We start from the raw sequence: 144,179 nt of genomic DNA on the forward strand, positions 1-144,179 counted from the left end.
ACTTGAATTTTACAATTGTATCAGAACACAAATTAACTAAACAATTTAATTACAAATTCATTTATTAAAAAGGAATTTCAAATATTAATTTCACTGAAAATTACAATAGCCTAATAAATGAATCAAAACCACTATTAATATTATAAAAACAAAAATACTTTTGTAAAATATAATATTTTGTTTTTATATATTCGTAAAAATTACGACGTGGTCCAGCTGAAAGAAATCAATACTAGATACAACCGGTTCTACTAGATAATTAACCACCTGAAAGAGTATGGTAACAATATCAGGGTTGCTGCTATATTCGCTTCAAAAGTTCGTTTAAATTAACGAAAAATTCAACTTGCTTCGTAAAAATTCCGAATGCATACAATTCTAGGGTTAAAATCCTATTTTCTGTTAAGTTTTATAACCAGACAGTAGTAAGGTTATTTCTCCTCAGCATTGTAACGGGCTACTCAAAGCAACGATTAATCTTCGTAGAATGGTCCCTGTTGTACCTCAGGCTATTAAAACCATCTTAAGAAAGACTTAAACAGTCAGTGGAAGCGATAACATATTGATAGGTCTTTCGAAAAATAAACACAATCGTTAAAATTAAAGTATAGTCTATTACAAAATTAAGGATAAATTTTACGTTAATCGGTTTTGTGAGACGGGTACACTGAACTCAAAGTTAGCTTTACATAACAACTAAAGTATCCTTGTCATGGACCAATTGTCATTCCATTATTGTATTGTATATTTACTTCTGAAAAAAAGGAATTCTAATTTCAGTAACAAAAAATTCAGAAAGAAGAACAATTGCTAACATGTACAGGAACCAAACAGCAACAGTAACAATCGAAGAAAATAAGAAAGAAGCCGTAATAAGAAAGGGAGTCCGACAAGGATGTTCCCTATTTCCGTTACTTTTTAATCTTTACATGGAACTAGCAGTTAATGATGTTAAAGAACAATTTAGATTCGGAGTAACAGTACAAGGTGAAAAGATAAAGATGCTACGATTTGCCGATGATATAGTAATTCTAGCCGAGAGTAAAAAGGATTTAGAAGAAACAATGAACGGCATAGATGAAGTCCTACGCAAGAACTATCGCGTGAAAATAAACAAGAACAAAACAAAAGTAATGAAATGTAGTACAAATAACAAAGATGGACCGCTGAATGTGAAAATAGGAGGAGAAAAGATTATGGAGGTAGAATTACTAAAGATGGACGAAGCAGGAGCGATATAAAATGCCGAATAGCACAAGCTAAACGAGCCTTCAGTAAGAAATATAAATTGTTTACATCAAAAATTAATTTAAACATCAGGAAAAGATTTTTGAAAGTGTTTGTTTGGAGTGTCGCTTTATATGGAAGTGAAACTTGGACGATCGGAGTATCTGAGAAGAAAAGATTAGAAGCTTTTAAAATGCGGTGCTATAGGAGAATGTTAAAAATCAGATGGGTGGATAAAGTGACAAATGAAGAGGTATTGCGGCAAATAGATGAAGAAAGAAGCGTTTGGAAAAATATAGTTAAAAGAAGAGACAGACTTATAGGCCACATACTAAGGCATGTGAATCTTGGAATCTTGGAGAGCTACATCAAACCAGTCAAATGACTGAAGACAAAAAAAAAAATAACAAAAAATTTAATTTCAGCGCATTTAATTTAATAACAATTAATTTAATATAATTATTATTAATATATCGATAACAATTTTTTGGGTCGTTCCTTGAACTTTAAATGTTTTTTGTGCCAATATTTCCAGAGTTTCCCAGTCCAGATTTGTTTCTTTGTGGTTGTATAAAACGTACAGTTTTTCTGCTGAAAATTAACGCCTGAAGGTGAGATTTTTGGACTATCGTAATAAGTGATGTGTAAATTTCACGAAACGATTAAGAATGTGAATTCACATTAGAGAAGAATACATTATGCGACAAGCCTATATAATTAAAGCAATTAATATACAAGCGCAACGTTAGGTACGACACGAGCCTTGGCGAGTATCGTAAACTTCCCATGAGTGCATTAATGGCCATTATAAAGAGTTGCAGACCGTATTTTTCTACGGCTGACAAAATATTTGGATATTATTTTAAATCGATGATAGAATACATCGTTTAAGGAATATGTTTTTATAATTTTTCAAAATATCCATTAAACAATGTATTTCTGTAGCAATAGGTTATTAATCACACATTTTGCCTTTTCTTTAATGTCGATCGGTGTTAAAGACATTTCTAAGAAATGTCAATGGCGGCTCGCGTATCGGCACTGTGGAATTGCAGCAGTCCCTATTTCCACTTGATAATATCGTTAACATTTAATACGAGTCCTTTTTTATTTAATTCTTTCTTAACGCTTGTACAATATATAATCCTTAAGTTTAATGTCAGCAGCCGTTCCCCAGTTTACGCAAACGATACAAAAAATCTTTGTATGGAACTGTGCGCTTCACAGTTCCAGCGGCGTGGTGTTTGGCGTTTGTGCGCATGCGCACATAGGTAACTGCATGTGAGGCTGCGAGGGAGAGAGATAGAGAGAGAACTGTCGCTTCCGCAGTGCCGACCCTGGCGTGCTAGTGGAAGGTAGTTTTTTTTTACTTCGCGTGTGTACGGAACTTTCCTTGTTTGTTTCCTTTTCTAGTCGGAAAGGAATACGAAAGCGGTTTAGTTGTTTTTTCAGTACCGATCAGCAGATGGCGGAAAGTAAGGGCTCTTTGAGGGCTAAGTCTGTTCAAAAACACGCTGGAAGGGCGAAAGAGAAGGTAATTAGTAAAACCTAATTACGTATTTGTTTCTGTGTACATAGAAATTTAAATTAAGTACCACTAGACTATAGTGTTTTTAAGCGGACGTTCTATTAAGTTACTATGCAATAATACTAAAAAATATCTGTACTGACATTTTGCCGAATAGCAGAAGCTAAACGAGCCTTCAGTAAGAAATATAAGTTGTTTACATCAAAAATTAATTTAAATGTCAGGAAAAGATTTTTGAAAGTGTATGTTTGGAGTGTCGCTTTATATGGAAGTGAAACTTGGACGATCGGAGTATCCGAGAAGAAAAGATTAGAAGCTTTTGAAATGCGGTGCTATACGAGAATGTTAAAAATCAGATGGGTGGATAAAGTGACAAATGAGGAGGTATTGCGGCAAATAGATGAAGAAAGAAGCATTTGGAAAAATATAGTTAAAAGAAGAGACAGACTTATAGGCCACATACTAAGGCATCCTGGAATAGTCGCTTTAATATTGGAAGGACAGGTAGAAGGGAAAAATTGTGTAGGCAGGCCACGTTTGGAATATGTAAAACAAATTGTTAGGGATGTAGGATGTAGAGGGTATACTGAAATGAAACGACTAGCACTAGATAGGGAATCTTGGAGAGCTGCATCAAACCAGTCAAAGGACTGAAGACAAAAAAACAAAAAAAAACTGACATTTTATTATTTATTCGGTTAAACCGAATACGGTTTTAAAGCGCAATGAACCGTATACCGTATTCTTGAATGAGATAAAGTGTAGAATTTGATTATTATCCTGCTTCCAGCTATTCTATTTGATTCATTTTTGCGGTTCTTTTATTTTACAGAAAACTTTAACCGTGTCCTTGAAAAGGTCCAGAAAAAGATTTTCCGACGCAGCTCTCACACTAATTTTAGCAACGAGCCGCCACTGCATTTCTTCCTCGGAATTCAACATAATTAACAAAAGGATAATCAGTGTAGTATAAAAATGTAGTTACTTAATTGCGTACTTTGAAATTATCCTCTGCTTGGTAACTACTAAATCGGATTAAAATCAAAATAAAAATACAGATGATACATTAAACAATACTCGCTTCTGATCTGTACGCGGTTGAAAAAAGTAGGCTTTTGATCGGTTGAACGCAGTATCATAATTGAAATCTCTTTCATAACGACTCTCATTATGATATAGGTTGCAGCAGCGTAAATCAAACTATATAATACTGCCCGTAGAAAAAAATTACTTTCAACATAAGTTTTTTCGATTTGAATAATATTTTATTTCAATTTTTACCTTGTGAAAAAATATTTCAAATATGTATAATCAAAATTCGAACTTTGAAAAACTCCTTGTATAAAATTATTTCAACTTATTATTATGTTTTTTATTTTATTATTTTTTATCGATAAAATTTGAAATTTTGATAAAAAAATTAATCTATAACACGAATGACTTATTGATTTCTGAATATATTTATTTAAAATTATACATCGCCTAAATAAATTATTTATTTATTTTTTACGCGTTCCTTCATTTATTATTTAAATATTTATTTATTATAGAAGACTTTAAAATATGAAAAAAATGTAAACTCGATCGATACTTTAAATAATAAATTTTACTTATTCATATTTGATACGTTATGACGTAAATTTTAACTATAAACCTGAAAACAAATTCTTATATAGAATGTTGCAAATGATAATTAAAAAATTAAAAAAAACAAGCGATCGGTTTGTTTAAAAAATAAGGGTGATTGAGTATGACCTGGTGCGCAACCTAACGGAATTTAATGACAACACTGTGACGAACCGCGCCACTCAACTTACTCCTCTACTACCACATGAAAAGTTCACTTCGGCTTCTAACTCTGTCAGACTGTCCGTAAGCTTGTTCAACGTTTCCGGATCAAAATTTCTTTCAGCATCGTGTACTTTATCTTTCAACTTATCACCGAATTTACAGGTAATAATAATTTATATATTTTTACTACTAATTAAAAAAAAAATCGATTACGTGTAAAAAGAATCGTATTACTTAATTTTACATATGCGTATGAAAAATCGGGCGCAACATAAACATAAGTTTTATCGATATAAAAGTAAGTAAAACCTTTTTATTTTTATCGATAACATTAATTTTTATGTTATTATTATTTTTATTATTGTAACACTCACCACCCTCCGCCAACATTCGTAGTGGAGCGGTAGCATTTCTGCTTTTCATCCGGAAGGTTCTAAGTTCGAATTACAGTGAGGCTTGGCATACGCTAAAAAATATTTATTATAAAGTATCTATAATCGGGCGTAAGCCTATTGTTGATTTTATAATAAGTAAATAATTATTATTATCATATTTCCCGGCCTAAGGAGTTTTATTGAACTTTATAGAATTGTGGTATCGAGGGAAATTATTATTATTGTAAAAAACTATGCGAGTTCGGTTTGTAATTTTAATAGTGAAAATTAAGAATTTAAATATTAAATTACCGTTAAATGTTTTAATATAGGTATAATTATTATTAATCTGCATTATAAATTCAGGAACCGTTGAACCTGTTTCTTAAATGTTTTTCGATTAAAATTAGAGGAAAATATAATTTTAGAAATCCATTAACAAATATTTATTTACGGAATAAATGTAGGAATCATTTATTTAAATAGGAAAATTCCCGGTTTAAACGCATAATTTATTATTATTATTAGGCTATCGTAAGCCAAAAATAATAACTGGATTATATTCAAACTTTTCATTTATAAAATAAAGTCAAATTTTTATAATTTAAATTAAGAAGGGAATATTTCTTCGGTCGTTGAAAAAACAATCAGATTACAGGAAGCGAATTATTATTATTATTATTACGATGTAATAATTATGATTTATAATCAAAATATTTTAGTTGCAATATTAAATTAATCGAATTAAAATTACTTTTATTCGTGAAAATAAAGTCTTTGTATCTTATATTAAGGATTCCGATACTGTACCGAACAATATCAAGACGCATTATCATAGTGAGATGTATCGGAATTGGTAGCAAATTAGGGGTTTGTGCTTCTCACTTGAATTCTGATTATTTTTAATTGGATTACTGTATTCATATCCAAACAATCTGAATGAATTTTTAATTTATAGAAGATATCTTATAAAATATTTAGACTTCTAACAATTATTTTGTTTTAAATATTCAAAATTTGAATTATGGAAATATCATTATTTATTGACATTTTGATTTACTTTTGTAATCAAACCTTTCTCTTTATCTATTTGTAATGAAAATTTAATTAAAATTTTAGCATTTAAAAAAATATTGTAATAATATAGAGTAAGGTACAAAAGTATTAAATTAAAAAAAAATTAAATCAGATTGATTCTTTCTTTGAATTTTATCTGAAAGGTTTCGATCTTGTTTGGCAGTTTAGATGAATTATAAAAATTTACCGATGTATTCAAGCACAAGCTTGAGTTCTTTCAGTGAAAAATTATTTCTTAAAATTAAACAAAACGTATCAGTTTTTTGGAAGTTAAACAAATTAAAGTTTTTAATTACACACGCGCGCGCGTACACACGCACAGACAGAGAGAGAAAGAAAGAGAGAGAAAGAGAGAGTGTGTGAGAGAGAGAGAATAGCGAGCTAATACGTCCAAAATGTTTAACGATACATAATTTGTTTAGGGTAGTGCCTTTTAGACTACCTATTTTTAATTGGTTTTAACCTATAAAAAATCGGTTCCCATTTCTAATTTAGTTAACAGTTTTAAACAAAACATAACTGAATCTAGTCAAGAGCTGTTTTAACCCACCGGGTTGGTCTAGCGGTGAACTCCTCTTCCCAAATCAGCTGATTTGGAAGCCGAGAGTTCCAGCGTTCAGGTCCTAGTAAAGACAGTTATTTTTACTCGGATTTGAATACTAGATCGCGGATACCGGTGTTCTTTGGCGGTCGGGTGAAAAAAAATGAAAAATAAAAGCTCACCTGATTTTCGTAGTTATGTTTAATAGATATATTTATATTTTTAAAATATTTAATATTCCAGCATCGTACTAAATTATACATTTTTTAAAATACATGTCGCATATCATATTTATGTGAGATAAATAAATACGTTTCATTTCATTTATTATAGATAAAGTTTTTACGTAATAACTACTGATGATGATTATTTAACGATCGAAACGAGCACGTATTTCTTTAGTTTTATTTTGTGTAAAGTGTTCTTGCTTTATTCTACGCTATTTAATTTAATTAAAATTCGCAGCATAATAATTAAACTTTTTTCAAAATATCATTTTTTATTGTAAAAGTTTATAAATTATGATAATTATAAAAACTATTATTATTGCCGTAAAAAAAAAAATTATGAGGAAAAGAGTCGCTTGCAGCGAAGTATCTTTTTTACTTCAATTTTCACGTTTAAAGTTATCAAATAAAATCGGTTTAATTTCAATTTGCAGATTATTATTTCTCCTCCAATTTTAATTGCGATTTTTGTTTTTAAAAAAGTGTAGAATCAGACTAGTATATTTATTTACTTAAAGTACTGATTTGTACGTGTATAAATCTAAAGGATTATTAACTTAAAATTATCTCCTCAAACGGGACTCTAATTTTTATTACAAAAAAAAATTCATTAACCGTAAGTTTTTTCATAACCTAACATTTTAGAAGAGCAATATAAACTGCGATAAACCAAGTTCTTTAGTATATCATCACTAGCATTCAATATTTCCTTCTTGGTGGTGCAATTGTGGGAGGGGGGGAGGGACAATTGTGCATACAGGTTACGATTAATGTGGTTCATATGAAAGCCATCTTTCCTTTTTTTCCTCTGTATCTTGTTCACACCAGAGCGGACAACTTTTGATGTTATAGACAGTCGATACGTGAAATTTAGAAAATTTTGAACGTAACAGATATTCTAGCTATTAACGTTTTAATTTCTCATTTTATACATCTTACTAAAATGCGATTACATATTTCCCAGGTCGTAATAATAAAACAAAAAATAAATAGTTGAAAATATTTACGTTTAAAGTTTATCTGTATTGTCTTCCAGCCACAGTCTGTGGCCACGTTAGGTACTATTTATCAAAACATCCTTGTCTGACGAGACTATAACGCGTAACACGTAACTAAATATATAATTACGAAAGGGGGACACAGCTACTGATCGGTTCTCATCAAGTAGATTTTTATTAGATGTTCCGGAAAACTGCCATTAAAAATATAGTTAATAATTTCATGCTCACTGGCTTAAAGCAGATACACAAAAAACTGTAAGTTACTTTCATATTTTTTTTCAAAAGTTATATCAATTATAATAAAAATAAATAAATAATATGTAAATATTAAATACATCATATAAAACACTATTAAATATTAATAATATTTATAATAATAATAATATAATATATTATAATAGTAATATTTATAATATTACATATTAATATGTATGTAGTATGTTCGGCTGGTTGCAGACAGGCTCCGCTGGTCTATAATCAATTACATACCTGAAATTCACTTCATGAATGTAGCCTTAGCTATCTATCTATCTATCTATATATATATATATACTAAAATAAAATGGATTAGTTTATTTATTTTCTTCAGTAATCTGAACATACTATAGCGTATCGACTTACCAAAGTACAAAATGTTTCAGAATAAAGATTTAAAAATTTAAATGATTTAAACGTTCACTAATTATATTTTTATTTAAAATTTTAAAATAATTAACCGCATTCAGAAAAAAGGTAAAATAAATATTTAAAGGTGTAGTTAAAAAGGTTTTGGTTTTAAACATTTAAATATCCAAATTTTATTTGTAAATATCGTTTATTTTTATTTATAAATAAATAATTATCATTAAAGCCTAAAATATTAAAACTATAATTTTTATCGAAAATATGTAATAAATTAAAATTAATATAAAAAGTTGTCTATGCAAGCGGTCGTTTTTTTTGTACAATAAAATTTGATTTCCCTTGAAATTATTTATTCGATTAACTATCGCATAATTATAAAATATATTTAATAATTTGCGCGGTAATGTTGTTAAAGATATTTTTTTCTGCAATAAAAAGAAGGATTTTCATCGAAAATTTTTAACGAACACGGTTGACTTTAATTTCGAATAAAATTAATAATTTAAAATCGATCGGCAGAGAAAATCAGATTTTGTTGTATTTATTATTTAATATTGCTATAATACATGAACTTTATTACTATTATAATTAATTTAGAATGCGGTATATATCGGTTTATTTATGGTTCAACAATTGGGTAACAATTGGTTGACAAGAAATATTTCAGCTTCTCAATCATTAATAACTCCAACGGGTAATGAATGGTAACAGGCTTGTTATTTTAATAACGACAATACGCCGTACATATTAATTTATCAATAATCTTGTTATATCTATTAATTAAATATAACCGCCGATAAAATTATCTAAATAATCTAAAAAATACTCGCGAGTACTGTTTTTATATTGTAATTTACCGAGAAAATATATCAGCATATTTATCAGAATAAATCATAGTAAACGTGTTTCAACAGCGGACTCATTGATATCGTAATAAATTTCTTACTTAAGACATATCTTCTTATAAAAAAACAAAAAAACAATATTTAAGTATTAATGTTTTAAAGCCGGTTACAAAAAAAGACATTATTTCAAAACTTCTAAAAAAAAATTGCTGCAAATAATTTGGAGCCTTTTATTAAAAAAATAATTACACCGTGAAAAAAGTTAATTAACTATTGTTTATGAGATAACTTATGAATATAATCGTATAATCACCGATCGATCGATTCAGTTCATAAATCAGTACAAAAACACTACTGACGACAAAACCAAAATCATTTTTAATCTTCCCCCCCCCCCCTAAAGGGGGATATGCCTATCATAAGAAACGCCTGCTTCTGTGTATCCTGTCAAATCGTAGTTTTCATAACGATATTCCTCTTTCTTAATATTAGGAGCAACGTTTAGGTCGGTTAAAACTTACCGTTCTCCGCGGCGGAGAGGTAGCGTCTTGGTCTTTCTTCCTGAGGTCCCGGGTTTGAATCCAGGTCGGTCGTGGAATTTTTCATACGCTATAAAGTTCCATTTTTTAATGCACAAGCTTTGGACTTATACGGTGAATTAATTCATTAAGCGAAAGAAAAAAAAATTCTTGCCCGGTTCTGCGCAAATAGACCGACCTACTTTTCGTTATTTTGTTTCCTTTAACCCCGCTCAAACACGTTCCCAGTAATCATAACCCTCAGAGTAGGTAACGATAACTGAATACTGCGAACGATGTTGTTAACAATAGATAAAAAAACTTTAACGTTCCAAGTTGCAGCGTCATAATGAACCGCGCTTCTAACATGCCTCGCTCAATTTTTTTTTCATCTAAAATTGAGCGTAACTGTAACGCAACTCAACCGTTTTTCATCAAATCTTCACATACACAACTTCAGATACACTATTAGAGCGTATCTAAATTTCAATGTAATTTAGCGAGTAGTTTTGACGATTTTTGAGCCACAAATATCTATACGTAGTCCTGCAAATACATATATTTACATAAATCAATATATAAGGAAACCGCAATTTAAATGAATGGTATTTTCGTACTCCTCTTACCTCAAAACGTAAGAGAATTCATTTCCACCCCCTATTATCGTCGTGCGACCGAAAGTAATACCGTACTTTTCTTCGAAAAGTCGGCTGGTTGTAGACAGACCCCGCTGGTCTATAATCAGTTACACACCTGAAATTAACTTAATCAATGTATATATATATATATATATACAATAATATAACCTAATAATATATACCTAATATATATATATATATATATATATATATATATTAGGTAACTTAGCAATTGCAAGAACAACCGTTGATACAGCCGATAAATAATAATGAATAAGAAACATCTCAAGTCAGGCTTACTAAAAGAATTACGAATGGATTAGGTTTTGTTATTTTCTTCAATAAGCCGAACATACTATTGTGTATCGACTGTTCAAGCCTACAGAAAAGGAGGTAATAATAAAGTAACAAATTCTCTTTGTTCACCACAGGAATTACTGGCTGTACGTCTAATAAATATTATTACTCTAACGGAAAGCAACTGTAATTATTGCCGCTAAATTCCGAATGTTTTAAATGTGTCAGAACATAAAGGTTTGGGTGGCCGTGGGAAACAATGTATTATTTATATATTGTCTCGATTCATTGAAATATAACTTATTCAAAAGTATATTTAAATTTAAAAAAAAAATAAATAAATATTATTTACATTTAAATATATTAATTATTTTGCTTAATAAAAATTTATCTTAAACCTGTTATTTTATATAATTCTATCAACTTTTGTAAGACATAAACCTCAGTCACAGTCAAATTCTTCACACAATTAATATTTTCTATTTATCAACGTAATTCGGTTGAATATGAGGGAGGAATGTATGAGAATCAGAACCTATTCTAATCGTGTTACATCTTTATCGATGAGTTTGCATATTCGATATAAAAATTCTTGGGGTGGTCACTTTTATTCTCTAATTACTGTTTTGTTAAACTAAAAAAATCTTCTCATTTTTCAAATTTATCTTTAAAAAATCTGATGAGGAAACCACATGACTTCCTTGTAAGCCTATTAAATTACATAAGCACATTTTTTAAAATGAAAAGTACATAACATTTTATTTCATTAATAACTTCTGGTATTATTTCACGTTGTTTTTATTGTTATTATTGAATTATTATTTATTGTAAAAACCTTTTTACAATCACAGGTTAATAATTATTGATAAATCAATATATTTAAATTAAAAAAAAGGAGATGAAGTCGGATTTCAACCGAAGTACCTTTCGCTTGTAAGATCAAAATATTTCATTAATTAAAATTTATTTGGCTATAACTCTGGAATCGATGAAAATAAGTACCACTTATGTTATTTCGTTGGAAAGCTCTCAATGAGGGCTTATTACTGCAGTTAAGAAAATTTCCAAATTTTTTTGAATTTTGGGCTTTTTTGGTCACTTCTGGTTCAGTCGATTGCAATCGAAACAGGAGGTGCACAACTAGATGTTACGACAGTTCTAAATCCAAAATTTAAACATCTTACGGCCAATTGTTTTTGAGTTATGGGAGATACATACGTACACACGTAGGTACGTACGTACGTACAGACGTCACGCTGAAACTAGTCTAAATGGATTCAAGGGTCATCAAAATGGATATTTCCGTTGAAATCTGAAAACCGAGATTTTTCGCGATCACAATTCATCTTTTGCATCCTTTATTTCATAGAAGGAAGTAAAACAGTTTTGCAAAAATTTTTCTTTTCATGTAACTAACATATATTTTGAATATGAACCAAATCGGACCATAAATACAATTTTTCGAAATATCTCGATCTAAGCGCCACCAAGTGGATCCAAACTAATCCAGAAACCTTCGCGGGCGTGCACATAACAACTCACAAAAGTTTCATCGCAATCGGATGAATGGTACAGTAACCCATACGAGACAAACAAACATTCATTTTTATACACACACACACACACACACACACACACACACACACACATATATATATATATATATATATATATATATATATAATATAAAAGACTAGCAGACCCGGCAATACTTCGCTATTGCAAGATTAGTGTATATGTATAGGTTAAATGAACCCGATTGGAAGTTTGTAAAGCATTAAAAATGAACATTACGGAATTTCACAAAATTTAACCTTTCCTTTTCCCCCTTTCTCCTTTCCGTTCCTCATTTTCCCCCTTCTCAACCTTTTCCTCCTTTCCACTTCCCAATTTTCCTCTTTCCCTCTTTCCTTTTCCATATTTCCATTTCCCTTGTTTATTTTCCCCTTATCCCCTTCTTCCCTTTTTTTATTTTTCTCTTTCTGCCTTTTTCCTGGGCGTAAATCGGTCCGTTAATGTTTTAGTCTATAGTGGACACACATACGAACATTGCCTTTTATATATATATATATATATATAGAAGAAAAAAATTCTGTTTGTATATTTGTTTGATTGTTTCGTAAATATCTCGACAGCGGTGCCACCTAGCGAGTATAATTTTTGTAAAAATCTTTCTTTTCATGTAACAAACGTATATGCTGAATATGAGCCAAATCGGTCCTTAAATACAATTTTTCTAAACATTTCAACCCCAGCGGGTCCATTTTTCGCAAAAATATTTATTTTCATATAAATAATATATATCCTGAATACGTGTCAAATCGGACTATAAAATTAAATTTTTCCAAATATCTCGATACCAGCACCATCTAACGGGTCCATTTTTTCAAAGGTATTTCTTTTCACGTAACACATGTTCTGAATATGAGCCAAATCGGTTCATATATACAATTTTTCGAAATATCTCGAGCCCAGCGCCACTCAGCGGATTCAAACTAATTCAGAAACCTTCGTGAGGATGTGCACAACTCACCGAATTTTCATCGCAATCGGATAAATGGTATAGAAACGCATACGGGACAAATAAATACACAAATATTCATTTATATATACATATATATGCACGAACGATTCATTCGTTCGAACTATTTATTATACTTCTTGATATGAACGATTTATCTAAAATTATATTTGTGTTTTGGGGATAAAAAGGAATACACTGGGATTAGAGCGTAAAAAATCACAACTCAAGAAGCAGCTAGAAATGTTCAGAATTTTGAAGCTTTTCGTTGTAGAAATTTTTATTGTTGTTAGTACGCTAAATTCATGAACGTTATTTAATTACAATCGACAAAAACATTTAACAAAATCACGCGCAATGAAACATAAACCACCTAACATTTTCGCGGCGAGCCGTAGATCCGCCTTTTTTTTATTACTAATTAAAAGATTGAATTAATTTAACATATTTTTTTTTTTATATTTATTTTTTTACCGATGAATTAATTCACTGCAGGAGCTTAAAAAGCTTGCGCTTGGGAATATGAAAATTGAAATCTGTAGTGTATGAAAAATGCCATGCCTGACCGGGGGATTCAAACCTGGGATGAAAGGCGGAGACGCTACCACTTCGCCAGAGAGATCGGCGGAAAAAATTGAATTAATTTTAATCTTAATTAAATTAAATTATAAGTGATATTCATAAAAAAAACCACGAATGCAAACTTTATCAAAATTATTATTTTATAATAAATCTTTAAAAAAATCTATAAATGTAAATGTATTATAGAAGGCTGAAAGTGCCCAGTGATATCATTAATTTCATGTAAATTAAATATCAATATGCAAGAGCAGACCTGGATTTAATAAAACTTTGAGAGATTTAAAAAATTAAAATTTTCCTTTTATATTTCTTTTTTTTTTATTTATTTAGAGCACCGTTTAAAGAAGTATTAATTTGGAATGAAAGACTTTACGACAGTATTTTTATATTAGTTCTAAATCAGTCTCGATTAAAAATAAGAAAATAAATGAAATAGGATTTTCCTTAATAGTTATTGAAAAAACGTAAAAAAAATACAAATATAATTTTAAAGAGCTAATCAATTATAAATCTCTACGCTTTATTTCTGCGGTCTTGGTTAATTAATAGGACTTAAAAAATACTTGTGTCGTTCATTATAGAAGAATTCTTGATTTTATTAAAGGGTAAATTATACAAAATTATTCTAGTAAAATAAAAACATAAAAAAGAATATTAACAAAGTGGATGAAGAGGTAAAACATTTCTCAAAAAAATATAAAAACGTACTTTGCATTCAAAGCGGGAAACTAGCAATTAATATTTTAAAATAAATAAATTCAATAAGGTATAGCATTCAATAAGGTGACAAAAGCATCATTATATTCACGTTGAAACACCTACAATGCGAAAAATTAAACATTAGTTCAACGTATTAGCTAAAAATGGCAAATGTGTTTACACGATATAATTGTTTTCCTCACAATTTGTTTATTTACGGTTCCGTGTTAGGAGCTGCAAGTAAACTGTATTATAAAAAGTATATGATGAGAGGTGTCTAACGAATACCCTCAATAAAACGTGCATATACATAAATATATAAATAAAGTATATTCATACACATATAAACTTCATATACATAACACACCGCACTGAATAAGATCACATAGGTTCAAGAAACTTTTTGTAAATACAAAAGTCTAATGAAAAACAAAAAAAAAAATGTATAACGTTATTAAACAATCGACAAACAAATAGTATCATAACAAGTCCTTGGAAATATACGGAAAGAGACTAGGCTCCCCATAAAGGCACAGAAAGATGCTCGTTAAATATCTGATATAGAACTAGCTTAAAGTCACTCAGATTTTCCCCAAGTCTAGTACATATAAGCGTTTCAGTCGCCGGAGATCCTCGCTTTTGTCTAGGTGATTAACTGCTGGAAAGATCTTGTAACTGCTGTCTATAATTTGAACCCAAACATTTCACTTCTTCGCGAACATAAGGTAATTCTAGGTTGTGAATTTTTTCGTTGCGCGCAATCCGCGGTGCCTCTGCAATGGATCTTATTTTGGAAACGTTGAATAATCTCCACTTTACACTTGCTCGTCGTATCTTACAGGTCTATGCCGTACATCCAAATCGGTTTTAGAATCACCTTGTATATTATACGTTTGTTGGGCAGCGAAAAGTGTGAATTCTTACCTAACAACCAATGAAGCTTCTTATACCACGCCAAACGACGGTTAAGGTGGAGCCCAAGGTATCATACGCGGTCAGAGTGTGGGATAAAAATGCCATCTAGGTGGACTCGGGGACAGTCACCTGTCCTGTTCTCATCGCAAACGTAATATAACTTAATTTATTCTGATTTATATTTATTCTTCGGTTTGTTAATCAAACATCGATTAAGTCTAATACCGTTTGGAGCTTCTCTGAGGCAAATTGTGGGTCTTTTTCAACAGCCAGGATTGCTATTATTATTAGTATTATTAGCAAACCAGGGGACGATGACACGGTCCGGAGCCGGAAGGTTAGCGGTGAAAATTGACTACAGGACTTAAGACGGAGCCTTGTGGAATCCCTGATCTAATGTCAAAGAATACAGATAACATATCTTTGCATCTGATTTGGGCAAAACGTCTGTCGAGGTAGTTCCGTAAGACCGGGTAGAAGGGTTGAAGATGGGATTTCAGCTTACGTTCAAGAAGGCCACCGAACAGAACTTCTTCTCTTCTCGGCATTTCGTGATGACAATAACAGCACTGTGCATTTGTTCAACGATAGAATGTTCACTTCTGAATCCAAATTGATGATCTGGAATAACTTTTTCCCACTCCATTGTCGATCATAATCTTCCAAGAAACAGTTTCTCAAACGACTTCGACAGATTCGGTAAAGACTTATAGGTCTATAGGAAGACACGTCGTGAGTAGGTTTACCCGGCTTCGGAATCACCACTACTTGAAATACCTCCCACTCTGATGGAAAGTATGAGATTCAAAAGATGCCGTTGAGAAGGTGCGTAATGTAATTGATGGCCTTGAACGGAAGTATAACTAATATTTTATGAGTCACCAAGTAAAACCCGTAGTTGTCCAAGTCAAAAACTCAAACTTCTTCTCGGTTGTCGGTCGATATGACCCCTCTTGCATGATTGAGCTAAAATAGTACGTTGTATATTCGATGTCTTCAGTAACATTTCAATGGAACCAGCTCAAAAAGCTTTTCTTCACTCCAGTCTCAATATTAAGTCCCAGTCCGTCCTGTTGTTATGAAGGATACTCGACCTCGTCCCTCTCATCAGCATCGTACTTAATAGAATAGAACAGGCGATTGGTTCGATGTTAAGAGTCGTAATTTTTTTTAACCGAGGTGTGTAGAGGCGACATACCTGAAGTGACGTACAAGTCTAGCAAGTTCGACATTTTATCCGGGATTGTAGCTCAGTATGTAGATTGTAATCCTGAGATTACATCGAGATGTAGATCGAGAACATTCTCTTGCAAGCCGAGAGGATGTTTCACGTTCCAATCCTCTCCTGCTATAAACCAGAAACCTAGAATCGCAAAGAATTCTAAAAATAACTCGCTATCGCTTGGTGAGGAAGACAATTGGTGTTATCGTAGATAATCTGATCGGTCCCAGCCGGTCCAGAATCTCGATCGAGATCGCTTGAATCTGATTTGTGTGAAATCCGGTCAGTTGGTGATCCCTCAAGGAACTTTTAATTAACATCGCAGTATCCTCATGCGCTCTGCCATCCCTATGATTTGTCGTACGTAAGAGAATCCCCGAAGCCGAAGGTAGTTCTGATCTAAGAAGTGTGATTCCAAGATAAGGATAACGTCCAAGGATTCGGTAAGCGCCAAAGATTCCAATTCTTGTCGCCCGCTAACTATACCATTGATATTGTAGGTAACAATATTAAGAAATCTAGTCTTTAGCAAATTTTTGCAATCGCTCGGGTGAGTAAGCTTATTAGGCTCCCTATCCATCGGACCAGATAATCTATTTTGGATTACAGTTTCCTCAGTTTGTCTACACTACCCGCAAAACTACGCCTAACCGCTGCAGCATATGATGGGGAAGAATTCCGGAATCGGAACCAAGATTCCAAGTTTCTCGCTCCAAAGCGGAGAAATAGGCATTACTTGAGTCAAAGCTAGACGATCGTAGGTCCACGGATTCGACTTCAGTAATATCCTTAAAATCACGATCCATAGTCTCTGTCTCCTCTCTAGGATTTCCTGCAACCCCTGTAGTCGGCTAGGTGGTCTGATCGATGGAGAACATAAGTTGCTGTAGTGCTTCTCCCCTTTTTCAGACAGTCCGCAGTCCTACGGCCTTACGCCCACTTCACACAGCGGAAAGGTCGCGTGCAGTTGTTTTTAGTACGGCGGTAAAGAGTGTTATATGTGTTTAGTACGGGTGTAGAATCAACGTTAAAGTAAATTTATTATACTGTTATTAAAACGCTTTGCTTTTCTTTTCTTGGTGATCGAGTTAAGATTTCATCCTTTATGAAGTTATTTAAGAATCCTAACGATAGTATAAAATAACAAATATATTTGGCTGAACGAAAGAAATTTAAGCGTAACTATTTAGTTTTCATAGAGGAAACGTTTTGGGATTTGAGAAAATTTGCGGTTAAAAAAAATAATTCTGAAATTTTAGAGTACGATTCAAATAAACGGCCTAAATATTACAAAAACAAAATATTTTTAACGTAATTCTTTTCAACTTTCCGGCTGAAAAAGCCAAAAATAGGTACAAAAAATTGCAAACCCATCCAGTTTTATCTGTATTTAAAAAAAATCATGTTTTTTCTTCTTACTAGCAATAACAATAATACAATAATTTTTGCGTAGCGAAAATGTTAAGACAGTTTGAATTTGAGTTTTGAATAAAGTGGCTAATTAAGGAGCAAATGCTATTTTATATTTTGTGACGATAATCAGTAAAATAGATGCGGCAAATAGATGAAGAAAGAAGCATTAGGAAAAATATACTTAAAAGAAGAGACAGACTTATAGGCCAGATACTAAGGCATCCTGGAATAGTCGCTTTAATATTGGAAGGACAGGTAGAAGGGAAAAATTGTGTAGGCAGGCCACGTTTGGAATATGTAAAACAAATTGTTAGGGATGTAGAATGTAGAGGGTATACTGAAATGAAACGACTAGCACTAGATAGGGAATCTTGGAGAGCTGCATCAAACCAGTCAAATGACTGAAGAAAAAAAAAAAAAAAAAATCAGTAAAAAATTATTATAATTTCAGTATCTAATTACAGTTTTTTATGATAATGGCATAAAACAAACAAAAAGAATAAGATTCCATTTTTTTTTTTTTTTTTTTTTTTTAATAAAATGACCACATAAATAATTTTATTGTAAAATAATTCAAAATTAATGAATAAATAATTTAGAAAATCATTTTTGTTGGTTCAACAGCAAAGTCGTAATTTGTTCTATATTATAATTTATATTTAAAAAAATCATCTTTAATGGTTCCTTTTCTCGTCATTTCTTGATCACAGTTTTTTTTCGTTTAAGATATATCATTATAAATAATATAGTCTTTTTAAAAACAAGGATTTTTTTGTTATGACAGAGCGGGCATCAACAGCTACTACGATCATTAGCCCGATAGAAATTGGTAACGTATGAAAAAATTCCATATATTATTCAGATTCGAAACCCAAGACCTCTGCAAAAAACAAGGATTTTGCTGGACTTAGGAATCGTTAAATAATAAGGAATGTTATCCGACAAATTTAAAGCTTGTAGAGATGAGTTATCGAAGGTTATTTACAGGGAACATGATTTTGTTATAATTAAGTTAACTTAAAATGTAAAATTAAAACCGTCATCAAAAGTGTAGTAAAAAATAAACATAGTACTTTATAAAATATCCTTCTGTAAATGTGACTTATCGAAATTAGCACTAAATTAGAATTATTTGAATAATTAAAAAGTATTATTTTTACAATGTTTTTACGAAATCGGTTATAATTTTATAAAGGTTTATAATAAAATAAAGTTTATATAATATAAAACTAACCTTATGGAATAAAGCCGTTTGCAAGATGTACAAAAAGCGAGAAACCGTACACCGATAAGTGGGAAATGGATTTCAGAGAAACAATGTTTTAAGTAATTACTATCGAGCAAAGCTGTCTTGAATGGAAGAATGTAGAACGAGGGAAATAATTTGAATATTTGTCTCGGTATAACATTCGTTACTAAATAATGACGATAGATATAAAATACCTTCCGATTATTAACATTATCGCGTATCTTTTTATTAATAAAATCTTCCGGTGATTTTTGCTAACCTAAATACCGATTACCAGAACCTAACCTAATTACTAGAATACCTCTTCTTTTTCTCTCACCCGGCTAACTGTCGGGTAGATCCTTCAAAAACAATCTCCACTCGCTTTTATGATTCCATTACTCTAATCTGAAATATTCGTACGATTTCCTCGCTCTCTTTCACCTACTATTTAACATTTTCATCTCTTCTGGGGGTGGGGGGGGGGTCTTCATATTGATTTCAATTCCCTTTCCCGCTTCAATTAACCGACTTTTTTAGCTACGCTTCCATTCTCTATCCTTATAATATGCTCAAATTAACTTAATCTATCTAGTTTCTTCTACAAAAAAAAAATTGTAACTAAAATAGAAGGAAATGGCAATAAGCAGTTTTGAAGGGGCTGTAAAATAATAAATCGTAATATTTTGAAACCAAATTGTTTAATAATTTTGTGCGATATCATCATTTCAAGGTGATGTTCAACAATAGAAAAAAAAAATAATCGAAATATATTTTTTTAAGGATAAAAATATGTTAAAACGTATCAAACAGGTAAAATTAAAAACATTCTTTTTTTAAAGAAGGTGAAATCTTGAATCACAGATAAAATATATAGACAATAAAATTTAATTGTTTTTTTTTTTACTAGTTAGTAAACTTCTTGTTTTTTTAAAAAAATTGTCTTTTCTCGTAAAAAAAGGAATAAGCGTTTTAAAATTAAGAAATATTTACTTAAAACATACTCGTATTTACAATTGTTTTGATTTAAAAGCACTTTTTAGATTGATAATTGGTTTAAATTAACTGCGAATAAAAAAGAGGACGAAAATTATGTTTGAATTCGATCTTGAAACAAGATTTTTTTTTTTTTTTTTTTTTTTTTTGTCTTCAGTCATTTGACTGGTTTGATGCAGCTCTCCAAGATTCCCTATCTAGTGCTAGTCGTTTCATTTCAGTATACCCTCTACATCCTACATCCCCAACAATTTGTTTTACATACTCCAAACGTGGCCTGCCTACACAATTTTTCCCTTCTACCTGTCCTTCCAATATTAAAGCGACTATTCCAGGACGCCTTAGTATGCGGCCTATAAGTCTGTCTCTTCTTTTAACTATATTTTTCCAAATGCTTCTTTCTTCATCTATTTGCCGCAATACCTCTTCATTTGTCACTTTATCCACCCATCTGATTTTTAACATTCTCCTATAGCACCGCATTTCAAAAGCTTCTAAACTTTTCTTCTCAGATATTCCGATCGTCCAAGTTTCACTTCCATATAAAGCGACACTCCAAACATACACTTTCAAAAATCTTTTCCTGACATTTAAATTAATTTTTGATGTAAACAAATTATATTTCTTACTGAAGGTTCGTTTAGCTTGTGCTATTCGGCATTTTATATCGCTCCTGCTTCGTCCATCTTTAGTAATTTTACTTCCCAAATAACAAAATTCTTCTACCTCCGTAATCTTTTCTCCTCCTATTTTCACATTCAGCGGTCCATCTTTGTTATTTCTACTACATTTCATTACTTTTGTTTTGTTCTTGTTTATTTTCATGCGATAGTTCTTGCGTAGGACTTCATCTATGCCGTTCATAGCTACTTATTTAAAAATAAAGTAATAATAATTACTCGAAACCAGCGTAAGACAAGATGAACTTTCTCCACGCTTTTTAACTGTACTCTTGAAAAGGTAATTAGAGAACGGACGAATATTTAGACTAAAATAGTGAAATAAGACTGGGAACTAAAGGACTAGATTAACGGTTTAGCTTTCGCCGATGATATGGCTTTAACAGGTAAAAGCCGGAAAGAAGCTGAACAAAAAATTAAGGAATTAGAAAAACAAGCTGCTCAAATGGGACTAAAAATCGCTTTTGAAAAAACGAAAATGTTGACTGATGATTAAAAACTACCCGAATTTCCTTAGTTTAAATAATAAAAAAATAAAAAAGAAAAAAAAGAAAATAGAGAAAGTGGATAATTTCAAATATTTCGGAGAACGGATCAGTTGGAATTTTTTAGGTAAAAAAGCGTTCGTTAACAGTTAGAGCAAATAAAATGGAATTAGATTTCTAGCAAACGAAAAAACAATACCACAAATAGTCTTTATCGTTGAACTAAAACTTTTGACACCGTAAAACTGCGATAAAGACGGAAGCACTCTATGCTACAGAAACTCTAAGACTACGCAACAAAGGTTTATTAGAAAATCTAGGGGAAAAAAGGATAATTATAAGAAATATTTTAGGTCCTAAATTTCAAAATAATCAGGTAAAATTAATTCCAAATAACAAACTTCATAGTAAAATTGAAAAACTGCCAGACATGACAAGGAAAAGACAAATTGCATTTTACTCCCGTTTATTTAGAACGAATAATAGTAGATCGACTAAAAAAATTGTTTGGTTTCTACCAAAGTAAACACGATAAAGGCAAATGATTCACACAAGACCAAGAAGACGTAAAAGAACTGAAGATATTTGAAAAAACTATAAGAGAAGAAAAATTTTAAGGCGATAAAAGATGAAAATAGAAGGTTCCAAGAACCGCCAAAACGCAAGAACAACAGAATTGAACATTCTGAAGAACGAAAGAAAGAGATATCATAAAGAATGAAGATCTGAAACTAGGTTGAAATCTGAAAATAGGCCATTTCAAGGTTAAACAGTATTATCAGGAATGAATAATGACGAAAGAGTATACAAAAAGTAAATAATTTTCCGATCTTGTTGGCGGACTGGTAGCGATTCGGCCTTTCATCCGGAAATTCCGGGTTCGAATCCCGGTCAGGCAAGGCATTATTCATCCGTTACCAAATAAGAATATCTCATTTTTTAGATAATTTTTTTGAACGTTCAATATTTCGAAAGTCGTATTTAAAGAAATAATATATAGGAAACGCATGTAAAAATTTCTTGAAAACTAATGAAATATGAAAAATGTTAATTAATTACATTAATAATTTTATACTGCTACATGATTTGTAATAACAATTTCGACAATTCTGCTATATTTTACAGTAGATGAATAGCTTATATGCGTTCATATACGATACAAGAGGTTATTAACTACAGATGTCAACGTAGAATATAGCGTGGAGTAATTGGAAGCTAGTCGGATAGATTTATGAGTTTATACAAAATATTTTTTTTTATTTATTAAATATGTACGCGAGTGTAATTTAACCGTAAATATTATTTAACTGAAAATATAAAAAACAACGAGAAGTTTAAAATTTTGTATTTTTTACTTTTACTTACAAATATTACACGCGGAATATAAAATATTTTAAATTATTTTGTCTTTTATTTTGCATAATGGTAAACGATTATTTAAAGTATTCGAAAGACAATAAAACACTAAAAACAGTTTACAAAAAATGTTATTTAAATTTTAAAGTAGATGTTCGCTTCGATAGTTAAATAGTAAAAAGTAAATTAATTAATTTATAGAAAAAATATATATAATTATTAATTAAAGCGTCTAGGCCTTTCATCCTAAGGTGCCGGGATCGAATACCGGTCAGGCTTGGCATTTTTCATACGCTACAAAATTCCATTTCCATATTAAGCTTCTGTGGCTAATTAATTCATCAAAAAAAGGAAAAAGGAACCGCTACAAAATGACCGTTTCGAAGCTTAAAGTTAACAAAAAAAAGGAATTCAATAACATCCGCTAGCGTGTGAAAATATCATGCCTGAACGAGATTCGAATTCGGGACCTCCGTCCTTTCAACCGGAGGTCCTGGGTTCGAATCTCGGTCAGGCATGGCATTTTCACAAGCTAAAAAATTGTCATTTCATCTCATCTCATCCTTTAAAGTAATTCCTAATTGTGATCCCGGAGGCTTAAAAACAATTGATTAATATCCAAACAACTCTCACAGATTACAAAGCCACGATATTTTTCTTCTTTACGGTATCCCCCTCCTTTCTTGTTTATTTCCGTCCATTATAACTTGTTAAAATATAAATTATGCAATGACCTTTTAATGAGAGCCATTGATGCACGAGTGCGAAGAAAGTTACGACGTAAGCCTTGGCGAGTGTCGTAAACTTTGTAAGAGTGCATTAATGGCATTATAAAGAGTTGCGTAGCATATTTTTTGTCTACGCTGAGAAATATTGTATTTATCGATTTAAATCGACGATAGAATACATTGTTTACAGATTACAGTAAACAACGCATTTCTGTGGGTATCGGTTATTAGCCGCAAGTTCTGCCGTTTCTTTAATATCGACCGGTGTTAAAGATATTTCTTCCTTACGATCCGACGTAATTAACAAAAAGATAAACAGCGCGATAAAGAAATTTAGTTATCTATCGGTAACCCACCGGGTTGGTCTAGTGGTTAACGCGTCTTCCCAAATCAGCTGATTTGGAAGTCGAGAGTTACAGCGTTCAAGTCCTAGTAAAGCCAGATATTTTTACATGGATTTGAATACTAGATCGTGGATACCGGTGTTCTTTGGTGGTTGGGTTTCAATTAACCACACATCTCAGGAATGGTCGAACTGAGAATGTACAAGACTAACACTTCATTTACACTCATACATATCATCCTCATTCATCCTCTGAAGAATTATCTAAACGGTAGTTACCGGAGGCTAAACAGGAAAAAGAGAGAGAGTTATCTATCGGTGTACTTTTAAATTAACCTCCGCTTCTGCTTGCTTCTAATAAACTACTAAATCGGATTAAAAAAGAAAACAATACATTAAACAATACCCGCCTCCGATCGGAAGTGATTGAAAAGAGTAGGCTTTTAATCGGTCGAACACCTGTATCATAATAAAAATCTGTTTCATAATGACCCTCATTATGATACAGGTTCCAACCGCGTAATTTAAACGTTATAATTCAGCCGTTTAAAATAATATATTTTGTGACACAACGTGACTGAGATTTAATAGCTTCTTGATCTTTCTTGTTTTTACAATTTCTTCTGCTCGTTTCTCATTCTTCTTAAAACTTCAACGTTCTCAGTCTGATTTATTTAAGTTATTCTTAAAATCCCTACCGAGAAGAAGAATATTGTAGATGTTTCAAGCTTAGTGAAAATCCATCTTTCATTCAATACAGAAGAACAATGGAGATGATAGATCTTATCAAACAAATTTCAGACTCAAATTTTTACTACGTAGTACCTTTTACATCTTAATAACATTTACTCGCGCTTTCTGAAATTTTGCTTTCATTTCAGCGATGAAATTGCTAGCGGAATCGATAACTATGTCAAAATACGTACATTTTTTTACTCGTTCAATTTTATTTCCATTTGATGAGAACTTCATTCGCACGGGGTTTTGAGAGATTCGTATATTTTTGTCGCCTGATATTCAAGGTTAATTCATATTCATACGTTACATCGCTTTATTTACCGACCTTTAGATATCCTCAGTTTATTACCTCGATGTGTATTAATACGTATTGCCAGCATATTGTATATTATTAATATTAATGACATTTCCGGGTGTTTTTTCTTCTAGGGCTTCTTTGAAAATTACTTCAGAGTACGCGATGAAAAGAGTCGATAATATAAACCTCGTTTTATTTCTTTTATGATTTCTATTTCGGTCGTCTTTTGGTTATAAGATAAATTCAAAACGATCCGACTGGACGTCTCGATAATCCGAATGTTTTATTTTAAGAATAATCGTGACGGACTCTTTCAAATTCCTTATTATAATCACTAAAGCGTATTTATGTATCCTGATTAACATCTAGGAATTTTTGAAGCGACAAATTAAACGGGAGAAGACCATCCTTCGCTCCTATATTATTGGTTAAAACAATTAAAACTATGAAACCGGTTTCAAATAAGAAAATAAAGCAAAAAAGTAAAGTATTACAAAAAAAAAATTATTATTCAACGTAATACAACTGCGAGCTTCTGCTGGATCTCCATATTGCAATTTCAGACAATAAGCGCGCTGATAGTCCTGCAAAAGAGGCTTGTTCGCAGCCTCCTTTCACTAATCGCGTTGTTTCGAATGATTTCGTCTGCTTTCTGAAGAGTGTAGTTCGTGGTGAGCGGTATAGTTAATGGAATGCCAATAATAAACTTCGTCCGGTTAAGGAGACTGTCACCCTATCACCCTGTTCTTAATGCACGAATAACCGTCGTGAGGATGTTTATTATTTACAGTTTTCGAATAGGGCACACCAGACTCGCTCACGGGTATCTAATGACTCTGATGCACTTGTTTATACTCGCTGCGACTGCCAAACTACACCGCATACTATTGGACCGTGTCTGTAATGCGGCACGACGTCGGAAATTTAAATTTGGGCCTAACATCAGAAATATTTTAGGTAACTATACGATTATCGATATCGATTATCGACTATTATCGAACGTCACGATTTTTTAACGCTGTACATCTGAATTCAAAAATTTAATTATTCACGCAATCTTATTCGTCTATTTACGTCATTTAGCATATATCGGATATGTTTATATATTACTTTAGTAAAATTTTTTATTTAATCTTTTAAATGTATTTTTTTATCGTATAAATATCGCGTTCGGGAGCTAATGACGACACTTCGTTTTGCACCCTTAACATAAAGTAAACAAAAATAATTTTGCTTTGAGAATTTTTTGATGGAGTAGCAGAGAGATGAGAACTGTATATTAGGAAGCAGATATGATCGCTATAATAAATTCACGGATCGATGTTTTTTTTAAATATCGAGAAGAAATATACCGATAACGACGGTAATAGTAAATAAAATTAGAATGAAAGTACAGGAAAGAGGTCAAAGGAAATACAAATTTTGAAGTGATTCACAGAAACTCAATGCTATTTTAAACATACGCATAACCGTTTTATATCGATGCAAAACTTGCAGAGGGGGCAAAAAACATTAAGATGATTTACGATTCGAGGAGCCAAGAAATACAATTATAGTGTAACTAAATTAAATAATCCGGCTGGTCTTGACCGTTATTAAAAATCCCAGCCGTACATATGGCACTCCATCCAAAGAGAAACGTAAAAAATCTTACAGAATCAAACGACATAATATTATAACTTACTCGTTCGGTCGATCTATTTTTTTCTATTAATCAATCGTACGCGAATGTTTTCGTATACACGGGCGATAGAAAATACTTTTCTAATGAGTTCATTTTTGTGTATCACATCCACCGGCCAAAGTGAAAATTTTTCCTATCGTACTGATGATATAAAGATATCATCACATTATCTACAGTTTTTTTTTTTTAATGAAGTATGAAGCTTACGCTTTAATTATCTTGTCTTTCAGGGGGGATATTAATGTCTGTTAGTGAAGGTGTAATGTAACGCATAAAGCGTCTCTGTGATATTTTTTTTTTTTTTTTTGTCTTCAGTCATTTGACTGGTTTGATGCAGCTCTCCAAGATTCCCTATCTAGTGCTAGTCGTTTCATTTCAGTATACCCTCTACATCCTACATCCCTAACAATTTGTTTTACATATTCCAAACGCGGCCTGCCTACACAATTTTTCCCTTCTACCTGTCCTTCCAATATTAAAGCGACTATTCCAGGATGCCTTAGTATGCGGCCTATAAGTCTGTCTCTTCTTTTAACTATATTTTTCCAAATGCTTCTTTCTTCATCTATTTGTCACAATACCTCTTCATTTGTCGCTTTATCCACCCGTCTGATTTTTAACATTCTCTTATAGCACCGCATTTCAAAAGCTTCTAATCTTTTCTTCTCAGATACTCCGATCGTCCAAGTTTCACTTCCATATAAAGCGACGCTCCAAACATATACTTTCAAAAATCTTTTCCTGACATTTAAATTAATTTTTGATGTAAACAAATTATATTTCTTACTGAAGGCTCGTTTCGCTTGTGCTATTCGGCATTTTATATCGCTCCTGCTTCGTCCATCTTTAGTAATTCTACTTCCCAAATAACAAAATTCTTCTACCTCCATAATCTTTTCTCCTCCTATTTTCACATTCAGCGGTCCATCTTTGTTATTTCTACTACATTTCATTACTTTTGTTTTGTTCTTGTTTATTTTCACGCGATAGTTCTTGCGTAGGACTTCATCTATGCCGTTCATTGTTTCTTTTAAATCCTTTTTACTCTCGGCTAGAATTACTATATCATCGGCAAATCGTAGCATCTTTATCTTTTCACCTTGTACTGTTACTCCGAATCTAAATTGTTCTTTAACATCATTAACTGCTAGTTCCATGTAAAGATTAAAAAGTAACGGAGATAGAGAACATCCTTGTCGGACTCCCTTTCTTATTACGGCTTCTTTCTTATGTTCTTCAATTGCTACTGTTGCTGTTTGGTTCCTGTACATGTTAGCAATTGTTCTTCTATCTCTGTATTTGAACCCTAATTTTTTTAAAAGGCTGAACATTTTATTCCAGTCTACGTTATCGAATGCCTTTTCTAGGTCTATAAACGCCAAGTATGTCGGTTTGTTTTTCTTTAATCTTTCTTCTACTATTAATCTGAGGCATAAGATTGCTTCCCCTGTCCCTATACTTTTCCTGAAACCAAATTGGTCTGCTCCTAACACTTCCTCCACTCTCCTCTCAATTCTTCTGTATAGAATTCTAGTTAAGATTTTTGATGCATGACTAGTTAAACTAATTGTTCTGTATTCTGTGATATTAAGTATAAATAATTAATTAAATAAATGAACTCGTTAAATAACTTGTTATTAATATAATTTAAATAAAAATTCTAAGGTTTTTTATCGATAAATAAATTAAGTAGAACAGTAACGTAATCAAAAAACCAAATAAACTCGGTAAGATTTAATAGATAGATTTAAATAAAATTTAGGAGATGAGGTGAATAATATCTACGCCTCTACAATAAGCTACTACTACATTACTACATTATAGCCTCTAGCGGACAAGGAATCGTGGCTGATTAATAATTTTAATATAAAGCGTTACATCACAAATAAATATACCGCAAAGAACTGCGAGGATAATTTCTGCGTCGTTTGATCTCTAGTAATGACAACACGTAATTAACAGATTTCAGCGCTCAGAACATGTAGGTGGATTTTTGTGGCTAAAATAAAATTAATTATGTCTTTTTTAACCCCTGCTGTCGGTTAATAAATATGACAAATTTATAGACAAATTGAATTAAAGAAACAAACAAACTTCAAAGAAGTTTTAAATTATCTTTGAAAAGTTTTTATCGACACACTAGTAACTGCATTTAAACATACATACGCATAAATTTGCTATAATATGTCTATTCTTGCCGTAATATGCGGTAATAAGATGGTTTAATAAAAATTTATATTAATCCTTTATGAAAAACGTTTAAGATTATGAATTTATATACAATCTAAACCCGATTTTTATGACTTCCATAAATCATAAATACAACGGATAAAGATAAATTAGGTAAACTAAAAAATAAGGTCATCCTCAGTATCTCGAGATACTGAGTCCGTCGGCGTTTCGGGAAAGTTCTACAACTGCGGGTTGTTTCTGAGGCGCGGCTTACACACGCAGTTTAATTTATAATTTTATTTAAATATAATATTTTTTCGTTTATTTAATTTAATAATTCTTACTAAAGCCCGCGGGCATACCGTTTTTAATTCGCGCGGGTGTGGCGGTATTACCGGCAACAGTCGGCGCTAATTAAACTAATGTAATTTTACAAATTTCATAGAAAAAATTTCGCTTGTACGGTCGGCAGATCGGTGTAGCCGTGAGACTTAACGCACCAGATACAGAGTCGACTGGGGGATCGAGTTCGAGACCCGGTCAGACCCGGCTAATATTTTACATTTTAAATATTATTCATTTATTTAATTCTACCGCTCACCTGTGACGTCACAACATAGCAGACGATTACAACAGCATTTTTTGTAGGGGGGTAACGATTTTGCAAAAAAAAAAACAATTTTTTCTATAAATATTGTTATTTTTCAATCGTTAGCAAATGCGCCTAAAAAAAATATAACCTTAATCGGTCGAAATATCGAGATATTAAAGGTGAGCTTGCTCTACAGCCTCACCCCCTCGACCGTTTAAGTTGAAAATTTAACGGCATCAATGCCCCATATATAGAAGTAAACTGACCAAGTTTAGTCAAAATCGGTCGGGCAGTTCTGGAGATATAAGGTGATTTAGAGGGCGACATCTTACGCGCACACGTAGATATGAACATCGGGTAAAGTGAATAAAAAGGTAGTGTATTCACACCTTTGGTGTGAATATAAGTTACAAATACCGCGTGTAGTTACAACTTCGTTTTTCCGTGACGGTAGAACTTCACTTTTGATGTGAATAAACTGACGATACAACTACTTAAGTGTAGTTACAGTCTCGTTATTTCGATGTCTGAGGTAGGGGATACGCCATTTTGTCAGTAGTTTTTGACATGAAAATCATTTCCAGACGCTTTGGTGAAAACTGGATTTTATTTTTTACCCGATATAAATAAAAACATTTTTTCCCGATCTTTAAGTTTGACTTTTTGTTTCCCGTTGCCTTTTTATCAGTTTTCTTTTCTATTTTGTTCTTCAAGATTTGTACTAATGAAGAGTCGGAAGAATTTTTAGTTTTTTGTCCTCTTTAGTTAAAAAAATCGACATCCTAAAACCTTTTTCCCTTATCAAAAAAGCAAATAAATGAAATAAAAAAAATATTAAACTCGTTTGTGCATACTCGTATGCGGGTGCACGTATACTGTAAAGTACATTCGATTTATTGCACTCCCGTACATTCACGGTATGTATGTTCATACGCATTCACAAAAGCGCCTACTTAGTTATTATTATTATTATTAGCATGTTATTCTAAAATTTTTTGTTTTTTTTTTTATTTTGATATATCTTTCTTGAAAGAGGGGACCGACTTATAGAATTTTGCACGAAGTATAATTTAGTAATTGCCAACACCCAATTTAAAAATCATAATAGAAGAATATACACTTGGAAAAAGCCAGGCGATACTGCAAGGTATCAGATAGATTATATCATGGTTAAGCAAAGATTTAGAAATCAACTCGTTGACTGCAAAACTTACCCTGGAGCAGACATTGATAGCGACCATAATTTGGTGATAATGAAATGTAGATTGGGGTTTAAAAACCTGAAGAAAAGGTGTCAGATAAATCGGTGGAATTTAGAGAAGCTTGAAGAAGAGGAGGTAAAGAAGATTTTTGAGGAGGACATCGCAAGAGGTCTGAGTAAAAAAGATAAGGTAGAAAATGTAGAAGAAGAATGGGAGAATGTTAAAAAGGAAATTATTAAATCAGCAGAAGCGAACTTAGGCGGAACAAAGAGAACCGGTAGAAAACCTTGGGTTTCAGACGATACATTGCAGCTGATGGATGAACGTAGAAAATATAAGAATGCTAATGATGAAGAAAGTAAAAGGAACTATCGGCAATTAAGAAATGCTATAAACAGGAAGTGCAAACTGGTGACAGAAGAGTGGATTAAAGAAAAGTGTTCAGAAGTGGAAAGAGAAATGAACATTGGTAAAATAGACGGAGCATACAGGAAAGTTAAGGAAAATTTTGGGGTACATAAATTAAAATCTAATAATGTGTTAAACAAAGATGGTACACCAATATATAATACGAAAGGTAAAGTCGATAGATGGGTGGAATATATTGAAGAGTTATACGGAGGAAATGAATTAGAAAATGGTGTTATAGAGGAAGAAGAGGAAGTTGAGGAGGATGAAATGGGAGAAACAATACCGAGATCTGAATTTAAGAGAGCATTAAAAGATTTAAATGGCAGAAAGGCTCCTGGAATAGACGGAATACCTGTAGAATTACTGCGCAGTGCAGGTGAGGAAGCGATTGATAGATTATACAAACTGGTGTGTAATATTTATGAAAATGGGGAATTTCCATCAGACTTCAAAAAAAGTGTTATAGTTATGATACCAAAGAAAGCAGGGGCAGATAAATGTGAAGAATACAGAACAATTAGTTTAACTAGTCGTGCATCAAAAATCTTAACTAGAATTTTATACAGAAGAATTGAGAGGAGAGTGGAAGAAGTGTTAGGAGAAGACCGATTTGGTTTCAGGAAAAGTATAGGGACAAGGGAAGCAATTTTAGGCCTCAGATTAATAGTAGAAGGAAGATTAAAGAAAAACAAACCAACATACTTGGCGTTTATAGACCTAGAAAAGGCTTTCGATAACGTAGATTGGAATGAAATGTTCAGCATTTTAAAAAAATTAGGGTTCAAATACAGAGATAGAAGAACAATTGCTAACATGTATAGGAACCAAACAGCAACAATAACAATTGAAGAACATATAAAAGAATCCCTAATAAGAAAGGGAGTCCGACAAGGATGTTCCCTATCTCCGTTACTTTTTAATCTTTACATGGAACTAGCAGTTAATGATGTTAAAGAACAATTTAGATTCGGAGTAACAGTACAAGGTGAAAAGATAAAGATGCTACGATTTGCCGATGATATAGTAATTCTAGCCGAGAGTAAAAAGGATTTAGAAGAAACAATGAACGGCATAGATGAAGTCCTACGCAAGAACTATCGCGTGAAAATAAACAAGAACAAAACAAAAGTAATGAAATGTAGTAGAAATAACAAAGATGGACCGCTGAATGTGAAAATAGGAGGAGAAAAGATTATGGAGGTAGAAGAATTTTGTTATTTGGGAAGTAAAATTACTAAAGATGGACGAAGCAGGAGCGATATAAAATGCCGAATAGCACAAGCTAAACGAGCCTTCAGTAAGAAATATAATTTGTTTACATCAAAAATTAATTTTAATGTCAGGAAAAGATTTTTGAAAGTGTATGTTTGGAGCGTCGCTTTATATGGAAGTGAAACTTGGACGATCGGAGTATCTGAGAAGAAAAGATTAGAAGCTTTTGAAATGCGGTGCTATAGGAGAATGTTAAAAATCAGATGGGTGGATAAAGCGACAAATGAAGAGGTATTGCGGCAAATAGATGAAGAAAGAAGCGTTTGGAAAAATATAGTTAAAAGAAGAGACAGACTTATAGGCCACATACTAAGGCATCCTGGAATAGTCGCTTTAATATTGGAAGGACAGGTAGAAGGGAAAAATTGTGTAGGCAGGCCACGTTTGGAGTATGTAAAACAAATTGTTGGGGATGTAGGATGTAGAGGGTATACTGAATTGAAACGACTAGCACTAGATAGAGAATCTTGGAGAGCTGCATCAAACCAGTCAAATGACTGAAGAACAAAAAAAAAAAAATATCTTTCTTATTTTTTCTTATATTTTTCTTTAACGTTCTTAAATTTTAAAAAAGTTTTCCTTTTGAAGGAAGAGGACCTAAACTGAAAAGTAAGATTTTACAAAAACTACAACCGTTGAAAAAGTAAACAAATATACATTTAATAAAAGCTGTGACATTTGTTGACGCTTTTTTTTCTCGTCGAATTTTTGTTCCTTCATTTTCATCTTGCTGTTCATTATATTCACCGTTTTCATCGTCACCTTTTACTACCGCGTGATTTTCAAAATCAAATCTGTCATTCGATCGTTTTGCTACATTATATAATACAGTACAACAAACAAAAATTTTTGGTACTTTCTCAACAGATACTCGAACGTAATTCCACGGTACTGGAAAACGTTGCTCGATTTGCCCAAAGCATCTTTCTACGATGACTCTTTCTTTGGCGCGTAGACGATTAAAGTTTTTGTGTTCGGCGTTGCGAGGAGATTTGAACGGCGTATTAGCCAGGGTGAAATCCCGTACCTGGAGTTCCCTAATAAACACGCTGAACCGTTGTATTGCGAAATAACAGATCTAACCGGGCTTCGCCGCTATATCTTGGCATCATGAACATTTCAGCGCTTACACCGGTAAATAGTTCATCCGCATTACAACTAGATTGTATATTAAGGCTGACATACCCTTTACGGTTAATAATTCGTCCCCGTATCGCTGTGGATTCTTTATTTCTATACGGGTACAATCTAATGCGCCTGTTACGGTCGGTATGTAAAACATCTCTACCGTAGCAACTACGCCTCATCTATTTCTCTCACTCTGCCTGTGGGAATTGTATCCGGTTATTTGCTTTAGCGATAATCTTGTCCGTAACAAAGTCGATCGTTTTACGCACAGTAGAACGATGGACGCCGAAGTCCGGTACAATCCCGCTATGAAAACCTGAGTCGCCAAGGAATCAAAAAAATTTCAATTTTTTCCCTGGATGATAGAGCCCCCCTCAAGGTTCAGGTAAAATCTTCAGGCAAAAATTCTGTCAGAAAATTTACATTTTCATTTTCAAACTTTAACGGCTCCTTATATCTACTAATTTTTACGGCTTTTCTTGGGATGTAATTTTTCCTCTCACCGACTTTCATAAACATCGCCACGGCTAAAACTAAAATTAAAATTAATCTCCTTTTCATCAGACTTTGAGAAAAAAAGGGTACTTTAAAATAAGATGAAAGTTGTAGAACAATAGAAGAATCTTCCTCTTATCAGCTAGAGCTGCACGCTGATTGACATGAAGGGAGTGAGCAGTACGTGATAGCAGGCAGAGGGAACAACGAACAAGTTGCAACATTTATGATAGTTGTTGCTGTAGTACAGTTACACTACCCGTAGTTGTATCAAGTTTTTCGGATACCGCTTTATCAAAATAGATATAACTATCTATATGTAGTGTTTGTTTATTCACTTAGATTTGACTTAAAGCTATCACTACACCTTAAATTCTACTGTGAGGTTGCCGCGTTTTATTAACTTCATCCATTAACATCCGGAAAATTTCCATCCGGTTTTTTGGGTTCCTTAGGTGTCAAAATGTCAAGATCCGGTAAAATCCGCATACGCCCGAACGGGATCGATTACAATATTTTCCCTTCTAGAGCTATAGCTCTGTTACAGCGCTATCTAGACGGAAAGTAAATATATTGGAAAATTTAAATTAATTATAGATAAATGTTATTACCAGAAACGCAGCCAAGATTTTATTTATAGGGAACGGGGTGTGTTATTTAAAATATTTACTTAGCTGCTGTACATTACTTAATTCTCGGGAGAGAAGGTAATAATAATCACACTAATTTCACTTTTTTACATTTAATATTAGACGAGTACAAGTGTACTTCCTTTATTTAATAGTTCGTCCCACTTAAAAAATTTTGGCAACCGAATCTATAATTTAATTACTTCTGGAAATATTAAATAAATAAAATTACAGAATCGCTAGTCAAAAATAACATTTTACTACAGTTTAAAAATTGTTTATTGAATTAGATAAGCGCTAGATAAGCGAAGACTTTACCTCTAGTTGACATTTTTTTAACGAGTTTAAAATATTAATCGTGTCTTACGATAAAGATTATGAACTTATACTAATTATGTTAATTTTTGTGCGTAAAACATACAAAATAAAATTTTATACATATAAAACATAAGTTTTATGTAACTTACTGTGTAACAAAATAGTTGTACGTAAAACATAAAATTTTACGTATCGTTAGGCAAGAAAATATTTACTACAGGCGCTATTCCTTACTCTTATGCGAAAAATTCTTTACCTATTTTAAAACTTCAAAAATATCATAAGCGCCGATTAATAGACAATTTGAATATACTTTTGTTAAAATTATTTAATACAGAGTGAGGAACGTAAAACCGAACCCGTAATGAAACCGCTACAAAACACTATTTACGAAGAACTCTCACAACTAGCGCGACTAGTGGCTGTATATGTTACTACTGATTGTCGCTGCTGTTTGTCAGACGATTACGTGTAACTGCAGTATACATTTTATTGCAGTACAGCATTGCGAGTGCAGTTTTGTTTATGTAAAACGCCTTATTCAATTTAGGAGAGGATAACTATAGTCGAGGACTATATTCGTTCTGGATCGTTTAAAGAATCACGTCAAGTATTCGTAGAAAAATTTCCGAACGTCTGTATCCCAGCAAAGAGTAGCATACACGATTTAGTTAAAAAACGGCGTACAATAGGTTCGGTTTCAAATGCAAAACGAAATAGGCAACCTTCCGTTAGGACTCGACAGGCCATTGCCGATATTGAAAGAAGAGTTACTGCCGACCCAAAAAAATCGCTACGCAAGTTATCCCGACAGTCTGGTGTTAAATACACATCGTAAAATTCTTCACGAGTTACAATCGTGCAACGATCGAAGGAGACAGACAAACTAAAACGACTTGATTGTTGCGACTGGCTTCTCGAAAATATTGCCGGTGGACAGATAGACCCGATGTTGTATTTTACTCGTACCTCAGACAAGGCACGGTTTCATTTATCCGGCCATTTTAAATCGCAAAACGCCAGGTATTGGATGACGAGGAATCTTCACGAGATATACGAGCGTCGACTTCACGATGAGAAAATCGGTGTTTGGTGTGCCGTTTCCGGTAACGGTACAGTGGGACCGGTATATTCCGACCGGACTGTCGATACATAAGTTTACCTCATAATTTTCGAAGAATTCTATGCGCGATTAACCGATAATGAAAAAGAATACAGCTTCTTCTAACAAGACGGAGAAAAGTGTCACGCATCAAACGTTTCACCGAATCGCGTTCACAAATGAACGATCTGTTAGCAGAGGACGATGGCCTCCACGTTCCCCAGAGTCGTCTACTTGCGATTTTTTCCTTTGGGGCTACTTAAAGGAGACGGTTTAAGCAACTAATCCCCACAATATTGATGAACTGAAAGTGAACATCTTACAAGAAATCAACGCGATTGACAACAACGTTTTGTCTCAGACGACTCTCAATATGATCAGTCGAGTACGAAGGTGTGTCGATGTCCAGGGTAGTAATTTTGAACATCTGTAACAATAAGGTAAATAAATGCGACATTTAAATTAGGTTATATGTTTTTGTTATTTAATTTATCCGTATCATTCGTAATATTTCATTCCAACAAAACCTACCGATACTGCAGCGGTTACGTTACGGGTTCGGTTTTATGCTGCTCACCTATATAAATGGTTTTATCTATCCAAAACGTTAATCCACTTACAAGCCTCAATAACGATTATAAATGAATCGTTGCACGTTTAATAAATTATATGTTCAAATAAAACAAAAAAGTTAAAAAAATTTTAACAATCGGTATTTGTTTATTTTTTTCTGCCCCCGCCACCTCCAAAATTATCTTCCAAGAAATTTTTTTTATTTTTTATAATTTTACCGTGTAAAATGGAGAAACTAAAAATAGTCGCACTAAAAAATGTGCACCCAATAAAAAGTTAAGATTTATTTTCTTGTAGTGGAGGGGTGAATTTACGATGAACTTTTATTGTAATACTATGATTAAAAGTTCAACTTTTAATACATTAAAAGTTTAAACTAAAACTTAAACTAAAAAAGTTTAAAAAATCCAAAAAAATCGACTATATTTTTCAACTTTGTTCGGTTTCCCCATCCCCAACATCGCCACCAAAGTATTTTTTTGGTCGCTTGCATTATTATTATACCTAGGAAGATATTTTAAAAATCGGTTAAAAAATATGCGATAAATAAAAAGAAAATTTTTTCCCGATTTTTGTGGAAGGGAGAATTTTGGGACAAAATTCTTTTAAAAATTTGAAGATATTTTTCAGTTAATAACTTCAAAATTATTAGTACGTTTTATATTGAATTTGTTTGTTTCCTTTAGATATTTAAATAACTGTTCTTTTTCCATACTATTTGGTAGATTTTAGAGCGAGGTCGGACTGTATGTTCATAGGTGATGAATGAAGACTCCTTGTTGAATAATGGCTTAATAAATTGTCGTATTGACAGTTAATGAAATTAATTGTAACATAACGTATAACTTGATATGTAAAAATGAAAATAAAACGTTAAAGCTAACGTTCATCCGAACAAAGAATGGAGTCCATCCGGACTAAGAGACCGCCTTGGATCGGATTCGAGCGCCGAATGCTAATAACTATGAGTAACACTGATTGTTCATCCGGACGAAATGAAAAATGCGACCGCACTGCTCGGGATTCTAACGTAGAATGCTCTCTCTTTTTCCCTGTTTAGCCTCCGGTAACTACCGTTTAGATAATTCTTCAGAGGATGAACGAGGATGATATATATGACTGTGAATTAAGTGTAATCTTGTATGTTCTCGGTTCGACCGTTCCTGAGATGTGCGGTAAATTGAAACCCGACCGCCAAAGAACACCGGTATCCACGGTCTAGTATTCAAATCCGTGTAAAAATAACCGGCTTTACTAGGACTTGAACGCTGGAACTCTCGACTTCCAAATCGGCTGATTTGGGAAGACGCGTTAACCGCTAGACCGACCCGGTGGGTTAACGTAGAATGCTAGTACGACTTAACTCTCCGATGAGCGCTAGCACCCACTAGATCGCAGTATTGGACGGCTCGACGTGGAACGGAACACTATTATTATTTTTATCTATCGATATAAAGCGGGGTTATTTTTCACGAAATTGACCCCAAAAAATCCTCCGTACTCATGAAGATATTGATCTAAAATTTTATCGACGTATAGTCGTAGTATAATGTCCCGTGTACGTACATGTCCCATCTGTACAAAATTTCATTAAGCTTCATACGCGCTAACCCACGTACATACGTACGTTTGAACATTACCCCGCATTTTATTTTTATTTTTGGATTTTTGGGAAATGAAATATCGAAAATAGCAAAAAATCCATACCCCGTTTTTTGATTACTATATTTTCCTTTTTACAGCATAGATCTACTCTTATGATACCAGGAAAGTAAAAATCCTCATTACACTTGTTTTATTGAAGTATAAAAATGTTTTATAAATAACGCAAATAAAAACCTATTATAAAAAGTTAATATTTTATAAAAAAAACAATAAAATTTTTGAGATTATATCCCAGAATTTTCCCTTTGAAATACTTTTTCGGTTATCTGAAAAAAAAAAAACAGCTTTTCTTGATTTTGAAAAAAATTGTTTTTTATAATATTGTTGGTATTATTATAAAAAAAAAAGAAATTAAAATAATTGTGGGCTGTAACTGTAATTTATGTAGGTCACCGTTTTACATAAGTTAGACAACACAAAACATAAAGAATGCCTTACAATTGAACCACTTACGTATCAAATCGGTATCCAATCGGAAAGAATTGTAAATAACCTAGGTTTTCTATACGTGGGTAACAGTAATACAGGGCAAGAGAAATTTTACGTAATTTATTTGTTAAAATGAATAAAGAAACGACGTAAAAAAGTATTACGAGAGAGATCTTTTTTTAGAAGATTCCTCTCGTAATAATACTTTTTCTCAACCGAGTTGTAAACCACGTCTAATGGAACAAAATAATGATTTTTATTAGTAATTGGCTACCTTCAAAAAAAGCAACTTCGATATTCCTTAGCGCGTAAAAACAACTTTACACACATAGTTACATAAATATCATTAATGCAACAATACGATTAAAGAAAATAGAAACTTTCATACCGTTTTCAATAAATCGCTTAAAAAGTTTAAAAAGCTTATGATAACTTAATTGAAAAAAAAGAAACAATACTTCTATGATGTCGCCATTTTAAATATTGTCATTTAAATAAATTTTAATTTTCTACATCCTCTTTTGATTTATAGTTAATTATTTTTCAGTTAACGGCTTCCAAATTATTAGCATATTTTATATCGAATCGTTTATTTCTTTCGTATATTTAATTAACCGTTTCTTTTTTCGTATAATTTTTATTTTTAACTATTAATTTCAAAATAACTGTTTACGAAGACCGATACCAATACCGCAAGAAAATGTGAAGAATACAGAACTCAATTTTGCGTTATACATTTCATAAAAGTAGTCAGATTTATACATCGCTAAGATAAAAAAACTATATACAAAATTTTAACATAATCAGTTGAATGTAGAAGAAACAGATTCGTGAAACTAATCGGGGTCTAAAAATATTTTTTAAAAGATTATTGCAAATCGATAAAGAAATCGCGGTAACTTTTATCGATATTTAAAAGGTCTTTGTCTATGTTAAATGAATTACGATGCTCAAAAATATTAGAATGGATTATTAAGATCGAAGAAAAATTCTGTAACTGTACATATATATAAAAAAAGTAATAAATAGCTTATTTCCTCTACTATTTAACCTGAATATACTAAATGCTATGGAATTATCAGAAACTAGCAGGACTGGAATAAGGATAAATTATAAGTCCTGTAAAATCAGTCGTTTCACAGATGATATTGCCTTGAGAACAATGAAAAATATTTGAAAGATTTGTTGTACGAATAAAATAGAATTTTAGAGAAGAAAAATTGAAATTAAAATACATAGAAACACATTATGAAATATATTATATATGGAAAACAGGAAATGGAAGACAGTTTATGATGAAAGTTTGCTGTACTGATATTATGATGTATTTTTGTTTTTTTACGTAAATATTTGAGTATTTGGCTTTTGATGTATATTATGTTTTTCTGATCGTGGGCTAATTCCCTTTTTCTTGGGGTCTTATTGTAGTATGTAGTATTTTGTATCTTCTGCATTATGTGAGGTTTTGCTGTTCGGCTGCAGGTATTTAAACTTTTTTTTTTCTTTTTTTCTCTGTCATCCGATCTATGCATTTTTAGTGTTGTAATATTAATGAATGTCTCTTTTCAGACGTTTATTTTTTATGTTCTTGCTGGTTTTTTTTTGATGATTTTTTACGTTTATATTGTGAAACTTGTTTTCTTCTCTTGTATTTGTATATATCGTGTTAATTTTTTCTTTGTATGTAGTTTCATAATCTGTTTTCTGTATCTTGATGTACGGTGATTATCTTGTTTGCTGTAACCGATGTATTTCTGTTGATTTTCCTATTATGATGCGATTACACTATGACATATGAGTGTGTGAGTGGGCGTGTAAACCCCGTTCCAGAAGGACTGCTTCGTTAGCGGTTCCAGGACGGTGGTAGCCAGGGGTGTGGTTTAGTCGGTAGTGCGCAGGTTTACATACGCATATTAATAACATCTTGCGGCATCTGTTTGCGAGCCCGACACTGCTTAGGCGTCCGTAAATGGGATTCCCCACCTAGTTAACAAAAAAAAAAAAGATGAAAAATCTAACATCTTGTTAAAATAAAATAAAATAAAGCAGACAACTGAAGTACCTATTATAATAGTTATAATATTTTAAGTACCGGTTATAGGAAGTAGACGATGGCTAATATAAATAAACTACACTGTTTACTTATCGTTAAATAATGGTAAAGTAATTACCGACTCTGTTATTACTTAGACAAAGGGTGAATAAACTACTTTTAAATACTAATAAATACCGACACGCATCTATATTTATATGTGTAGTGTATTTCTGTTACTTAAATTTCAGTAATAGCCCGTCGGGATGATCTACTGGTTAACTCGCTGTCGCAAATCAGTTGTTTAACAGTTGATTTTCAAAGTCGAAGGTTCTGAGGTTCGAATCCTAGTAAAACTAATCGCTTTTACTAGGACGGTGCTTTTAACGAGTTCGTTACAGATTACAACATACACGTTACGAAAATAAAAATAAAACTTTCACTAAAGTAACTTTTGTGTCCTTTACTGATTACACGGCGATTATGACTTATGACGGTCGACGTTCGCGCAACACTTGCGTCAGAGAAACTGCGATCGCAGTTAGACCTCAGTAGGTGGCTAGCTAAACGGAAGATAACTGCAAAATCGAGTCGTGTGACGTTTGCGGTGAGGAGGGGATTCTGCCCAGGAGTCTGCCTAGAAGGAGTTCACATCTTTTATTCGGATAACATACGATACCTAGGACTTCATTTGGACCGTCGCCTAACGCGGGAAATTACGTGAGAGAGAACTGAAAGCGATTAAATACTAAGCTTAGGCGGTCGATCTGGTTACTAGGAAAAAGGTCCGTGTTGCCTTTAAGTTACAAACCGTTATTCTATAAGGTGTTTTTAAAGCCGATATAGGCCTACGGGATACAACTTTGGGGTTCGGCAAGCGGTCCAAAGGTTCAGAACAAAGTGCTGAGGAACGATCGGAGGCGCCGTGGTTTGTGAAGAACAAGGAGATCCACGATTACCTCTATGGTGTCTATTCGGAAAGAAATTCACCGGTTAAGCTCAAAGTATATACTCGTATTTAAGCTTAATACACGTGAAAAATTATCGTGATTCGATCCATCCACGTATTGGATAATAGTGAGTATGGGAAACGACTGAAACTGTTGCATCTATTGGATCTGGAGACTGTTATGCGGTAAATATTTTGTCTATTGATAATTTAACTGTTGTGTTGACTATTTATCCTTTTTTTGCTCTATGATTTTTTGTTGTGTATTCTATGATTTGTTGTGTATTTTGTTACGGACTTTGCGTACATTTTTAATTATATTTTATTCCTTGTACTTTTACTTGTATTATGCTTTGTTCAGACTTTTATTGTATATTGTCTTGGAATGTATCATCGGATACCTCTCTTTCACCTCGTGGTTGTTTAATACGATTTATTTGAAGTTTCGTTATCTGAGAAACTGATTGTAAATGAAATAGTATAAAAAGAAGAAATTTTGGTTTTGTTGTGTCTAATAGCCGAATTAATCATTTATTTGCTTAATATATCTTCCGGTGTAGATGAAACTAATATTCATCTGTATATACCAGTATTCTACACGTGTTGTAGTATGACCTGCTAATAGAACTGTATTATTGTAAATATGGATAATAAATTTAAAGTATTTAATAACCGTATTTCATCCATTTTGTAATGTTGGTGACTTGGTTGTGTGTATACTGAATTGTGTTTGTAAATTAATCTTGCTACACATATAAGTGAGGTACTATACCTCATCTCACTGAAGAGCAACGACACATATCTTCGACCGACCGGAGCTAATGAAAGTATACCGAATGGATGTCAAACTCCACTAATGTGAATTTAAAAAAAAAATTCGGGGTGAACTGGCCAAAAAGATTCTGTCGCCAAGGGATCGAATCGTGGACACGCACAGGGCCAGGGAGAGAGCCTCTTTGCCGAGGGCATTTGGGTCCAGCAGATGGCTGGATTACGCATTGAGGAACCTCGAGGTCCGTGAGGCGGGCGCGCGATTCAAGGGGGTATATGTGGGGGGGTGCATACCCGGACCCAGACTAGATGATAGTTGGGGGAAGGGTATCTCTTTTGGGGAGAATCACCATGGCAACTGGGAGGGATGTCGTGATTTCTCAATGATTCAAGAGAGACCCCGTCAGGAGATCAGCTTCAAGCTGCATTAAGGGGGGGGGGGGCTAGTCTTCAGCCACGTCACTTGGGACACCGACCGAAGTAACGTCTTCTAGGCGGTTACCGGTTGCTCTAAAGTGGTTAAAAAAATAAAATAATCCCGGGAAGGAGTGGAATTTTTCATTATAATAAAAAGTAAGTGATTGTAATAAAACATCTGGCATTATTGTAATATTTATTAATATTACTTGTAATAAATTTTGAATATCTTACGTTTTTCGTTAATTTCTGAGGACTTTCATTCATGTAATTCTACTCAGTATCAAATTAAATACAAATTCCATTTAAAAGTTTTGTGTTTATTATCCATTTTAACAAAATTGTTTTACGCCAAACACAAAATAGTGTATTTTTCGACTCCGATCATTTGTTTTTTACCCGAGATATCATGAAAACTACTAAAAATACAGTTCTGAGATCTACGTTTTTCAATTTTTCACATCATATTTTATATAAAATCACAGAATTTATCCCTTAATACGGGCAATTTTACCGAAGGGGCAAAGGTCAGGGCGAAATCTTTCACCAGCCGGCACTCACTAAGTGTTTCTGTACCTTTGTTTATATGAATTTTTTTCTTTATTTTCTCCAGTTCATTCATACGATATAAAGAATGTATCACGAAGTTCTCCGGAAACTTTCACAACCAATTCTATTAGTGAAAATAATGGAAAAAGTTCATATACACATTAAGCTATGAAATGCTTCGTTTGGAGTTACGGCTAGTGAAAATGTCTGCTCGGATTTCAGCTACCCCGATGAAATGAAGTCGTTCTGAAGTTGTTAAGACGTTAATTAAGGGGTAGAATTAGCGATTTCTTACGGGGTTTGACCAGAAAAATCGAATAAAATAGGTCCCAGAACTGTAACTGGAATAGGTTTTGTGAAATCTTGTTAGGATAAAAAAACATGTTTTTTTTACGTTTGACGTACAGTAACTTTAGTAAATGAGTAATTCTAAACAAATTGGTGTAAGATAAGTTGAATAAAACAAAAAAAAAACAGTTTGAAAAATTCGAACTTTATTTAGAAACATTATACGTACCAGTTTCTAACAAGTATTCAAAAATGAGCCCGCCATTTTCAACACATTTCTTGACACGCTTCTGTACCGCTTTTGTTGCTCTTTTTAGTTCTTCAGAGCTGTACTTAAGTTCCTCAGCCGCATCCATAATGCAGAAAATTAATTCCTCACTGGAATGTATTTTTGTTTTGTATACAATATTTTGGGAAGCAATTTTAGGCCTCAGATTAATAGTAGAAGGAAGATTAAAGAAAAACAAACCAACATACTTGGCGTTTATAGACCTAGAAAAGGCATTCGATAACGTAGACTGGAATAAAATGTTCAGCATTTTAAAAAAATTAGGGTTCAAATACAGAGATAGAAGAACAATTGCTAACATGTACAGGAACCAAACAGCAACAGTAGCAATTGAAGAACATAAGAAAGAGGCCATAATAAGAAAGGGAGTCCGACAAGGATGTTCCCTATCTCCGTTACTTTTTAATCTTTACATGGAACTAGCAGTTAATGATGTTAAAGAACAATTTAGATTCGGAGTAACAGTACAAGGTGAAAAGATAAAGATGCTACGATTTGCTGATGATATAGTAATTCTAGCCGAGAATAAAAAGGATTTAGAAGAAACAATGAACGGCATAGATGAAGTCCTACGCAAGAACTATCGCATGAAAATAAACAAGAACAAAACAAAAGTAATGAAATGTAGTCGAAATAACAAAGATGGACCACTGAATGTGAAAATAGGAGGAGAAAAGATTATGGAGGTAGAAGAATTTTGTTATTTGGGAAGTAGAATTACTAAAGATGGACGAAGCAGGAGCGATATAAAATGCCGAATAGCACAAGCTAAACGAGCCTTCAGTAAGAAATATAAGTTGTTTACATCAAAAATTAATTTAAATGTCAGGAAAAGATTTTTGAAAGTGTATGTTTGGAGTGTCGCTTTATATGGAAGTGAAACTTGGACGATCGGAGTATCTGAGAAGAAAAGGTTAGAAGCTTTTGAAATGCGGTGCTATAGGAGAATGTTAAAAATCAGACGGGTGGATAAAGTGACAAATGAGGAGGTATTGCGGCAAATAGATGAAGAAAGAAGCATTTGGAAAAATATAGTTAAAAGAAGAGACAGACTTATAGGCCACATCCTGGAATAGTCGCTTTAATATTGGAAGGACAGGTAGAAGGAAAAAATTGTGTAGGCAGGCCACGTTTGGAATATGTAAAACAAATTGTTAGGGATGTAGGATGTAGAGGGTATACTGAAATGAAACGACTAGCACTAGATAGGGAATTTTGGAGAGCTGCATCAAACCAGTCAAATGACTGAAGACAAAAAAAAAAATACAATATTTTTCATCCGTCCCCAGACGGAAATCTACAAGTATTAAGATCAGTCGAATTCGGTGACCAAGAATGTGAACCTCAACGACAGATCCATTTCTCGGGGAAATAACGATTTAAGCGAGTGGAAACGGCACAAGAGATGCGGGGAGGAACGCCATCGTGCTGGAAGTTTACTTTGCGTCTCAGCGTTAGAGGTACATTTTTAAACAGCTGCGGTAGTTCTTGAAGAAAGTGCAAGTCGATCTCAGCATTTAAGCGGCCGGGTAATATGAACGCCTGGAATAAAAAAGAACCTGATTCCTGGTATACTTTCTTTACAAAATTCAAATAAGTCTCTTGGTGTCAATATCTGGTTTTCTATAGGTCGCTGAAGAACGGCACGTGCTTCTAATCGTTTTGTAGTACCTTCAATTCCATCACGGTGATGTCCGTGGCTAGTACCAAAGAAGTTCCAATCGGCTGTTATCGTAAAGTTTTCTTCGCGGTGGCACAAATTGATAAAATTCGTGAAATTATTGTATTGAGCAGCTAAACCATCACTGAAGTAGTATGTATAATTTATTTCAGTCAGCTGATTGTGAAGAAAGCCGCACCACATCGACGCTAAATCGGTGTTGAAAATTGCCTTCCACTGTTTCATGAGGATTTATTTCTGCCCATCTACGTTCACCGCGTAAGTTATTGACGCCATCTCGAGTGAAATTTGCCTCATCAGTAAACAAAACCGTACTTGTAGAGTTGTCGATTTGTATTCCACCTGTTTTTGAACTCCAAGCGAAGCCGATCGTCTCCAGGGTATAGATGTTGAACCGGTTGTTTGTGATAAGGATAAAACTTGTTTTGTTTAAGTGTCTTTCAAACTATCAAACGCGAAACTCCGATCCGCTTAGAAAGACATCGTGTACTGACCGCTGGACTGCGCTGAACCGCATCGAAAATAATTTCACGAATAACAGCGTCATGTTAGACAGAACTTTCGTAACCGGTTCGAATACTAGGTAGTGTAGCTGTTTCTCGAAGACTGCGAAAAGTCGCGCTAATTGTTTTGGGACCTGGAATCCTGCGATTCGGAAAACATATTTCATATTCTACTACAGCAACTGTAGCATTAGCGTTACACACACCCAAAATGAAAACCATATCAGCGTATTCCTCTGTTGTAAATAAGTACAGCATTACTTCGATGGCAAATCGATCACATTCAAATTAAAATTCACAGAAAACCGTTAACGACAGCACGGTTCACAGTAACCCGATATACTCTCTTTTTCCTGTTTAGCCTCCGGTAACTACCGTTTAGATAATTCTTCAGAGGCTGAATGAGCATGATATGTACGAGTGCAAATGAAGTGTAGTCTTGTACAGTCTCAGTTCGACCTTTCCTGAGATGTGCGGTTAATTGAAACCCGACCGCTAAATAATACCGGCATCCACGATCTAGTATTCAAATCCGTGTAAAAATAACTGACTTTACTAGGACTTTGAACGCTGGAACTCTCGACTTCCAAATCGGCTGATTTTGGGAAGACGCGTTCACCGCTAGACCAACCCGCTGGGTTAGTACCCGATATACTAAATGTACCTTATAAAATGATTTAGACAGTAATTTAGTATCGGGCAGTGTCGGTCAGCTGTTGTTATTTTATTGACAACTTTGAAATAATAATTTTTCAAATAATTTATTGTATCGGTCATTAATAATTATTATTAAAAATGTCATTAAAAATATTATCTAAGTAATTTTTATTTTACAATTATTATGTAATTTCCAGTTTTTTTAATTTTTTAACAGTAAATTTTACATCACCAAAACAGAATACGGTTTTTATTTACATTAAATATACTTTTCTGACGACTGTAGTAATGTATTGTTTCCAAATAAAATTTGAATTTTTTTACTTTTCTTTGTTTTGTTCGATTAACTTACCATTTTTTTCCAGAATTAATTCTCTATAAGTTTTGTTTAAAGGTTTTACGTGTTATTAATCATTTAAAAGTTATTAAACGTCATACATTGAAAATCGGGGTTTTTATTTAAATTTATTGGTTTTCACTCCAGATTTCTCAAAAACTACTACAGATACGGTTCTAGGACCTATTTTATCCGATCTTTCAGGTTTAAAAAAATCACTAATTCTGCTCCTTAATTAACGTCTTTTTAAAACAAAAAAATTCAGTTTAAAAAAAAAAATTCAGTACGACCTCATTTCATCGGGGCGGCTGAAAACCGAGCGAAATCTTTCACTAGCCGTAACTCGCAAACGAAGCATTTTAGGACTACGTTTATATGAACTTTTTCATTATTTTCACGAGTAGAATAGGTTATAAAAGTTTCGGGGAACTTCGTGATACACTCTGTATATGTGTACCTATGAGATATAACAACAATATCGATTCATTTCATTCACTACTACTAGAATTAATATATAAAAAGAGAAAAAGTTTATGTAAGTAAATAATTTTTTATTTATTTATTTTACAGTCGGTGGCGGAAAACCAAGTCTATGGGAGAAAAATATGTCGAACAGTTACCAGTACCAAAGAACAGCATTGTTCTATTCCGCTAGCAATGTACATAGTGGAAGTGCTACTGTTAGAATTTGCTGCTCATCTTATTCAAGACTGCTGATTCTGCTAATTTTGTTCATCGGGTAAGTAAGTGCCACCTCAATATATGCTTCTTTTCTTCCTTTTTTCTAGTGTCTCTCTCTTCCGACCCCGCTACCCGCTGCATCATTCAGTATTCAATATTCTGAATAGCTTACAGTCTTACATCCACCCTACACCCTTATTCATGACCTAAAGATCATACGTATACCTCCTTCTGTGACAATAATAGCATGTGAAGGCTGTTCTACCGTTGCGGTGGATCCACATAATTCAGTAGAATTTGATTTTGCGATCTCAAGGTAATCAGATCTCATGTTATCCGGAATGTCAGGAGTTTAATTTTAAAAAAAATATTAATCAAAATAATATAGGTATATTATTGTTCAATTTTAATGAAATAATAATGAATAATAATAAAATAATAATAATAGTAATAAAAAAAAACGAATTATGTGTAAGAACACTGATGACGAATTACATCCAAGTCCGAAAAAATCTAAAAGATTTTTATATACGTTGAAAATGTTTTATGTTTATTGTTATTATTATTTCTTCTTTAATCGAACCTCCAAAGAATTACTCGTGCACAGTCCTGACTTCTTTCTTTTCCAAAATTCTTTCATTCGTTCTCTTAACTTTTCTCTTCTCTCTTCGGTCCATCCATTCCGTTTCCTTTTCTATTTCTCTGGAAATTAAGATCCATCTGCTAATTTTCTGAAAGATTATCTGTCGAAAATTATTTCTTTAGAAATATTTAATATTTAAAAAAAATATTTTTCCGATCTCCGTGGCGGAGTGGTAGCGTTTTAGCCTTTCATCCGAAGGTCCTGGGTTCGAATCCCGGTCAGGCACGAAATTTTTCATACACTACACATTTCCATTTTCATAGGGCAAAATGACCAAAGCAGTTAATGCCAGTCATCTTAAAAAAAATAATAATAAAAATTTTGGATGTTTTTACATTTTTTTGAACCGGCTTATTTTGGCTTTCCTTTTTTCAACAAAGGTAATATTTTTTTATTAATCTAGGTTCTTCTGTTACATAAAAGCGAACGAAAAATTTGAGTTATTTTTCTTTTGTATGATCTATTTTTTCAAAATTTTGGTAAATTCTTCTGATTTTTTTAATAATTTATGAATATTATCTTCCAGTTTTTGTAAATGGGTTTTTCTTAAAATTAATTTTTAACTTTTACTGGATTTTCTGTAGGAGTTCCGCACTATACAGCGCTTCCGGTAAAATTACGGTTTTATTGTGTCTTAATTTATCGTTTTGGATAACGATTTTTTATTTCTTGTACGATAAGCTATTCCATTTTTTGTGTTTTAGCTTTTACTTCTTCTTTTTTCAAAGCATTAATGACAGTTATTTCACTTACATATTTTTATTTTTGAACTCTTTTTCTGAAATTTCACTGTTTGGATTCTTCTTTTAGTATTGGAAACCATTTTGTTTTTTGTATGAAATTTGTAGACCATTTTGCTTACACATTTTTCTAATTCTTTAATTTTGATTCTCATCTCTAATGTTTTGCAAAAATTAGCAGATCGATATGAGATAATAAAATTTTTACATTTAAATATTTAAATTTTATCCCGATTTTACTATTTTGTTTATCTTAAGTAATAGATTTATCTATTTTAATCTCGAATTATTTTCTGAACAAAACTGATGAGAGATCGTATTTCAGTTTTTATTTCAAACTATTTGGAAATCACGCTTAAAACTTAACTTTTGAATACAAACCATTAAATTTTCCGGGAATAAAGAAATAAAAAAGGGTTAAAAAATGTTAATATCTGAGAAAAATCATTACACCAAATGTAATTGAAAAAAAAGTGGCATGAAAAGCAGAATAAAAAAAATTGGAAACAATCTAATGAAAAATATATACAAAAAAAAATGTCCTGTAATATAATTCAGAATTAAGGCGTTATAAAACTGTGGCCCTACCAGAAGCATTATGTAGAGCAGAATGTTTACAGCACTTTTCAGAACAGAAAATAACAAAAATAGAAAAAAAAAATTCTAATAAAAATATACTGACCAGAATATGAAGATGGAATTTACAAATTGAAAAGAAAAAAGAAATTTACTGACACAGAAAAATTGGGAATTTAATCCAAAAAAAAGAAGATTAATATTTTATGAACATTTATACAGAATGAACAAGTCTGACAAAACAAATATTTGATATTATGAAAACAGAATCACAAAGACCAGAGAGTTTAAAGAAGTAGAAAAAGATTTAAAAACATTCAACAACTGTAGATTTGATTGAAGACAGAAATGAATTTAGAAAATCGTTATAAGAATTTAATTTTTCAGAGCAAGATATACACCTGAATAGATGGATGGAAGAATGGAAAGAACTGAGTGAAAGAATGAAAACTTTTTTGAGAAAATAAAAATAAACCCAAACTATGTTAACGTGGTTTTTAGTGGTCAGAGCAAAAAAAAAAGAAAAAATATAATAATAAAACAGGTCTCATTCTATACTAATCATAAAATAACAACATTAATTGTCATTAATTGAACTGAAGATGTAACAAAAAAAACTAAAAAGAAAAAAAAATATTAAAAAAAAAAAAAAAAAAAAAACTAAAAAGAAAAAATAATACTTCTTCAATTCTTTGAATTTTGACTTTTGGAAATCAGCATCAAATTAAAAGTAATTATTAACGCATCATTATGTTAATAGTTCAAAAATTCAAAATTTAAAAAGAATCTATAAAATATTTGTATTTAAGTGTATTTTTTTTTGAAGGGGGTTTTATTTAGTCCCTGTTTTTCTTCTATAACTATATTACATGTAAAGAATCAAGATGAAATGGTAATCAGAGTCGCTTTTTCTGACTTAATTATGTTCAACCAATACCCAGTTTCGTGATGAACAAAGCGAGACTGTAATTTGAATACCACTTTCATAACAGTGGTATTATGATGTGTTCTTGTTTAATAATATATCTGGGTCATTAAAGAAAGCAATGAGAAAGCTAATGACAATATCGACTTCAAAATCTTGAAACTGGGCATTTTCAAATTTTTATATCTTTTGTTTTTAAAAATCATCGACTTAACATTGCAAATACAATCTACTTTCATGATCTAACATCAGCAGAATCGAATTGTAATTTTTACTTTGTTTTTAATTAACAGTCTAACGTTATTTCTGTCCGTATACATTGCCAAGAAATGACAATGATAACTTTGATAATAGTGAAGGGTAGGAAAATTTTCAATAGCACTTAAAAGGATTAGAAAGTCTTTTTGCTCATTATTGAACTTCCTTCACATAATTGGTGGTCGATATTATAGGTTTTGGAATTTCTCACCATCAAACTATAAGTTTTGGACTTTTTGTCCAAATTAATAACCAACTGCAAGCCAAACTTGTAATGTAACCAACTTGTAATGTAGCATTTAGGTTAGCGGCTGACCAATCGAATCATTTCAAATTGCAAGATTTTTATTGTTGCTAATTTTTAAATTGCACTTGATGCTTCCAATTTACCATCCTGTACAGATAAAAAAAAAATGTTTTTTTAAATAAATTTTACGAGTTAGATTTTCCATAAATTACTGGCCTTTGATCAATTTTAACCAAACCGTAAAAGTTTTCTACGACTGGAATAAATGTAAATAAATTTGCCCATTTTTTTAATGAAGAAATTAGAATGAAGGAGTCCAGGATGTGAATCTCTTCACCGAGGGAAAGTAAAGCAAGCCCTTATGTGTTCTACAGGGTTTCTAGTAGTTATAAACTACTAAAGAAAGGTAAACTACTATTATTATGTTTAAAGAAGATAATTTTGTTTAGCTGATAAAATCAGATTTTAGGTTAGTTCAACAGGTTCTTACTATTTACAAGTAAATTGTATAATGATATATTAGATATTAGGCGATGCTTGTTTGCATTGTTAAAATATCTTTTTAAATAAATCACAATGGCAGTCTTATGTACTATAATTGGAGTTAATGTGAAATAAATGAATTATGTAAGTAAATAATCATATACTTCTGGCATCGTATTGATATTAGATTACTTGTTACTTAAACTGAACTGCGCTTTGCTTTATCACATTATCAACAACTGAATTATGTACTAAACAAATTGACTGCCAGGTGTACCTACTTAAAACATTAATTATTTATTTACTAAACAAATAAATATTAATTTAAAATTATGATCTAATGCACAGAGAGAGAAAACCTCTGAATAAGCACTAAAATTAATTATAAAAGAACATTAATGAAATGAATCTAAAAAGCAAACAATATCTTAATAAATTTTCACTTTTTATTAAAATAGCATAATCAAAGTAATATAATATCTGAAAACTACCAGAAAAAATTCAGGTTAATGTTTTAAAAATACGCTTTTAAAATTATAAGATTTGCCTTTAAAGATATTTCTACCGACTCATCTAAACTCACTGGCTGCACAGATGTGGTAGTGATTGGAATGTTGACTTTTCATTTAACTCATGTTTACTTCAATACAAAAAAAAAGTACAATAAGTATAGTATTTTAGTAAAGTATAATAAACGTTTATTATATAATTTCTTCCTGTTTCCTCCATTAAGATATTTTCTGTTATTTTATGTTATCTATTCAGCATAATACGTGCACCTATCAGAATAAAATATTTATTTATTTGCATTATCAAATCTTTATCACGTATAGGCTTATGGCTATAATTTGTGGCATTAACTCAACTACGGTCAAAAATTGGTGAAATATCCTTGATAAAGACTAGTATAATCCTCGTAGACTTTCTGATTTGGTCGGCAGAGATTGCTTGACGAGTGTTTCATTTTTCATTATTGGATACTGACAGTTTTGGAATCTATGCAGTTATTTTCTTGAGAATTCATTTTAGAAACCAGAAATAAGATAATAGTATCATGGAAAAGTAGACGAAGAGAAGCCTGAAATGTTACATGGAGTATAACAAAATACCTTTTTATTTTAAAAGTTGTTTTCATGTTTCTGTAACTCATTAAATAATTACAACAATGAATGTTATCATTTGTCCTTCAATTTATGTACGAAAGATTCTGAATTCCATACCTGCAGATATTTTTACCTCTTTTCTGATGATGCTGCTAACCATATGGAGATGATCCCATGATTAAAAAACAATTATATCATTCCCATTCAGAGATTTGCATAAATTTTCTTTATAAGTTGAAAAAAGATGAACATTTCATCAAATATAAGTTATTATAAATCTATATTTTCATTTTTAGTCTTCCACTTATATGATTATCATAAGAAATAAATATAAATGCTGTAGCAATATTTAAACCAGCCTCCATGGTACAAGTGGTAGCATCTCAGCCTTTCATCCAAAGGTCCTGGGTTTGAATCCCGGTCAGGCATGGCATTTTTACATGTTACAAAAATTGTCATTCCTCTCATCTCTCATCCTCTGAAGCACATACTAAGGCATACTACGGCATACTAAGGCATCCTGGAATAGTCGCTTTAATATTGGAAGGACAGGTAGAAGGAAAAAATTGTGTAGGCAGGCCACGTTTGGAATATGTAAAACAAATTGTTAGGGATGTAGGATGTAGAGGGTATACTGAAATGAAACGACTAGCACTAGATAGGGAATCTTGGAGAGCTGCATCAAACCAGTCAAATGACTGAAGACAAAAAAAAAAAAAAAAAAAATCTTCTAAAACAAAATAATTGAAATGCTGTTCGATAAAAAACAATTTTCTATTGTATATGTTGTTATTACATTTTTCCATTTTATTTTGTAATATACTTTAAATTGTATTTTATATAATCCTATTAGGTTATGGTATTATACAGAAAAGTTTTAAACTTTCTATATATTAATATGGGATTTTTTTTTAATTATTATTTTCAAAAATACCTTGTTCTCTTTATAACTCAATTTAATTTGTTAAGTCATTTATGAAATTTTCAATTATTAGACTAAACCCTTAATCTCTCGCATTTTTTCATAAATTAATAAAGTACAGTATTATATTTCAATTTATTCTCCAATAAAAGTACTATAAAACCATTACTCTTAGCCTACTGCTGTTTTAGCGATAGGTTAAGAGTAGCCTAATTTATAGATTATTATTTATAAAAAATGTTTTAGTAGATTGGGGTACAATCATTTCTTGTAAGTGAGGAAGCAAATATTCATTTGTCTATTGCTGGGTTGCAGGTAAACTACTTTTCAAGAGCAACCTTACTTAAAAAGTCTATGTTTGTCCAAATAAAAAAAATTAAATAAATATAGAGCAAATTAAAGATAATTCTAAAATATAAAAAACAAAGAACATGATACACTATTTAATAAATCTATGTATCTTACAGAATATGTAAAATCTCTTTCAATGGACAATGTTCCAAGGGAAGAAATTGAACTAGTCATCTAGCCAACATGAAAAAATACATTTCATTTACATAAAGTGTACAATAAGTTAGTATATTTTACATTTTATATATATATATATATATATATATATATATATATATATATATATAAAAGTTTGCTGAAAATTCGAATAACTGATCAACATATTGCCTACTGTGCTAATTAAATTCAAAAAATAACAACTTAACCACCAAAACACAGTAACAGAAAAACCTAAAAAAACTAACATCAGTGTTGACTTTTGCAGAACCCACATTGATGTAATTATAGAATGTTATAATAATTGCTTGATAGATGTATAGAATTGTGTACCAACTGATGATGCAGGATCCTGTGAAAGTCGATTATTGGTATGATTTTTTTTTAGGTTTTTCTGTTACTGTGTTTTGGTGGTTAAGTTGTTATTCTTTGAATATATATGTAGATAGACCATTTTCCTAGTACACCAATATTTTCATTGCACCTCTAAGTTTGAGATTATTATAAGTTAGATAATACATAAATCCTCCTGTAATAAATTTTCCCAAATTTATTATTATTGTCATTATATTATTTTTGTTTTGAGGTATTAAAATGTTAAAAATTTCAATTTATAATAATAACAAAAATCTAGAAGATTTTAAACTGAATCTGTTTATAAGAAAAATTTGTAAAAGTGGAAAATTATTAATAAAATATAAAAATTTAAAGATTATGCAATAAATAATTTATACCTAGTGATTATCAAGTTTATTAATAAAAATAATAAACCATTCTATTCTTATGAAATTAGAATACACAATGATGTTTAACATTTTTTTCTTTAATTTTAACAAACAATGATTTTTTATTTTATTTTATTTTATTTTTTTTATAAAGGAAGCTTGTTTAATTGTAACCATAGAAAGGTTACAATTAATAGGATAAACTAGTTAAAACAGATCTCTAACCTCAGAGAGGTATTGAACAATATGCTGACTTGTCACTCAGGGTTAGAAATAACAAATTTTATTGTTTGTAAAACAAATATATTAACATTTTTCTAAAATCTTTGAATATTTTTTTAGTGATATTCAGTTAACATTTAAAAAAAATAAATATTGAGTAACAGTTTATTAAAATTGTTCTATATGCTGATAACTGCAAAATAATGTAATCTACATATAAAAAGGAAAACAAGAGAGATTTTGATCAAAATTCTTCAAATTGAAATTCAGTATTGTAATTTTAACCTCAGAAGTTGTTAAAAATTACTAAAACAGTCATTTAATTTTCTTATCCTTAGAGCTCTAGTACAAGAGGTGTTAAAATTTATCTTTCAGTAAATAAACTCATGAAAAGTGTACGTCAGATTGCAGAAAGCAGAATTCTCAGAGGGAAATATCCTCAAACACTTCTCTGCACTATACATGCAGAGGATTAAGCATCCCTCGATTCTACAAGTGAACCTTTTTCTCTTTACCATAGGAATTGACTAAGTAATAGGAATTGACATAATTACTTTCATAGAAATCAACTGTATCTCTTACTTTACATGGATCATAGCCATAAGGAAGACTGTGACATACTGTAAAGCAACAAATTAATATATACCTTCTTTTGAAAAACAATTCATTATGCTTTATATTTTGCCTCTATTCAATAAGGGTAAATAAATGAATGATAGTACGTGAAGTATAACAATAACTAAATTTCCTGCTTATTTCATCTTGAACTAATATCTAATTGTAAATCTGATTTCTTGTTCTTTACTTGCCACACTTCATTTTTGTGTGTAAATTTATTACAATTATATTCTCTATTGTATATTTAAGAGTATTATTCTGTGGGTTTTTTGTCATTGTAATTTAATTTTAACAATATTTAATTGTATTAGATGCTGTAATCTAGTTGTATGCCGAAATTCAAGATCAGCAAATGATGCTGTTTCTCGAAATATATCCATGGTGTTGGAAGATCTACTTAAAGATTATGAAAGTTCACAATTTCCAGAACATAATACAGGTAAAAAAAAAGAAGTATTGTAATTAAAAAAGGATAATTTATTATCTAATATACAAATGTGAAAACTTGTGGTGGGTTCTGTCTGTGTATTTACATCAGCATTGTGTGAGAACCAAGCAATCGATTGTTTAAAAATTCTCAGGATAGATTTGTGTTATCCCAAGGGAGGTTTTAAGGTTCATAGATTGAGATTTTAAGCCATACGATTAAATGGGGTGTCTGTCTATTTAATCATCTATTTTTTCCCTTTTCAATGAGTTCATATTTAAGAGTATTTATGAGACAAGTATTAAGAGTTCATATTTAACATATAAAAGTATGCTCTAAACACAGCGCTTTATAAAACTGTTCTACGTTTAACTCCATTGTCTATGACAATGTTTTTTTCTACTAAATGCTTCCTCAGAATGTTATTCTTTTTTTAATTCTGTTTTCACTTTGATAATCATCTGTTAACATCACATCAAAGTACTTCTATCATTTTATTTGTTCAGTTCTTAATTCTCTTGTGTAAGTAATCTTTGGCTTATTGTTTTCTATTCTCATTATTTTTATTTTCATAACACATTTTTTCATGTCTTCTGATTATGAGATCACCTGTCAAATATTTTCTGCTTCATCTAGTAAAAAATCATATCATCTATGAACCATGTATAATTAATTTTTCTTTTATACATATACTGATCCTTTTATCTTCTTCTATAGGATTTTAATTACATCTTCAAAATGTGAGTACATGTTAAACAAGGTTGCAGCTAGATATCCTTGCCTAACTCTCTTCCCAGATCAAACTTTCAGTTTTTGAATCCCTTATTTTCATAATTTTTCTCAGATTCTGATAAAATTGTTAAAATAACTATATCTATTAATATTCTAATCTACTCTTTGGCTTTCTGTCTTTTCACTGGTTTATCTATTTATCATGGTAAAATGTTTTTTGCATTTAATTTATATAACTTACACTTATTACTTCTAATGTTCAGGGTGCTAATAATCATTTAATTAAAGGTAAATTATTAAATTTATATGAATTAAATTCAATGTACTCATATTTAATTTTGAAAAGGGTTAGGTAAATAAATTTACAAACATTTAATCTGTAGTATGAAATACATTTTTTCTAGCTTCTAATTTTTCAACCAATCTCTATGGTAACCCATGGCTTCTTTATTCATCTTTCCTTAATAAAGCCAAGTCTGATTTGTTAGAGTTTTTATAATCTTTATTTTATCCAAATTTTGCCTCTTTATTATTCAATCTAATCATATTAGAAATTCCTTTTCTTATTACTCTTTTTACATTTTTTGATCTTTCAGTTTTTCTCAATCCTAATTTTATTTCTGCTACCAAAAGTATTAATCACTATCTTTTTCTTTCTTTTTCCTGTTTAGCCTCCGGTAACTACCGTTTAAATAATTCCTCAGAGGATGAATGAGGATGTTATGTATGAGTGTAAATGAAATGTAGTCTAGTACATCTTCGTTTGACCATTCCTGAGATGTGTGGTTAATTGAAACCCGACCACCAAAGAACACCGGTATCCACGATCTAGTATTCAAATCTGTCTAAAAATAACTGGCTTCACTAGGACTTGAACGCTGGAACTCTCGACTTCCAAAGCAGCTGATTTGTTGGGAAGACGCGTTCACCACTAGACCAACCCGGTGGGTTATTAAATCACACTCTGTTGACACTAATTTTAACTACCGCGGGGGGGATACTTAATTACCATGTCCGGTAAATAAAATTCCAGAATTTTTTTCATAATTGTCAATTTGATATTATTTTCATCTGCTGATTATTACAATTTTTAAATGGTTTCTAAATCAAGTATTTTAAATGAGTATTTTGTTTTCCTTACATAACTAAAAAAAGCATTCTTCTCTTTCACTTTATACACCGTACATACTTTCCTATAACTTGATTGTCCCATCACTTGCATTAAAAGCATTTACTTTTAAAGGATATCCTTTGGATTAATTCGTACCTTAAAAGCAACTATTACGTCATTAGTAAAATCCACCCTAAAAAAATTACTATAAAATTAATGATATTAAAATTTAATTTATTAAAATAATAGCCAAGAAAATGCTTTGTAGCAGAAAATTTTGGATGCTAAAAAGACATTTTAAGGGAAGTCTATCTATCTCGTAATATGATTTTTAACTATTTGTGTCATAAATCATAATGTTTCTCTTTTCAACTGCAATCTTTTGACTTCATGAACTTTATTATTTCTTGAAAATTTTGTTATAAAAATAACTGAGGAGTACACATAAAAATTCAGTAATAAAAATGAGGGAGCTGATAAAACATTAGATAAATTACATCCTTTAACTACAAATGACAATCATCCAATTAATCCTGATGCATTTAAACTTATGAAACTGTGTATGTACTTAACAAGTGAAAATAAATATGGTAAAATGTGTAGAGAATGGTCCAGAAAAACAGATAAATCTCTAATTAATAATTTAAAAACAGAATGTGCAATAAAAATTTATATGCAAAAGTTTGAAAATATTTAAAGAGAAAATATAACACACAGTTTAAAAACCTTGCAAGAAAAGTTCTATGACAATGATTTTTAGTGCTAGTACCTTCCTCGTTCTAATTATAATGCTATTTAACCTTAGAAGAACCACATTTTTTTGTATACGCAAATATATTAAATAATTTATGATTTAAGACAAACTGGAGATACAAACATTAGCATGTTCAATCTATGATTAATTGAACACAGAAAACAATTAAACCACCTAAATTAACTGTTTTAAAGAGGATTTAAAAAGATAAAGACGTAATTGTAACTTGTTTTCTTCTAATCTTTACGGTTAAAATTGCAGTCAGTGCTTGGTAAGTTATGCTGAAAAATAAAAATATTGTTGTAAATGTTAATAATAACTTTATTAGAAATAATTATATTTATTTCTATAAAATTTAATGCAGCAGATCTTAGGGCCGCCTAATCACACCTTAATATAAAAATTATATGATATTTAATTTTAGTGATTATGCAACTCAAAAATAGATAAATACACAAAAAATTTTTTTTTTCAGATTGATATTTCTTTATCTTCTTCAAGAAAAAGACGTATGAAAAAATTTTCGTGCTTGTCTTCTTCAACCCCTCTATATATTATTAATGACTTGGAATAGGATTATTGAAAAATTGTGTTTTTGATTTAGATGTAATACATAGAGAAAATCTTGGTAGTGAATTTTACGACATCGTTTACATAATTTTTGCAATTCTATTTAAATTTATTTTAAATAACTTTTACAATTTATGTTCATCATGAAGTTTTTAAAATTTTATCTTCAAATTTTGTTGAGCTGTTTTTTGTTAATGTTGTAGAATCTTTCTAAACGACTTCTTGTTCTATAAAGTAAAAAAGCTGTTACGAGCATCAACTAACTTTCTTGTTACCTATCCATAACCCTTAAGTGGGATACGCCCATCGTAGGGAACAGTACCATCGTACACAAACTATCTCTACTGTATTTTATCAACTGACTATAACGGTAGTCACTTTCTTTCTGAACACACTCTTTTCTTTTCTACATTAGGTTGGTTATAGAAAGACCTCATCCCATAATCAGATACACATTCCGTCAACTTCTGCTGTTGTGTGCCATACATTATTCTTCATAATACAATACCTCAATTTGATATTATACTTAAGTAATTCTAGTCAAGATTTGAAAATTTATTTAAAATAGATTTTTACTGATACATTCTTTTTGTAAATATTTCCTATGATAATTAAAAAATGTTAATGCATTCATAACTTGGAGAAAAAGGGACACGTTAAATAATAGTTGGTTTCTAAATATATAATTTAATAATGTGAACCGACTATTATTTTCTTTAGTGTATAGCATCTAAACCTTTTGAAATCCTTTAATGATTATTTATCCTAATTTTGCCTCCCATCGGTGGTTACAGATCGGAAAACCAATTAAAAATCGTCCATTTAACCAAAGCTAGTATATTATATACCTTTTTTTTTTTACACAGAATTATCCCGTACAGTATTAAAAATAAAAATAGTGGCCCAATGATCTTAGTAAATTTTAAAATTACTGAGCATTTTTTGTTAAGATTTCATTGTATATACAAAGAAAACAACATCTTCAGAATATAAAAATACCCTGACAGTTATATTATCGATCACCACTCACTTCTTCATTTGCAAATCTATTATAAAATACTCCTATAATGCAAAAATGTGTGGTGAAAGAAAAAAGTTTTGTTTTATCACTCCACCCGTTATAATTTTTAAATTCTCTTGATAACATTCTGTACAGTAAACTTGCAAAAATGTATTTTTATAAAGCGATATTAATAATTCCATAAATTTAAATGGGAACAAACTCATTATTCAACTTGTAAAGAGTGCATATCATTAAATTTTATCAAAGGTTCTTTTAAAGTCATTTAAGATTTAGCACGCGTAAATTTTTTTAATATTCAGTTTTCAGTTTTAAACTGAGAATATTAACTAGGTTAAAAATTTACTTATTAATTAATAATGTTTTAGAGATTAGATTATATTTATCATCCATCCCATTCTTGTAATTGTTTAAACATTATTTCCGTAAATGTTTTAGCTATTGCATCCGTGAATGAAATTCTATATCGTCACATATTACCATTACATCACAATTCTTATGTTTTGTAAAGATAATGAATTTTTAAACAAATTTCAACTTCACCGCATCTAGAATTTTGTTAAAGTATCAACTAGTAAGTTTAAGAATGCTACTGACATTGAATACATATATATAACTAGATATATAGGTTAACAGTTGTTTATGTATACAGTGTAGGTAAGTGTGCCGCCGACAACATATGTATCTATTTTCCTCTTATGTAGTTTTTTCCAAGTTTATATACGATCCCTTTTTCTTACTTGACTTTTCTATCTTATACTTCATCATGCAAGTGTACGCTACTTAATATTTTTATATCTACACTCATCTATCTCATTTTCCCTTATCCTTGTCTCTTCTCCTGTCAATCTTTATTTCAATTACCTGCTTTTCAATTACTTTGTTCATTTATAATTATCTTCCCTTCTAGCCAAGGGGCCTGCTTCCTTGAGAGTGTTCATTTAACTCGTGCTTTTGATAATAATTATAATAAATGAAGATTAAAGCCTGTTCAATTTATAAAAACTTATCAGTGTATTGTAATTTCTTAACGACAGTTTGTTCAGTACAGGCCTTAACTTTGAGTGATCTAAGAATGTGGATTTCAAAACAGTCGGCCATCATCTTAAAAATATTAGTTACGACTGGTTATTTGTATTTCGTACTGATAAAAATGTATTTTGCCCGGTACTTATCGTTACCCGACAAACACCACTAGGAAGTAACTATACTTCGTTTTTAATTACTTTTATTTTGTTTTTCGGTCAGGTAACCGGAAACAGATGCAGGCAGTCGCGTCGTACATACAATAACAGTGACTTTGTTGGTTGAGCCACCGAGCCGCGGCCGTTGATCGTCGCACCCCTTAAAAATTCGAAATTCATAAAATCCGAAAACGGTTTTTAGATATTTATTTGAAGAATATTTGCAAACCCCAATCTAGTGAATATCTCGTTTAGTATAATCGGAAATGTAGAAATTTGCTTAATTTGTTCAAATTTTTTATCTTTCTTTACCCCTTTAACGGACGAATTTCGAAAAATCTAGAAATTTGTTTTTAAATATTTACATAAAAATTACACACACCAAAAATCAAGTCAATATCTTGATTTGTTACAGAGAGATTCAGAAAAAATCAAAATCCATTTTAATCCTCTAAACTCGAAATTTCAAAATATTTAGAGATTTAGTTTTTACAAATTCACATGAAGATTAGACAAAAATCTCCATTTTATATCTATCGTTTATATCTCCATTTGTTGCCGAAAAATTAAAAAAAAAATCAAGTTCCAGTGTTACTTCATTTTAACCCTTTACTCGGAATTTTTTAAAAATCCGTTTTTTGCGTGCAGTTACAACGTAAGAACATGCATACAAATTTTCATCAACTTATCTACAATACTTTTTGCCGGGCGTTAATGAATCAGTCAGTCAGGACATGTTTTTATATAGATTATATAAGAGTATTTTATATATAAGAGATCGCTGGGAGCGTTAATACATTATTTTATTTTATTTAATATTATGTATTATTATTGTGTTAAGTATTTTGTTCCTTGAGCTGTTTGGACAGGGTTTGAGGTAATAAAGTTAAAAAGAAGACTTTTAATATACGATAAACAAATATGTATTTTTAAATATACAAAATAAACAAACTATTATTACCTCAGTAGTAAAGTGTTTTAAAGTCATAATATATCATCTTCTTTGGAGTGATTGACTGTGCTTAATTTTGAAGATTGAGGAACGTATATAAAGTCATTTCGGCAAAAATAAAAGTTTCTTGACAAATATAATTACAAGTTTTAGTGCTGCGTCCTTCGGTTTATATAATTTTTTCAGACAAATATATTTAAGAAGACTTATTATAAGTAGCTCGTAAAAAAATATATTAAACGTTCAAATTTTGTTACATGTTAACGGTCGATTAATATCTATTTATACGCGGCTGAAATTAATTACCTAAAAATAGATTATTCTACCTTTTTGGGGTTAACGCTAAGTTATATTAAATTACATAATTCGGTTAGTGTCTGTAGTACAGCAAAATAACGACTGAAGAGGTAAATTATATTTTCGTTTTATTGTTATATTCTGTAAAAAAAGGCATACTATAATTTTATTTTAGGCGATATTTTGAGTAGTTAAAACGTCGCCCAAAATATACTTTCAAACGAAAAAAGTTATTTTCTTCGTATACTTTATGTATATATAAATGGGCTTCAGGAAGAACAGAGGAACCGCGGAGCAAATATTTGTGATGTAACAGTTGATGGAGAGGTGCTACGAATACGATGTTGACCTGCATTGCATATTTATTGATTTTCGGCGAGCTTTTGATAGCGTCAGTAGAAAATACTCGCATTAGCTGATGTTCAAAAACGGGATACCAAATAATCAGTAAAGCTTGTTGTGATGACCGTGGTAATTCCACGTCCTGTGTGTGTAAAGATAGGAAAAAGTAAGCAGATCATCTGAAGTGAACAATAGAGTGAGACAGGGTGACGCACTAACTGTAGTTATTTTCAATCTCGATAAGGTTTTAAAAACACTGCAAGCGGATGGGAATGCTTTCCATAAATGAAAAGGGTGTGTGTTTATGCTGATGATGTGGTACTCAATAATAGAAACGTTTAAGAAATTGCGGGATGAGGAAAAGACAGTGAGTCTGGAAATTAATATGGAAAAGACAAAATATTTTAAAAAGGTGATAGAGGAAGGTAGAAGTCTAGTTCGAGAGATATCATATGACAATGTGACATTCGAAGCGGCAAAGGAGTTTAAATATTTGGGAACAAATCCTGAATAATGAGAACAGGTTACAGGTTGAAATAGAAAGCCGGATAGCAGTTGGAAATAAAGCGTATTTTGTCAACCTGAAACTCTTCAGGTAAAAAGTTTGTAACACGCAACACAAAAGCGAAGCTATACTTAGCCGTAGGATACTTACAAATCCTGCGGTAAATACTGGCCAGAGGCTTGGACGTTAACTAAAAGAGATGAGACATCCCTTCGGGTTTTTGAAAGAAAGCTCATAAGAAGAATTGTGGGATCTGTAAGAACTGAGGAGGGGTGGCGTATAAGGAATAGTGAAGAGATAACCCGCTATATCGGTGAAGAGGATTTAGCGCGAGACTTCAAGGAACGCAAGATAAGATAGTCGGGATATTTTTCAAGGGTGGAGAGTGATAGAATGCCTAACGCCGTCCTCAAAGTGGAAACGTTCGGAACAAGAAGACGAGGAAGGCCTAGAAGAAGGAGGATGGGAGGATCCACAGAGTGATCTGCGAGTCTTTGGCGCCAAACAGTGTTGGATAGAATCAAAAGAAGAGATGTTTGGAGGCGTACCGTACAGGAGGTTTCCAGTGGACTGTAGCGCCGTCGAAAGATGAATACAAAGAAAGAATTTTATGAAATTAATAGATTTTTTTCTCTGTTAAAATTTGAAATAATTTTTTTAACCCGTATTTTTATTTTGCATAAATGCTGTTCTATGTTTGTATTTTCAAATTTATGTTTCATTTTCTGAACAAAGCGATGTCAAACAAATAATGTTATACTAACGTAGACAGTTTTAATAGCAATTAAAGTTAAAACAACCGGTCAAAATTTTTGAAAAAAAAAAATGAAAATGAAATACTTTAACAAGACCTTGCCGTTGGTGAGGGGGCTTGAGTACTCAGTGATACAGAGTAGCTGGACCGAAGGTGGAACCATATCGGAGATGTATCTGTTGAGAGCCAGACTAAGGAATGATTCCTGAAAGAGGGCAGCAGCTCTTTCAGTAGTGGTTAGGGGCGTGAGTCACAATGACTTAAACGGCCGTATCAACATCACTCAGTCCTCTGAGTACTGCGCAGCTGAAAGCAATGGAAAACTACAGCTGCTTTTTTTTCCAAGAAAATGTAGCTCTCTGCATTTTCATATAGCAATGATGGAGGCGCCTTCCTTGGTAAAATATTCCGGAGGTAAACTAGTCCCCCGTTCGGATCTCCGGGTGGGGCTACTAAGGAGGGGGTCACCGGAAAATTAAAAAATAACATTCTACGAGTCGGAGCGTGGAATGTTAGAAGTTTAAAAAAGGTTGGTAGACTAGAAAATTAAAAAAGAGAAATGGATAGGATAAATGTGGATGTAGTAGGAATTAGTGAGGTTCGGCGGGAAGAGGAAGGCGACTTTTAAAGAAGAGACAGACTTATAGGCTACATACTAAGGCATCCTGTAATAGTCGCTTTAATATTGGAAGGACAGGTAGAAGGAAAACATTGTGTAGGCAGGCCACGTTTGGAATATGTAAAACAAATTGTTAGGGATGTAGGATGTAGGGGGTATACTGAAATGAAACGACTAGCACTAGATAGGGAATCTTGGAGAGCTGCATCAAACCAGTCAAATGACTTAAGACAAAAAAAAAAAAATTGGTAAGAAGAGAAATTATGTTACAACTCTCCTAAAGTATACGCTCATCAGAATGTACTTGAATTTTTATTCAAGTACATTCAGATGAGCGTATTTTATAAACAAATTGCAATCGTGGAATTTTTAGTGCAATTCCTAGATCTATCTTGAAACGTCTTATAAACAAAAAAGCTGTTTCATTATTTACCCGTAACACACCTATTAAAAAAAAATATTGTCCACTATTCTAAATTAACAACAGTGGACAATAGCAGTTTTTTTTTAAAAATAAAAAGCCAACTGTCATAAAAATCCGAGCGGGGGCCGTTTTAGATCAACAGCAGTACTTTTCGTCGGTTACATAAAAAAAATACTTAGAATAAATTAATTGCGAAATACAAGTCATAAATATTAAAGACGTTTCGTAGAATAAAAGTCAATAAACTTGTTATGTGTGTGTGTGTGTGTGTGTTTGTGTGTTTTCATGCATCAGTAAGAATGATCCTATTCTTTATACATGCACTGAATACTTTTGTACCCGTGATTTGCTCCGTACAACAGATACAGCGTTCCTGATCTCTTCTTAAATCTTGTAGGTTACATCGAATCGTCAGTGGAGTATAAAGTGAAAGCCAGAAATCCTACATTTCAATCTCAGTCTATTATACTAAACTGTTCGTTCTTTATATATAATTCATACAATTTGTTATATTCTTCAAAACAGTTAGATTATTACACGAAAGAAAATTTCACTATATTTCTTTATAATATTTTAGTATATCATTTACATCATACTCATAAATTCTATTACTATTTTTAAATACTACCATTTTCAATTATAAATTGTTAAAATAAGATCTTCAAATTTTTAGCGGATTTCAAAAGAATTTGTAGAAATCGCTACTACGCCTGGTCAGACTTTCTAAGATGTGTCGGGCTGCTCCCCGACACCTTAGGTGTTTTACAATCTTTTCGTTACGTTTTAGAATCTCCTAAACACGATTCTGTAACGTATACATACATATGTATGTATAAGACTTTTTTGTCGGCTCTAACGATCGCAAATTTTAACCGATTTTGACGAAACTTGGTGCGGTGATGTAAACCTAGTAGATATAGAACCCTATTGATTTTCAAGCAAACCGGTTCACAGTAACGGGAGTTACAGGTCAAAAATTAGAATTTTTTCAAGGTTTTCATGTTTAAACTTGAAGGGTGACGCGTTAGAAAATCAAAATTAGATTTTTGCAAGCACCACCAAGTGCGAGCTTTTCCTAATAGTCCCAAAACATAAAATTTGTAGAACAAAACTGATTTTTACGAGCACTGCCAGGTATGAACTAGTTTCGCTATAGCGCTTTAGTTTCGTAGTAATCCTAAATGCGATCTGGTATATAGTAGGAAAGGGGGTTGGTGTCCAAAAAAGCCAGTTTTGGGTCAATTTGAACCTATTCTTTTTTTGTGAGCACGGGTCCAAAACCACACAAATTATGGGTAACAGCATTAAAGTGGGTTATTGGCAAGTAGCAGTGTTAAGCAATTGATGCAGTCGACTATCAAATGTGTAAAGAGGAAGAGAAAAAACACAAATATAAAATACACATATATATATATATATTTATTGGAACAATACACGGTACTTAACAGTATACAATAACAATTTCAGTAGAATAATACCCAGTATTATAACAGAACACATGATACTAACATAACATGAATACAGAAAAAAACTGAAAGCAATATTATTTTCAAAAATCATTACAGCAGTGCAACATTTTTCCTTTCTCAACTAAACGCGGAAAACCGCCCTTCTGACGCACTTATTGGAAAAGTTTTTTTTTTCATGTGTTCTATCACACTATCAGAATCTAATTAATATTTACTTTAAATAATTTTAAACGGGTTCACATGGTTGTTGTACCGTTTTAATCTGATCGACGTAGTTATTAACGGCTGATCAGCTGGAAACCGGTCCAGACGAATTACCAATCGTTAATTAATATTAAAAACGATTGAGAAGGAGACAAATTTTGAATTAAAAAACTGGCAAGATATTGGTGAACCTACCGACCACATGCTTAGAGTTTAAATCTTAATCTTTTTCTCATTGAAAAGTATGAAAATCATCATTTACCTTATTTATAATAATAATAATTATTATTATTATTATATTTAATTACTTATAATAATAAACAGAATAATAATAATTTTGCGACAATTGTGTTGCCACATTTGCAGATAACATGGGAATACTTAACAACAATAGACAGGAAGAACGAGAAACACTGGAACTTTTACATGAAATCACTGCCGAAACGGGGTTACATAATACGAGAAAACACAATACATGTAAAGGCAGAACAACACAAAAACCACACTCCAAAATACGGAAACATAAACAGAGCCGAAAAGTTCAAGTACCTAGGGGAATACACACAAACGGGAGGATCAAAAAGGCATCCGACGTAGAAAAAATATAAAAATTTCAGAAAGCCTAAAGACACACGGTCGCAGTATAACAAGCAAAGAATATAGAGTCAGGCGAATCTCGGACACTACAAGACAGTTGTGTTATCGGAGGCGCTGCACGCATCAGAAACTACCCCGATTGGAGCATCAAGCATCACAGAAACAGACAAAATTGAACGGAAAATACTTAGAAAAATGTTTGGAGTAGTAGACCGACCGAAGAATTATACGAATGAACGGACACACACTCGCTGACACGATCAGAAAGCGCAGACTTAAATTCCACGGGTACTCGCAATGAACGATCAACAACAGACTCGCAAAGAGGATCTTTGATGTAGTGAACGGCTCGATCAGGAAAACCAATCGGTATCACGAAAAATAAGAAGACCTAAGACAAGCAGGGATCGACGGGAAAATTATAAGAGAAAGAAGAAAAATTAGAAACAAAATTTGAAGTGAAAAAAAGGAAGAAAACAGGAGCAAAGTGGACAGAGCAAAGGAAACAGGAACGTAGTCGAAGAATGAAGAGATTTTGGGAAGAGATAAAGAAGGAGAAAACTTAGGATCGTATAATCATGAAACACTCGAGTTCAAACGCTGTCCTTAAAGGCAAAAATGAAAATAATAATAATAATAATAACCACAACATCAACAACACTATGTAATAATAATTATTATTAAATAATTTTTTAACGAATGAAAAATAAATTTACAAAAAAATACAGATTTGTTAATAGTTATAAAGATTTAACGAATTTATCCTTTCACTTTTTCTGACCTTAGAGAGAAGTTATAATATCTCCTACTCTTACGCTATTTTAAATCTGGCGGTTTTTAAATCTTTTAAAAGAACTTTTAATTTAAATGATAGTCCACGACTTTTACTTCCCGTCTAGATAGTTATAACTGAGCTAGAGGTCTAGAAGGGAAAGTATTGTAATCGGTCAAACTTGGGCGTATGCGGTTTTCACGGGATCTTGACACCTAAGGAACCCAAAAAAAAGATGGAAATTTTCCGAATGCTAATGTTTGTACGAACGTCTGTGTGTGTTCGGTGTTGGCCTCTAAATTACCTTATATCTCCAGAACTACTGGACCGATTTTGACCAAAATTGCTCAGATTACTTAAGATTGGGAACAGATACTCAGATGGGGCACTGTGCCGTTAAATTTTCAACTTAAAAGGGGTGAGGCTGTAGACCAAGGTTACCTCAGTATCTCGAGATCGCCTAATTTTTCTTAGGCATATTTGAAAAAAAATTGCAAAACCGCACTTCCACCCCAAAAAAATGCTCTAAACTACTGCTATGTTGTGACACGACAGGTGAACGGTAGAATCAAATAAATATTTAATATTTAAAGTGTAAAAAAAGGAACTCTTGTCTGGCTGGGTCTCGAACTAGATCGCCCGGTTGACTCGGTACTTGGTGCGTTAAGCCTTACGGCTGCACCAGTCTGCTGACTGTACAGGCGAAATTTGTTCTATGTAAGTTGTGAAATTAAATTAGTTTAGTTAGTGCCGACCGTCACCGCTAGTACCGCCACACCCCCGCGAATTAAATACGATATGTGCGTGCGCTGTGGTTAGAATCATTGAATTAAATAAACAAAAAGAATATTATATTTAAATCAAATTATAAATATTTTTAATTTAGTTGTGTATATAAGCCGTGCATCAGAAACAACCCGCAGTTTTATGACTACGGTTACGAGGCTAAAGCCGCGTTTTTTGACTTGTGTTGTCAGCTTTTTTGTATTTTTTATTTCTTGTATATCGCTGTGAAAATGTTCTTTTCGTTTTCTTTTTTTAAAGATTTATGTTAGATCAAGATGGAGTTATTTAAAGGTTATTATGGGTTACATTAATTTTTATTTTTTATGAGAGTACAGCCTCAACTACTACGATCATTACCCCAAATGGAAATTTGTAACAAATGAAAAATGTCATGCTAGTATCATCCTAGAGACGAATTGTTATTTTATCCAACCCTATGCAAGGGGCATCCATTAAATGCGGTAGGTAATCTGGGTTGAAAGTTTCAACGATTTAGATCTTAACTTTGCGGTTCTGATAGAAATTGTCTAAAATAATCAAAGGTTTTTATTTTTTATAGTGTAAACACTGTTACTCATTCTATACTGTTTTGTAAGTATTTCTGTTTGTTATTTAATAGTAGTTGTTGTTTCTTCATTAAATTCTGTAATTAATCGTATAACATGTAATATTTTCACAGTATTTACCGATGAGAGGTGTTAAAATGGCTATCTCGGTATTAAATTTTATATAAAATTTTTTGTTAAAAGATTTGACCGTTTTCTTTTTATAAGATTTATTTCAGTAGCAAGTTATCGTATTTCTTCCTTAGTAGGTTTTATTTTTCTAATCTAAATTTTGAATATAATTCATATTTTTAGTCCTATTTAATTTAATTTTAATAATTCATATTTGTTCCTATTTCCACTTTTACTAAAAACTGTGTGAATACGTTATAAAAAGATGATTCAAGTAGACTTATTTTATTACAGTGATTTATATTCAACGATCATTTAATTATTGCCATTAATATAAATGTTCATAAAATTATTTTTTACATCGTTTTATAAGTCAATATAATTGGAAATCAATAGCCTATATAATGATATTCATTCAGGTGGATGTTATAATACAGTTAATTATTCACGTTCATTTAATTATCGACGTTAATGTAAATGTTCATAAAATTATCTTTTTCATCATTTTATAACTCAATATAATTATTAATAATCAATAGCCTATATAGTGATGTTCATTTGGATGTCATAATACAGTTTTCATTTTGACAATTAATACTTGCGGTCTGGAATTTAATTCTAGTTGAATTTGATCGGTATTTTACACCAATCTATTTGCATCAATTCATTTAGATTAGTAGTACGATTTTAAGAATCAATTTGGTTGTAAATAGTACTTTCTGAATAAATTTATTCGTGATTGCAGTTATTTTATTTCAAATAATCTCAACCGCAGGAAATAAAACTATTAAAATCTATCGACTTAAATTAATGTCATGGTGTAATATAATAAGGAAATTACTTTCTGTATTGTAACTTCATGTAATTTATTAGCGAGTATTTTTATAATCAAATTGGTAATGGTATACCGATATCATTTATCGTAAATATACTAGACTGGCTTTTTTTATACCATTTATCCTAAATGTATACCGATCAAATAGGACCATTATACGTGCAGTTTGGTTCAAAAAACAAACTACTCCATTAAAAAAACAAATATAGTTTTTTCATACATTTTAAATAAATGATCATATGTAGAGATAGTTCTGGACAAGATGGTAAACTACTCTAATCCAAACCTGTATTTGTTTTCTCATCCTCTTCCTTTTTTTATCTTTCATCCATTATTAATTGGGCTTACCTAAGGGACAGTGTAGTTCATTGTAGTTTCTGTTCAAGTATATTGTTACATGAATAATATGTACTTATAATATGGGAATTTTGACAGCCACACTTCTTGATCTTTGTATGGTGCCGTGCAAAGACCTTTTATTAAATCGCATTAACCAGCTGATTTAATGAGCTGAGTAGCAGAATGGTATTGTATCAGCTTTTCACCCAGAAGTTCAAATCCTGAGTTTGGCTTGACATTTGTTACAACCCAAATTCATCTCTAGCGACTTTAACAGGACATAATCGCTAGTTAGTAAAAAGACATAACTAAATAACAACTATAGCGCTTTAAATTGTTCACTTATTAATTCTGTTGATAATTTGTATATTTGGTCATATATTTTTTGTATATTTAGTGTGAATTACTTAAGCGGCTAGTATATACACGTAATGTGTGAAACAGATAATATATAATTTAGATTTATTGTATAAAGTAGTGAATAAACATTTGGATTTCAAATTTATTATGATATATACTTTACTTTATGATATTATAAGTTTTTACCGATTTATTTGTTTTATTAAATTTTAACTGAAGTCAACTCATATGAATAAGCAGTCATTACCTATTAGTGAATACCAACAGCACGAATGAGAAACTCACTCTGAAACAGAACTTCACCGAATGGTGTTTGACTTCATTATGATTTAAAGGAAATCGTTTACCAAGCATATCTAGGGTTATTAGCTTTTTTATCCCTAGATTACTTTTTTTGAATTCTGGAGTGCTGCTTATGTTAACATTCCAAGCGTTGCAAAATCATTAAGTTGCGAGGAGATAAACAGTCTTGTACAGTCTCATTGTAGTCTGTTTAGTTGATATTATTATCTGAGCATAATCGTACAAAAAAGTGATGAATCGATTACTGTTATTTGTTATTCAAAACAATTTTTTAATTATTTAAATTTTTTTAATGGATTAATTTTCAGGATGACCAACAATTATAAAAACAAACATCCTGATAAGAAGTATGGGTCCTGTTTCTGAACTGGATATGGTAATTACTTTAATTTATAACTTGTTTTTTTATAGCTGTATCAAATCAATATGTTCAATTGAATATGTCTAGTGTATACAATCTAGTTAAAATATTTATACATCAAATATTTATACGTAAGTTAAATGAAGTACAAAATCTTAAAATTTAGTTTATTATGAAGCTGAGAAATTCATATATACTATAAAAAAATGAAATAAATTTTAAAAGACTTCATCGATTTTCAATTTCTTTGGTGTAATGATAGCATTTCAGCCTTTCATTTACAAGTTTTGGATTCAAATCCTGGAAAAAATAATTAATATTTTTGTGTGCTACAAATTTCTATATCGTATTCCTACACACAAATTTAAGCTTATGTGGTTAATTAATCATCTTAAAAAAAATTATACTGCAGAAAGTGTTTGCCACTAGCTGCAATATAATTTTCCTCATTGTATTAGCATGATACTCATCTTCTATCACTCCATGTATTCTATGTGTATTATATAAACGTAAAAACATTTCCAGCTTTAAATATAACAAAAATATAACACTTATCCTATAATCATGTTATCATGCAAAGCAATGGAGGTCAAATGAATTTGTAATGAAAAGAAGCTAACTGGAAAACCTAGGAATAAGAACTAATGTTTTTACTTGTCCGCTCAATACAAAATTGTAAATGTGCAGTTAGAATCCAGTATGTTGATAATACAGAAGTGACCCGTTATACCAACATCATTTTTTACAGTCCCCTTTACAGATGTATTGTCTAAAACATTTTCTTAGCAATATGCTCAATTATCTTCTAACTCAAATAAATAACCCTCAATATTCCTGTGGTAGTTTAAGATTTTGTTATAATGATGTAAATTTATTTCTAATACAATACAGTAATCTGTTATTTAGTTAAAAAACCTAACAAAAAAGCAATTAGTCTAAAACAACCTTATTGGAAATAAGGTTAAACTGGTATTATTGGAAAGGCAAAATACTATATATCACCCGCTTTACAGTATTCTTTTTTCACAAATGCCGGGTTCCACGGTGCTTATATGTGTAACTACTGAAAGGATAATATGTATACACAAAGAATTGTGCACACACCATTTCTCTTATTAGCCAGGAAGTACTTTCAAATTTCATTGCATAACTGTGTGACATGTTAAGAAAATGAGAAATTTTTTGTTATGGAATGTATTGCCAGTAATTTAACCATGAACTGATCGATTAATTTAATTTATTTTAACACTGTATATCAAATAATTTTCTATTCTACAGAAATTACTCTGTTCTAGTGAAATGGTATGTTCCATTCTAACTACATATTCCAGCCAGCCAATTCTACTGCAGTAAACAAATTTTATATTTTAATTTTGAATTATATTTTCTATTTCTTCAGATGATCTTATTCTCCAGAATCTTCCTGCCTATTAATTAGCATAATATCTTGCTATGTCATTCTCAAATATTTGGTTTTCTTTCCATTTATTCTAAGGTTCATACCACACCTTTATTTTCTAGTCACTAGAATGCTCTTTGCAACACATTTAAAGTTCTGGCATGTAATACAAAATACTGATGGTGAATTTAAGTGTAGCCATTTGTCATATGTTATGACAACATTATAATATATGTTACCGGATGAGACAAGAAAAAGTACTAGATTAATATTTATTGAAAAAAATAACAATAATATAATTATATAAAAATATGTTGTAGTTATTAACAAATAACTCAGAAAACAGAAAAGAAGAAAAATTTATGTTTAAATTGGACAAAAATAAGAAAAACATGTATTAAGTTGTAGAGGGTGCAGAAAGTTAAATAAAATTTCATTTGAAGAAACTGAAGATGCAGATTATAAAAATATAATAAAGTAAAAGTACAATGTACAAAGAAAGAGAGAGAGTACATTGAACCAAGCAACATTAAAAAAAAAGATTAAGATAAGAATTGTGCGGTAAATATACTGGATTAGGTGGGCCCAACAAACTTTTTGTAAGATCTATTATAAAGAAACACATGACATGTCATAAGATATTGTTATCCTTGAGAATGAATATACTGTTCATTCTTAAATTGACATTAGATCATCATCTTCATTGTAATATAGAAAATTAAGAGATCCTACAATCGATGTGTTAATGTACTACATTTATTTATTGATAATTACAATATATAATTAATATCGATTAAAAATTCTCTAATGCAAATATCATAGCAGTTAATAATTATTTTTAGGATTATTCAATGGACTGCTACTTCAGGCAAACATGGAGAGATCCTCGTCTCAGTTTCTTAGGTCCGATAAGAAGCCTTAGTTTGAGTATAAAAATGTTGGAACGGATATGGCGTCCTGATACATATTTTTATAACGGAAAACATTCTTATGTACATACTATTACTGTGCCAAATAAATTACTACGAATTACCCAACACGGAGATATATTATATTCAATGAGGTAAGTAAAATAATTCTTAAAAATTTTAAAAACTGAAAAACAAATTTTCTGTTATTTAATATCATTATATTCATAGTTCACAATCAATAACATTAATTATTAGTGATTGTAAGCATAAGTTCTTATAAAAACTATCTTTGCGGGTATATGCCTAGATCAAATTTAACCATTTTTTGTTACAGCCTTCCTTTGTGTGTTACAAAATATTTTTATTTTAATTTTTGAGAATATTTAAGCGGATCAATTGTACAAGAAAGATTTTCAATCACCAGATTCTCATTTATGGGAATATTTTGTATAACTTAGATGCATAACACTATCTGAAGTACAAGCATATTTGAGCATAAGTCTTTACTTGTACGTGCTGTAAAACTACACGCATGGGAACGAAGACAGTCACTCATTAACCAGACAGCAGAATGAAAATCGGCTAGGTAAATCTGTGGTAAAATGTGTACACTGATAATGTTATAAAGTACATACAAGCACATATACTTGTATGTACAAGCACATATGCTTGTATATCAACTAAGACCATAGTCTTAGTTGACATGAGTATTTTCAGTAGTATGCACGCAAAAGACAACTCATGAAAATCAAGACCACCACTCACATTATCTTAGTGAATATAACATTATCTGCAGTACAATGACCATTAGCTAGTTTAGTAGCTGTGCTGAAGAATGAAATTTAAAATGTTTACTTCAATAGTTTTATTGGACTTAGAATGCTGATGTGTACCAGAATATTTGCTTCCATGAATAAGTCACTGAAGCAAACTTCCTTAGTAAGCGTGGCAAAAACTGAAATTCTTTCTTAAGAATAGCTAAGTCATTTTGTAGGAGTAATTTGCATCTTATATCACTCACCTACAATCACAAGATTAAGCATCTCTGTACATTGAAAAAAGAAGTACAATTCTATTAGAAAAAATAAATTAGAGAACTAATAAGTTATTTATAGTGTTTGTTGAAATCCAAACATTTTTATCTTCAAAATTTCAATATAGAAAATATTTGTTTTGTAGAAATGTGTAATAGCTAGCCGAATATCATGAATTTTTTATTTTTTCAAGGGTATTTTTTCTATAGGGTAAGTCTCTACTAATTCTTCTTCGAGAAACTTCTTGCGGTTTGCTTTATTATAAAAGAACCACGTTAATGAACTACTTATAAGTTTACTTGCTAAGCACACTCCTGGGTTTTCACCGCTAAATTTGAGAAGGTGTAAAAAAACTTATTTTAAAAAGCTCCCGTTGATCTCTTGATTTTGGAGATGTTTCTGTGAAAACATGATACTTTCTGTAAAATCCAAGTTTTTGAAGGTATACCTTCAATCTATTAATTCTATGCTTTCTACCTTAACTTTAATAAACTGATTGTTATACTTTTGTAACAATTTTAGTTAATTCATGAGTTTCAGTGAATTTACAATAGCAAACTAAGATGTATAATCTTTTTTAACAAGAAAGGAAGGGTTTTAAGGAGGTTTTTCTATACTAAACTTTAAGAATGTAATAATACCAATCCACTGAACAAATTTATTAAATTAAATTATCTGTTAGGTAAACATAATGGATAATTGAGCCAAACTATAGCATTAAAAAAAACCTTTTTCTAAGTTTCTCAAACGTTTGTAAGTGTCTTCATTTATACTAAAATCCAGATCCAAGGGTGTCTAAACACACACACACACACACACACACACACATATACATATATATATAAATTATATTCTTATGTTATTTATGATTATCGTGTACCTTGATTATGTAATGAGGGCAGTTTAAAAATGTTTGCAACAACGAAATTTATTCCTAGTTCGAAATGTTGCAGAATGAAGATGACGAATTTCTTGATTTTATTATTTTAGCGGTAAGTCAACATATCGGCTTAAAAAATAAATGAGATTTTGAATGAGCCAAACCCCATGAACTCTTCCGGTGCGAACAGGACTCCCCAAAATTAAATGTTTTCTGTGAAATATCCCGACAGCAAATTTACGGGCCGTTATTTTTCGCTGAAGCAAGCGTAACAGGAGTTGCTTATTCGGGTATGTTGCATAAACTACTCTTTCCTTAACTGGAAGATCGATCAGAGGATTTTAATCGGCAACAATATTGTGCCCACTAACTTAGTACAGGATCGGTCGAACGACTAAATCAGGTAATATTTAGTTTTTAGCAGATAAACGCGTAAACTCTACTTGGTAGTTGCTGAATACTAATTAAAAAGTATTGTCGCGGGCCACAGACAAAACCTAAAAGGACAACAATGTGCTGACATAATTATAAAAATTATATTTCCTTGTACAACTAATAATTCACCACTGAAACAATAATACAAGACCTCCTCTAATACATCCTGCTTGTAAGTCAATAAAAGTATTAAAAGCGTATAATTGTTAAATTCTTTTATATTTTAAATTAATATCTTAATCTTAATAGATAACCGAAATTGTAAAGAGTTTTGCAACGTTGAATTATGATCATTCTAAAGTATCGAAGAATTTATTTATCCTAATCTGAAACATCTTAATTTAGTAATGGTTATGAAAAATGACGTATTATGAGCGCTCGAATCATACAAATTTTTTAATATTTACATGCGTTCACGCTTATAACTCATAAAAAATGTTTTGTGGTTGGTTGAGATGTGATGTTAACACCATTTAGGAATGCGATCGGCCAAAAAATTACACAGTACGATCGGTTTAAATTTGTCTAAGTATAAGGTTTTCCGATCAATCAAATGTTTCATTTTAATGAATCGTTTAGTAAATACGGCTTTCTGACTGGCTGGAAATCTGTTTATTATGATTATGCGGAACGAAGTAACATTGTAATATTCAGATAAGATGAGGAATATTTGACATGCTTATGATGAGTGGGTGCTGTGACTGTGATCGGTTTATGTTTATCGGTTTGTCAGGATTAGAATAGTTTATCGTGGACATAGTTCATTCTGTTTACGATACTTAATTCGCTGTTATAAAGGAACAAAATTTCGGTTTATTTCTAATCAAATTCGCATCGTTTCAAGAATACTGGTTGTGGTATTTTTGTTCATTTATATTTTTTACACACAACCAATATAAATTTTCAACTAAACATGTTGTTGTTTTATGTAATTTACTTTTTCCGGTGTAAATTTATATACGTCCAAGAAAATAAAGTAACGTACAGTAAAAAGGTCACATGTTCAAACATGTAAATAAAAAATGAATCAAAGCAATGAAATTTCTTACAAGTCATAATAATCTTAATAAATACAAATTTACAAAAAAAGCAGAAACTAAAACTCCAGAAGTTAGGTTCACATAACAATTCACTTATGATATAGAACGCCAGCTGTAATGTTACATTTTTAACATTACCTTTACATAAACTTTATAGTTTACGGTTATCAGGATACGCCAACCAATTTGATATGATAATGATACAAAATAAAAATATTGCTAATGCGATTGATTGTTTATAAATAGAAATTTTGTAAACTTACAAGTCCATTATAAGATTGTAAAACATTATTAGATTGCAAACATAGCCCTCAGTCGTGCTGTTTGCGGTCTGATTGCAGAATTTCCAGGGTCTGTCTAATTCTTTAAAAAAAAAAATAATCACCACTAAAACCTTTCTTATGCATTTAGCTACTAAGCTTGGTCAGAGATATCAAGTACATTTTTAGTTATTGAAGAATACACATTTCAGGTTTTAGCATAAAGACTGAATTTAATTAGGAATGTATAAATCTGTTTCTGGCTACTTTTTCGGAATTCGATAGCCAATTTATTTAATTTTTTTTTTCAATTAAATACTTGTGAAACAACTTATTTTTGAATGCTTAATTAAAAATATGTTATAAAACTTATATTTATAACTTATATTTGACAATACAAATATGACTTTTTGATGAGTCATAGAACAACCTTTTTGCCTCAGTAGACATAACAATACAACCGACGAATACTCTTTGCACTATAATTTAATTTCATTATATGCTTCTTTTTACATAATTGCCAAAAAAGGAGTTTAATATTTTTAAGGTATATATATATACGTTCGTTCGTTCCATCGTAACAGTTCAACGGCTGAACCGATTTAGATGTATGACGCCGCGTTGGCATCTTTACGTTACAGAGAATATCATAGACTATACAAATATGTATATATGTATTGTAAGTAAAAGGTCCCAGGGTGTTCCTGGGAGCTCTGCGGCTATGCTGGCGGCTGCTCGACAGAGCACGGATTATCTTTTCGACTTTATTGAAGGTCCCAAGAGCGTCAGCGCTAGTGCGAGGGACAGAATGTTGCCCCGTTTGCGACATATTAGGGGTGTGCTATCTGCTTTGGCAGATGGTTACGAGAAGTTGGCCTCGAAGCCCGCCGAGGTCAAAGTTGTTGAGGTCCCGACGCCTGCCCCGAGACAGCAAAGGCGGTTCGCCGATGTTGTCAAGGGGAAGCGTGAGGCTAGTCAGGCTTCCAAGCAGCCCGAGGTTTTATTCGTCACGCAGTCTGAGGGGTCTACTAAGTCTAGTAGACAACTCAAGTAGGACTTTCAGGTTGCTCTTCGTAGTAACCGGAAGGCCCTCAAAATTAGGGAAATCAAAGAGACCAGCAAGGGTCTGGTAGCGGTTGCGAATGACAAGGAGACAGTCCGAGTCATCCAGGAGTCTCATGAGGTGAAAAAGCTTGAGGTCCAGGTCGACCCCAAGCGTAAGCGTAGGCCCCGGGTCTAGACCGGCGGCTATCTGACAAGGAGGTTTTGTCTCTCGTGAGGGAGCAGAACACCGAGTTGGATGAGGCTGCTTTCGAGAAAGAGTGTAGGCTACTCTTCAAGACCGGCCGCCGTGAGGCTCAGCAGTATCACGGCGTTTTTGAACTTGGTGCTGGTCTCTTCCAGAAATTTGTGTCTGAGGGTAGATTGTACATTGATTTCGCTTCTTGCAGGATTAGGGAGTACATAGATGTACAAAGATGCTTTAAGTGCTGTCGTTTTGGTCACAGGGCCAAATTCTGTAAGTATGCGTCAGTCTGCGCGCATTGTGGCGCGGAAGGTCACAAGCGCGACCTCCCGCGCTTGTGACCTTCCGCGCCACAATGCGACCTGCGATCTGCCAGGTCGTTAAGTTGCTTTTTAAAAAATGATCCACCTCATTTTCTGATGCGGAAGGCTGTGTTTTTGCTGCGAAGCCAAATCGCTTCTTCGGCAGTTCTTTCTCGACCGCGGGTTTCTGTTTGTGTTGCTCTGCTTGCAGAGCGGATTCTGCATCGGAAACGGGTGGATTTGGCGGTAGGCTTTTAAGTCCCAGACTTGTCTGGGCAGTGGTAATTTCTTTTTGATGGTGTCGGCCTGGCAGAGTGTAGATTCCTTGCAGCTTATGCTGCCGTACAACCGACTAGTCTTGGCTCCTTGTACTGTGTTGGCGCTTGCGGGGCCTTGTCCCGTAGGACTTCCGGGTGGCTAGGGCACCGCCCAGGCAGTTAACTGGCCGGAGGTAGGCGCTTTGGCACCGGCCCCGGTTAGAGTAGTATTAATGGAGGTTGTGTCCGGGGGGTTCGTTCCCCGTGCACGATTATTAACTTTAGCATGGCGATTTGTCGAATTGGAGTGCACACCTAATGGGGTTATCGGGTTAAATCGGTTGCGATCGACCAGGGTGTATTCCGAGAGGCCCTCCTAACCGGAGCTGCAGTGGGAGATTACAGGTTATACTCAGCTCCCGACAGACCAAACTTTAGGACCTCTGGGACTTGGTTTATTGTTTATCTAGCGGCTGTGCTCCAATCGCTTAAATTCTTACGATCCGTTGCGGTTACCGAATTAATTTTCGCTGATAGATACGCTGTCGTGGCGTACTTGAGGCGTTTGCGGTGTGGAATAAATTTTGCTGATTGTGGTAGGCGCGGGGTCTTCTTCTCCGTGATTTTCTTAGGCTTTTACTTAGTTCCTGAGGGCAACGTGGTAGCGTTAGGTGTCAGCCGTCTTCTTTGGAAGACGGAGCTCATACTATCTCTCGTGACGAATTACCGATGTAGATGTCCCTCGGGGCATCTCCCCGTGGCCGTGCTGTACACTGTGGAATGTGTTACAGTTTGAGGGCAAGAAGATGTCCTTCGTTAAAGCCACTGCTGGCTAGGAACGGAGGGGTGGTGTAGCGACCTGACACGCTACGAGGCAGGGATCTTCTCCCCTCGGAGGGGAATCGAGATGTAAGTAAAAGGCCACAAAGAATCATTTGATTTTTAAATCGATAATTTATAGTTTTTTCAGTATCAATTTATTTGTATCGAAAATAGTTGTGTTTTAAGATCTTCTACGATATTGAATGAATAAATTACAGTAGTAAAATTTATTTTATAATTATTATTATTATTATTATTGTTATTTATTGTTTATAAACATTAAAGAAAAAATCTTATGATTTTTTGACGGGCAGTATGTTTGATCGTGTAAGCATGTTATTTCTTCTTACTCTATTTGTTGTCGTTACTTCTTATTATTTGTTATTTATAAACATTTTTAAAAAATCCCTTTCGGCACGCCGGAAGACGGAAGTAGATTTCACCGGTTCTAAGTACGGGATAAAAAAGAGTTCCACCTTAAAGTTAAGAAAATGTTAAATTTACTCGATACGATAATGGTTGCATGTGAAAAAGTTTCACATGTTTAGCACAAGCCCCATCTTACAATTCCAGCAACATTTTGGTCATTCCTTGCCGTAAGGGTTGGTCATATCAAAAATTGCTTAAAACAAAAATTTTAGGTAATATTTAGAGGACTAACAATCACTTTAAACCGATTCGATACTGTGGATTTTTTTTTTGTCTTCGAAACTCCATTTTTTCAACCCCCTGGGCCAACGGTTGGTGATATAAAAAAACATTGCTTAGATAAGTATTAGGCCCTTATCCAAAGAATAGTAGGAACTTTAAATGAATTCAATATTTTACTTAATAAGAAATTTATAGTGATATTTTATTAATTTGGTTTTTTGTTTTGGTCATCCCTTGCCGTAATGGTTGGTCATATCAAGAATTGTTATAGACAAACGTTTTAGGTAATCTTTAGAGGACTAATGACCGCTTTAAACTGATTCGATACTGTGCCTTTTGTCTTTTTTTGTCTTCAAAACATATACTAAAGTGAAAAGAATATAAAAGATGTTCACTAGAACACTTAAAATTCTTTTTGTTACATCTTGGCGTAAAGTAGATTTTTAGTATCGTTGCGTGAAACTGAAATGCCACCTTATTTTTATTCCTGATGGGGATTACAAAAAAAGTGCATATGCTGATATGCACCTTGGGTTACGTTTACTCCCGTGTTCCATTCTACAATGACTATAATGTACTATTTTTTTTTTTTTATTACTGGCATTTTTTACATATCAAAACTGCTATGTTCAATGCTCAAGTTATACCTAAAAAAATCACTACATCGATTTTAATTTATAAAACAAAGTTGTTTATAAACAATTTTTTTCTTTTCACTTTATGCATACTTTGCTTGTTTTTCTAAGAAAGTACAATGTCCATACTTTTATTGCCGTAAATATTACAGAAAAAATATGTAATTTGCCATTTTTTCAACTTTATTACTTTTTTCTTTTTGTCTTCAGTCATTTGATTAGTTTGATGCAGCTCCCTATCTAGTGCTAGTCGTTTCATTTCAGTATACCCCCTACATCCCTAACAATTTGTTTTACATATTCCAAACGTGGCCTGCCTACACAATTTTTCCCTTCTACCTGTCCTTCCAATATTAAAGCGACTATTCCAGGATGCCTTAGTATGTGTCCTATAAGTCTGTCTCTTCTTTTAACTATATTTTTCCAGATGGTTCTTTCTTCATCTATTTGCCGCAATACCTCTTCATTTGTCACTTTATCCACCCATCAGATTTTTAACATTCCCCTATAGCACCGCATTTCAAAAGCTTCTAATATTTTCTTCTCAGATACTCCGATCGTCCAAGTTTCACTTCCATTTAAAGCGACACTCCAAACATACACTTTCAAAAATCTTTTCCTGACATTTAAATTAATTTTTGATGTAAACAAATTATATTTCTTACTGAAGGCTCGTTTAGCTTGTGCTATTCGGCATTTTATATCGCTCCTGCTTCGTCCATCTATAGTAATTCTACTTCCCAAATAACAAAATTCTTCTACCTCCATAATCTTTTCTCCTCCTATTTTCACATTCAGCGGTCCATCTTTGTTATTTCTACTACATTTCATTACTTTTGTTTTGTTCTTGTTTATTCTCATGCGATAGTTCTTGCGTAGGACTTCATCTATGCCGTTCATTGTTTCTTCTAAATCCTTTTTACTTTCGGCTAGAATTACTATATCATCAGCAAATCGTAGCATCTTTATCTTTTCACCTTGTACTGTTACTCCGAATCTAAATTGTTCTTTAACATCATTAACTGCTAGTTCCATGTAAAGATTAAAAAGTAACGGAGACAGGGAACATCCTTGTCGGACTCCCTTTCTTATTACGGCTTCTTTCTTATGTTCTTCAATTGTTACTGTTGCTGTTTGGTTCCTGTACATGTTAGCAATTGCTCTTCTATCTCTGTATTTGAAACCTAATTTTTTTAAAATGCTGAACATTTTATTCCAGTCTACGTTATCGAATGCCTTTTCTAGGTCTATAAACGCCAAGTATGTCGGTTTGTTTTTCTTTAATCTTCCTTCTACTATTAATCTGAGGCCTAAAATTGTTTCCCTTGTCCCTATACTTTTCCTGAAACCAAATCGGTCTTCTCCTAACACTTCCTCCACTCTCCTCTCAATTCTTCTGTATAGAATTCTAGTTAAGATTTTTGATGCATGACTAGTTAAACTAATTGTTCTGTATTCTTCACATTTATCTGCCCCTGCTTTCTTTGGTATCATTACTATAACACTTTTTTTGAAGTCTGACGGAAATTCCCCTTTTTCATAAATATTATACACCAGCTTGTATAATCTATCAATCGCTTCCTCACCTGCACTGCGCAGTAATTCTACAGGTATTCCGTCTATTCCAGGAGCCTTTCTGCCATTTAAATCTTTTAATGCTGTCTTAACTTCAGATCTCAGTATTGTTTCTCCCATTTCATCCTCCTCAACTTCCTCTTCTTCCTCTATAACACCATTTTCTAATTCATTTCCTCCGTATAACTCTTCAATATATTCCACCCATCTATCGACTTTACCTATCGTATTATATATTGGTGTACCATTTTTGTTTAACACATTATTAGATTGTAATTTATGTACCCCAAAATTTTCCTTAACTTTCCTGCATGCTCAGTCTATTTTACCAATGTTCATTTCTCTTTCCACTTCTGAACACTTTTCTTTAATCCACTCTTCTTTTGTTAGTTTACACTTCCTGTTTATAGTATTTCTTAATTGTCGATAGTTCCTTTTACTTTCTTCATCACTAGCATTCTTATATTTTCTATGTTCATCCATCAGCTGCAATATATCGTCTGAAACCCAAGGTTTTCTACCAGTTCTCTTTATTCCACCTAAGTTTGCTTCTGCTGATTTAAGAATTTCCTTTTTAACATTCTCCCATTCTTCTTCTACATTTTCTACCTTATCTTTTTTTCTCAGACCTCTTGTGATGTCCTCCTCAAAAATCTTCTTTACCTCCTCTTCCTCAAGCTTCTCTAAATTCCACCGATTCATCTGACACCTTTTCTTCAGGTTTTTAAACCCCAATCTACATTTCATTATCACCAAATTATGGTCGCTATCAATGTCTGCTCCAGGGTAAGTTTTGCAGTCAACAAGTTGATTTCTAAATCTTTGCTGAACCATGATATAATCTATCTGATACCTTGCAGTATCGCCTGGCTTTTTCCAAGTGTATATTCTTCTATTATGATTTTTAAATTGGGTGTTGGCAATTACTAAATTATACTTCGTGCAAAACTCTATAAGTCCAAGTTTTCATCTGATAAAATATTGATTCAAAATCTAGTATTCACAATTCATAAGTAAACAGAAAACAATTCTAATCTTTAAAGTGGTAGCCATTTAAAATCTCAAATTTTAACATCTGAATACCAGTAATTTACAAAATAAAGTTTATCTTATTTAGTAAGTTAAATAATGAGATCACGCTAAATGACTGAATAGACTGTATATATATATATATATATATATATATATATAAAATCATTAAATAATTTCTATTTTTTAAATGCTTTTTTAAATTAAATGGCAATAGATATATTGATTATTAGGTCTTCTTTTTTTTTAAAAAAAGACACATGGGTAACAAAACGTTTGTAGATTAATAGAATTGAGATTTTTTTCTTAGAGTTTGAGTAATATTGAGAATAAAAGAACTCGACGATAGGTTGTTTTGCATGAGAAAATGTATAGATGCAAGAGTAGTGTTACCTGTGCTCATAAACAAAAGTAGTTTTGTCTTATCTGTTAGTGCATTAAGAAACATATTTCTCAGTATGTGAACTCCCATTAAGGCACTACTTCACATGCAATTTGTCCAAATGAACAGCCTGACGTGTCTTGACAGTTTCTGTCTGGTGTGACTTTTTTATAAAAATTTGGGTTGTGAAATTAACCGAGATTGTAATTCTTGGGACCCAAATTAAATAATAAATTTACTGGTTTTATATGAAATTTGACCTAAAAACTTTAAGTTCTAGAACTGTATTTCTACTAGTTTTCAAAAAATTTAGGGTAAAAGACAGAAGATTGATTTCAAAAACCACACTGCATTATGTTTGGCACAAAATAAATTTGTTAAATGGGTAATAAAAATGTAGAAGTTTTAAACAAAATTTATAGAGAATTTGATTCTGAGTAGAATGATATGAATAAATTCACAGAAACTTTAAGCTTATAAGATATTTTATGAACAAAATTGTTTGTCAGGTGGAGTGCTGTGCATTCTCAGTGGCGAAGGACATTTTCAATAGTTTATTTAATTATTTGTAAGTTAATACTGTAAAATATTGTTTCTAAAATATTTATTTTTTTGATTTGTAATATTGAAAATTATTTCAATTTTTCAGGTCAGATTTCATATAAAACCTCTCAATTTACCCTTTAATTTAGGTCTCAAGAATTACAGTCTGGATTTAATACAGAAGGTGCACGAAACAGAGAAAAATCTTTTGCCAGATGACACTCTAACGAAGTGTTTCCAAACCTATTGTTAAGACTCACTCTCTTTTTCTTTTTATTAATTTATAAATGCACAAACTGTCTCGTTCTTCTTACACTTTTGTAAAAGTAAATAAATTTGTATATTCAGCTAGCCTATTTTATAGCCGATATTTATATTACTAATTTATTATTATTAATGCATTGTTCGGTCTAAATTTAGAGCTCTTACTGTCAACATTCACAGATTCATTATCTATTTCAACAATGTAGTGTAAAATTATATTTAAATGTTAACATATAACGATCATTATAACTTGTTAAAATTAATACTTAATCATCAACTGGACAATGTCTTTTAATTATTACAAAATATGAACCGGCAAAGTTAATATTTAGTTAATATTAAGAACGTGACGAGGGCTAATGACCTTAGTAGTCGATGCCCGTAAAAATTCAAGAAAAAAAATATATTTAGAGTAATTACACCTAACTGAGGTATTACATTGAAGCGGTTAGTTATTTGAACACCTACGTTTGTTTACATGAACTTTCTTCTTTATTTTCACCAGTAGAACATGTCCTAAAAGTATTTATGTGTGTGTGTGTGTGTTCTTATTAACCTAAGCCTCAATTTAATTGACAGAAGTCTACAATGTATTATTTGTAATTTAAACCAACAACACTTGTTTTATGTCTGACAGGTTAACAATTAAGGCAAAGTGTCCAATGGAGTTAAGAAATTTTCCAATGGATCGACAGTCATGTCCTTTGATACTTGGCAGCTGTCAGTAAATAATCATAATCGATTAAGTATAATATATAGTATTAACACGAATATGGTTGTAATTGATAGTGAATGTAAATATTATGTTTGTATAATAATTTTGTAAAATTAACTTAAAAATTTATCATTCTAACTTTCTTTTATATTTTTAATGATACTTGCTGAATACATTGGCTTACAGTCTAATATGTAATGATGCATAATCTTTAATAAAAATTTTATGAAAATAATAATAATAAACCTAACAAAGATTGTATTATTTTACAAAAGTACAAGAAATGTAATGTATAAATTTGATAAATAGGGTTGTTAGAGATTTGTTAATTTTTATTAATGATGAAATTACTTTGAAAATTCTATTGTGAAAAGAATTACTCAACATTTAATAAGATAAATATTACAAAAAAATTGAAAATAAATACAATACTCAAACTTAATTTATTCTTAAATAATAAAAAAAATTACATGAACATTAATTTTTCTAAAATAAGAAAAATAATTTCAATATGATGACTTATTACGCCGGCATGGTTTAGAATCAATAATGTACCACAAAAATAGATTATATAAAGAAATTATTAAAAAGGTTTATTATAAAATAAAAAATTATCAAAAGTTGGTAAGATTTTAGTTTTCTTGACACCGATGTCATATATACGTGTCAGAAATGTCTAGTTGTAAACAACCAACGGTGGTTTAGGTCATTATAATTAGAATTCACAGTTTGAATTTTGATATCCATGATGCATTATGATTGAAAAATTTCAACAGTTTTTAAAATCAATTACTGCATACTATTTCAGGAGTAAGTTATAAAAAAATTACCTCACAACTAGCTTTTACTGTATGTTAAATTTCTTTTGAAAAATCAGTCTCTGTATATATATATTAAAAATCAACAACAGAGACTGATTTTTTAAATATATATATATATATATATATATATATATATATATATATATACAGAGTGATTCCAAATTGCACAGCAATCTCTCAGGAGATAATTATATTGCCAAAAATAAGACACATGTTCATATAAACATAGGTCAGAAAATGATTGATTAGCGAGTTTCGGCTCGCAAAAATTTAACATTGTTTTCTACTCCCTCTGTGAAATTAAACTGTACTAGAATTCTTGGGGTACAAATCGAGTGGTAAATTTGGTACTTACTAAATCGAATAAAAGTGGTCCCAGACCTCTATCTCAGTTAGGTTTTATGAAACCTAACTGAGATAGTTTTTTTTTTTTTTAATTAAAAAACTTCTAATTAAATTTGAACTTCTAAAATTTGTGTTTAATTTTAATAGACATTATTTACATCAATTTTCCCAGAATTAAATTCTCTCAAAGTCAACTAGAATTTATTTACTTATTGGTAAATTAACAAAGTTTTTATTTCAAACCTAAAAAGGTTTATTTTCCAATAAACCTTTTCATGTTTACCCTATTATTCTCTATATATGTATATATATATATATATATATATATATAGAAAAAGAACAGTTATTACATTTACTCCAAAAAGAACTATTTCAAACATTATAGACAAAAAATTACATCACTGATTAAGTTCTGTGCTACGATTTTGCTAAAATTTATGATTACATTATATTATTAAAATTGATGTATAAATTATGAAGTGTATGAAACTTATATTATTATAATTAATTTTAGATAACTGATGAGATTTAAATATTAGATGGAAAATATTAGGATTTTTATTTTTGTTAAAATTCAATAAAAAAAAAAAAATAAATAAAAAAATAAAAATATTAATATATAAAAAATATATGTAACTTAATAGGTGTACAAGGAAGTTATGTGGTGTCCACGTCAGATTTTTCTTTTAGATCCTCTGTCCACTTAACATGGTTTAATACTATTAAATTATTTTACTCTACTAATCTCAACATATGTATTAAACAAAAAAATTCAGTTACCAGTTTGTAAATATTCCAGTTATCTTTCTTCTAAATTTTGTCTTCTACAAGTGTTGTCTAGGGGAAAAAATTAATTCAGAAATACTTTGTAATTTACTCATTATTCTGGCTTATCTCTTATAAAGTATTTTCCTGCACTGTTACTGCATTACTCCAAGCATTTATCACTGTCAGCAAGCTTCCTGAAACAGTAACAGAACATTAGATGCATTAGCAATTTTTTTTTTGTTTTAAAACAGCAGTATTAAAAGTTAAGTATGGTTTTGCAAGATGAAAGTATATTTTTTTATAAGAGATAGGAGGACTGAGGAACAAAAGTTACAGCACATCTCAACAAAAATTCATTTATAAGTTAATACATGAGCATGTGAAGCATCCTTGAATTACTGACCAATGCCTCCAACAATTTCTTTTCACCCGTTCTCAAATTACTACATATTACAGATTCTCATGTTAATTACATAAAATTCATTTTTTTCTAGATCCTAGAGGACAAACTCTAGACTAAGACTTACTCTAGACTAAGACTCTTAGACTAAGATGATTTTTCTCAATCTCTTTGATGTTTTGGTTTCCAAATCTTGGTTATACTTTTGGACAATTACACCTTTTGAAGTATTTTAAAAAAATATACTACAAAATTTTTTTTTACTGTTTTTACCCTCAAAGTACTCAAACAGAAATGTTTCTGTTCGAGAAAAGAAACTGTTTAAGAAAAGAAAATGTTTCTATACACAGAGAACATGTTGATGTTGATGTTTCTATATAACAGAGAAGTACTCAAGATGGAAATGTTTCTTTCTTGTTTAAAAGCATAATACAAATTTTGCTTTAACATGATACACATATTCCAGTTTTTTAATTCAAGTTAGTTAAAAGTTTTACAAATTTCCATTTCTAATACTTCACAGGCAGCTGAACAATATTTTTTCCTATTAATAGCAGATGTTTTTATTATTTTTTGTAAATCTTTATTATTCAATTTTTTTAATACACCTTTTTCTTTCGTAAACCTTAATGGTTCAAAAGTTTGATAACATTTAATTCTTGGTACAATCCCAAACAATGTGTTCTTACTAGCACAAAGTGATCTCAAAATGAATACAGTTTTTGTAACTGATTTGATAAAAAATATTTTATCTCGTATTGTTTACTCAGTGGAACATGTTTCATAAAATAATATTAATTTGTAACTCATTATTAAAAGTTTAAAGCCTTTTTTATTTGAATCAATCAAATTAAAATTTTAGATTTTCCTACAACCACTTTCGACTACTTCTTTACTGATTTAATTTAAAGTTTAAATAAGTGTGTTTACTAACTGTAAGAGTATGCCAACTGCAAAAGTATTTTTGGAATACTTACAATATGTTCAACTCATTTTCAAAAGAAACCCCCTTTATTAAATGGTAGAACAATATTGTTGCTTCTATGCCAAGTCAAAATTTAAAAAATTCAGTATTTAATTCCGAAAATTTTTCATGTAATTTTTTTGCATATCATCATTAGAATATGAGAAAATCTTTAAGTGTAAAAATAATGTAATTTGATTCGGGTAAGAAGTCAATATCAGTGAGTTTTGGTATAATAATAATACCATCATCAATGCAGTTGGTAGTACCACTGATCAGTCGACATCATAGTTGGAGGGAAACGTTTTCTATGTTCACTCTATTTTTAACCCGTGCAATGAGTATCTTGTTACTGTGAGTGTCTTCTTGTTACTATATTGCATGCTAGTATTCTGTAAATCTTGTCATCCAAAAAAACTTGTGTAACTTTAGAGGTTATCATTTTAATTTTCTTTAATGTACTTTTAATTTTTGTTTATTACTTAAGTGAAAAAAGGAATTTGTATTATGATGACAGGAAGGTTTATGATGGATAACAGTAAAGATGTGGAAGATTTACTTAAAGAACTTGCTAGTAATGTTGAAAATAGCACTTATTCATTCAATGATGATACAGATAAAGATCCAAATTTCTTACAAACTGTGAAGAAAACAGCAAAGTAAGCAGCAGTACATTTTCAAGTAATTCATATGGATATAGCATAGGGAAAGTGTTTCAAATGTTAGTTCTCATCATAAACATGATAATGCTTCTGAAAAAACTGCACCACTTGAAAACAAAGCTACATTTAGTGACAAAGAGACTTATTCAGAAAATGGTTCATCCCTTTGTATCAATGAAAACTCTGACCCTGGGATTAGTGATTTAACCCTAAATAAAAACCCAAATAATGTTAATCAAAAGAAACTCAAAGCAGTCTAAAAAGATGGAGAAAAGAAGATAAATCAAAATGGAAAAAGAATCTTATAAAAAACATGATATTCCTGTGAACCTTATAAAACCATGAACAAAGTTCTCATGCCGACCTAAGTTTTCAGAAAAAGAGAGACTATGTAAGCATTTTCTTCATGTCAAAATCTTTATTTTTTTAATAAAATGGATACTAGATTTAGGGTGTGTCAAAGGTTTTTTGAAAAAACTTTGTCTATTCCTAATGGACCAATTCTGAAAGCTTTAGAAGGGAAGAATGATTGTGGGATCTTTGTGGGCAGGGATAAGAGGGGTACATTCACTCTTGGAAACAAACACTCTGAAGACCAAATGAATTATCTTAACAGTACAATGAGAGTTTCCCTACAATGGAGTCACATTATTGTAGGAAGTCTAGCAGCAGAAGATACTTGGATAAAAATCTGTCTATTTTAAAAATGTATTTTCTTTATAAAGAAATTTGTAAAAATAAACAAATAAAACCAGTCTGCCAGTCTGTGTACCGCACATACTTTTGCAAAAAATATAATTTATCTTTTTTCAAACCAAAGGATCAAATGTGCACTATACAAAAAATATAAAGAAATGAAAGATGAAGTTAAGAAAAGTGAACTGAAACAGGAGTATTATAGTCAGCAACACAGAAAAACAGACGGTAATAAAGCAAAAGAAAATGATAATCATAGAGCAAATACAGACACTGAAGTTATAGAGCACAAGTATCTTGAATCCAGCCACAGTCATAGGGAATGTAACTCCATGCATACGACTATTGAGTCAGACAAGTCAGTTGGTATTTTAATTTACCAATTGTAGCAAAGAAATATGGCAATAATATTCTACCAGAACCACATTTGTCAGAAGAAAGTGAGGTAGATAGTTAATAGAACTTAAAAACTGAATCTTTTTTTAAAAAAGTAAAGATTTTTATCTTTTGTTTTATTAAATTAACAGTAATTCTTAGTTGTATTAATTAATTATTGTTATATATTATTATTAGCTCTGCTTATTTCTGTATTAGTTTTCCAGCTGTTTTAATGAAATAACATTACTGTTATAATTATTAGCAGTAGCTTGTTGATGTATCAATTGGTTAAATTGCATTAGACAAATTTAAAAAAAAAAGCACTAGTTCCAATATGAGCGAGTTTTTGTTAATATTTTTCTATTCTGATATTGTAATTTGTATTTTAATTTCTGTGATCACAAAATAAAGTTGAGAAATCATTAATATTAAAAAAGACCTAAGTGCAAAAACATTTTTTTTAAAATTATTTTAAAACCCATAACTGCTATAATTCAATGTAGTATATAAAATTAGTTATGTTTTTGTTTTAAAAAGTACTGCAACATTCATTTTAATAAGAATTTATTTTTAAAATTCATTAGTAACTTTTGGCAGGACAGTGACGATATGTTCATTTAAAAAAGTATCTCTTAAAACTCAACGCTGATCGATTGTAGCATTTGGTCAAATATTAAAGTTGTTTTTTGAACACTTCAAGGAGGATATTTATTTGAACTACTTCAAGACTTCCTGAAAGTATGATTTTTAGTAATTTGAAAGAGTTGTTAAAATTTTGTATTGTTTTAGGAAGGTTTATAAAGTTTTTATTTTACTGATCAGCAACCACTTTTGGCTTGAAAAAGGTATGAGAAGCTAGTGGTTAGTTAAGTACCCATTATTTATGGAGGTAGTAGTTAATATCTAGGACATTTTTCATTTTACATTAGCATAATTTGTTTACATTTTTTTTGTTTTTTTTTTTTATTACTGAGATCATGTGGTAATAAAGATGTACAATATCTGTTATCTACAGATGCATACCCAAGTCATCAACTTGTATATCAATGGCAGTCTGGAGCAAGTGTAAGTTTTGAACCAGGAATGACACTATCACAATTTGACTTGATGGGAAGTCCACAACGCAATCTTACATTTCAACGAAGAGAAGGTAAATGTCAGTAATCCTAAATAAACTATTTATATTATTACTATTTCTTATTATTAGAAAATATACCAGTTTCTATGGTAAACAGAATAAAGGTGTGATTTTTAGGGTTGATTATCACTTGTATCTTGGTGGGCTCGATAATATGCACAGTAGATTCTGTACAGTGAAGAAATCAGCCATTTAAACTAATCCTGGTGTTTGTTACATGTTCTGTACTATAAGTGGCTTTGTTGTTTTCAGCAATGATTTGAAACTTGTGTTAAGTTACTTACTATTTTAAGTTACTTACTATTTTATGATTATGCCAGTTAATATTTACTACATTAAATGAGTTTCACAAGGGAAGGTAATGCAAGTGTAAAATGTTACCAAGTATTATTTCATTCACTCTATCTTCCACATTATCCTCTTCAGTTTCTCAGAATCTTCTAATGAAAGATGAGTAGTCAATCATGCTTTCAAAAAAAGAAGGTTGAAGTCAACATGTTAAGCTGGTTATTAACAGTTAAGGTTTTCAGCCAGTATGTAAACTAATCTCGTTCTTGTATTATTGGATTTCTGAGATTAAGAAAGGGCTGAACACCAATTACAAATGTCAGTTTTGGATGAAATGTTGAAACTTGGATTGGCTAGAAATAAATTCTGGGGCAGGATAAAATGGCTTACGTCATGTCAGAAGATAGGTTTTCAGTAAAGATTTAATTCTGTGTGTTAAACTGCACTGTGTCATATCTCTGAAACAATTCTAAATTTCTTAATGGTCCTAGTGAATATTTGTCATCAGTTTTCAGACGAAAACTGTTGGCAATCGTTTGTATTATAGTTATAGATGATTTTATACAGTACATTTCCCTTCAATGTCAAACGCAAATATTTATCTCCTGAATCCATATTCATGTTTAAAATACTATTAGATAATTATCTATTATCTTATAAGATATTGTCATAAGATGATGTGTAGATATAATAAAAGTTATGAGCTGCGACATTCATTATAATTTAAACACAAGAGTTAATTCCAATTTATGGTCAATTATGTTCAGTCTGTTATTATCTGACCTGGAATACCAGAATTCAATGTGTGAATCTTGCCTCTCAATATGTTGGTGGCTAATTCATCACACCACAGAGTGCCATATTCAACAATAAAGGTACAATAATATTATACAATAATCAGTATTATTAGATGTTTATTTTCATATTATTAGTTTACTGTTTATATTTGTATCTAAGATAGATATTTTACAATGACTGTCTGAATGTTCACATTAATTTATATTACATTTTAAGTTTGAGTTCACTCTTTTAAAATTATATTATTAACAAAACAACAATGTGTTCTTGAGAAAGAATCAGTCAATAAGAAGAACTAATTTACATACGACAACTAGTTAAAAAGAAGAAATAATACACATACTTCCATGATCAGAGTATATTGAAAAGTTTTATCAATTTCAGAAAAAACAGGCTACTTTTGAAATATGTTAATTTGAAAACTATATAGGTACAGTTTGAAAACTATGAGACTGTACAAGACTACACTTCATTTACTTTCTTACATATCATCCTCATTTATCATCTGAAATAATACCTTAATGACGGTTCTGGAGACAAAACAGAAAAAGAAGGACCTTCTTGCATGAGATGTACAAGAATTGAAACATAACTGATTCAATATCATGTAACTGGTTAGCTAGCTAATCAAGTTTGAATAGATTAATAATAACTGAAATTCTTCATACTTTATTTTATCTAGCAGAAGTTTCATGCATAATTCATTATTAATGAGTAGCAACAGTCAATTGTTTTCTCTGATAGTAATGTTTGCTGTAGTCATCCTCAGTGATTGAGTCATGGTGTCTCTTGTAGTACTGATTATTACTATATTTGTCATATATCTGTCATTGATGTATTATTTCATTTATGATTGAGTAATGATAATAAAACAATAATTAAATGGTTGAAATAGCAGAGATAGATAATTAATGATAAAAAAATTGCATAAATACTGGTCTTTAATTTTAGAATTCCTTTCTTTTTTATAAATAAAAATTTATTTGGCCTTTTTTTATGCTGTAGGACTGTTTTCTCTGTTACAAGTAAATTTCAATCTACAAAGGCATACAGGATACTTCCTAATACAGGTTTACATTCCCTGTATTCTTATAGTTGTACTTTCCTGGGTTTCATTCTGGATACATCGAGAAGCAACTAGTGATCGTGTTGGTTTAGGTATGTAATTTAAAAGTTATCTTTTATTTATTGTAACATAATTTTCTTTTAAAATGATAGTAAAGTATAAACTGTGCCAAACTGTAAAGTGTGTAAGGTGCCAAACTGTGACTGGGTTTAAAGGTTCTGAGTGATAATATCTCACGAATGGATGCAGAATATGAACCTTAGCAGAAGATGTTATGAACTTATTATTTCTAAGTGTAAGAATCTTTATGGAATAATATGCAAGAGAATAACAAGACTAATACCACGCCGCTTAACTGTTAATAAAACCTTCAATTAATAAAACTATCAATTATAAACAGGTAATTTTTATAATTACTTAAAGTGCTAAGTTTACTGATATTTTTGTGTTAATGTATATCTTATTTAAAGTAAAATTATGGGAGTGAATCTGGTAACTCATATAAAACATCAGACTGTTTCAGGACACAGAAACTGACTTTTAGATCATTGTTTAGCACCAGTAAATATGAATAATGTAGACCGACATTAAAAAAATTAAAACTTTTTTTTTTCTATAGGTTTGAAAATATGCTATTTTTCTAAAAAACTAAGTAATCATTTATTATTAAAAAATAACAATATGCACATCTGTCAAACCATCACAGAAATATTTTCTTGTGCGAAATGTAAATTTTCAGTCTAGAAAGTGGTTTATTTAAAATTAATTTAAAAATCTTCTGTTATAAAAACTATATCACTCATTAAAGAAGTTTTTAAATTAAAACTTCTTTAATAAACTTGAATTTTATGGATCATTATTTTATGTATTCTTTTATACTTATTTTATATGTAATTAATATTTTTCAGTTAATGCCTTTAAAATTATTATATTATGTACTGGCTTTATTTTATTACATTCAAGCATGAGTATAAACGTACAGCACTTCTTCCTTTAATTATATACTATAAAACTGCTTTGTTTTGAGGGCTTTGTATGACTTTTCTTGATCCTTTTGTGAAAATGCAGGAGGAATCTTTTTTACCTGTGCAGTGATATACCTACCCAATTTGGATGTGATTGATATAATATATTATTTATTGGTCTGAAGAAAATATTTATAAAAATTTTAACTAAATTTAATGCTGCATTTTTAAAATAACATTTTAAAAAACATTACAGTAAGTAGGAGATAAAATGTGAAAAATTTACCCTTGTTAAACACTGTCCAATAAAAACAAGGTTATAATTAATAACAAACGACTCGCCTGATGGATATACTGCCTGTAACTAAGCTACAGAGCACCAGTTAAAACTAGTATACCCAAGATAACTAAAAGTAAACATTGCACGGTACCCAAATATTACGGTTTGCTTATGATACTGTTTTTTTTGGTATAAAAAAATGAGTTTGAAGAAATTCTGAATGGTATGGGTTATTGTTAAAAGAGAAATTTGCTTTGAAAATAATTAGAATAAAACAAAGGTAATGAAATTTTCCACATAGGAGATTGTGAAGAATTGAATATTAAGAAAGGTGGCTAATAACATACCAAAATTTTGTTAAATGGCCAGTAAAATTGCTTAGGATGGTTGAAGTAAGACTAAATGAAAAGAATAGAAGCCTTTGGAATAAAATATAGTATTAAAGGGCAATATTGAAAATTGGCTGATTAGATAAATTATGAAATGAGAGGTCTTACGGCAAATTGGAAAGAAGAGAAATCATCATGGTTATTGATGGGTGTTCATTAAGATATTAAGATATTGTAGTTGTAGAAATGAGAATAGTATGAAATCAGCTACATGAGTGATGATAAAAAAGAAATGTTAATGTAGAATATGAGGCAGGCATAAAATAATGGAAGGGTTCTGACACATGAAGAAATTACTTTGATACTATGCCACAATTCATTTGCACATTTTAAAAATCTGAAAAAGTTTTTAAAATAAGCTTATCTCAGAGCAAACATTATGCTATACAAGTAAGATTTTTTAACCTTATACCTTCAAATACATTGTACTGTTGAAAGCTGTTAAAAATGTTTTATCCAAATGTTGATAAAGAATGAAATGACAAAGCTATTATCAATCAGAACTGTTAGAGACTTGAGTTCTTCTTCACACATCTTTTTGTTTTCAATAATGAAATCTATCTTAAATAATGATTGTTTTTTACTGATAAAAATCAAATCTATAAGATTCATTCATTATCCGATCAGAGCACTTCAAGATGTTTTATATTATATATTTCAGATCATTGAAATTCAACTGGTAAACATCATAAAAAAAAATTCGAATTTTTTTAATTGTAATAAAAAAATTCAATTTTATAACTGGTGATTGTTAATTAATTACGATACTGCCCAGCAAGGAAACCATTGTTTTTTGTTTTTTTTTAATTTTAGGAAATGTTTTCTGTTGACCGTCAGAAAATGTAGCAGATATGAGGTTTTTTCTTTTTGGGCAAAAAACTTTTTCATGTTATCATTGTCCAAGTCAAAATCATGAGGCTTCTTTTTGGATAATAAAATATTAATAAAACTATGTTAAAACTATGATTGAAAGTAAGATAATAACAGGAATAAAATTGAATAGTAAAAGAAACCTAACAATTAGGATAATACATCAAACGTAACAAAATATCCTTAAGTTAGATCTTAAGTATATTAATTTTTTTTTAGAAGTAACAATATCCAGTCTAGTACATTCTTGTTACTTCCTAGAATGCACTATTGAGCATCCTAGATATTGAGATAAGACATATCTTACCTTAATTTTACCATGAAAATACTTAAACAGAATCCCACATCCTTATTCATGATTGAAATAATTTAGTTAAAACTGTATAATAAGGAATAAAAAAAAATAAAATAATGAAAATTGAGTATTAATTTACTATACGAGTGTTACTACTATCTGCTGCAGTTTTTATAAGAATATCTGTCTACCTCAAACACTTGTCTGATGGCTTATCAAATGGAAAAAAAATTTCTTTGTATTTATATATGTAACATTTTTCAAAATATTTAATATTATATAATCTTCATTAATTTCTAATTTTTTATTAATATCAGAAATTACAAAAATAATAAATTAGGTTTATTCAGTGTAGCAGACCATCAAATAACAATAAACATTCTATTTCTGATATTAGCACAAATATAGAAATATCATGATAGTACTCTAAATGTCATGTCATGTGTGGTTAGAATTTAAATGTACTGTAATATTATTTGTTCTTGTTTCTAGAAAGTGTTATTTCTATTATGTTTGTTTTGATTGCAATTTAAAAAAAAAAATACTTTTGTTATTTTCTATTTATGTAAATTTTAAATTCTTATTTTAATTAAGTTTATTTAAAATAGTCATGTATTCGTTTTTTACAGTTGGGTTATATAGGACAAAAAAAAACATTTTACATTATATTTATAGATTAGATTCATTTTTATTCAATGGATTTTAGCTATGAAATATGCAAATGCATTTCCTTCAATCTAATTATTCATAACTTCTTTGTATTTGTCTTCTGCATAATAATAATTAGTGTTATTAGTCTTGTCTGATTTTAACATTAAAATCATTATGAAGCTATGACTAATTATGTTTCTTATCCATTCCAAAAATATTATATTCAGTATCAATTTTAATGTTCTTGATTATGTTTTACTTATTACCATCAGTTAAATTAAATTTGAAAGCATTTGTAATAATTCATTTTTCTTTATTGTGAAAAAATATTTTAGTTAATTTTTTTAAAAATTGTTATTTGATTCTGTTTTTTGTTTTTGATAATTATTATAATAATTGTAATGAAAATTAGATTCATTAAAATTTTTATGATATAAATTAAGTTTTTCATTGGATTTATTGTTAATAATTTCTAATCTAATTTATTTTCTTATCAAGATTTTTATTTTTCTTTGTGTTTATCTTTTTCGTTATCAATTAACTGTTATATATATGTAAATCCTAATTCTTGAAGTATTTATATTTGCTATATGTATAATTTATTAATAATAACCTTATCTTTATAGGCTTGTTTAATTTCCAAATCTTTCACATAACTGTTTTGTTTTTCTTATAGATTTATAATTTTTAGGGGTTTTTATAACATTCGATAACGTAGACTGGAATAAAATGTTCAGAATTTAAAAAAAATTAGGGTTCAAATACAGAGATAGAAGAACAATTGCTAACATGTACAGGAACCAAACAGCAACAATAACAATTGAAGAACATAAGAAAGAAGCCCTAATAAGAAAGGGAGTCCGACAAGGATGTTCCCTATCTCCGTTTACTTTTTAATCTTTACATGGAACTAGCAGTTAATGATGTTAAAAAACAATTTAGATTCGGAGTAACAGTACAAGGTGAAAAGATAAAGATGCTACGATTTGCCGATGGTATAGTAATTCTAGCCGAAAGTAAAAAGGATTTAGAAGAAACACTGAACGGCATAGATGAAGTCCTACGCAAGAACTATCGCATGAAAATAAACAAGAACAAAACAAAAGTAATGAAATGTAGTAGAAATAACAAAGATGGACCGCTGAATGTGAAAATAAGAGGAGAAAAGATTATGGAGGTAGAAGAATTTTGTTATTTGGGAAGTAGAATTACTAAAGATGGACGAAGCAGGAGCGATGTAAAATGCCGAATAGCACAAGCTAAACGAGCCTTCAGTAAGAAATATAAGTTGTGGTGCTATAGGAGAATGTTAAAAATCAGACGGGTGGATAAAGTGACAAATGAAGAGGTATTGCGGCAAATAGATGAAGAAAGAAGCGTTTGGAAAAATATAGTTAAAAGAAGAGACAGACTTATAGGCCACATACTAAGGCATCCTGGAATAGTCGCTTTAATATTGGAAGGACAGGTAGAAGGGAAAAATTGTGTAGGCAGGCCGCGTTTGGAATATGTAAAACAAATTGTTAGGGATGTAGGATGTAGAGGGTATACTGAAATGAAACGACTAGCACTAGATAGGGAATCTTGGAGAGCTTGCATCAAACCAGTCAAATGACTGAAGACAAAAAAAAAAGGGGGTTTTTATAGTTATAATAGCATATTTAGGTGTTATTTTGTATTCCAAACATTTTATTTATTAATTTTGTTAGTTTAATAGTTTTAAAGGTTATTTTTTAGAATTTGATTATGGTTTTTGCTTGGTTAGCTTGTAATAAGTTTTTGAATATTCAGATAATTTATTAATTATTAATTAACAATAGAAATAATAAAAAATAGATTAAATGAAACCCCAGAATACACTAATGCATTTATCACTACTATAAGAAATATGTCTTCAAAAGAACTTTAAGTAGGAGAATAATTGTTATTTAAAAAAGCAGGCTTACCAATGATGGGATCACTGTATCTGCTATTATATCTGAGATATTTATATAAGATTTTGAAAATAGAATAGTGCATGGCATTTAAATACACACCAATTATTGTGGATAAGGTATGTACAAGTAGATATATTTTTTTTAACCTCTGGGATCACCATTAGGTATTGCTTCAGAAGATGAGATGAATGACAATTTTTATAGCATGTAAAAATTCCATACCTGACCAGGATTTGAACCTGGGACCTCTGAATGAAAGGCCGAGATGCTACCACATATTTTAGTCATATATAACTCAACTGTAAATAATGAACATTTGATTATTATAAATAAACTTAATAATTACAATCAGAATTTAAAATTTACATAAGAAATAGAAATTAACAGAAAAGTACAATTTTTAGAAATTTAAATCGAAATAACAAACAATATAACAGAAACAATATTTTATAGAAAATCCAGAACAAATAATATTACAATACATATAAATTCTAACCACCTGGTTAGAATTGTTTTTTGAAAGATTCATTATACAAAAAACAATAAAAATAAACTCAAAAAGAAATATACGAATTAAGCAAATAGTGATATTTGGGCATTTCGATGGTGAAACTATATAAAAAATTTATTAAAAAATACCAACATTTTATAAAATAAAAATTACCAAGATAATTATAACAAAATACAAAGCAAAAAATAACTCAAAGGTTAGTTCATTTCTAATGTATATCATAAAAATAAATATAAAAAGCATATAAACCAAATAATCACATTATAAAATATTTAAGAAATAACAATAACAGAAATAGACAAGAATTAAGAGGAACATATAAAATTAAATGCAACAAATGAATGCTTATATCATTCAAAATTTAATAATAGAAAACATTACAATTTTGGAAAAAAGGGAGAAGTGAAAAAACATTAAAAAATATATTTTAATGTAAAATATTTATACAAATTGAAGATTCAGGAAATTATGAAACACAATTATTGAAAATTACGGTAAGTTTATATTTTGTATAATATATATGTACATTTTGTGTGTGTTTGTGGTTGTGTATGTGTGTGTACCTGTGTGTGTATGTGTAAAAGAAAATAATAAGCTTGCCTTAAAAGGGGTTTAAGTATTAATAAAATAAAATATTTTTCAATGTGTTTATTAAAATGCCAATTCGATTCTATAAAACATAAATTATGTGAAAAATTAGTTTCCTTTTATTTTATTTTTGTGTTGCTATTGCGGGAAATTTATTTAAAGTTTTTTTTAAGACAAATATCCTTTAATCTTATTTAAATTACTTCAATATTTCAAAGAACAATAAAGATACTCATGATTGTTAAACATAAAGCTACTTTAAAATTACAAGATAAAATTATTAAAAAATATAGATAGAATGTGCAATAGATCATAGCTCATCGTCATTGTAACTTCATGAATTATAACAAACCCTTCTCTAAGAGAAGGGATTAAGTTTATTTGGTTCGTTTAAACAGAAGCATTCAGAATAATTGCTTCTTTATATTGATTCTGAACATTTGTAATATAGAATATTAACACCTAAAGCACAGACTGTAGATCAATCATCAATATAAATCTGAGATCACAAATAAGTATAATTTTAGAAACACTACTTGGAAAACACTGTAAAACAAGTATTTTCAACTGGAATTTTAGAATAAGAATAAAAAAATAAAAGTAAAAAATACAAATAACTTATTTATCATTCTAGGCAATCACAATAGTAAGCATAGATTTAGTTAAAAAACATTAAAACCTTCAATTCAGACCACTCACCACAACTCAGCACAACCCTCTTTTTTAGCTTAGATGAACAAAACATCCAAAAAAAAGATAAGGCAGCATGAATCTTAAACCAATCACGGGATATCACAGAACAAGAAAAAACGTTAAGAAAGGAGACACTTCCCTGTTTTTAGGATTTCAAAGCTTCATTAAAGAATTTACAATTCAAGCATGCTATAAGGTATTAGTCTCATATTGCTATTTAAAAATAAAGCTTCTGCTTCACCACTGATAAAGTAGATTATCCAAATGTCTAGTTTTTGTTAATTTATTACAATAAAGAGTATGAAGACTAAAATATCCAGTGTGAAAAAAGTCTTATCTACATTAAAGGTTGAAATTAGATATAATTAAAACCAACCATTGGACAAATTTAAACAGGTATAACTCCTCTGTTCAAAGTATATAATTAATGATTTTTTAAATATAATCTCTTAATGAAATTAGATAACTTGAAATTACACAACCAGAAAAAAGGTTATACTTTATACACGCAATTTGCCAAAATTCCTAAAGATTTTCTTCAGATAAATTGAAACTCAACAATAATAATGATTCTTTCATGTCACATTAATATACTTATGAGGATGCCTTCCGCAAACTCTTAATCTAGTAAACCTTTTTAGAACTACCTAGGCTTTAAACAAGCGATAAAAATTTGAGAGGTTAATCTCATCCTACGCTCTGATTGTTATAAAGAACATGTAGAGTATAAGCATAATAAGTAATTCAATTATTATTAAAGAAAAGCCTGTTTAATTTTCATAAGTTTTATGAAAACATTAGTCGGTTGTATCAAATGGACTAAATACTCATATGATAGTAAAATAATTATTCATTTTTCACAGGTATAACGACTGTTTTGACACTGTCTACAATTAGTCTAGATAGCCGAACAGATCTACCTAAAGTACATTATGCTACAGCATTAGATTGGTTTTTACTCATGAGTTTTTTTTATTGTATTGCTACACTACTTGAGTTTGCTGGTGTACATTATTTCACTAAGGTAAATATTGCATTCAGTAAAAATAAATTATTTCATTAGATATTAACTCGTAAACTTAAATATTGTTGTTAATAATCAGTTCGCTTTATTGATATCACAAAATAATTTCACTTAAAGAAATTAACTGAATAATTTACATTTTTTTTTTTTTTTTTAGTTAGTGCACTTCATAATATTACATAATGAACACTGTTAGTGACTGTAAGTTTTATTGACTGTAAAGACTGTAAGTTTATTTAAAACTTAATAATAAGTTTTAAAATAAACTTATTATTTGATAAGTTTATTTTATCAAATAAAAGCAGTAGATTAAGAAAAAATGTAAGAGAGAAACAGTAACATAGGAAATTATTAGAGATATTGTTAAATGCAAATTAAAAAAAAAAAATAATAATAACTTTGGCTTTATACAATTTACAAAAATAACTCAAATACATAAGATAATAAATGTAATTTGAAATTAAATATTTACAAATAAATTTCACATTTAAACATTTGTTCCTCTCTAAATTCAACTAATCCTTTCAGTGTTTCCCAATTGTTTAAGATGATCTATAACACAAAATATCTGAAAACAAACGGCAAAAGCAATTAGATACAATTATTTTGAGAAGGTAACAAATAATCTAAAGCATCTTGAGGAAGGGGGTTTAGGATTGTTATGTAAGTAAATTCTAAAAATTTACTTATTAAAACATACTACTCTATTATATAAATTAATTGAACTTTAAATTATTAATTATATTTTAATGTAGGTGGCTGTGGTTCAGGGTTTTATGTTGCTGGATAAAGTAGATAAAATATATTAATGTCTTGTTTCTAACAATTGCAATAAACTTCATAAAATGAATCATGGATCTGCAATTTGTTGTAATTGAAAATATGAAACATGGACATTAGTAAAAATAAAATAATTGATAAAAATAAAAACTTCTAAATTCGTTCAGAGTACTTTGTTCATGTTTTCATATCTTAGCATTTCAAACAAAATGGAGTTCTTGAAATTTGAAACGACTTTTTTTTTTAATATGAATCTGTATAATTCAAAGTTTATATTTTTGCTCTATCTATTTGATAGAATTTTATTCTTTTGAATAATATTTACCAATTTTATGAGTAGTTTGGCGGTCATACTATGAACATTATCTAGGCAGAGGAGCTGGGAAGTTTTGTTGATTAAAAATATATTTTTGGTTATTAAATTATTATTCATTTCTATTTATCTGATGAAAAATCATTACAATTTTTTTTTTTGTTTTTACATCAATTTTCACTCAAAGCTGTAGTTCCAATTACAATTAGGGAGTTTTGTATAATTTTAAGCCAATCCCTCCTGTTGTTAACTGAATCAAAAATATAACCAAAAGTTGATAATGTGGAATTGATGAAAGACTGGTAAAATGATCATTTAAATCCAATTAAAATAGACAGCACCATCATAGAACCACTTCAAAATTTATGAATATGAAACATGTTGATTTAAAACAAAAAAGGACAAAAAATACAAACATTAGAAAATTTATGAAGATTTCTGGACCGATGCAAAATAAAGATACTGGGCAACAGTGAATAGAAGTAAAAGGTAGTCGAGTGAATATTGCTCAAATCTAAGATTCTACAATCGGCGGATTCTATAGTAAGAGCTGATGGAAAGAGATAAATGTGAATGAAGGAGAGAAAATAGGGATAGAGCATGATGAAAGAGTCTGGGATTTCAAGAACACATATAGTTGTTACTTTGCGTAAATTAATAGTGCTTTTTATGTGTAATCTTGAAGCGACAACAATTAAGTTTTAGTTTACACATTCACTATTAGGTAGCAGCTGCATTAGACTGTTGCATAGCCCAAGCTGTTATGAACCTGCGCTTCAGTACCATGATGTTGCCCAAGAGAATGCATGGAGTATGTACTGGTTTTTGTAGAAACAAAATTAGTAACTGTCATATAAAGAAATTGAGATAATATCACTCACAGAAGTTCTCCAAATTACAAAAATACATGCAAGTAGTGTGAACAGTTTTTGGAAGAATTTTGAAAGGACACTCACAAGGCAAGTCTAAAATAAATCCCAAAAACAAAGAAAGAATTCAACTGTCTTTCTAAAAAGTTCAAAATGTTTTGTTCATTGTCAACTAAACATTCCAAAAAGCTCTGTTCATGATGTTGTTCTCAAGCAACTAAACTACACTAAGCAACTTACACTAGTGTGTGTAAGCTGCAGTTATTCCATAAAATTAAACGATAAGCCACAAAGAGTTCAATCTGTAATGATCATATTAGACTTCATTTCTGCTGTGAAAACTATCTGCACAGCATTTATTTTTTTATAAGCAACATTTCATCTAAACTTGAGTTGTGAGTCACTGTAATTGTCAAGTATGGGCCTCAGAAAATCCACACGAGTCTGTAATTCATCTGCAATTTCTAAAAGTAAATGGTAGATTTTAGACAGACACTAAAATCGTCCAGTAAATGGATTTAATAGCCATGCATTATTATAATACATGATTATGCACGTAGTATGATGCATAATCAAATTTTTAGATAATTTTTACCATAACATATAATTACAGGCATAATGTACTCTGAAATATTAGAGAACTTTGTGTTTCTGCAGACTGAAAGTTTGGAGAGCCTAATTTTCCAACAGGATAGAGCTCCTCCACATTATGCAGAAGCTGTGCAGACTGTGCTCAACAGTAGGTTCCCAGAAGAATGGAAAAATGGAAAAGCAGAGAAGCTCCCATCATCTAGTCATGGAGAAGTCCTATTTAATATCGATAGATTTCTTCTTTTGGGACTTCAAATTCAATCACTAGACCTGTTATGCCAAAGAATGACAGCAATCATGGAAACGATTCCTGCAGAAAAACTCCTCAGAGGATGAAATGAGGTACATTGGTTTTACATCTGCAGAGTTCTAAATTGTGTTCATAAAGTCAAACTTTAGACTTTGTACTTTCATTTACATTGCAATTCTAAATCTAATAAAGTAAATTTAATTCAAAACAGAGTTCTTTTTTTGGACACCTGGTGATACATGACCACTTATTATTACATAATTATTTGTAAAACATAAGATATATGTGACCTAGTTAGATTTATGATAAAATAATCTTTTGATCCTGACAATCCTGTGATCTTGAGCCAGCTATTGGACTTTCAAATAGAACCCAAATACAGAGAGTAGAGTAATGATAAATGTGCTGTTATCAAAATTTAGATAGTCACGTTATCTATAGCACGGTAGGGCTTAGTTAAGTCCTGATTAATAGTAGTTAGCAGTAATATCTACAATTTCAATATAATTAAGATCTTGACTGATTTTAAGTAATTTTTTTAAAAACAAATGTAAAAAAACATGAAACATTTTTATAAATGTTTTTAATCTATAATATATTGCAAAATTCACTATATAGAAATTTTTAAATCAAATAATTTTAGTAAAATCTCAACAAATCATATTTAATGCCCATGAGTTGTTTTCCTATCTTATTATGAAAGTGAATTCCTTCCTTACCCGATTTACTATAGGTACAATTTAATTTGATTATTACTTAACAATATATTATTATTTTAAGATACAATTCACAGGTTGGAAGTGGTGAAATACCAGTGGATGAAGAAGACTGGGAAGATGTTGAACCAGGAATTACACAAGAATTAATTGGCATAACTGCATCAGAGCTTGGTTTTACTCTTCCACCTCAACTTGCTGATTTGGATACACATAGTTTTCGTAGTGCAAGAAGACGTAGTTCTCTCATCTGTCCTATTTACAATGTATGTTTATCTACACAAACATTTAATTTACTTCTCCCTTGATGGATCAAATAACTATTAAATTAGTAAAATCAATATTAACAGCTTAATGTTAATTCATAAATCATTAAGTAATTGGTTGATTAGTTTTAATCATCAAAATGATTGATCTTAACTGCTATTTTAGTTTTTTAAGACCCTGTCTGCACTGATAATACAGTTTCAAAAGAAGTTATATATTTCTTTGGAATTTGGATCTCTACTTAACTTTTTTTTACATGTGAATAACCAGGTGGGTTACTATTACTCAAAAATGCCATAACTAACAGAATCCACAATGCAAATTAACTACTGATAATATTATAGAAAAATTTCATAATGAGATAGACAAAATTTTACTGGTGTAAAAATAATAGTGGGTTGTAAAGGATGCCTAGAAACAAAAGAATGAATTAAAATGAAGTAGGTATAGGTACAAAAATCCATTAGTTGTAGAAATAAACCAAAAAAATAAAAATAAAATTAAGTAACATGTATAATTTTTCATTAACTACAAAATCAGTTCTGTTTTACCACTCCTACAACTGTATCTTACCATCCTAAATATAAGGATAGTAAAACCATCTAATATTGCAAGGAGGGAAGCACAATAAAATAGAATGTACAACTTCACTGTTTGGGAAATCAAGCTGAGGTTATAATTTTTTCCCAGGTTTTAAAATGAATCGATACATTTTTTCTCTCTTAATTGATATACAAAGAGTAGTACTTTCAGGTTATTTAGATATTTATAATAATAGATTCAGAATACAGGAACTGAACCAGACTGTAATTATAATTTTAATAGACATCAAAGTCGACAATTGCACAAAAATCTTGCTTTACCAGTGTTGTTAAAAGTTATATCTACTAAGGTTAAAATTATTAAAAAAATGTTGAAACATGACAACAAATGACAAACTTATAAAGTAAATTAGCTAAACTTGTACTGCAAATTATTCAATCGTTAATAAATATGACTTATCATTTGAAAAAATAAAAATGTCACAAGTATTATAAATTTCTACTTTTTTTAGGATTTATATTCTTAAAAATAAGTGCACCTAATGATAACAGTGGCAAAATTACAAGCAGACCATGGCAGCTAATTTATGTAATGAAAGTTAAGACTAACTCAGGTGTTATTATAATATGACTTCAATAATAAATGTTATTTAAAAACTATCAACTTTTTTCATGTCATTAAAAAATTGAATGATCATTTGAATATAATTGAATTTTAAATCTTGTTTTAAACAATTGTTCAATTGTTGTAGGATCCTCCAGGAACAGGTAGACGCTTAACAGCATCATCAATAGGATCTCCACGTAGGTTATCAATTGCTGCTGTCACAGCAGGCATTAATAATCGCACATCTATAACTACAGCAACACGTACAACAGTTGAACGGCAAACACAAACTGAGAAAAGAATATCTCGTTGGAGACAAGTATTATATTGCATAAGTAAGTAGACAAGCATTATATTGCATAAATAAGTGAACGTAAAAAAAAAATGATACAATATGTGATCAAAAAATTTTACTAACTTTTACATTTATCATAGCACTTTTGTACTTGGTAGGTGCTTTCAACTTTTAAAAATGACTGGAATTACTTATTGGCACATGATCTTTACCTACCTTTGAGTAAAATTTTAGCCAAACTTCAACCAAATTGGTCCAGTCTAAAGATAACAAGCAAAAAAATAGGACAATAAAGATATGTACATATATATGCTGGGGTTTTCAGATTTGAAAAGACCCAAACATGCAAAATCTGACATGTATATAGTTACATGTATAACTATAAGGTGGGTGAGTAAAAGAGAGATAATACATGAGAAAATGGTATATGTAATTTTAGATTAACTTTGTAAATTCAGATGTCCCTTTCGGCCATACCACAAAATTTTAACATTTTTTCCATGAAAGCGCAACTTCAAGTAAAGAGCTAAAGTTTAAATTATAGAAAATTAGCCTTACAGGGCATCTGGTCAGAGGAACTATGTTAAAGATAGGACTTTATCTCTTACATAACGCAAGAATAACCTTGAGATTAACTTTGCATAATTTATAATGTTGATCTATACTTTTTAACATTTTGAATGCATTCATAAGTTGTGTTACTTCTTGTTTACAGTTGGTGACGATGAATACAGAAGACAACGCCAGAGAGAGGCAGCACAGAGAGGAATGAGAGCAATGAAACATGTAAACAGTGTGTCATACATAGACAGAGCTGCACGCATATTATTTCCTGCATCTTTCACACTATTAAATATCAGTTATTGGATGTTTTATGTTAAATATCAAGAAGAATTTGGTTGGCAAGATTTATCAACACTCAGCCATTGAAATTAAGAATCGCATAATAATTCTTTCCTTTCATTATCATTTTAGGTATGAGTAATCACTCACATTACTTGTTAAATAAAAAGAAACATAATTAAAAACAATAAATATTACAACATTAAAAACATATACACATGAGCATATACATGCTAGAACTAGATTTATTTCTCCACATGTGTTATGTGATATTTAAGGTAGTTTAAAACTATTCACAACAAAAATACAACCATCTTGTAGTGAGTAGTTTTGTTTGATCATCAATCAGTAAACTGAATAAACATTCAGACTGCTTTTCAAGGTTATGTTACAATGCTTTTGTCTAATAGTGCATTAAAATAACCGTTTAATAGTTTCAGGAAATAGCAGAAGTGTACAAAATATCAACGGATCATATCACAAGATTCTCATGGAAAAATTAGAAATGAATCAGGTTTTTACAATATATTTGTCCCATGTCAAATATGAGATTAGAATATACAACACTTATTTAGAAGCGGATAGACAAACTAGTAGACAGTCACTTTTATACGGATTTGAATACAAGATCGTGGATACCGGTGTTCTTTGGTGGTTGGGTTTCAATTAACTACACACCTAAGAAATAGTCGACCTGAGACTGTATAAGACTACACTTCATTAACAATCATACATAACATTTTCATTCATCCTCTGAAATAGTACCTGCCGGTACTTCCGGAGGCTAAACAGAAAAAGAAAAAAAGGCCTATATCAAAAAAAATTATAAAAGAAAGCTACAAGAACATTTTAAACAGATATAACACGTATTCTAATTAATAATTAATATATGAATATTTGCCGGCATCCGTGGAGCGAGTGGTAGCATCTTGGTCTTTCATCCAGAGGTCCTAGGTTCGAATCCCGGTCAGGCATAGCATTTTCACACACGCTACAAATCAGCAAATCATTCATCTCATCCTCTGAAGAATGCCTAATGGTGGATCTGGAAGTAAAAAAAAAAAAAAAAAAGAATATTTGATCTTTTTCTGTTTAGTATGGTTTACATTATGGTCAACTCTAGTACATAATGTTGATTTTATTTTAAACTCCAATAAAAGAAACAATTTTTTTAGGTAAATATTTGATTCCACATTTACGACAAACACACTTGTAGACATTTGAACATTGGATTTACAAAAATCTGTACGGTTAAAAATGAAGTGTTTTTTTTCTTTTTAAATGTGTAATCAAATATTTTTTGTTAGAAGTATATCTGGAAAATTGTAATAAATCTCTTAAAAGAAAATTAATATTGTTTCAAAACCAAAAAAATCTAGTGTTGGTAACATTTTTCTAAAAAAAGGGCTTAGCAGTTGCTATGTTTTAAATTATCACTAATAAGCATCAATATTTAAAAAAAAAATACAGTTTATTATTATAGTCATAATATTTCTTTGGAAATTTAGCAAACAAATTAATGTATACATTAGAATAATATTAAACATCATTTAATAGGAAAACCAATTTAAAAACTGTACTTAAAAAATATAGACATATGGTATAATAAAACTTATCTATGTAGAGAAGGATGTTTAATAAATTTTGACAATAAAATAAAAGTTTTTATTTTAATTTTTAAAATTGTTCTCAAATTTATTTCACCTGGTAATTAATTAGATTAATCTCCTTAAGATTATGAGAAGATTGTATACGTGGTGAGTTAAGTATTTAAATAAGTTTAATTAAATTAAATTACTAATTTACAAACGGCAATTTTGTTCGTAACTTATGCTTATGTTTAATTACTGCTATTTCATTTTTTAACTTAGATAAGAGATATAAATTATATTGGCATGTGAAAAATTCCATGCCTGACTAAACCTCCTGGAATAAGAGAGAAATGATATCACTATGTCTCTGCCACTTACAATGGATAAACAGACAGGTGATTACATACTACAGCAATTCCGATAAACATACATGTGAAAGCACCTTGCCTCAATTTGTTAGTATGTTTTCTTTTTAGAAATTTATATTCAGAAATGATCTGAAGGACGTTTTATGAAATTCCTAAGTTTAAACTATCACTAAACACATAAGTAAGTTGGATTTGTTAACAAATTTCAAAATTACAGCTGGCAATTTCTATATCCTTATTAATTCTGCAAATATACATAAAGTTGGTTAAATTTTATTTTATAAAATCACACACATTTATAATTGGTTTGCTTGGCATTTCTCCCACCACCACCCCATTCAGTCGCCCTAAAGCATAAGACCGAATGTCTGTGCCATAAACAGCTACTAAGCCTCGAAACAGTTTAGCAACCAGTGTCCTAACTAGCTCCTAGAGCTAACCTAAAAGTGTGGTATCATACACCACTCGCTTGCGTGTCCCACTGCCCACTTGTCATATACCAGTCAACTACTAAAACATATATGACTATCAATAATTAAATTTATCTTGACAAAGATAGCAATTCACTGCCACACCTAGGCTGCTGAATGCCAGCAAGTACCTGTCCACCACTAAAGCGTTTGGAGCCTTAATCTGGCTGGTAGCCAGCCATATTTCTTGGTTAGTTTCCTACAGCAGTGTGGTAGGAGTCTTTTCCCTTAGGTAAACTACTGATGTCGGTTGAACAAAGCAACCACATCAAGGAACTCCCACATGAACTGACAATGCAGCTCTTGCCACATTGACTCGCTGCTAGTGAGTGGCCAATTTTCCACTTGACCTCTAAGTTCGAGAGTGGCCTGAGTTCTAGCCCCCCCCAGGAGCTGGGCAGTTGAACATCATGTGTTCGTTCGACTGGGCCTCCCCACAGACACACAGCTCATCAGGTGTCAGGCGGAACTGAAACAAATATTGGTTTAAATTTACATGGTTGGAGAGCACTCGGGCTCCCATTACCCTTAAAAACGAAGCATACCATCCCCCCAAATCCTGTATAAACTTATACAAGGATCTACCCTTAGTCGTGGTGTGCCATTCTTGCTGCTATCCTTCCATTGTGAGGCTGTAAAGAAAGCCTCCTCTGCAGGCGGAAGATGGGTAACTGTTCAAAATTTAGAACTGGTGCATTGAAATCACTGTTCAGCTTTGGTAAGGCCCGGCTCGAAACCGCATCCCATATACCTCGGCCTCCCTGCCTCTTCACAATTTCCACAATCCGCCTGAACTTCCACCACTAAATCGACTGGGAGAGCCTTTCCCAATACGGTGGTAGCCTCGTAGGAGGTTGTTTTAAAAACACCAGTGCATACAATTAAGGTTCTCTGCTGGGCACTCCTTAAATTTTAAATAAACGCTCAATTTCTTTCCAACCTAAGCGACCAAATGGATGCCGCTTAAGAGGTCATACTTTTGAAGACACCTCGGTACACCATGTACAAATGACGGCCCGACAGCCCGTAATCCTTTCAAGCAATCTTCCTAAACTTGTCCATCACAGAGTTGGCATTCGCCGCTACTTGCCTAATGTGGTTGCTAAACAGCAGCTTCTCATCAAACAAAATACCAAGGTACTTATGAACTCGAACTCGGCTGATTACACAGCCTTTATACTTAATACGGGGGTTACAACTGTATGATTTGTCTGCATCCTTGAGAAGCATAAACTTCGACTTGGGCACAGAAATCTTTAAATTTTGAATGTCAATTCAGCCCTTTGCAGTTGACAAAGCCGCCTGCACTCAATCTTCTAGCTGCGGTCATGAGATAACACGAAATAACGGGAGACAGTCATCGGTGAAAGCCTGGGCCATGACCCCTTCTGGGAATGTCAGTCCCAAAAAGCCATTGAATACCAGGTTCCACAGCAATGGGCCGAGAACGGGGCCTTGCGGGCTTCCCCTGGTGATAGACTTGTCCACAACTAGGTGCGCATCCTTAAACAGAGCCTTGTGATCAGACAAGTAGTCACATACTACGGCCTGCAGGGCTACGGAAACATTGCGGCGTTCTAACTCATACAGGACAGAACTGCAACACAAGGAAGGAACCTCTACGCTGCTTCTATGTCAGTAAAAATAAAAATAAAAGAAGAAATAATAATAAAATTAATTCAAACATAGGAGAATATTTAACACCATAAATATCTAACATAAGTTGGATTTCAATGAGGATAAGTTACTAGAAATATAAAATTTTGCAGTTAGAAGCACTGAAAGAATAAAAAAAATATAACAATGATAGTGGAAATAAGAAAGATTTCAAACAGTATTGCTAAACAAACCTAATCTGAAAAAATCTCTCATTTTAGAAAGGGTTTGAAATTTTAAAACGAGTAAACAATACTCCACAGTCTAGCTGGCACAGTATCACTAAGGATAAACTACCCACCTCCACAACATTGCCACACAAAGAAAAACGTTTTTGCAGCAAAAGTTTCCCCAGCCACTTGCATTGGACCCCAATTTAGTATTGCTAGATTGGATCCCCTGCCCCTAGGATATTTAATGTCCAAAGATAGAGTATGCAGAATTCTACAGTCTTCATAAATTCAAAATAATTATAATCATCAATAAATCATAGCACATATACACAAGATGATTTATTTAACATGGTAAATGTTTTTCAAGGCGCTAAAATTTAGAGTGATAATCTTTTAAAACTGTAAATTATCTGATTCCACTATGGGGAATCAGTGTACAGGAAATGTTATGTACTATAACAGTACACTCTTATCCGATATTTTATTTGAAATGATGAACCACTTTATATATGTATTTAAAAACTTAAGCACATGATAATTCCAGTCACTATTTAAGCCATCTTTGTTAGATATTATAATGGATCTCATAGACGCATAATAAGTTTTAAAAACCCAGTGTACTATACTATATTTGGTTTGATTTGTCATATTAAAATAGTCTTAAATTACAGGATCTTTAATTTTAATTGTAATAAAGTCTGTTTTAACTAAAAATTTAATTAGCATTAATGTTTTTTCATACTACAAACTTCAACTATCATAAAGTGACTGTAATTAGGTGTAACTATGTTGTTGCTTACAGAATAAATATCTGTTTACTGCCGAGGTATGAAATAAGTAATACAACAAAAATTAATAGTATATTAATTAATAACAATTACTACTAGAATGTATATAATATAGAAAACAATTTAATTCATCTAACAACCTAAAATCAGCAGACTATACACCACAAGTGAAAAATAACAATGCTGTTAATGAAATGGGCAACCTGACATAAGCAAATAACACCCTAATATAATACACCTAAACTGAAAAATTGTTGCTCTTTCTACCTAATGCGCTATCTATAATAAGAAGTGAAAAGGTTTGCAGTTTGTTTCCCAACATACCAGTGTTTCTTATTTTAGCTTGATAATAACAAAAAAAAAAATTTTGGTTAGTTACAGTTTTTAAAAAGCAGTTCAATTGACTCGTAGTAGTTTATTTTAATAAAATCAGTTTTTAGGTAAATCAAAGGAAATTAAATATATACATACTAATAGTTCTTAATTGAAATTGTTACTTTTATTACAAAACTTTTTTTTTTAAATAAGGCCTATAAAAATATAATTAAGTAGTTTAAAAAGGTCAAAAATACATTACCTGTAAAATAGTTACATTCAACATATATTATTGTATAACCACATGACTGGCCAACATAACAAATAGTTTGAAATGACATTCAACTCTACAAATGTTTCCTTCATTCTGTTAACCATATGGACTGACCATTCAGTGAAAATCATCTTTCTGAGAGATACAGCATGCTTTAAGTGAACGGGTTCAAATACTACAACAATCAGTATTAGCAAATTACAAGAACAAATTATGTTACTACTCCTTTCAGTCATGAATATCTCACACTAACCACATAGTAATAGATGGCATATAATTCCTCAAAAGAAAAGTAATGAAATCATTAAAGCTTACATTAGTGAATTCTTTAATATAGAATATCTGTTTTATACAGTGAATATAACAAAGTAAGCAACATTTCTTTAAATGCAATAAATAAATAAAAAAATAATATATCTTTGAATCTTCTGGTTCTTTAATAAAAGTGTTTATAACCTGTCTAGCTTTCCAATTAAAATCCCATTTCAAATGTGGTATAATAGGCATCAGTTCACATGGTGCAGAAAATACATCAAAACACGTGGATTTTAATGAAAAAAATAAATTTACTATCAGTAACAACCTGAGAATTACATACAAAAAGAATAACAAAAGTTAAACTACAGATCTTATATGTTATCAACTAGTAGTCACATCACGCCATATGTTTGAAGACTCTGAACAGACATTCAACATAACCTCAATAATTGTGTAGAATCATTCATTTGACTATGAATTAGCTGAACTTACTGTCAAATAAACTGAAGTTCCAGATTATTTTATGGGGATATATTGAGTTTTTAAGCTCACCCTCTCCCATGTTTTTGTTTTCTTTTTGGAGCTCAAGAAAACATAACGATCCCGCGAATCAATAAGCTCTTTGTGAACTGAAATTTGATCTATGAATGGAACTGCATGAATGACTACATATGGTACGATTTGTCTTTTTTTTTTTTCTTTTTTTTCCGCATGTGTTTTGTTCTGTTTCTCTTGTTTCAGAAACGGGAGAAACGTGGATGTGGAACGACTCCTCGTGCCGTCTTGGGAAACGGCCTTTCCTTCCTCTCATCCTGCCAGTCCAAAGAAAAGTAAAAATTAATTTTTTTTTTTTTTCGCGTGTGTGTGTTCTGCTTCTTTTGTTGCAGATACCAACAGCCACCACAAAACAAATGGTTTCTTCACTGCGGCCACGCGGTCCCCCCAACCCCTTCTCGGACGCACGTGTGTCTGAAGGTTAATAATTACGTGGAGTAAATGATTTCTGTTTACTTCTTCTAAGAATATCGCTGCCCCAAAACCGCGATCGCGAATAGGTATCACCATTTTGTAAGTTCCCTATTACTTTCCTCTCCTTTCAAGAAAGAAGAAAGAGGGAACGAGCCCAGCAGCCATCAGCCCAGCAGCCACCTGCCCAGCTGCCACTGACAGCAGGGAAGAGAGAAGAAACCTGCACTTTCCCCCGTTCAACCCTTCGGGGCCTCGGGAATTTCAAGGTTAATGGTATATAACTTCGGTTACTACCAATTCTTGGAAAGTGGAGGACAAAGAAGAACGAAGAGGTCTTCGGAAGAAGAAGAGGGAGAAGAAGAAGATGAAGATGAAGAAGAAGGAAGACCCACCACTCGTCTCAACATCACGGACTGGAGTCCGGAACAGAGCCCAGCAGAGATGCGTCCTGAAGGGCAGCCATACCAGAAGCGGATGAAGAGCTTCTACACATGTTAACATAAATTCCAGAGTAAAAGATTGAATTGGTTTCCCCAATTTGTCAGAGATAATAATTGTTTTTTTTTTGTTATGTAGTATCCATACAACTTTGATTCATACAACATTAAAACCATATTTATATTTATGGATGGATGGATGATTCTTGATGAAAGAATTCAGATCAATTATATCATGTGTTATTTCTTACTTTTAATATTACATTTTATCTTATAAAATGTGTTCAAAAAACTTATTCAATAGCAGTTAAAAAATAACTGAAATGAATAAATTACATTTCATTGTTATCTTAATAAGTAAATTTTATACCTTAATCAACTTAGTATCAGAACTCATTAAAAGGAAAGCAGCACAGGGTACTCTGTACTCAGTCAAATAAACTAAAGCTAGAGTAGGACGTTCTCTTGATAATTCCTGTACTACCAATCTTTCTACTAAAAATGGTTGTCTTAGAACTCAAACTTTGCCTTCAGATCTCCGTGTTGCTGGTTTGCAGATGAGTAACATATCGGTAAACAAGAAACAGTGTACATCAATCTGAAAAAAAAGTTAAATTTGACTTTGAGTTAAATTATAAGTTAAACACTTATAATTAGTGAAATTTTATGGAATTGTAAGAATAAGTAATAAAAGCATATAATATAAAAGTTAGCAGTTTATAGTTAGTATAAAAGCAGTTAGTATAGTTACGCTAGTATTTACATTGATAAAATACTTTTAGGTTAAATTTTTTTTTTTACTCCTAATGCGTACATTGAAATTTGTCCAGCTTGTGAACAATAAGCAATTCCATCACCCAATTAGATGAGAATATATGTTCCGTTCCACGTCGAGCTATCTAGTGCTGCAATCTAGTGGCTGCTAGAGCTCACTGGCGAGTTAAGCTCGTACGATCATTCTACGTCAGAATCCCGCGCAGTGCGGTCATGTTTTCATTTCAGTTTAAGGGGACTCATAGTTTCTTGATAATGTTCAAGTTCAATTATGACTAAAGTGTGATACATTCTTAAGTTTAATGTAACTATTGTAATTCAATAAAAAATTTAGGGTGACAAGAAATTAAATATAACGATTCAAGAAGAACATAGTGTTGCTTCATTTCATCATCTACAATCTCATCAAAAATAAAGTCCACACTAGCTCTAAATTCTACCAATATGTATGATGTATAAATGGAGTTGTATGGGCTCAAGGCTGACTATTCCTTAGATGTGTGGTTAATCAACTCCAACCACTAAAGTATACTGGTATCTACCGTTTAGTATTCAAATCCATATGAAAGTAACTTACTTTTACAAGGATTTGTCCTTGAAAGTAAGTTTGTCATTAAAAATCAGCCATAAAACTGTTGATTTACAACAATGATTTTTACTACTAGACCAATCAGATGAGTTAAGTTTAAATTTAAGAAGTAATTCTAATATTAAAAATCACTGCATCATTAGGTTATTGCTTATATCCCAAAAAAGGATGTGTTTTATACGTTTTTACATAGCAATCAGTTAAAAGTTTAAATGAAGGAAATATCTTCACTGACCAGGAACAACTACTATATGATATGAATGTAAAGATAGATTGAGAGAGAGGGAGAAAGAGACTGATTTATTTATTAACTGGCAAGATTGAAATTATACGTTTTCCTCTTCCATCTGACCAGTTTAAATACATTTAAAATAAAATATACATCTGTTATGAGTTAATTTACAAATATACAAAATATAAAACTGCTTAGTCATAATCAAACATAAATATTATATACAAAAATAAAAATCGCTTAAAAATACATGTTATCAATTTACCTTACAAATATAAAGATTGCTTATTTTGGAAAAATTCTCTAATTTAATCAAATTTTTTATTTCAATTTTAAATTAAATTTTCAACCTCAAATCTAATTCTAGACTCTTAAAACAAAAATCCAAAATCATTATATAGTTACCTTACAAAGTTAAAACTAAACTTAAATATAATATAAAAAAATAAAGACTGCTCAAAAATAACCTGTATGTAAAAGTAAACACTAAATCTGTTTATCAATCTATAGAACTACCCAAAATACCCCTCTGTGTTAAAATCAACCCAATATTGCAAACATGACTACACTTTTTCAGAATCTGAGAGCCACTTTTTTCAATCTTTTCTTCTAAATAAATAGGTATTTGGAGGTATTTGCAGAGAAATTATAAATATAATCTAACCAGACTTAACCTATGCTTCATTTGCTCCCTGGTCAAGTCTAGTGAGCGTAGGCTAAGTTTGGTTAGATTATATTTATAATTTCTCTGCAAATACCTCCAAATACCCGCTGATTTGGAAGAAAAAATTAAAAAAAGTGGCTGTTAGATTCCCAAAAAGAACCCTACAATGTTCCATAATAAATTGTTTACTAAATGCTTTACAAAATTACAATACGAGTGCAATTACTAAAATTAACAACCATAATGTCATAGTTTTTACATTTAAGATACATCATATCTTTTTATTAATAATTTCTTACAAAAAACTTTACATCTTTTAACATCACCGATGTTCAAACTATCAATCTGCTCGCAAATTCATTTATTAGTCTACCAGATTAAACATTAAAACACACTTCTTATAAATACTCATCCGATGATGAGGAACTTGCGATAAGTAAACAAGGGCTTATGTCTCTCCTCTATGCAAATCCCAAATTTCTTTAGCTGTACATATTTACAACAAAGGAATACACTGATATGGTATTCATTTTGGGTGTATATAATGGTAATGCTACAACTGCTGCAGTAGAATATGAAATACATTTTCTGAATTGCAGGATTCCAGATCACAAAGTAATTACCATGACTTTTCACAATCTTCAGGAAAGAGGTTCACTACCTCTTTCATACCAGCTACAAACAATCTGTCCAACACAATGCTAATATTGATGAAATTATTATCGATGCAGTTCAGCACAGTCCAGGCATCAGTACACGTCTTTTTAAGCGAATCAGAGTTTCACTTTCTATAGACACTTAAACAATAAGTTTTATTCTTATCATAAACAGTCACTTCAACACCAACACCCAGGAGATAGTCTGCTTCCCTTGGAGTTCGGCAACTGGTGGAATACAAATCGACAACTCTATAAGTATATTTTGCTTACCAAAGGCAAATTTCACTCAAGCTGGCATCAATAACTTACACAATGAGCATTCATGGGCAAAAGATAAGTCCTCATGAAATGGTAGAAGGGAAATTTCAACACTGATTTAGTCTCAATATATGGTGCGGCCTTCTTCACAATCAGCTGTTAAGTACATTCAAATTACCTGGCTGCTTAAATACTGAGGCCTAATTGCACTTTCTTTAAGAAGAATTGCACTGAGATTCAAAATATATTTCCAGCATGATGGTGTGCCTCCCCACTTCTCTTGTGCCATTTGCACTCACTTAAATCATTTCCCTGAGAAATGGATCGGTCGTGGAGGTCCACATTCCTGCCCACCAAGATTCCTTGATCTAACACCTTTAGATTTTTGCATCTGGGGATGGATAAAAATATTGTATTCAAAACAAATATACATTCTCATGAGGAATTAATTGTCCACTAAATTCTCTACAAGTTTTGTTTAAAAGTTTTATGTATTTATTACCAATTTAACAAAATTATTGTACATAAAAAATAAAAAAAAAGGTTTTTACTCCAATCTATTGGCTTTAACCCCACAGTTCTCAAAAAATACTGCAGATATGATTCTGAGATATATTGTATTTTATTTTTCAGGTCAAAAACTATAATAAATCACTAATTCTGCTCCTTAATTAAAGTTCTAAAGATTTCAGTATGACCTCATTTCACCAGGGTAGCTGAAATCCGAGCAAAATATTTCACTAGCTGTAACTCACAAACGAAGCATTTTAGGACATATCTTTATATGAACTTTTTCCATTATTTCTAAAAGTAGAATACGTTGAAAGTCCCGGAGGAACTTCGTAATACACTCTAAATATATTATATGAAATAAAATCCACCGAAACACAATAATTATTAATACAGTGATCAATATGTTAATGAATTATTTGATTATTCAAAAGAAAGAAAGAAAAAAATATATATATGTTATTTTACTGAAATTAATCTTTTTTTTTAAAGATTAATATTACTCCTCTGTACTATTAAATTATATTTAAAATTCTATTAAAATAATCTAGCTGGTACAGAATATTGATAAGAAATGTCTTACCTTAATTTTTCATGAAAGTACTTTTGTGGAATCCCGCATTATCAGTCATGATTGAAATAATTCTGTTATTGTATAATAAAAATACTTAAATGATGAAAATTTTGTGTATTAATTTATTGTATGAGTGTTGTTTATCTGTTACAGTTTTTATAAAACCGTCTCCCACTAACACTGTCTGATGGTTTATCAAATTAAAATTTTGTTTGTATTTATACATGTGATATTTTTCTAATATGTTTAATTTTACATCATCTTTATTAAAAAAATTATAATAATTCAAAAAACAACTATCCGACACAATAACAAATTAACTACCTTACAACCAATACATAATAAGACACAAAAGAGTGAAAACATATACATAAAATATTTATACACTAATAATATTAGTGAAAACATTACTACCACTTACAATAGAAATATTTAAACCAGCAAACAAACCTAATAACCACCTAAATGTATATTTAAAAAAAAAAAAAATCTGTGTGGAATTTATAAAATTAAATGTAATCATTGTGATGGTATTTATGTAGGAAAACCAAACAGATCCTTCAGAACTAGATTTCTTGAACGTTATAGAAATTATATATATATACATATATATACACATGTTTCTGAAATACTTTCATAATCTTTAAACATGATTTTTTAGATACAATTTGCACTTTGAGGCAATTTTGAGCATTTTTCTAGCAAAGGATAATCCATTAATTAATTATGTTACATCTGGCATTACTACTGTTTTCAACGACGGTGATCATTGCTAACATAGAAAAATTTTTCCATAATATTTCTAACTGAAATAATAAATATTAATTAAAATAAACGTATTATTTTTTTTTATATATCCATAATAAATACAGAAATGTAATAAAAATTAAATTAAAGTTTTATAGGAAGAAATAAGTATCAAACCTTTGAAGTATTACTATCCTTTAAACGGAGATCAGATTCCAGGAGTAAATGACGTCGCTGAGAATTACAACACCCAGGCATAGGACAAGTTAAATCAAGTTCATTATAACTTCTTACGAGACGTTCCAAATCCTCATCCTTTGATTCCTATAAAACATCAATCATATATTTCAATTTATAAAATTATACTTTGAAAAGTATTAAACAAAATAAAAGAATCTATTACATAATAGCAATGTATATTATAAGAAAAAGACAAACATTTTGATATTTAATTTATTCAGTATACGAGGTCTGTAAATAAAGTAATGAGACTTTTTTTTTGGCAGCCAAAGTGGCAACACTGTAAAGTTACTAATAAACATATGGTTGGTTATATGAACAGCTGATTTATATTAGGTATTAATATTTTTAGTCTATTGTTGTCACATGAGACATAAAAAAAACTTTTAGTGAAACGAGTTTTTGTTATGCGTTACAAAAATGAATGATACTAATTATGAGTAACGTTGTACAATCAAGTTTTTTGTTAAACTCAGTGAGAATGCCACTGAAACTTTTTCAAAATTGAAAAGGGCACATAGAGATGACGTTCTGTCATGAGCCCAAGTTTTTAGATGGTTTAAAGCGTTTTTAGATGGTTTAAAGCATTTTCAGATGTCCAGGAATCAGTTGTAGACGATCCATGCTCTGGAAGACAGTTAAAAAGTGAAGACAATGTTGAGCGAATCAGAGACTTGATACGGTACGACCAGCGAGTAACTGTCAGATTGACTGCAGAACAACTGAATTTGAACCGTACCACAGTCCATCAAATTTGGTCAAACGAATTGGACATGAAAAAAGTTTGTGCAAAATTGGTCCCAAAAGTTAAAAAGAAAAGCAACAGGGTAGAAGTGTGTCGCAATTTTCTAGGGCAAATTGAAACTGATCCTGATTTTCTAAAAAATGTTATTAGCGGTGATGAATCTTGGATATTTGAGTATGACCCAAAAACAAAACGCCAGACTAAGGAGTGGCAAACTTCAAACTCACTATGTCCTAAAAAAATCAATCACTGAGCAAATCAAAACCATATTAATCTGTTACTTCATTAGTAATGGCATTGTCCATAAGGAGTTTCTGTCAACAGGACAGACTGTAGATCAGTATGTTTACCAAGAAATTCTTGAAAGACTGCAAAAAAGAGTTTCCTACATAAAACTAGCAATCACAGATAACTGGATGCTGCATCATGACAGCGCACATTGTAACACTCCACTCTCAATTAATGAGTTTTTGGCAAATAAAAACATCCCTGTAGTTCCTCAATCACCTTATTCACCTGAACTGAGTCCCTGCAACTTTTTCCTGTTCTCGACTTTAAAAAAAACATCTCAAAGGACACCATTTTGGAACAGTAGAAAACATACAAAAAAAATGTAACCGACCATCTGTAGGATATTCCAGTTTCTGAGTTCCAACATTGTTATGAAGAGTGGGAAAACTGAAGCGTTGCATGGCTTCCCAAGGGAACTATTTCAAAGGTGACAGAGTCCATGTATAATTGGATTATAAATAAAACTTTTTCTGAACCAGTCTCATTACTTTATTTACAGACTCATATATCAATTAATAATTATCAAAATAATAATATCAGTGATTAAACTTTAAACCATTAAAAAAAAACTTGCATTAAAACTCACACTTATAAGCTATTTATGGCAAGAAAATCATTAACAAAGTAATCATCAAAAAAAGAAAGGTTATAAATGTGAACCATTTATGTGAACATATTGAATGAATTCTGTAATGGAACATCAGTTTTAATGAAGGAATCAAAACATCAAATTTAAATCAATGAATTGAATAAACAAGACAATCTCAGCACTCAAAAAGCACTGATGATAAGGTTGGGATTCTAGAAGAAAGAGTTGATCACAGTTCTGATCAATTTGCCTATTGAAAGACTGTGCTCAGGTACCATGAATTATGACAAAGAAAAAATACAAAACATGGAAAAACATGACAGATCACTCCTTAGCTGAAATAAATTCTCAATCTTCCTAAGAAAATTTAAAAAAGTTTTTTTTAGTTCAACTTTAGATCAACAATGTTGACCAAATATCTGAAGGTGGGGGGGTATAATGTGAATTTTGCTGGAAACAATGAAACCTTGAAACATCTATGAAAATATATCTATTGAGTTTGCAAATCAAGAGGACCAACAATGTTTTGGTAATAATAACAGTTGGTCTCAAACTGCACAACATAAATTTGATGTTCTTCTACTATATGGCCATTATTTTGCAACCGATTAAAAAGCTGATTTATTAAAACATCCAAGACAGATGACTCAAGTTGACAAGCACCCAGATTCGCATCTGTTCTGAGCTCAAAGAACATTTTGAAGCGAAAGGTTCTTTCTAGATCGTATAATAACCTATGGTGAAACATGGATACACCATTTCGAGCCCAAATCCAAATGGCAAAATTATTGGTGGAAACATTTGGATTCACCCACTAAAAAAAAAACTCAAACTCATGTGTCAAAGTGATGTTGAAAGTTTTCTGGGACTCACAAGTTACTGGAACTCACAAGGTCTTCTGGGACTCGCATTTGGAAGTCGAGAGTTCCAGCGTTCAAATCCTAGTAAAGTCAGTTATTTTTACACGGATTTGAATACCAGATCGTGGATACCAGTATTCTTTGGTGATTGAGTTTCAATTAACCACACATCTCAGGAATGGTCGAACGGAGACACTACACTTCATTTACACTCATACATATCATCCTCTTAAGTATTATCTGAACGGAAATTATCGGAGGCTAAACAGGAAAAAAGAAAGGGACTCACAAGGATCAATTTTTAGTGACTATTTAGAAGAACAACATACCACGAGCAGTGAGTACTATTCTAACATGCTTCAACAGAAAGTGAGAGCCATGATAAGGCGAAAATGTCAGGGCAGTCTCTCAAAAGGTGTGATTCTCTTGTATGACAACACGCATCCCCACATCGCCCAGAGAACTGAAGAAACATTCAAGAAGTTGGGTTGGGAGATGTTGCCACATCCTCTTTATGGCCCAGACCTCACCACCCTGTCTGATTTCCATTTGCCGACTCAAAGACTTTTTACGCGGCAAGAAGTTCAACAACAATGAAGCAGTCAAAAAAATCTACAGAAATGGTTCAAACAAATTAATGGTTATGGTTCAAACAAATTGGTTCTGAACAAATTATTGTAACTTCTACGCTTCGGGAATCAGCAACCCTCACACAAAGGTAGGATAAGTGTCTAAATGTTGCTGGGGACTATGTTGAAAAGGAGTGTAAGTTACATTTTCATTGAATAAATAGTTTTTTCCGTACACCAATTTGTCTCATTAATTATTGAACATCCATCATAATATTACATTCTTTATAAATTATTAAATATAATTTTAACCTCCGGTGCAAATTTTAAGTAACATATCCTATAAATTCATGTAAAGCCATATTGAAAATGCTAGTCGGTTGTTTAATATTACTTCTATCTATTTCATTTCATTTAAAATAAATGGACACTCACCACAACATCATAAGCTTCAATCCTAGCAATGACACCTCTTAATCGTTCCATATCTTGTTTTTGTTTTAATGTTGTATTTACACTATTTACAAACATATCGACATGCCGAATCTGTAAAAAATTAAAACTTTATTTAGTATAAAATAGAAAATACTTAAAATCAGTTATTAATGTGTCAGTTATTAATGTGAGTTTTTATTAAATCAACTTTTTATTGGAAAAAAGTATCGGGGGTCAGCATCAAATTATTGTAACATAATTTAAATAAAATTTACAAAGAATTTACAGAGCAATAAAAATATAGAAAATTTCCTTGCTGTATTCTTATTTGTCTGCTGTAAGAATCATAAGAATCATCATACATCTTTATTATGTTGAGAGATCCTTACATAACATTTCCCACACAATATCTCTGTCAATTTTCACAATTTCAGTTTTCATTTGGTCACTGAGTTAGTGATTTTCTTAAACAATCTGGCGAAGTTCTTCTATATTTTCTTCAGTTCTTGAAGTGAAAGATCGTCCAGAACATTTATAATCTTTGATGAATCTTTTGTGGTGCTTAAAAATATGTGCATCAAACATGTAGTCTTCCTGTAAGCCTAAGTAATCATTTCCAAACATTCTGTTGGTGTTTTGTTCATTTTAGAAAATATTTTAACTAACGAGTGTTGCTTCACTTTTAAATCTGCCATTATTCCAGAATATAACAGAAAGCATAGCAGCACTAAACAACAAGTAACAATCAACTGAACAGCTGAAAGTGTTGATATTTGTAATGAAGTTCAGACACGTCCTAGTCTCTGCCAAAGAGCTCTCAATCAGTTCCACTGTTTTCACTGAGATACAGAAGCACAGCCTCATTATTTATTAGATGACTTTGTATTTCTATGCAAAAATTCAAAAAATCAGTAGAAAACATGATAAAAAATAAAATATAATCCCACATTCATTACTGCCTTTACTCACATCCGTTAAAAGTTTCTAATACGTTTTTCTGCATAACTGTTCTTATAAGACACAATGGTTTCTTACTTTTCCATTTCTTGTAAGTAGATTTGATTTTGGAATCAAAAACGCTTTATAAAATCATATATTTACACAAATAACTCTGATATTCAAAAAAATAACATGTTTGTGAAATTAGCTATAAAATTATTTGATTTTTATAATATTTAATAAAAGTAATAATCTCAGAATAAAAAAAAAACATATATACAAAATATTTTACTTTCTACAATATGCAAAACATTGTAATATATAACATTTGTTTTTTCTTGAGTTTAATTTGCCAGTTATTACAACAAATAAAAACACTTGTATAAATTTTCAGAAATTTACACTTTTCTTTATGTAAAACACATGTAACTTCTGCGAAGATCTAAATGTTAGATCTAAGATCTACATGTTCTCCTTTCCGTATTTCAAAAATACTGATAGTTTATTAATGTTAAAAATTCTTATTTTCTTTATGTTATAGTACTGAAGATGATTCCACTGGAATTGAAATAGCTATATGGTGAAACTTTATACAAGTATTTTTATTTATTGTAATATATATTTGATAATATATGTAAAAGAGTGCTCGTCTATAATAACGTGAATTTATTTTTTACTTCATTTTTTGAAAATCTCTGTTTTAGAACACTTTTTTAATAGACTACGTGCACTCTACATACTGATCAATGAATGTTATTAAAAATAATATTCTGTATAATGGAACCAAAATTTCACGTAGAGAGAGAAGCCATTTTCTGATTTCTTTTTTCAATAATAGTTCATCTTGCCAAAACAAAAAAAAAAAACAAATTATTAAAGTATCTGATAGTAAAAATATCTTGCAATATAAACAAAGTACATATAGATATAAACATACATACCATTAATTCTAGGCTTTGTCGGTGTTCTTCAATTTCAGTATGTTTTTGAATTGCTTTTAAAAGAAGTGAATATTTGGTTAGTCGTTGCATTGGTTTTACAAGAATATCCATTAAACCAAGCCTGTTACAACCTTTTTGAGTTTCACACCACTGTAACGTGTTGCAAATTATTACAATAAACATAATCATAACAGAGAGAAGCTTATTTAATTCTAACTCAGAAAATATTGCAGTAAAATTTGTCATAAATAAAACGTTTTGGTAAAAAAAAAATTATCTGTTTAAAGTATTATAAAAATGGATAAGAAAAATCTGTATCGATTACTTTAATATCTAATGTTTAATATTTAAGCATGAAAAAAAAACAGAATGAACAATGAATTATTTCTTCTAGAAATAATATTTAAACTGTGGAGAAAAGATCATTTGTTGCAAATAGCTTCAGAAGAGGGGAACAGATAACAGTAGCTGATCTAAATTCTAAAGTTACAGTTCATCCAGTTCCAGTACGATGGTCTCTAGCCAATTTACCGTATTTATTCGAGTATCCCACATTTTTTTTTCTTGGAACTGGAGGGCGTAATTGAAACAGAGCCTTTGGCCACGATTATTTATGTAAAATAAACTTTTTCTTAGAAATATCTAAATTCAATCACATAATTATAGTTACGTTAGGCTATCGTTTATCAATACCAGATGTCGCTTATACAGAATACATCTTTAATTATTATCATCCTCCTCATTCTATCGATGGGAACGAAGTTACGGTATTTTAGTAAAACTGACTCATGCTGTGTAACCTGCATCCGGTTCTAATGACACTACAGTTACAAGTGTCAGTTACCGATCGTCATCTTGTCTATTCATAAGTCATTGTACTTTTTGTATATGTGGACGGTAATGTGCATTTTATCTGTTTAGTTTATATTGTAAAGTTTAATACGGTGATTTATTTTAATTACGGCATTAAAATGAATACAAAAGGACAGCGTCTACGATCTTTTACAGTAAATGAAAAACTGCGCGTTATAGAAGAGGCTGAAAAACTTGGAAATCATAGGCAGGAAGAAAATTTGACGTAGATGAAAGCTGCATTCCAGACTGGCGTAAGAAGAAAAAACTTCTGGTGAAAGGCACTGGTAATGAAGGGCTTTTCGTGGCCTAAAACCAAAATATACAGACCTAGAAAAAACATTGTATGACTTTGTTATGGAAAAAAGAAATGCGGTTATGCTGTCATGAAAGAAATGTGTCAATTATATGCTTGTGAAATTAATATTTGCATGGACTATTTATAAATGAAAAGCTAATCTATAAGAATATTGAACTGATTTCCCACCTTCCTCAGGTGATTAATACAGTTACTGATATGGATAAATCTAAAAAAGAGCTGAAACTGCCTGGTTAAACAAGAATTTTATTTATTGACGAACTGTTTCAAATCACTGATTATTAACTATTTTATGATGTTTTAACTGTAATTTGTTATTTAATTTTCTTATTAGTAATTTAATTGGACTTAATTAAAGAATTAGATTTAATTAATAAAATTAATAATTTAATTTTCTTATCATCAGTAGTTAATTTTGTAATTAAACTATTTTGAATGATTTGACTTATCCTACTCTCTAAACTAGTCTGTAGAGATAAAAAGATAATAAAAACTGAGAATGTAGTAGATAAACTGAGACTTAGATTAATAAAAAGTAGAAAGGAAAAGCAGAATGCATCAAATCAGTCAAAAGACTGAAACAAAAAAAAAATATCAATTTTCAGTTTTAATATCATTCAATCATATATTTAACAATAAATAATAAACGCAAGTAGTGAAAAACAAATAGCAGATGATTGTTATGGAGTAATCAAAACTCTCAAGTAATTATGTTATTCAGTATTTATGGTACCATAACATAGGAGTTTATTTATGCCAAAACTTCGTAAACAACAATTATTTACAACATAAAATTAAGTAATAAAGCTTACAGTAGTTATAATTTTAAATTTATTAAACTAAGGGCAAATTTACACCTCATAAATGAAGTTATTTATAACTAATATATAAATTTATAACAGATACTTACATCATTAACTACTTTTAGTGAACGAATATAAGCAAGTTCAGTCTGTATCAGTTCCCAAATTGCAGTTTGTTGTTGCTGAACCCTTTCTGGTAATAAATTAGCATCTTTCATTAGATCTCTCCAGTCTTCTTCTAAATTATACAGTGCTGTAAAATTTAATTTAATAGTAAATTAATTTTCACTTTTTTGTTTTTAAGTATTTTTATTAACATATATAACAGCCTTAAAAATATTCAAAAGTTATAAATAACATTTATAATCAGGATGATATTAAGTATCTGGATTAATTCAATTCATAAATAATTTTGTATATGATAAGACATGCTTTATTAATCTTCAGTAAGGTTTAAATTTTGAAATCTATGATATGATAGAATAGATTTTAAGCTGACTAAGTATACTTCATTTTAAAGTAATAATTATATTTGTTACATTTATCAGATTTTGTTGTATACTGTGACTGAGATCACCAAGAATTATGCTGCTGTTGTCTGAATTGGGTTTTATTTTTTTTTATTTTAGTATATCAGATTTAAATTATATTTTTTATTAGAATTTTATTTTTATATGCCTGTATTTTTTGAGTTACTCAAATGTGTTAAATGTTTTTATCTTTTATTGTTTATATGTAAGATTTTCATGTTACTACTGATATTTGTGCTTGTACGACTTGTTTCAATGAGGTAACATACGAAAGTGGAGTGAATTGGTTTTATGAGTTTTCATATTGTTGTGAAAAGCGCACCATCCTTTTGGTCCTACATAGAACTTGTAGCAGAAAATCTAAATTTATGTGAGATTTTGTTTTATAAAGTGGTTTATTTGTTTTATTTTTGTAACGTTCTATATGTAATGCTGTAGATCACTTTTTTAAATTTGCAGGAAACTTTTTCAATGTATTTCTTAAGGTAGCAGTTATTAGTTTGTCATTCTTATTCTGAAATTAGCATATGAGTTTAATTACTTACTGTTCCTTTGAATCCATTTTATATTAAATCAAATTGGTTATCACTTATATCAAGAAGCATGGTGTGTTGGTTTGTTTGTTCTCATATTTTTATTTTGAATGAAGCGCTACCATCTAGTGGAAAAAATTGAATTAACAACTGTATAATAAACTGTATTGTGTATTATAAACAGTACATTGTTTACATTAACATTTACTATTATACTGATTATTCTTTTAGATTTTGTTAAAAAAAACTGTTGTAGACATAAGTTTTTGGAAATTTTATAAAAACAAATACATATAGAATAAATGTTAATGTAAACAACATACTGTTTATAGTCACAATACAATTTATTAAACAGTTAGTTCAATTTTTTCCACTAGATGGTAGCGCTTCATTCTACCTAAGTCTGTTCTACTGTACCAGATGGTTTCTCTTTCACGTAGTCTCTTGGTATTATGATTTCAACAAAATACTTTTCTATGTAGAGTTCAGCTTCCTGGCAGTGTTTTTATGAAAGGGGTGTTTAGAATAAAGCCTTGGCATCATGGTTCTGAATGTTGCAATAAGAAATTGTCATAGGATAATAAATATTATTCATTTTTGTGGTGGTTAAAAATGATCCTGGAAATTTTTCACAAGTTTCATCGTTTATTGATTATGTATCTGACAGTAGATAAACAAGGTACTTGAATGCATTACCTGTATTTGCTAAATAATAACTTATTCATTCAGTAATAACTCAAAGATTAACATGACACACTATAAATAGATTTAAAAGAACAATATTTATAAATTCTCTAATAAATATACAAGTAAAAAAATTTTTCTATCCTCATGCATGCTAAATTTTCAACAGAAAAATGTTATTATTACTGTAGTTACAGAATTAAATCATGTTTAATCCAGAAAATAATAGGATAAACTTAAAAAACAGAAACAAAAGTGACATAAAGAATGCACTAGAAAGATAAAGAATAATCATTTTGCAACTGTTATTTAAATTTTGATGTTGTGTAGTCAGAACCAAATTAAAAGGCAACTATTTATAACTAATTAAAAGTTAAATCTCCTTGCTGACTTCAAAGTGTAAAAATTTAAGGCAAAATTAAAAAAGAATTATGCTCTTACCTTTACATGCATTTTATTTGTAAGCCAATTCCATTTTTTTAAATATTTATTTTACTTTTTAAGAGTTTTAATTTAAAAACCTTTCTTTTAATTTTTATTTAAAATATGAATACGTCTACAAAAACATTACAAACATATTTAAATGCCTGTACATAAAAAAATTCCTACAAAAACACATGAATTCTGGTTTTAATAATTAAATAAGAAAATGAATATAGTGAAATGTTAAAATAAACTACTAACAAGAGTAATCAATCAATAATCATTTAATGATTACTTATCAGAAACTTAATTTTTGCTATATGTATATATATATATATATATAACTGCAATATATAAATGTAGCTTTAATCTGTAGAAATGATAAACCTCCACATGTTTGAGTATTAATATTTGAATAAAGCAAAACTTCAATAAGCAATGCATAGTAAAACATCATAATAGTATCGAGTAACATGAATGAAATAATGAGAAGCAAAAATGTATAACAATGTATACAAGAGTTTTAATTAAAACTGGTAGTGAATTTCAAATCCTAATTAGCATATAGTCATATACATTTTTAAATAATAATAATGAATAGAAACTTTTTACACAAATATATTCGTATTATAATAACCAGAAAATTAAAGATTATGTTACAAAATAGAATTATAAAATAAAATATAAAGAATTAGATTTATAAACTGTATTTTTATACATTCACACTTTAAAAGATACACAACTGTCTCAAATTCTGCTATTGTTGACTAACTATTAGCTATTCATTAATGAAACATTAAAATTTAATCACCCTCTTCTAAGTCTTCAACAGTATCTGGAAGATGTGGAATACCATGTTTGCTATAATTGTTCAGCTGTTCAGCCAGAACCTCCATTTTTGTAACCTGTAATTAAAATATATAACAAGGTATTACTGCTCTTCTTTTAGAGATACTATTTATTTTGGCCTAAATAAAAAATTAAGATTATGTTATATTAATTATTATTATAATATGATTGTTGTACAACACATGAATCACATATTTAATAATAGAAAAGTGTAACATTTTCAAGCATATATCCCTAATTTTATAGATATGCAATGTACATTTGCCAAAGTAGGGCATATTTTATAAAAATACTTTATATTTTAATTTAATTTGAGAATAAGATAAAATGGTTCCCCTTCAGGGAATAGTTCTCAAAATTTAATGTTTTTTGATTTTTTTGTGCAATGCTCCCTTCAGTGAAAAATTGTGCTACTTGTTGATCTCAACCTTTATCTTATGTAACTTTAAATTAGGGAAATTTTTCAGTATATGGTGACCACTACAGATAGAATTTTGTTGCTATAAGATATATTGTATGCTAATCTTTTGCTTTCTGCTTTGTCATGTACTCTTTCTAATTAAATATTTCTTTAGTATACCATTAGTTAATGTAATGCTGATAATTAAAATTATTTTATAAAGAATTATAAATTTCATTGTTATTTAATGTCAATTATAATTCACATGATTAAAGAACATTATATCCTCCGAGTCACATATTATGTATAAATTTAGTAAATATTTTAATTACAAATAATTAAAAAATTAAATTTATATCCAATTTAAAAATAATAAATTCATTAAGGAATGCAGAGTAAATGAATTTTCTTGTAGAAATATGTGTAAAGGAGAAACAGTTAACAAAAGAAATGTTAATATAAACAGATTGTTAGTACAGGATATAAGAAGAATGTTATGGCTAACAGATTAGTGGAGATCAGGAAGATGTGGAAAATTTCAGCAAATAATAAAAAAAATTATGTAAAGTATGTATGAAGTAATAAAATATTTTACATTTTATAACGTATATATTATGTAAATAATAAAGGTAATATTTTAAAATAAAATCAAGGCATAAAGCATGTAAAATGAAAGAATATTTTATTTTTACTTTTGCATTGCTGAAAAGGCCACTCCATCTCTGTCGGCTTTTTCCACCAGTTTTATTAATTTCAATTGTATCATTACAACTTGTTTCTTCAGTACTTGCACTGAAAATTTTACTTCCACTTTTTCGTCTGTAACTCTGAAAATACAAAAACATAATTAAATGAAAAATTATTATTATAATATATATATATATATATATATATATATATATATATATATATATATACACAGTTGGAGCAGAGAAATAGGATGGTTTTGAAATGACTAGTATTCAGACAGTAGGAGTGGGAAAACAGTGCGCAGGTGGGGGCATTCCATTCCTTTGATCATGGCATTTCAATTTTAGTCGGCATCATGGAGCTGTAGAAGTTTGAACACTGTGCTTTTGTATATATCTGTTTTGTGAAGAGTGGTGACTCTATGACCATGGTTCAATGACAGTTTCTACGCAGATTTAACATCCACCGAAATGACTCTGTTCTCACAATAGTAAACTGGGTTAATAATGTTCATTCAGGACAATCATTGAAGAAGAAAAACCACCAGGTGTCCACATACAATACATTCCGGAAAATGTAGAAAAAAATTTAGAACAGCATTGTTACGAAGTTGAGGCTGTTTTGCTTGGAGACATGCTGCGCTATGTTGTACTTTATGAGGAAAATGAAAACACTGTCTTGATAAGTGATGTAGCTCATTTTCATCTACATGGTGCAGTTAATGAACAGAATTATCACTGATGGTCTGGTGAGAATCCCTGAGAAATCCACCAAAAACTACAATGCACAGCCCAAAAGTTACAATTTGGTGCATGTAGAGGAAGAATTTCGTCATTGGTCCTTATTTTTTTGAACAAAATGGTCTTACTGTAACTGTTAATGCTGAGAGTTACATTGAGATGATAACTTTTTTGTGCCTGAGTTCAGGAGAAGGTGGATTGTTTTTTCATTGGTTTAAGCAGGATGGGCTCTGGCCTCTAAAAGCAGGATGGGCTTTTTCATCCAGGGCTTCTTCGCCCTCTGTTTCTCAATTGGTTTAATAAAGATAGGCAATTCAAAATTATAAAAAAATATAATTTCAAGTAGGTTAAAATTATAAAAATGAAAAATAATGAATTCAAAATAAAATATTTAGTTTTGAGTGTTTAATAATACAAAATTATTAGAATTTTGAAAATATATAATTTAAGAATTATGATAATATTTCATATTTTCCTGTATTAATTAAGTGAGCAGTAATTGGATTTAACAATACTTTTTTACAGAAATTCTGGGACTAATATCAGGAGAGGATATAACCTTTCATAAAAGAATGAGTAATTTTTATTTGCAGTAGGATTTCCATTCTTAATAAGCTTCTTTTTCTATCATTTTATAAAAATACTTCTCAAAATTAAAAAAAAAAAATAATAATTATTTTTACTGTCTTTTGATACTAGCAACAGATAATAAGATGATTTGAAAATTTGAAATAGATATGTAGCAGTAACGAGTTTGGTTTTATTAAATTTTAAAGTATACAAATAGTAATCTAAAGTTTTAATACAACACTAAATAAACTGTTTCTTTTTACTGAATTTTTACAATTATCCACCTTTCCATTGGGAAGGTTGATAGTTTAAGACCTAGCCAAATCAGAAATTTTTACATTAACATCTTCTAAATACTGCCCTGGCAAAAAGTCTGTTTTTGGGTTCTAATTAACATAATATATGCTGGCCTTGTGACTCATGGACATAATGAGCTATAAGTACACTCGCTACAAAAATAAGGACCTTTGGCTCTGAAATCAAGAATGCTGCACTAGATATTTGAAGATTTTAGGATTTGGCTGAATCAATTAATAACAATAATAATAATAAATAACAAAATTGTTGTATTTAAAGTTTTTAATCCTATTTTAAATTTATATAAAGTTAATATAAACAATTTTAACAATCTTTAGATTTTAAATTCAAATGCAATCTTTCATAAATTTGAAATTAAGTCCATCTAACCTAAAAATATACAGTGGAGAATATAGTAAATTTAAGCATTATTATGTCTTACATAAAATAATACATAATGGTTGTTGAATTTGAAGAACCTGTTAATATTTCTAGGTGGTATTAAATTAAACAGAAAATTAAATAAGTTACAATAACTATTATTATAGTAAGTAGTTAATACTACTATTATTAATAAGATAGTTTAGTTAACTATGAGTACTGAATTATTTTTAACTTATGAGAATGTTTTCAGAGTATTATATAGAACAAGCACAATCATTTTTATATTCAAAACAACTAAAATCAACTTTTTATTATTATATACATGAAAGATGCATAAAACTTTATTACCCCTTGGTGTTTTCCCAGAGAGAATTGAGAGCCACTTGATTTTGCTGATTGTGATTTTTCTTTCTTGTCATCTTTGCCTGTAATAAAAAAATTTCTTATAAGTTTCCAGAAAAAAATTATTCAATATTATAAAAATTATTTCTTATAATAAAATAAAAAAAAAAAAAATAATAAAAACAGCAATGTTCGTGTCAGTTTATATTATTGTAAAAACCTGAACAAGTATTGAAAAACGTTCTTTGCACGGTCCCTTATGTTCAATAAAATTTTAAAATGGAATAATACAATAAAATTAATTTAAGTAAAATAATTTTAAATGAAAATTATAAACATTATTATTTAGCTTTTATGAATGAAAAAAAATCAAACATTATTAGTACCATGTAGTTAATAATTTTATAAAATAGATGAAAATAAAAATTGTGAATATTATTATTAAATATAAGTTATTAATAATTATAATAATTATTATTTTAGTGAAAATGGTGTTTTATTGGTTCAGCTGTTGGGTACATGAAGAAGATTTGACCCAAATTTGCAAAAAGGTTCAAAATGTTAAAAAAAAAATTTGGTTGAATCTTTTGAACCCCTTACTTGACAACTACCTCATATAATATTTTTTAATAACAGCCACAATATGAAAAAAAGATAAAATATTGGAAATAATTAAAAAAAAGTTTATTCTTAAGTTGGGTCCCATGGAAAACCCTTTTTTAAAAAAATTCTCATATTTTGTACATACTGGATAAAGTTGGGTTTTCAAACTTGAAAATTAAGCTAAAAACAAAATTGATATTTTAAGTATTGGTCTGGTTCAACTTCGTTGTTTTTGGGCCTTAAACATTTATTTATGGAAGTACTTCAATAAGTCAGCACAATTTGGTGTAAAGTTATACAACAAGGCTAAAAATTATAATTTTACTAAAAAAAAAGTATGAATATCATGATGTCCCTTTGTGTAATATGGTTGAAAATCAAGGCCAAAGTTAGGATATATATATATATTCTATATATGTATAGAGCCAATATTTGAGCCAAATTTCAACTTGTTTGGTCAATTAGATTTTAAGATATGAGGCAAAAACTGTTAGAAATAATTTTAAATATCCTTCCATCTGTAAATTTGTTCAGTTTAAAAGTTTGGAATTTAAATTAATCACTTAAAAATTACTTTCATCATAATAAAGTGTAATTTTCTTTAACCACAATATAAAAATTTAAAAATTATGAAAACTACCTTTCCCCTTTTTTCATTTTATCCAATGTTTAATGCCATTAACATTGATTCATCATATAAGACAATTTTTAAGCCATTTTCAAAGAATATATGGAGCGGCAATTCGGCAGATATTGGTCAAAATACAGACTGATACACATATTCTAGAAATTTCTATAAATTTTTTTTGTTTTTTTTTTGGATTAAGACAATCTTGAAACATTCCAATTTGCAAAAACCATAATTGGCCAAATTTTGATCAATCTCTAAGCTCATGCTATGCTATAAATTGAGCTACATAGGAACTGTTTATAGTTGTTATAAAGTAAAAGTTACAAAGCCAGATGCTGTTGAAGCATCTTTAATAATATAATTGGTTAATCTTAAATAGCTAATGTCTCTGACCAATTTTGGCAATGCTCATGAGTTTCATCATATACATTTAGTAATCAAGTTACCTTAATTCATACTTTGGCCTTATATATTATTGCCTTTTACCATACTATTACTTGACATTTTCATTTTCATTTGATAGTGTAGTTAAATTTTTATCAGTCAGTTTGAGTGATTCAAATAACACTAATATTCAATCTATATTAATAATGGTCAGATACAGAATTCAGTCGTAGTTAGTAAAATCAGTATTTAAATAACTACATTTTATAAGAAGGATAAAATTAAATGTTGAATAACTGAGAAACTGGATGATTATGATTGAATAATATTATTTAGAAAAGGAAGAATAATTGTACTATACATTCTAAGTTAATAAATATGAATGCATAAAGGAGTACTGAGTGAACATTACATTCATTCAAGTCAAAATTTTGTTTAAATTGTACAAGTCTGTATATTACAATGAACTAGCAGAATTTTGTAAATGTCTAAAGAGAATACAAATTAAATTTGACACTCTAGAAACAAATGTATTATTATTAATAATAATAATAACAGAAATAAAATTTTACCATAATATAATTACAAAATGCGTATCTGTAAAATCTCTGAATAATTTTAAATAAAAGCTATTCTAAAAAAACTACAATGAAAGTAATATCAAACTTTATCAACAAACTGTATGTACGTAATTAGAATTTTGCATAGATTCTTGTACCATACAAAACTTGTAGTACATTTCTCTTACAACGGTAAAAGGTAATATTAAAACTTGAGCTTGACAATGTTGTTAAATTTTAAAGAAGGATGTCATCTAAAGTTTAAAAGGGAACCGTAAACTTTACCAGAGAAATATACTATGGTTAAAAGAAAGGAATATGAATAAGGATACACTGTCAGCTATTCAAGATACCTCCGGGCTACATACATATAAATTATACATACAATGCTATGTAAATCCAGAAATAATTAATTTTCCTGATTCACACTTCACTAGCCGATTACAATTTCTCTTTACTAATCATTTTATTTACTTTACTACTATTTCTTCTACCAAATAAACCTAACCTAATTAAATTCTTTATATATATATATATATATATACTATCGTATAGTCTCGAAGCACTGCATTTGTTTTCCTAATGTTTGTAAGAATATTAAATATTATACAAATATTCATTAAAGAAAAATTAATCCTTTTAACTAAAATTTTAATTCTAATAAAAATTAAGTAAAAGGATTCATTTTTGTTTCTTTAATAGATATTTTTAATATCTTAATCCTGAAGGGGGTTAGGGCCTCCTCAATCTTTGGCTTAAAACATTCTCTGAGGTATCCTGAAAATTTAAAAATGTAAATGTAAATTTATAAATGTATCCTGAAAATTTGAAAGCAATCAGTCAATTCACATGTGATGTTTTAGTAAACATACAGATCAACAGACTCTCTCATTTTATATATTATTTATGTTAAGTTACATATTTAATATCTCAATTTTAATTATAAAATTCTGCAGAATATTTCAAAAAGAACATAACCTGGATTTTGTTACTGTATACTTTAACTATTCTTTTTACAACGTACAGCACAAACTAGAAAAAAATGTTCATATCATACACCCTTAATTTCACTACACAAGTTGAAAGTGATTTCTTTTGACCAGGATGCAAATGCATACTCATTCATTGATATTTTTGGTACTTTTTACTTTCCTAGCTATAGCTCTACTGCTAATTTTGGGTATAAGAGATTTAAGAAAATCTTTAATATAACCTTAGTTTTCAAAAAAACCACAGAACATGTAAAAGAAATTTCTGGAAGATGTATGTGTTTGGTTGTATTATGCTTAATGTCTCTTCCAATAGGTACAACATAAATCTCTGAAACTGGCTAAAAATTTATAAATGCGGGTAATTGATGTAGTGTTATCTTTCATACAAAATTAAAAAGGGAGGGGCAGTTTTTGTCATTTTGACTTTTTGTATGGCAGTGATAAAAAGAATAAGCTTTAGTATGATGAATACTTATTAAGTTATTTAATAAAAATTTCAAAGTTTTAAGTCGATCGGATATAAGGGTGGGAGGATATTCAACATTATTTCTATACAGGTTTCACCTCATCTTGAAAACCTACCAACCAAAAAAGTTGAAATTTGGCACAAATATTTGGCTATTTATTTCCCAACTTTGGCCTGATTTTCAAAACCACTGGACAAGTGACATCAAAGTATCCATGTATACAGTCTATTTTTTTATACTAACACAAGATGTCCAAAAAGCTGTGACGAAGGTCTTGGAGGATATTACAGAAGATGAGTTCCAGAAATGTTACTATCAATGCCAGAAGCGCTGGAATAAGTGTGTGCAATCAGAGGGGAACTACTTTGAAGGAGACAACACTAAACATGACAAACGGTAAGCAACATTTTTTTTTTTCACATCAGTCTCATTACTTTATTGTCTCACTTGATAATATTTATTTGATAAATCCTTGTGGTACAATAAAATTGATTAGTTTGCAACAAAATTAACCCACATTATTGTTTGCTTGTAAGTATTTTAATAAAGCACAAAGCTTATTATCACTTAATTTTATTTACTTTTATTTATTTTTTTCTTCAGACATTTTGGTTTTTTTTTTAGATATTTTTGGTATTTCACAGCAAGATTTAATAGATTAAACAATTTTACCCATACATCAGTCATTTATAAACCGATTTGTACAAATGAAATGCGATTTTGTTCATAATAAAAGGCTTAACATTTTATTTAATACATAATTTGATTAAAAAATCAAATTTAAATGATTAAAAATCATTTGAATTTTAATTTGATTAAAATTCAAATTTTTGAACGGTGCACCAAATTTCATTAAAATATTTTAATCTGTTCTAAGATGTACATTTTTTATGAACAAACAAAATGGCATAGAAGAGGGAAAATAATCAAGATATGGCATTTCTCTACTACTTTTAACTTTTTTGTTTACTTTGATATCCCGTAAATTTTGTCAACACTTCTTGTAACAGCTGTACACTAAGTTGATGGCAAATAAAAAATGTGTTAAACCATATCTTACAGGGTTATATTTAAAATTTGATGTTTAAAAAAGTTGAGCCATTTACAATAAAAATCAATGGATTTATATTTCTGTTATATTGTAAGATGTTATAATGTTATAATAAAATTAGAAATTGAAAAGAAAAACTATTATTACTATATCATTATTATTATTGAACTGCTTCAAATTTAACAAGATTTTTTCAAATTATTTTGATCAATTAACCAGCTCAGCAATTGACCGATTTATTTTTTTTAACCTCCAAGACCACCATTAGGTATTGTTTTACAGGATGAGATGAATGAAAGAATGGATGAAATGAATGATGAAGTAGTGCGTGAAAATGCCATGCCTGCCCAGGATTCGAACCCAGGACCTTCAGATGAAGGGCCAAGACTGACTGATATATTTAAAAGTAATAAAAATTACAGAGAAAGAATGACTCATTTTAGCTAAAGCACCTGGAATTTATAAATAAATAAGGGAGAAAAAGAAGGAAAGTAAAGAGTTTACCTTCTCAAATAACTATTTTAAATAGATTTCAAACTATCTTACTACTTAAATAATTATTTGATAAAGAGTAGAAGGTAAAACTTAACAGAGAGTAAAACAAAAATAAATCCATTATTGATAATGCATACCACTGATGAAACAAATAAAAGCTTTTACCAATAAGGTACTGTATGCTGATTCGAAATTCTAAAAATTTAAAAACCTTTGATCAAATTTTTCGATGGTATGATATATTAACATAATATATTAATTAACACGTAATATATTCATGAGAAAAATAAAGAATACATGCAAGTAGCACTCACAAAGTCGATCTTCCATCATCGATAATGCAATAAGTTAATTCTCTGTAGTCTCATCCACGCTAAGTTTTATAATTGCAATATGCAATTCTGAAATTAAAAGTGCTATACAGTTTTTAAATTCAGGTAACTTTTCAGCCAGTAATAATTTAAAAGCAGATAATGAAACTATACGGTGGTGAGATTACAAATGATCATATTCAAGAATTTTTCCTTCATCCTTTGATGAAGGGAAATCAGATGTTCAGAAAAGAAAAATGTCCAGTAACCCTTTCTTGTCATCGGAGAGAAAAAAATATGTCAATGAAATTCATAGGAATAAAATGATTCTCTATATATGAATGATTCTCTATATATATGAATAATGTAGTTAATTTCAGCAGTTTTCAAAGAATTTATGAAATTTTCACAACGAATTTGCGTAATAAAAAGTTTGTGCCAGATAGGTTTTTCTACTATTGTCTGAAGAAGACAAAATAAGTAAGGTAAATGAAAATAGCCTCAACATTTGTCAACTGATATATAAGTAGATGATAAATTTCTTTATTATGTTGTAACTAATGAAATAAAGATTTATTATAAAACTACTAAAATTAATTAAAATAACGTAGATAATGTACAATCAATTAGAAAATATTTTTAAAAAAAATGAAATTCTTAGCTCGTTAATGTCAGGTGCCATTTATTTCTGTTTGACCCAAAAGTACAAGGAATTTTAAGCGATAACATTAAAGAACAGATAAACTAAAAATTAAGTATTTAGTTAAGAAGTTACATTTTAATAACAATATCCAGAACATATAAAAAGTAACAAATTGTATTAAATGATCGGTGATAAAAAAAATTGCACAAGTAATTTTAGAATTTTCAGATATATATTCAATTTGAAGCAGTGCAGCATTTTACATTAATAAATTATATCTACATTGGATAATAAAAAACATAATAGACCAATAAACTTTTTTTTTTCTACAGTCTTAGGATTAGTCTATAGAAAATACGAACATAGTTTAACATATTTTTATTTTTTTCTTCAATTATACGTGAAAATATCATCAAAAGGCTTTTATACCTGTTCTGCCTGTCAGTCTCTTGACCTTCTGAATTTGCATCTTCCTCTAGGTTTGAGTAATAATCAAGGATGCTTAAAGGCCAATCTACGCATGCGACATGTAATTATGACAACCGGTTTATATTCATCCATCCTATTTTAAAAAAATGTTGGAACAGCAAATTTTTGAATAGCCGTAGTATTATTTTCTACAATTTTTCTATACGAGTTAGCTAATAATTCTAAAAACTATGTGTACTAAAAATAACTGATACAATGATAATATTTAATGAATAGCAATGATTTTCTCAAAATGAATGAGGTCTTTGTAGTACTTAAAGGTAATTATTTTCTCGAAGTGCATCGTTCAACAATATTATTAATTGCAATATTACCTTCATTATAGACATTTAATTATAAACAAATAGATTTATTGTTGCACTTAGTCATGTGCTTTAAGTTTGGTTCAAAACAGCAAAGAAAATACTTTTGATCCAATAATTTTTGCTTTATACAAAATGTTTATTTTCTGAAAGAATAATATAATAGATCACAAACATCGCTGTAATACAACAATAACTAAATGTAAAAACATTCGATATTTTATTTTGGATGACTCTTGAGAATTTGTAACATCAACATTAATTTACAAAAGAAAATAGCCATGTAATAAACTACACTCATTAGAATAACTGCTTAATTTGCTGTAGAGAGTTGAGTTTCATAAAATGGAAATACAAAAAAAAAAAATTTGCTGTTCTAACATTTTTAAGGATGGATAAATATACACCAGTTTTATAATTACATGTTCCACGTGTAGATTGACCTTTAAGCATCCTTGATTACTCAAAATGAACTTCCTTCTTAGAGCAATCTCATTTCATTCTCATAAAATTTTATATTATATAAAATTCTTTGATTAAATTAATCCCGTAGATTTCACAGTTGCTTAAACACGTTTTTCTTTTAAATTTTTAAAAGCTTGAAAAAAAAGGCTTGAAAAGCAAGTTTCTTTTCAGATACTGATTGATACCACAGCTACTAAGTTGTTTTATCGGTATAACTAAATGTTTTAGAAATATTCTAGAAAATAGAAAATGAAATTTTTTATCTTAAAGAATTTAAAACATTTTCCAGAAACTGGGAAATGGCGACGTCTTGTTAGACGTGTTTGCTAATATAAAAATTAAATTACCTTATAAATATAATAGTACACTTGCTGTTAAGCTGTCCTGTCAGTACACTGCACAGTAATATCTATCCAGAATAAACATAGTAATATAAGTATACACTTTCTTTTAATTATCATGGATTTGAGTATGATATTTTAAGTACGTTATAATACACATCTTACTCTGATCAAGTAGCATTTGGATAGGTAATGCAGAACACTGTAAGAACAGATTCTGTGTATGAAAAACAGAGTAAAAGTCCATTTATTACCATCAACTGCTCTATCTATCAATCAATTTTTTCTCTTCTTTTTTTTGTTTTTTAAAAATTTATTTCTCATTAGTAAGTTCTGAGGTATCTTGATAATATGTGATGTACTTGTTACATTTGATGAACTAGTAGATCTATGACAAATACAGCTTCATTTTGTAGTAAATTTAAAAATAAATAAGCTCTAAAAAGAGATAGAATAAGTACAGTGAAAATTATAAAGTGTAAAATGGGATTATAGTTTGCGATAGTATTATAATTTACATATAAATTTATAGTAACAATATTTTAAAAATAACAACCACTATATCCCCATTTTTTTGGTTTTGTTCACAAAAGATATTTATAGGTATGAAAAATAATAAATTTATAAGATTAGGGATTTAATGTAGTACTAAGAACAAAGTAATGCTGTATTATAACAGAATGATCTCAAAGACAAATGTTACATTTGAAGGTGTAACAAATCATGAAAGTGTATTTTCTAAATATTGCTGAGAATAGATTGGCAGTGACATGTCGATGGTAGGCTACATCAACAGCTGCTGTAAGGCGAGTTTATTTTTTTTTAGAAATTATGGTATAATAACAGAAACTTTCCCACCACTGTACCTTTCCCACCACTGTACCTCTCCTGAACAACATTACAAAATGCCAAATGTTTGGTTTAAAATTGAATTTTTCTTTACTAGTTAATAAGTAAACTGTGATGATTACGTTAATTTTCAAATCATTATTACCTCTTCATCTCATATGTTCTATTAAAATTATATTTTTGGGCTTAACTGTTAAAAATT

General features: G+C 30.5%; 2 protein-coding genes across 2 annotated transcripts; one reads left to right on the forward strand and one right to left on the reverse strand.

Moving 5' to 3' along the window:
• The first annotated feature begins 4,587 nt into the window (after positions 1-4,587).
• LOC142320406 (gamma-aminobutyric acid receptor subunit alpha-6) lies at positions 4,588-110,136 on the forward strand. The gene is given in 13 exon segments (XM_075358113.1): positions 4,588-4,708; positions 47,608-47,776; positions 55,999-56,126; positions 72,030-72,097; positions 74,324-74,544; positions 86,385-86,484; positions 91,175-91,195; positions 92,550-92,646; positions 94,726-94,878; positions 102,829-102,989; positions 106,586-106,774; positions 108,070-108,259; positions 108,935-110,136. Coding segments are annotated over 12 exon segments (1,677 nt in total). The 5' UTR covers positions 4,588-4,708; positions 47,608-47,642; the 3' UTR covers positions 109,150-110,136.
• Positions 110,137-116,740: 6,604 nt separating this feature from the next.
• On the reverse strand, positions 116,741-135,483 carry LOC142320098 (pleckstrin homology domain-containing family G member 5-like). The gene is made up of 8 exons (XM_075357776.1): positions 135,401-135,483; positions 133,064-133,198; positions 131,934-132,027; positions 129,060-129,205; positions 126,979-127,128; positions 125,099-125,209; positions 121,547-121,693; positions 116,741-116,960 (listed from the first exon to the last, which is right to left on the reverse strand). Exons 3-8 carry the CDS (start codon positions 132,016-132,018, stop codon positions 116,880-116,882), a joined length of 720 nt encoding a protein of 239 aa, XP_075213891.1. The 5' UTR covers positions 132,019-132,027; positions 133,064-133,198; positions 135,401-135,483; the 3' UTR covers positions 116,741-116,879.
• Positions 135,484-144,179: the final 8,696 nt, after the last annotated feature.

This window comes from Lycorma delicatula, chromosome 2 (genome assembly GCF_047948215.1).
Source record: "Lycorma delicatula isolate Av1 chromosome 2, ASM4794821v1, whole genome shotgun sequence".
NCBI lineage: Eukaryota > Metazoa > Arthropoda > Insecta > Hemiptera > Fulgoridae > Lycorma > Lycorma delicatula.

Coding starts and splice junctions, on each gene's coding strand:
- LOC142320098 (XM_075357776.1), bottom strand. CDS start 132,018: ATGGAGGTTCTGGCTGAACAGCTGAACAATTATAGCAAACATGGTATT. Junction 125,210..126,978: donor GACAAAGCCTAGAATTAATG/GTATGTATGTTT, acceptor AATTTTTTACAG/ATTCGGCATGTCGATATGTT. Junction 116,961..121,546: donor AGGATAGTAATACTTCAAAG/GTTTGATACTTA, acceptor CTTTTTTTTCAG/ATTGATGTACACTGTTTCTT.